This window comes from Plecotus auritus (genome assembly GCF_963455305.1).
Source record: "Plecotus auritus genome assembly, chromosome: 2".
In the NCBI taxonomy this organism is placed as follows: Eukaryota; Metazoa; Chordata; class Mammalia; order Chiroptera; family Vespertilionidae; genus Plecotus; species Plecotus auritus.
The window spans coordinates 201,647,181-201,791,359 of record NC_137771.1 but is presented as its reverse complement, the minus strand read 5'-3'; positions in this window follow the sequence as shown (position 1 = coordinate 201,791,359).

The window sequence follows — 144,179 nt, the reverse complement described above, 5'->3', positions numbered from 1 at the left end:
AAGAGAACTGTACCCTGATCTAAGAACAGCATCTGACACAATTATTGTCCATGGTTTATTACAGAGAGTTTAAAATAAATGTTCAAATATGCATAGCTATAATATTTGAGTATTAAGTTCTACAGTTATAACATAAATGTTTCATAAAACAGGTGAATGACATGTTTAAAACGAAATGCTAAAATGCTATTTAATTTTATATTGTGGGAAGGAGTTCTAGAAATACTCACAACTGCATTTTTTTCTATTCCCCCACTCTTCCTTTTCCTTCTACACTCTACATTGAACTAATTATTATAGCAATAGTTGATATGTTTAATAACCAAGTCCAACAATTATTGTAATAGTAATTCATTATAGAATTAAACTATCAAAGACCTTTAGAAAAACATTTATTTATTAAGATGAATATACTGTGTATATTGAATTTATTTGTATTAGCTAATTAGGGAGAAAGAATTATATGGAAAGTATCTGAAAATTTAATCTTCATGGAGGTATACATATAGAGAGAGGTAATGGACTTATAAGTTTGCCTCATCTATATCAATATATCTTAAGCAGCTTGTGGAACATAGATTCATCTAGCAAATCATCACTTCAGTAAGGTCAGGTTGACTCTGTCAACACATAAAATGAATACTCATCTCCAGATCCAATATATCCTGAACTTGTCTTTACTTTTTGGTGAATAAGAAAATGGAGAATAAGCATCAAGATTTGGTAAGAAGGATGCTTTGAAGCAGAACATCAAGGCCTCCATTGGTATTGTAAAGACATGGTTGATGCATTGCCCTGAAACACCATCAGGTCTAATTGCCCACTGTGCTTGCTTACTAAGCAATAGCAAATGAGTATAGATAAGGAGATGTATGATTATAAGTCTTCATATGATGAAAGGGTCCTGTAGCTGATAGGCATGAAAAGGCAACTGATGAACAAGGACAGATCCGGAGACAGGGAAGCATTGATCAGACTGTCAAACCTCAGATGGAAGGTAGGGGAGGGTGGGGGTAGGGGGGAGAAATCAAACAAAGGACTTGTATGCATGCATATGAGCCTAACCAGTGGTCACGGACAGGAGCGGGGTGGAGGCATGCATGGGGAGGCATTTGGGTTGGGAATGGGGGGATGAGGACAAATATGTGATACCTTAATCAATAAAGAAATTTAAAAAAATTAAATTAAATTAAATTAAACATGCTGAAAAAAAAGAAAAGGCAAAGAACAAAAAGCTTTTGTTATTTTTCTTGTTTTAGATTTAAAACAGCTGAAAAAAATCCAAAATCCAATGTATTTCATCCTGAATAAGTTGTGTAAACTCGCCAATATGTGATTTCATTCAAAACAATTTTTTTGTATTTATTGTACATTTGTGCTACAAATTAAAAATTTGTTATGCATTTTAGGACATTATCTAAAAACACACAAATAAAAAAATGTTCTTAATGCCACTATATAGATTTAGCAATTGGTAATAACTTCAGGCTTTCCCCCACCTTGAATATATTCGTGGGGGTTGAGAACACATGGAGACATGTACCAAAAACTTGCTACCAGTTATAATAGGATGTAAAACCTCTTCCTCATGCACTGCCATGACTTGTGAATGCACATTAGTGATGGGGGGAGAAATATGGACTATGAACACAAGTTAGATGAGTAAGGAGAACACTGGATGTAGGAAGTCCTTTCTCTCTCTGGCAGCATACAACTTAAATGGTTGATTTTAATGAAAATTAGACAATGAGGTAAAAATGTATGGTTCATAAACTAAAAATAATTTATTACATTTTTGAGAACTGGAAAAATGAATATGGTTCTGTAGATAGATATATCTACAACTTTAAAATAGCTTACTACCACTCTGCAAAAATCATTCTACATAGCACATATTTTTATATAACCAAAAAACAGTCTTTCAGAGGTTTCTTGAGAACAAATGAGTATCTAAAATTATACAAAAATAATTAGAGTAAGTGGTGAGTAGTATAATGTTTTGGCATAAGTTTTGAGTATTAAGTTAAAGATATAAATCCCTGGCAAAAAAATAATCAAGAATTTAGTATAATATCCTTTTGAAAGATGAGAAAGTTCCTGTGAAAAAGTTGCTAAGCAAAATAATTTAATCAGAGAAAGATAAATATCACATGATCTCACTCATCTGTGGAATATAATAAACAACATAAACTGATGAACAAAAACAGATTCAGAGACAGAGAAGCATCGATCAGACCATCAAACCTCAGAGGGAAGGTCGGGGACAGTGAGGGTAAGGGGGAAAGATCAACCAAAAGACTTGTATGCATGCATTTAAGCCTAACCAATGGACACAGACACCAGGGGGTGAGAGGATGAGAGAGGGGGGTGGGGTGGCAAGGGGGGATAAGGACACATATATAATATCGTAATCAATAAAGAAAATTTAAAAAAGAGTCTTGGCAAGAAGACCATGGCACTCCTAGATTTTAAATTGTATCAGAAAGCTATAGTAATTCAAGGATCTGAGGAAGACAGATAAATCATTTAATTATATTATACAGTCAAGTAATAGTAATATTATTTACTATTTTACAGTCAAATATAATATAGTAAGTACATTGAAAAACAAAACATCTTTTATCAATGGGTAAAAGACTGACTATGCAATAATTGATCTGTAACTACTGATGATTTGGACAAAAAACTTAAAGTTCCATTCTTACCTCATACCAAATGTTAAAATAAATTTAGGCTGATTTAATAGTTGATTGTAAGGAAAAGTCAGAAAAGAAAATCTAGACATAAATTGAAGAGAAAAAATACTGTAATATTTTTTAGGTGGAAAACCTTTGCAAATTCAGAATCAAATGTAGGATTCACACAGCAGAATATTATTTTGATTTTTGAGTCCAAAATCAGGAGCGAAACTTTTTGGTTTTGAATTCTGCCTAAGGGATGTCTGAGTTCCCTATTTTTGTTGTATCTCAATTTTCCCATTTATAAAATTGAGATAATAATTTATTCTTCTGAAAGTTGTTGCCAAGATGTGAAATTATTTGAATTAATACTTTAAAAAGAAAATGGAAACATTTATTATTAATAGAAAGTGTAATTTTTCCTAAATCAGCACACCATTTTTACAAAAATTATATATTAATCAATACATTGATTTAGATTTGATTTGTTTTTATAAATATAGTACAAACTTTTGCAACTTTTAAAAAATAGCCTTGTCTAGAACATTCCTTTTTTTTAAAAAAATAACCAGCACCATTGGGTAATGAAGGGATTACCCTTCATTGCATAGGATAATCCCTACTCTTTACACTAGAGTGCAATATTGACTTTTAAAAAATAATAAATATAGTATACTATATGGCTTACTTTACCAATCTTGAAATATTTATGTCATTGTACATTTAGATCTATTTATTTATGGAGTGAACACAATCTTTATTGTTCTGTTTTTGGAGAAATATTAGCTAAAATATCTTCTACCTCTACATTGATTCTTTATAAGGTAATAAGATAGATTGTTATGACTAGTAAGTGAAAGTAAATAAAAAATATATGAATTTAATTAAATATAAGATCCTTAGTGTAAATTTAAATACAGTAGATCTTAGATTTGTCCTTTGTCCCACCATTAAAACTATTAGATAGGTTAAAGATGATGTGGAAGAATGACAATGTTATTACCAATGTTGTCCCTTTACTAAAGATTACCATCTTTCCTGGCTGGTGTGGCCCAATGGTTGAGCATCAATCTATGAACCAGGAGGTAACTGTTCCATTTCCAGTCAAGGCATAAGCCTGGGTTGCGGGCTCCATCACCAGTGGGGCATGCAGGAGGCAGCTGATCAATGAGGCTTTCTCATCATTGATATTTCTATCTCTTTCTCTCCCTTCCTCTCAGAAATGAATAAAAATATGTTAAGAAAAAGATCACCATCTTTTCAAAGTTGTCAATAAATTTAAAATTGGCCTATAACTGCCTTTAGAACTTATTTTTAAGCTAATCTTAAAGGCCTTTCCACCTGTTTCTAAATAAACATACTCTTTCTCACCTCTAAGCTCCATAAAAATTTAGGTACACCAGTGTGATTTATGGATTTACTCTCCCACCACTAGACAGACTTTAAGTCCTGAAGGAAGGGCCTGTGTTCCACCAATGAGTGACTTACTATTCTGATTAATTCCACTTTACCATGGATATAGTATAAAAACAATGTTGTTGGTTGAAATAGTATATAAATAGAATATTAATTGATAGAATAAAGTAAAATTGAATCATAAATAATATTTATTAATTCACCTCAATTCTGCTCTCTGATTATTTGTCTGTATGCTGTTAAGAACATTCAAGTGGTTTATAATAGAAAAAAAAATAGCTTTTGTTTTGCACATATTCCACCATCAACCATTGATTTACAAAGTGACTTTATCCTTAACTCTTCTTATTTGGAAACAAAATAAAAAACCTGGCCACTTTTAGCATAGTGAATTGACAATGTTTTACATAGCCAGATAAAAGGAAACAGTAAACAGATTTCAAACCCTCTATATGCTACCTTACAGCTAGACAGGAAAGTCCTGAAATGTTTGATATTGTAATAAATAACCTCTGCCCACTCTATTGGCTATTACTGAAGCTCACTAGGGAACATTTCTAGCAAGTTACCATATGCTGCTCTCCTTTATATTACACACTAGAGCATACAAGCAATATATTCCATCCTGTTAAAGAATGTATGAAGATTTATTGGAGTTGAATTTACTGTATCATTTGGTTTAAATCAAATTTATGAGATTTGCCAACCTTGTTAATTACTTTGGGAAATATGGGGAAAAAATCTTCATTTTTTATTCTAGAGAGGTCAGCTTATTCCAGTTTGAGATATCTCTCAACCTTCTTCTTAGCAACAGGAACTTGATGTTCCATTAGCATAATTACATGCATCCTTCAAGCCTCAAGGAGGACTTTGATACACTGAAATTTTATCTGTGTCTGACTCCTCATTAAAAAAAAAAAGTAATTTCCCAGAAAAAATCCTACAGGATCAACAAAGTTATGTGTCATACGGAGGATTAAGGACATTGGAAATGTCTGTTCTGTGATAATACATTTTTTCATTTCTTTAAAATGGAAACCTCTGAGGAAGAGATTTTGAAATGAGAAAATGAGGTTTAGAAGCAGAGGTCATATATAGTTAACCTCTATTATCACCAACAACTCACAAACTGTATTAGTCTTGAGAACAATCAGATGAAATTTAGCAAATTACATGAATATTGGATAAGGAAGACATATCTATTGATAATATAAATAGAAATGGAACTGTATTTTAACACGTTTTTTCCCTTGCATTAATGCTTGTTTAGATATTTGTGACAGAGGAATCATTTTTTAAATAGCAAAACTAATCACTGTAAAAACATTACTACCTTATAGCCAGCATACTGAGTTATAATTTTAACTATATCTGTTGCTTTGATGCAAACAATTCATTGAGTTTTGTTTTTTTTTTTTAAAAAGGGGTGCGGTGGGAGATATAGAAAACATAAATCTCAAGATTTCTTTACCATTTGCATTCCTTCTTTTAAAATTCTATGTATTCATATATACTATTTATTGACACAACTGATACCTAAAAATCCAAAAGAGAATATTTTTCCAAAATCATGTCAAAGAATAGAATTCATTGAAAAAATGGCATTAAAATTAAATAAATATATAAATAAGCATATTTATGTGGAAAATCAAGTGTGACACATAAAGTGTGATTGGTATATAATATTGTTATATATTCGAGCACAGTACACACTAAACATTTAAATGAATGCATAATTAAATAATAAAATAAAGAAAAAATGCAAACATGATCAGGTAGTCCAATTTTGAAAGATTTTTATAGTTGTGGAGAGAGATTAATGATTAAGCTAGGAAAATTGCCTGGCTGCTGTGACTCTTTGGTCCAGAATCCATGTATGAACCAGGAGGTCAAGATTCCATTCCCAGTTAGGATACACGCCCAGGTTGTGTGGTGGCCTTAATCCCCAGTAGGTGGCAGCAGATCAATGATTCTCATCATTTATGTTTCTGTATCTCTCTCTCTCCCCTCCTCTCTGAAATAAATAAAAAATATATTTACAAAAAGGTAGGAAAATCAAGAAAGAGATGTAAAATAAAAATTTATGTATAAAAAGAGCAGACTCTGATGCCGGAAACCAATCATTCTACCACTAATAGAAAGATGTGGCCAGGAAACTGGGAAGGCTGGTCAACAACCTTAATTGTTTTAATCACTCACTGTTTAGTTGAAACATTGTTAGCTGAAGCAGCCTCCAACTCTGTTTCTCTTATGTAAATTTCTGTTATTGGAATTTCCTGCCTAAAGGTTATGGGTGTATCCCATAGTCTCAATAAAAGGGATTGCAAGGCCAGAGCAAAGGATAGTCCTCCCACTAGAGGTGGGCTCCCGCCTGACCCCCAATATTCCCAAATTAATACTTTTCCAAGTCTCTTTTCATTTGCGTGCGGCCTTCTCCAGAACCCGAACCCTGAACCGGAACACTGAACCACGCGGGACGTGAAAGGGGTTCCCACACTCTGAGCCTTGGAACTTTTAAATGTCATCTCATTTAATCCTCATAAAAATACTTTAAAGTGCATATTAATATCACCATTTCACTCAAAAATACTTTAAAGTCCATATCAATCTCATCATTTCATTCAAGGGAAACTGAAAATTGGACACAATAAAGGCCCTTTTAGATATGTTCAAAACAGTGTAGGACAAGACGGGGGTATACTTGCTTGAGTCAGATAGATGTTATTTGTTAATAATCTTGAAGAAAAATAAGAATAAGAACGCCTTTTCAACTTTTCTTGTACCTCTTTTCTCTTTTGATAAAAAATTCCCCTCTGAAAAGGCAACATGAGAAACACCACTAAATAGAAGCAGGTGCACAAAGAGTTCAGGCTTTTAAAAGAAGCTGACCCTTTAAATGAATCAATATACATTGATAGAGCCACAATTCATCCCAGAGTTCATAGTGACTCAATGTTCTGATCCAAATTGCTGTGCTACCAACAACAGCACCTTCTTATAGAAAGTGAGCCTAAGCAGATCATCCACACCAGAAGTTGGAAAACTAGAGCCCATTGGCCTGTTTTTATAAATAAAGTTTTACTAGGACACAATCACACCCATTGTCAATTGCCATTTTTACATCACCAAGGCAAAGTTGAGTAATTAAGGCAGAAAGCTGGCATCAAGGAAAAAATTTACTGTCTGGTCACTTACAGAGAAAGTTTGCCAAGGCTACTACAGATGGCTACTTGGAAAGCATATATATACTGTGAGGTTGTCCCTTTGCTTTGATTCTCTAGCTACTAAAGTTCATAACACTGCCAATGTGGAAGCACTTAATCATTGCCTTCTGAAATTATTTTAAATTGTTTTAATCTTGCAAAATTATTTTTGAAAGGTAATTTTAAAGAAAATCATGTTATCTCTCTGTTCCTGTCTCCATCTCTCTCTCTTCCTCCCCTCCCCCATTTGTTGTTCTTATAAGCAAATAAAACACCCCTTATCAGAATGTGGTTATCCCAACAAAAATATTCTACAGACCTTGGAATCATCCCAAAGAAAAACTTGAGATGGTACAAATATTTGCCTTGGAAATGTTCTTTTAAACTGCCATAGCTGTACAACAACAAAAGCCCATATCAACATATGGTTTTGATTAAATTTTGTAAGATAAATTCACTTATGCTGTACATTAGAGAGCCTTCAGAGAGGATAATCAATGCAAATGCATATAGAGATTGGTTTCAAATTCAAAATCTTTTCAACAATAGAAGAGAGATGGTGACTTTTAAGAGTGTTAAAAGTTAAAGTTGGAATTCTTTGTTGTTTACATTTTAAACTAGAATCGTTATCAAAGCAAGCAGGCAAATAAATTCAATATTAGTGGTATTATTATTACTGTGATTAATATTACAAATGGAAGTGTTAAAGGTCTTTGCTTAACCAAATCCTAAATGCTACCCTGTGTTTGATGTCAACTCTGTGGTGTATGTTGTTGCCATTGGTTTTAGTTTCTGATGTAAATAAAATAAATTTAATATTTTAAGAGACAAAGTCCATCCAACATTTGACATAGCTTCTCCTTTAATATTGAGGAATAATGACTCAGCAACTTTATCCATCAGCATTCAACATGCAGTTATAATTATTAAAACCAATATATATCAATATCTGACAATTCTGTTGACAAAGATAATATGTGATCAAACTGTATGTGTTAAGTTAGTGATGACCTAAATGTAAAATGTTCAACTATATACATTTCAGCTATCTAATCTTTAGAGCTAGTTCAACTAATAATTGAATCACATTTGATTCCCACTCTGTGGTATTTAATATTTCAGGGCCTCAAATCTGTTTTGTTGTTAATCTCACCTGAGGATATTTTTCCATTGTTTTTTTAGACAGAGTGAAGAGAGAGGGAGAGACAGAGAAAAAGAAGCAAGGATGGGAGAGAGACAAATTGATTGGTTGCCTCCCATTGATCAGATCAAGCCTGCAACTGAGGTATGTGCCCTGGATCAGAATTGAACCTGGGACTCTTCAGTCCTTGGACTGATGTTCTATCCACTGAGCCAAACAGGTTAGGCTTCAAATACAGTTTTTAAAACTCTTTATACCATAAAGCTATACTTTGTTCTTTGAACATTTAAGTATGAACTAATAATTGAATCACAATTATTCTCAGTTATTAATTCTGAGTATTAGGTGAAAAGTTGATCATGTCTGAGCTACATACACTTCATCTCCAAAAAAGGAATGAAACTATCTAATTACTAAGAATGTGTGGTTTAAATGATATATAAACTGTTTTTAGCACACATTGATCTGAAATAAACACTAAGCATACCATCAGCATCATCATCATTATGAATAACAAGGAATTATAAAATTGAAAGAGATGCTAAAGAATGCTAACAAGTCAGTACTATTCAAATTTTCCAAAATAGAAAAAAATGATGAGAAAGATAACTTTCTTGGGCTAAACAAATACATATGCCTACTACCCATCTCCCCTTTCTATCTCTATAAGGAAGGCTGGAGGATGGAAAGGCTCACTTTCTTTGCCTCTTACATTTCATACAGTTCTGAATGAAGGAAAAGAGAAGTACACTGCATTTATTTATTTAATTTTCCTTTCCTGATAAAAGGAGCAGATAATGCTGGTATCTTGCCTTCCTATTCTTTGCTTTAGAATTCCAATATTATCCCTGGAACCTCAGCTACCATTATAAGACTATAATGTAAGATACATAAAGGAAAGACCAAGAGAATATCTGAGTGAGAAATCAAATTTTGTATATGTGTGTACTTACATAGAAATTAGTATAAAGCGTTTATGTGTGTGTTTATGATTATGCTAAGAAACATCATCTGTGTATAATATATATGCATATAAATTAGAGATGTAAAAGAAATGAGTAGACACATGTATACATTATTTAGAGATGTTTAATGTATATTTTAATTAAAAATAAGTTGCAGATTTATGATATTACTTTTTGTTATTTCAGAAAGAAAGGAAGAGGGAGAGAGAGATAGAAACATCAAAGATGGGAGAGAATTATTGATCAGCTGCCTTCTGCATGCCCCACACTGGAGATCAGGCCTGCAACCTGGGCATGTTCCCTGACTGGGAATGGAACTGTGACCTTCTGGTCCATAGGTCGACGCTGAACCACTGAGCCATGCCAGCTGGGCTGTAATATTACATTTAAACAAGAAAAAATCATGTGACCAACTAGACAAAAAGAGATATCCAAAAGCATAGTATAGTATAGTATAGTATAGTACTGTATAGTATAGCTAGTAAAAATAAATGTATGAAGTTGTGTGTGTACACAGAATTATATCAGATTGTTAAATTTTTATATTTGATATAAAACTGTAGGGAAGGGTGAAGATGAGAGAGTGCAGAAATAACAAATTTTCTTATTATACATCTTCATATTGTTAGACTTGCTAAAATGTGATTATTTGGACTATTGTTACAGAATAATTCATAAGCTTTTATGGATTTTATCAAGCTTCATATTAAATAAAATATTGAGAACTTATAAATGAAACTACATGAGGGAGAAGCAATTAAGTTTAGAAAATGTACACAAGGCTTAATAATACTCAATTCAATATATTCCTAGCTAACTATGTTTTATAGATTTTACTGTAAATTATATTTTGTTGCTTATTAAAAGTCAGATGATAAATACTAACTTTTAAATTGTAAAGGTAAAAAATAAGACATAAATGAGTTTGTTTCCTATATTCTGTTTAAAATAACTATCAATATAAATGTCAATTTAAAATTTAACTAACATAATTTAGGGCATATAAATTAGTCAAGAGATCACCTCTAAGTCTTGTAGGTGAAGTCCACTTTAATATTTGAATATTTCTGACTTCAAATATGACAGTGAACTTCATGACATAAACTGACCACTTAATTCGACTGAGTTAATGACAATGCTCCTGAGTTAGATGCTCAAAACATGATTGCTTACTTCAAAAATAATTTTCATCTGTGTCCATCAAAAGCAAGCATTTTTTTGAAAAAATCAAATCTTTCAAAGCTATTTTGTTGGAATGTTTTTGAACAGAGACTAAATAGTATTGATAAGGTTGAGTTAGTCTTTGAATAAATATTTACTAACAAGAATACTTACACCATTTTAAATGTTAATGATAATAAGGTTAGCTTCCTGAAAATAATTTTGATTCAATTTTGCTATAAAAAGTTTAAATAAACAAAAAGTTTTATATAAACCTGAGTTACATTTATAGCAAATATTCAAAGTGTTCAATGTGTGCACGTAGCAATATTTCTACTTAGAGACCACAAAACTTGATAATAGAAATTGGAAAAGTAAGATTTTTGTGATTATGTTAAGCAATAGTATAACGTTTAATAATGCACTGCCAGTTTAACTTATAAAGGTCACATTGAACTCCAAATGCTGTTTAGTATGGAGAATAATGTGACAAATCTTTGCCTCTTGCTGGAATAAACCAGCAAGAAAGGAAACAAATAACCCAGCCATATTTTCTACTGAAGATTGGCAAATGTAAGGCGCCTTAATGCATTGAATTACAGAAAAATGCAAGTTTCCTAGTTAAATGGGAGTCATGGTAGCAAAAGCTGAGGAAAAATCATTCAGGATATAGATAGGTTGAGGATAGCGTCTGCATTAGGGAAAGGGACTTTATGTGGGTGAAGAGAAATCAGGAGTCTGTGATAACTGTGGGGAGTAAATAGAAATCTAATAATGTCTTAACACAAGAAAAGATCACTAAATTTTCAAAATTTCATTCAACTCAAGAATAATCGAAATTCAAGGGAAAGATAAAAATAGAAGAATATATTCAATCCTCACATGTTAGTATGGTACTTGGGTTCCTGGGTCCTTCCAGAGATAAAATTAAATGTAAAGCAAAAGCATGTGGAACTTCATCTCAACCACCTTCCACCTTAGACACTATCAAGTTCATAGGAAGAATCTGAGAGTTCGTTTTACCAGTGATGAACCAATAAAACCAAGAATGCAGGCTGGGCTACAACTCAGCTGCACTTTTGGTCATGCCAACTATCCCAAAAATATAAGAATTAACGCCCTGTGGAAAAAAGAAATATAATTTTACTTTAGATTCCAATGTATTTTAATGAGTGCTATTATTTTTATATGTTAAATATGTCAAACAATTTCTTTTATTGCAAGTGATTCTAACTTGCTTTTCCCCCTTCATTATTTTATCTTTAAAGTTTTTTTCTTAAAAAAATTTAATGTTGACATTATTGCAGGTGTCCCACTCCTCCTCCCCACCCTTTGCCCATCTCCACCCACCCCTGCCTCCCCCTTCCTTGACTTTCACAAAACTATTGTCCGTGTCGATAGGGTATACTTTTAAATATTATTTTCATAACTTTTTGGTAAGTAATGTACCTAAAATGTGACTTTACTTCTGAATAAGTTTTTACTGAATCAGAATTTGTATGAATTAAGGTTCTATAAATGTCACTTTTTCAGGAGATTGACATGAGTTCCAGCAAACATTACTTCTTAGGAAGCCAAATATGATGAATGAGCATAAATGATCCTATATAATAAAAGGGTAATATGCAAATCGACCAAACAGCAGAACAACTGGTCGCTATGATGCACACTGACCACTAGGGTCAGATGCTCGATACAGGAGCTGCCCCCTGGTGGTCAGTGCGCTCCCACAGGGTGAGCGCCACTCAGCTACAAGCTGGGCTGAGGGCTGGTGAGCACAGCAGTGGTGGCGGGAGCCTCTCCCACCTCCATGACAGTGTTAAGGATGTCTGATAAGCCCTCAGCAGGACATCCCCTGAAGGCTCCCAAACTGCTAAAGGGTGCAGGCTGCGCTGAAGAACGCCCCCCCCTGCACCCAAGTGCATGAATGTCATGCACCGGGCCTCTAGTATAACTCTAAAATACATAGCATTCAGCTATAAAGTCATCTGTGGAACCATTAAGAGCATACAAATCTATTATCACTTGTAGCATGCATACAAGCGGTCCTATCTAATAAAAGAGTAATATGCAAATTAACCATCACTCCGCTACACCCACAAGCCACGCCCACCAGCCAATCAGGAGTGAGTATGCAAATGAACCCAACCAAGATGGCTGTGGCCATGGAGTGAGCAGGAGGCTTGGGTTTCCCCAGTAATGAAGGAAGCCAAGCTTTCCACACCCCCTGGCTGGCCTAGGCCTCCACTCAAGGCTACAAAGTTTCAATTATAGAAGATAAATAAATCCCCCCAAAAATGGCTGCCGCCACAGAGCAAGCAGAAGGCTTGCCTCTGCTCCAGGCTACAAAGTTTCAATTGTAGAACATAAATAAATCCCAGATACCAGGGCCTCCTCTTGGGTCGCCTGGGGGGCATGGCCGGCCTGCAAACCACCACAGGACCCTCGCCCAGGCCACCTCATGCCCAAAGGAAACCCCTACCCTAATCCGGGACACCCTTCAGGGCAAACCAGCTGACCCCCACCCATGCACCAGGCCTCTATCCTATCTAATAAAAAAGTAATATGCAAATTGACCATCATTCCAACTCACAAGATGGCTGCCCCCATGTGGTCAAAGATTGCTTCCCCCATGTGGACACACGATGGCTGCCAGAAGATGGCCAGCAGGGGACGGCAGTTGGGAGGGGCCAGGCCTGCAAGGGAGGGCAATTGTGGGTGATCAGGCCAGCAGGAAAGGGCACTTTGGAGGGACCAGGCCTGCAAGGGAGGGCACTTGTGGGTGATCAACCCTGCAGGGGAGGGCAGTTAGGGGTGACCAGCCTGGCAGAGAAGGGAAGGTGGAGGCAACAGGGCCTGCAGGGAAGGGCAGTTGGGGGTGGGGGGGACCCAGGCCTGCAGGGGAGGGCAGTTAGGGGCAAACAGGCTGGCAGGGGAGCAGTTAGGCATCAATCAGGCTGGCAGGAGAGTGGTTAGGGGTTGATCAGGCTGGCAGGCAGAAGCAGTTAGGGGCAATCAGGAAGGCAGGCAGGCGAGCAGTTGGGAGCCAGCAGTCCTGGATTGTGAGAAGGATGTCCGACTGCCTGTTTAGGCCTGATCTAGGTAGGATTGGGCCTAAACGGGCAGTTGGACATCCCTCGAGGGGTCCCAGATTGGAGAGGGTGCAGACTGGGCTGAGAGACATTCCCCCCCCCCCCGTGCATGAATTTTGTGCACTGGATCTCTAGTATTATTATAAACAAACTACAACATAAAATCAGTTCACCTTATGTGTTTGCAATGATAAATAATTTGGCACAAATAGTAAACATACATGATTCTAATTAAACCTAGAACACATTGCTTTTCTTATAGTTGTGACTGAAGGACATCAGTTTCTCTTTTTATTCTGAAAATTTTGAAGCTGGCTTATTGCATCCAAACTCCATCAGTCTAACAAGTTCCAGGTATAAAATTCTACAATATATCATCTGTATATTGTATTGTGTATATTGTATTATTTAATTTAATATAATTAAATAAAAATTATATTCAGGGAAATGCAAATCAAAACCACAATGAGATATCACCTCAAACCTGTTAGAATGACTATTACAAATAAGACAAGTAATAACAAGTGGAGAGGTTGTGGAGAAGAAGGAACACTCATTCACTGGTACAGCCACTATGGAAAATAGTATGTAAACTGGGATAGCCACTATGGAAAACAGTATTGAGGTTCCCCACAAAATTAAGAATATGGTTACATGTGACCCAGCAATCCTTCTTCTGAGTATCTGCCCTAGAGATTTAAAAGCATTTATTCACAAAATATATGTACCCCTATATTCTTTTCAGAATTATCCATGGTGGCCAAGACATGGAAACAAGCAAAGCATCTTAAATAGATGTTTGGATAAAGATGTGATCTACAACAACATAAATGGATCTTGAGAATATCATGCTAAGTGAAATAGCTCAGATAGAAAAAGTCAAGAACCATATTTTTCACTCACATGTGGGATATAAAACTGAACGTAACAAGTGAACAAATAAGAAAAAAAAGACTTATACACAGAAAATAGTATTGTGGTACCAGAAGGATAGGGGTAAGGGACTAGTAAAGGGTAAAATGAAGTCAAATATATGGTGCTGGAAGGAGATTTGACTTTGGGTGGAGGACACACAAAGTCACCTCAAAGTGATTTCTGAGCATTTGAGTCAAAACACAATAAGACTGGACTGGTGTGGCTCAGTGATTGAGCATTGACTTATGAACCAAGAGGTTATGGTTTAATTCCTGGTCAAGCCACATGCCTGGGTTGTGGGCTAAACCCCCATTAGGGGGCTGGAGTAGGCAGCCAATCAATGATTCTCATCATTGATGTTTATCTCTCTCTCTCTTCCTTCCTATCTGAAATCAATAAAAATATATTTAAAACAAACTAACAAACAAAAAAACACAGTAGGATTTAGGAGAAGTATAATTAGTTCAATTTGAGGTGCTTTGTATTTCATTTGTATGATTATCCTGATCCTTGTTCATTTGGGGTGCTTTACCCACAGGCAATAATTTAAATATGTAATTTGAATATCAAATTCATAATGTGATGATGCTAAAACAATATAATAAAATAATGTCTACTCCATTTGTTGTCCTTTAACAGTTTATTTGTACAATTCATAATCCTTAAAGCCATATCATTGTATCTTCAAAAAAATTCAAACAACAATCTAGACACAAATATCATGTTACCATTTTTTCAAAACAAACCAAAGTCACCCTAAATAAATCAATCAAAACTCCTAAAATGTTTTTATATGGAGCCACTGAAGCAAAGTTCTTTGTAGCAAACAAAATTGCCAGAGGCTTTTGGCTAATAACTGTTAAATACTTAATGACTCTTAAAAGCCTGTCTCCAGCTTTGGTTTATTCTTAAGTATCCAAGGCTTTGACCTTGAATCTATATCCATAACAATTCAAAATTATTGTTTTGTCCTCGTTTGTATTACTCCAGATGATAGTTCTTAAAACTTATAAATACATGATGTCACAGGTAAAATCTTAAATAAAATTTTAGCATCTCACCATAAATATTTTATTTTAATAAAAATTAGTTAATGTGTATATGTCTTCTTGAGTTTAAATAATGACATGGTAATAGATAATGGGCACTTATCCACCAGCATGATCTTGTAAAAACATGTCTAAAAATAAAGTATTGCAGAGTATTTTTGCATTTTTTTCAAATAATCATTATGCTCATTAAAATATTTATGAATAATTTTATAAGCACATTACACTTACATAATTCCAGGGATATAATGAAATAAATTGAATTAGAATAAATTTATCATTTTCAAGGTTAAATGCTATCCTATCCTTTTACATTCTTTGAATATAATTTTTAGCCACCATTTTACTTTACAGAGAAATGTTATTGTAAATTATCACTCTGGTTTCTGGTACTTTCATGATTTTAGGTTGTAGATGGGATGTGATGCAGGAGATCTAAAATGCAATACAAAGGCCATTCTGATAATATCATTTCTGTAAGAGAAAGAAAGCTATTTCCAGAGATAACTTTTTAAATTTGAAATACTTCTCTGCATAGAAGAGCAAATATCTGATTACCAAACATTTGTTATCATCTTTTTGTGAATTCTTTGCTCCCCTTTGAAGCTAGAGACCTGCATTCATTTCCTTGACTTGAGAGATTATATAAGCCTCAATTGCTAGACTGTCTTTGAGTCTCATATTTTTATGGGACTGCCATACATATGAAATTTATTTGTTTTCCTCCTGTTAATCTATTTTATTTAAATTTAATTGTTAGACATGCCAAAAAATCTAGAAGGAAAGAAAGATAACATTTTTCCACACCTACAATATCTAGTGGAAAGTCTGCTTTAAATATATCACCAAATAGCTATTAGCTAGCTCTTTTGTTCTTGTTCCTTAGTTATGAAAGACCAAACAATGATCAAAATCATAAACAGAACAATAGGCAAGCAAAAGGCCAAGGCAACTCTCATCTGAAAAAAATATAATATGAGAAAAAGATAATTTAGTATAGGACTAAAAATCAATTAATGTACTCAAAATATTGATAAGATAGCATATGCTTAAAATGAAAATGTGCACATAAAACTCTATAGGACTCTTGGAGATTAAAAAATAGACAAGTAAGCCTCGCTAGTGTGGGTCAGTGGTTGAGTGTCAATCCCTGAACTAGAAGGTCATAGTTTGATTCCAGGTCAGGACACATGCCCTGGTTGCAGGCTCAATCCCCATTGGGGTCATGGAGGAGGCAGTAGCTGGATGATTCTCTCTCTTCATTGATGATTCTATCTTTCTACTCTCCCTTAATTTCTCTGAAATTAATAAAAACATATATTCTTTAAATTAGATAAGTAAGCAAAGTCTTTAACATGTTGGAGAAATATTTACAACTTGGAAGTTTATATCTAAGTAAAGTGTTCAGAAAATCTACATATATATAAAAGCCTAATATGCAAAGTGTCCCCTCAGCAGTTCATCCTACTGGGAGTTTGATTGTTTGCTATGACATGTGCTGACCACCAGGGGACAGTGTGGAATGAAGGAAGGCCCCAGCCAGCAGCTGGCAGCTAGGGTAGCGAGGCCCTGGCCAGCAGTTGGCAGCCACTAGGGGCCCTACCTATGCACGAATTCATGCACTGGGCCTCTGGAAAAATTAAGCTATTTTCAAACACAAAGTTCTCAAAATATCTTTCTCCTTTATATACTTTCCAAGGCAGATACTAAAGGTTATTTCCATCAAAATGATGGAATAAACAAAGAAGGTGGAAGGTATGAGATTCAGAAAATAGCAGCTCTATCCAGAAGAACATAAGGCTTCTTGGAATGGGAGAATGGAATCCCTGACATAAAAGGTGGACACATTTTTTAAAAAGAATAATAAATTAACATTTAACAAACATATAAAATTCAGAAAAAGCAAATATTTTTAAAGAAATTCAATTCAAATATAAAGCTAATTATAATGTAGCCCAAGTTCAATTTAAAAAAAAAAAAAAGAAAAATATAAAAAAGGAGAAAGAGAAAGAGAATTAGTTTGGTCTTGACTCTAGAAAATTTCTCCTTCAAATGTTCCAGAAGTCTAGACAAAAAAATAAAGCTCCAATAATCTACTTGACCAATAATGAAAAATAATTGCATACTCACAATAAAATAAATGTCTTTTATTTCTATTTCAACGTTTAGAATCAACCTAGGGGGAAATTCAGAAGACTTGTTGGTAGGAGAGAGCAAAAACATTAATAACTTGGCAATAATAAAAACATTAAGTGGATAAAAGCGAATTCATAGATATTAAACAAAGGTAAGAATAAGAAATTTGGAAGTTTGTGGGTTAGTATGTGTATTGTAATAGCACCATCTAACATAGGGTTTTTTGAAAGACCATGAAATAGAAGTGCATTGTTAATATTTTTTTAACTGTACAACTAAAAATTTCACCAATCTATATTAATAAAAGGGTAATATGCTAATTAGAGTGGATCGACTGGATGTCTTCCGGATGTCCGATGTCCTTCTGGATAAAACCAGGGCCAGGCCCAGGGGAAGCCACCCTGGAGGCAGGGAAGCTGCCTGCAGTTGCGGTCCCGGGTTCCTGGGGCCAGCTGGAGGAGGGAAGCCTGGGACCCGGGTGCGGGAGCTGAGGCACAGGTGGTTAGGGGAGATCAGGCAGGCAGGCAGGCCAGTGGTTAGGAGCTAGCAGTCCTGGATTGCGAGAGGAATGTCTGACTGCCAAGGATCAGGCCTAAACTGGCAGTCGGACATCCTCTGAGGGGTCCCAGATTGCAAGAGGATACAGGCCGGGCTGAGGGCCCCGCCCCGTGCACCAATTTTGTGCACTGGGCCTGTAGTATAATATATTGGAAGGAGCACAGGGAATGATATTTGCACCTTCCAAGGCACAAAGTCTTTAGAAATAGACTAGTACTGAACATTAAGGCACATCTTGAAAGTACTTTCCCTTAACTACCAAAATTTGAACCTCCATGCTACTTTCTGCTCTGTTAACCAAACATACCCAGAACAATCAACACTCTTCAAAATTTGAGTTTTCCCTTTCTCTGCCTGCCACTCTCATGTTTCTGTTTTCAAATGTGTTGCAATATAGCTCAAATGCAACAATGCATTCATTCCTATTGATAATGCTTAGCCTTTGATAGAAAATGTTTCTTTACTCAGACCCTCAAATGTAAGTTCAGATTCATTTTGAAATCACCATGCGGAATAGAAATCACTTAAGTATTGATAGCTTCATTTGTCTCGGTTTGAAACAGATTAACTAGTCAGCAAAAGATTCAAAATAATGATATTTGTAATTTTAGGCTATAACATCAAGGGTCATTAGAAAGTTTCAAGGTGACATAAAATGACTGAATTCAAAAATACCAAAGATATTTTTGCTGTGTCTTCTTTTTGTTCTGAACAGTCATGTTATTTGGGCTGAAAAGAAATGGGGGCATTGGGAGAGTCCAATGAGATTTTGCTACTCATTGTCATTTTTCATTTTCAAGAGCTCAATGTATTATTTTCCTACTTATTGGATTTTTTAAAAATTTACTTTTTAAAATATATCTATCGGTTCAAGAATGAACATAGAGAATAAACATATTTATGGAAATTTTGTGACACAAACTTAAGCATACATACAGAATTTTTTTGCATATTGAATCACATACACACATACACACACACACACACACACACACAACACACACACACTCATCTCCAGGGCCTTCTGATACCCATGATGAATATTTTCCCGTATGAACAATTTTTCTAATAGTAAAAGAGATGTTTGATTGAAATATTCAGTGGATGTTATTTTTAAAAATAAGCCTGGAGGCCCTAGCCGGTTTGGCTCAGTGGATAATAAGCCTGGAGTATTAAGAATTTACTGTGGGCTTAAGTTGTCACTTAAAAAGTTTCAAAATCCATGAGACTGTATAAAACAAAGAGTGAGTCCTAATGTAAATTTTGAGTTTTAGCTAATAATAATGTATTATTATTATTGGTTCATCAAATATAACACAAGTAACACACTAATGCAGGATGTTAATAACAGGAAAATGTTTGCAGGGAGGAGAGGTGATATGGAGAAACTCTCTGGACTTCCTGCTTAATTTTTGTATAAACTAAAAACTCCTCTTAAAAAAAGTTAATTTTTACAAATGTTGAGAAATTATTTTCTGAAATAATAGTAATTAGCTTTGGTTTTATTCTAATTAGCTAATATTAATCCTGTATTTTAAAAATCACTCATCATTTTAAACAAATGTCTTATTTTAGAGTTAGGGGATATTGTATCCAGATTATTACAATAGTTTCTCAAGATTTATAAAGCTTACAAGTAACGGGAAAAGGAAAAATGGAATCTATACTTACTTGCTTTGTTTAACAAAAAAATATCCTCTTTTATCATGTATTATTAAAAAGTAGGTTAGGAAAGTAAAAAATAAAAATGCCATACTCAAATTTAGTACACTCACAGACTCCTACTAGGGTTGAGAACCTATAAAAGGAGACAGACTAGGAATTTCATAATAGAGACTCATTAGTTAATTACCTGATTTTATCAAACTTATCCTGTTTCTTACCTCTAATCCTACAGAATGCCACTAGATTTTTCTACCTAAATCACAATTTCATTATTCAGTTGAATAATCATACATTAATAAGTTTTTATTTTTTTGTTTTTCCGTCAAACAATGTAAACCATCTTAAATAGTTGAGCCAAAGGAAAAACTGAATATATTAATGCATATTTTCCTCTAAGAACTCAAGCTCTCCAATGAAGCCAGACTCCAGGAAGAGACTGAAATTAGGAATTGGAAATTTCTTTCTGACCATCTACTATCTTGGTTTCTCTCTCTTGCTTTCTCTGCCTCTCTGAGTTAATAGAGGAATACGACTATCCCATAGCTCCTCAGATGGTTTCCTTTCTCTTTTTTTTTAAACCCCAATTCCTCCATTAGCCACAACTCAATCTGAAAATTCTAATTAAAATGTTAAGAGAGAGTAGTTATGACTGGTCTAGCCTTAAGTAAGGAATGTAAATCTAAATCCATTAACTACACTCAATATGGTTAATAGGGTTCAGGGAACAGTTTCCTAAAGATAAATTATCAATATTAGTTTGGATTAATGTATATTTGTCAATTCCAAGATAACAGAGATAGGATAATAAATTCACATTTAGATTTTAAGTAACTCAACATCTGACTGGAGTAATAGGCATATATGTCAGAAAAAACTATGTAGTAAGATCATACAAATGCTAGATTTTCTGCCATGAAATCTTTCATGGTTTCAAATTTTCTAATAGTTTCAACATCTATGAATACTTAAAGTATTCAAGTACCTAATTCACCTTTTAATGTCTCTTCTAAACAGAAAAAAATGCAGTTCTCAATAAAATATCTCTGTATTTGCTCATTTAATTATATATTCCCTTTATGAAAATTTCACTCTTAATTATATTACAAACCAATTTAGGAGTAATAACTACATTTTTATAACACTCAAACAGCACATACTTAGATACTCAGTGGGTGTGTAAGTGTACATTTGTGTGCAAAATTAGTTAAACGAAGTGTAGACAAATTCAGCTGTTTATTTACATGGTAATTTTTTTTTAAATATATTTTATTGATTTTTTACAGAGAGGAAGGGAGAGGAATAGAGAGTTAAAAACATCGATAAGAGAGAAACATCGATCAGCTGCCTCCTGCACACCTCCTACTGGGGATGTGCCCGCAACCAAGGTAGATGCCCTTGACCGGAATCGAACCTGGGACCCTTCAATCCGCAGGCCGACGCTCCATCCACTGAGCCAAACCGGTTAGGGCATATTTACATGGTAATTTTAATTATTAGCAATACATTTATTTTGCTAAGTGCCATATATGTCAATATTATTATCCAGCCTGGTAGAAGTTAAAGTTATTCTTTTCAATTTGTGTTAAGTAAAAAACTGAAAAGAATTTATTATGATTTATTGTTATTTATTTAAAGTAATAAAAATATGTAACCTAAAGACTCAAATTACTAGAATATCTGCAAAGAATATGTATTGCCTTAAGGTGTTCATTAAATGTAATAAGCCTGTTGATCAGTTGATGAGCAGAAAGGTAAGTATATTTATTTATTATGTAAAATCTGAAAAATTTGCTCCATATGAGTAGAATATTTCCAATGAAACATTACAGAATGGGTTTTGCTTTATTTCAAGAATACAGTCTTCCTTCCACTGCTCTAAATAATTTGTCAGATTGAAATTGTTTAGTATAACAGAGCAACTATTTTTAATGTGATTCAGTAGCAATCCCTGTACTTGCAATATATGCAAAACTGCTATTCATGTGTAGAGAGAGAAGCAATGGAGAAGTAATTGTGAAAATGAAAAGATTCATTTAGTAGATTAATATACAAAATTTTTCAATGAGTTGCCTTGTGTTGACTATTACCATTTACTTATTATTGAAAAAAATTGAAAACTCTCCACTTGTATTATTTAAGGCTTTTTTGTGAAGCAAGTTTTTATATGTTCAATTAAAATAATTTTGACTCTATTTCTTGTAGTTGTGCTTGTCTTATCTAAAAAAAGGTGAAGGTACGGCATGCTAATAGCATTGCATTTCCTTAATATGATGTGTGTGCTTTGGTAAATAAATCAAGCCTTTTTGAAAAGTAGAATGTTCAATATTGAAATTCTCATTCACATTTATAAGCCTCACAGCCTCAATATGACCATGGACACTAAAATGTTATAATTACACATAGAAGAGTCTACACCTTATTACAGATTAATAATGAATTAATGTATAATTGGATGAACTTAATGTTTTTTATAAGCCTATTTCTAACTTCCAATATCTCACCCATAGACAATTTGAGATACCCATAGACAATTTGAGATACCCTTAATCATAAGCGGCCACAGGAAACATTGTTATTCTACCCATTTATTTTTTTCTAATTATTTCTTGGGGCATATACTGACTATCTTTGGAATACTGTTCTCTGTGAATCAGTATTTTTAATTTCAAATAAAATTTACTCTCATGACTTAGCTCTTCAGAGCTAATGTTTTATAAATAGAAACTGTATTATTTGTTCTCACTGTGATTCTGTGATCCATTATTCTCTGGAAAATATTGATGCGATTGCCTCTCTATTATCACTGTACTGTGCTTCTCTTTCTCTGAATTGTATGTCCCTCCAAAGTGTCCTTTTCTAACTTGATATAATCACTGACTTTCTGGGCAGTACAGCATCTTCCAGAATGAGCCTACTTTGAAAATGTCTCCACCCTCATTAAAACCATAAGCCTACAGGTCCTAATTTATCCTAGTCTTTATTTTAGTGTTCCAAGAACGTTGTTTAAAGTCTGCAAATGCCTTACATTTTACTAAGTTCAAGTTACTTCTTCAGATATTTTAGAGAAATGGGTTTTATATAAACAACTAGAGGCACGGTGCATGAAATTCATGCAGGGGGGGGTGTCCCTCAGCCCAGCCTGCACCCTCTCCAATCTGGGACCCCTCAAGGGATGTCCGATTGCCCGTTTAGGCCCTATCCCAGCAGGCCCTAAACGGGCAGTCGGACATCCCTCTCACAATCCAGGACTGCTGGCTCCCAACTGCTCACCTGCCTGCCTTCCTGATTGCCCCTAACTGCTTCTGCCTGCCAGCCTGATCACCCCCTAACCACTCCCCTGCCAGCCTGATTGATGCCTAACTGCTCCCCTGCCAGCCTGGTCCCCTAACTATCCTCCCCTGCAGGCCTGGTTCCCTCCAGCTGCTCTCCCCTGCAGGCCTGGTCACCCCTAACTGTCCTGCCCTGCAGGCCCGGTCATCCCCAACTTCCCTCCTCTGCTGGCCTGGTCACCCCTAACTGCTCTCCCCTGCAGGCTTGATTGCCCCCAACTGCCCTCCCTTGCAGGCCTGGTCCCTCCCAACTGCCCTCCCCTGCTGGCCTGATCCCTCCCAACTGCCCTCCCCTGCTGGCCATCTTGTGTCCACATGGGGGCAGGATCTTTGACCACATGGGGCAGCCATCTTGTGTGTTGGAGTGATGGTCAATCTGCATATTACTCTTTTATTAGATAGGATGAATTTAGTAAGTCTTTCACCTGACAATTAAAGCTTTATCACTGGGCAAATTAAAAAATTAGGGCTTGTTTTTATCTTAAGCTAATGTTCCAGCCTGGGGGATACATCAGCAACAAGCAGGTTCCTAGGCTACTCAATCAAATCTGCTATCTAGTCCAAAACACAGCTCCTAGCAGAGAGAGAGCATAGGTTTCAGCCAAGGTCACTTACTTTCAGAGGCCTCTTTTGTTTATATGAATTGGATTTTTGGTTGCATATTTTAGCCAAATTGTGCGAGTGTAAGAATGTCAAATTTTGGATAGAGCTTGCATTATCTATACTAATAAAAGGGTAATATGCTAATTAGACTGGGTAGACCGGACATCTTCCAGTCATCTGACTTCCTTCCAGACAAAGCCACGGTGGCGGGGGCCGAGGCAGAGGCTGTTAGGGGCAACCAGGCCAGCCAGGAGGCAGGTAGGGGGCAACCAGGCTGGCAGAAGGGCAGTTAGGGGGTGGCCAGGCTGGCAGGGGACCAGTTAGGGGGCTACCAGGCTGGCAGGGGGGCAGTTAGGGGCAATTAGGCAGGCAGGCAGGTTAGCGGTTAGGAGACAGCAGTCCCGAATTGCAAGAGAGATATCCGACTGCAGGGATCGGGCCTAAACCAGCAGTAGGACATCCCCCAAGGGGTCCCAGAATGCAGAGGGTGCAGGCCTGGCTGAAGGACCTCCCCCCATGCATGAATTTTGTGTACTGGGCTTCTAGTTTATTATAAAAAGCTGAATCAAAATCTAATTATATCTGAATTCAGAGAAACCATTAGAGCCAGGTGATTCTGACATTTTCTTAGAATTTGGAATTTGTTTGATACAGAAATAACACAAGTGTGGGACACTTTCCTAATAAGCAAACCCATATTTCAAATTCAAGCAAAATACATTATTAGAAAGTCATTACAAATCCTGATTTGAATTCTTCATATTGAAAGGAGATTAGAGACAGGAGAGGCAGTTAAGGGATGGGGGACTCCATGGAAGAGGAATGCATACATGAGGGGCACAGAAAGTTCCAAGATGCCAGATTGTTTACAAGAATGTTACAAGATAAGGGGAAGAATAGTGGGGGTCCCAAGGGAGCTTTGAAACTGATACCATGCAGGGAAAAGGGGGAAAGTGGCCAAGTTGGAAAAGTACAGGGGCCATTACACAAGGAAGGCTTCAATTGGAAAGTGGGATGAACAGACAAAGAAGCTACCGGCATTTATAAACCTTGGACAAAGAGTCTCACTGGACTAGGTTCTTTCCAATTTAGAGAAAGAGAGGATTTTTTCCCATTTTGGGGACCCCTCCGCAGGGGGAGTTTGTATATGCTTGCAATAAACTTCCACACTTTTGCTTAAAATCTTTTAGTCTGCAAATTTTTATTCTTCAAACTTTGTAGGACAAGAACCTGCAATGAGAGTTCCAGTTTGCTATTCGGGGTATCACTAGTGCATAAAACCAGAATAAATTTATATAAGGAAATTTCAGTACTGGGTTCTTGTCTAAGAATTGTCTAATTTCTTGAATTTGTTCTATAAAACTGTACATATAATAACCATTGAATGTTTATTATGTTCCAGGAAAATTTTTAAGTGTTTGACATGCATTTGCTCATTTAAGCATTATGTTATACCTTGATGTGTGTACAATGACTGCACCAATTTATTAATTTGGAAATTGAGATACAATGAAGTTATCATCATGTCCAAAATCACACATGAAGAAAAGGTAGAATCCAAAGTTTTTAATTACTATGCTACTGATTTTAAACACTTGACTGATTGATGCATACTGATTCTGGACAAAATTATATACATATGTATATATATTTTTACCATGGTGATTTCACATTCAGGAGCCAAACTGGCTAGATTTGAACTAAATCTTAAACCACTTATAAGCTATCTATTTGGCATAATGAAATAAATTACTTGACCTCTATGCTGAAGTTATCTTATTCATAAAAATGGTATATTACTATAGCTTAACTCGTAAGATTGTTGTGGGGATTAAATGAGTTAATATATTTAAAGTACTTAAAAGGATGTTGTGTATAGATAAAGGTATTTACACATACACACACACACACATGCACATATATATGTATGTATATATACACACAAAAACACTATTTTGTGTATGCCTACATATACATTATAGATATGCATAGATATTTGGGCTTGGAGCATGTTGAAGTTAAATTAACACCCTCTGTGTCTTCATAGCCACCATATGTTTTAGGATAGACTTCAATTTGCTCTCTATACCAGTATTTATGGTTTAGAAAACATTCCTTGGTATATCTATGAAGAAAAATATTGATGTTATTATTTTTGCTAAGAAAATGTATGCTGTTATTAAATTGCATCATACAACTTAACAAAAGAAACATAAACAACCCAATGAAAAAATGGGCAATGGACCTAAATAGATACTTTTTGAAAGAGGACAGAAGGAAGGCCAAAAGACATATGAAAAGATGCTCAAAGTCACTAATCATCCGAGAGATGCAAATCAAAATGACAATGCAGTATGATCTCACACTGTCAGAATGGCTATCATCAACAAATCAACAAATGACAAGTGCTGGCGAGGATGTAGAGAAAAAGGAACTCTTTTGCACTGCTGGTGGGAATGCAGACTGGTGCAGCCACTGTGGAGAACAGTATGGAGTTTGCTCAAAAACTAAAAATGGAACTCCCATTTGACCCAGTGATCCCACTTCTAGGAATATATCCCAAGAAACTAGAAACACCAATCAGAAAGGATATATGTACCCCTATGTTCATAGCAGCACAATTTACCATAGCTAAGATTTGGAAACTGCCTAAGTGCCCATCAGCAGATGAGTGGATTAAAAAAACTGTGGTACATCTACACAATGGAATACTATCCTGCAGTAAAAAAAATAAGGAATTCTTACCATTTGCAGCAGCATGGATGGAACTAGAGAGCATTATGCTAAGCGAAATAAGCCAGTCTGAGGGAAGATAGGGGAGGGAGGGGGTAAGGGGGAAAGATCAACCAAAGGACTTGTATGCATGCATATAAGCATAACTAATGGACACAGACACCAGGGGGTGAAGGCATGAGTGTGGGGGGGGGGGGGCAATGGGGAGATAATGTCAGATATGTAATACCTTAATCAATAAAAATAAATAAATAGCCGAAACCGGTTTGGCTCAGTGGATAGAGCGTCGGCCTGCGGACTGAAGGGTCCCGGGTTCGATTCCGGTCAAGGGCATGTACCTTGGTTGCGGGCACATCCTCAGTGGGAGGTGTGCAGGAGGCAGCTGATCGATGTTTCTCTCTCATCGATGTTTCTAGCTCTCTATCCCTCTCCCTTCCTCTCTGTGAAATATCAATAAAATATATTTAAAATAAATAAATAAATAAATAAATAAATAAATAAATAAATAAATGAATAATAAATTGCATTGGCCAGTGATCAAATCAAGTAGCATTTAGGGTTTGCCAAGACTAAATCTTTGGAGGTTTATCAGATTGATTTGCTTCTCATATATTCCTTCCAACAGGGAAATATGAGAGCTAGCACTGTGATTCAGAATCTTCTGAAATATCTTCTGTGTCATCATGATGTAATAAAATAATCAGTGGAATTACAGTTCATGTGATTCTTGGGCAAACCAAAGGTAGTACTGCATAGTAATTGTTCCCAATATCTTTCTTATACTCAAAATAAGGCCATAGGAAGGTATTCCTCAGATTTTATCTGTCCACTGTTCAGTTTGGGAGGTCCTCAAGATTATACATTCAGGTTCAATGATTCATTGAAGGGACTCATAGAACTCAGAAAAGCCATTACCTTCAAAATTACATTTTATTAAAGAGAAAGAATACAGATTAAAATCATCGAAAAGAAGAGATACATAAGGCAAGACCAGGCATGGAGTTACCTATTATCCTCTCCCAGTGAAGTGTTTACTCCTCTACCCCCTTCTCATATTTTGCATCATGCAATGAGCATTGCCAACCAGTGGAGATTATCCTAGAACTGGGGCCCAAGATTTTATTAAGAGTTCATTACTTAGACATGGCTGACTGATCATGTGGTTAATGTTAAGTGTAGTAAGGAATTTGACCTCCAAAGAGCGGCCCTGTCTTTGTACAGATTTCTGGATGTAACCTCTAAACCTTTAGCACTTCCTGAGTGCTAGGAGTGTCTGTTTTTCGTAATGGGCACCTCAGACCACAGCTGATAGTGTGAGCTAACAAGATGATTCAGAGTGAGGGCTGGCCAGCCAAAAAAAGATCAATCATGCGGTTGGGGCTTTAGTCCATATGATATCTGACTTTGGGGAGGGGGCTGGTAGGCTTTACATTGAGTTCAACCATTTGGACAATAAAGCAATCATGTCTAGGTAATGAAGTCTACATAACAACTCTGGATGCTGAAACAAGGTCTTGGCAAACCTTGTGAGCTTTTAGTTGGGTAATCCTCCATATGCATGTATCTTCACACATTAATACCAAGAAGGCACTTCATCCCTGAAGACGGTAGAAACTTGGCAGATGTAACCATCCCATACTTTTTCATTTGCATCTCTTCCTTTGGTTAGTTGTAATTTTTATCTTTTTTTTTCTATGACAAATGTGGCCATGAACATTCTAGCTTTTAGTGACTTCTGTGAATCTAACAAACGATTGAACCTGACATGATTTTGGAAAAGTCCCAAACTTATAGCTTGTGTCCGAAGTCTTGGGCAGATTGGTGGTCTGGAGGAATGTGCCCTTTATTTCAAGTTAGGCTACACTCCTTTGTATCTTAGTTTCCAGCCCCTCCAGAGGCCAAGTTAGTATCACGTGACCCAAGGCCCCCACCATAGCCATTGTTAACAGAGACTATTTGTTGTATACAAAAGTGCACTAGTGAACAAAGACATTCTTAATAGGTGGAATATTAATAGGGCTTAGAAGTTTCCTTCCAGGACCTGGTCAAGGTCAAATCTTTCTTTGAGGAAAGATAATCTTTTACTGCACATTAGAATTTTTAAATGTAATTGCTTCTCTGTTTCCCAGTCAAAGGGGGTCCTAGGGAACTGAATTGTGTCCCCTACCGGATGCCCTAACTCTAAATGTTACTGCATTTGGAGACAGGATCTTTAAAGAGGTAATTTGGATTAAACGAAGTGAGGTCCTAATCGCATATGATTGGTGTCCTTATGAGAAGAAAAAGATACCAGGGATAAGTGAACATAAAGGAAAGGCTATAGGAGGATCCAGCAAGAAGGGGAGAGGCCTTAGAAGAAATGAACTCTGCTAGTATCCTGACCTTGAATTTCTAGCCTTCAAAAGTTACATACAAGAAACGTTTGTTGATAAGACACCCAGTATGTGGTATTTTGTCAGAGCAGCCCTAGTAATCTAATATGCCTATCCAAACCCACAAAACTCTAAGAAAATAAATGGGAAATATTGCTCACCTTTTTAGGAAATATAATTAAAGCAACCTGGAATCCATACCCCCAAAATAAGTGCAAATATTACTGTCATGTAATCACGCTACAATAAATACAATATTTCTACCCACTTGCAGCTCAGGATTCACTATGAGAATCAGTATTATCCAGTCCCAATATCAGTATATTTTAAAGGGTTCCTCTATGCTTTACCCATGTTTAATTGAAGTAAACTATGTTATCATAATATTGAAATATACTTTGTAGAGAAGGTCATTACATTTTTGTTACATTGATATGCAATTTGCATATTTTATATTTATATTTTATGTGCACCTTGATTTATTAAAATAGAAACTATGACATTTTATTATTTTCTATTCTTTAAAATTTATAGCAAAACATTTAAATTGCTGGGCTTGATCCTTGATTTCTGTATATAGTATTACTTAACAAATATTTAGCTTCAGGTTAGAATTTGACCTAAACTGTTTCTATTTCTTCAAGTGGCTCTACTTCCCTTACTTTAGCATGATGAATCAAATTTTTCTTAAGAGTTAGGTAAAAAATCACCGACATTTAATGATAAAAGAAAATTTAAAGCTGAACATAAAGTTTGTACCTATTACATAGGAGCCATGGGCCTTTTATATGCATTATCTTATTTTAATTTTATGGTCAATTTTGTTCCCCAGAAATGTTACAATTGCAGAGGGAGAGGAAGGGAGTTCAACAACAAATGAAATCACTTTTCAACTGTGTGTTTTCAAAATTGCCTTTAAAAATATTCTAACAAATATTGTTTACTCTATCAGAGAATTTCAGGTTGGTTGTTAGGATCAAGTAAGCATAACTGTGACAGGGTTTTTACTGAAAGCTTTACCAGTAAATCCTTTATATACAATGATGTACTTATTTATTTTCTCACTATATCTTATTTGCAAGAGATAATACTGAGAGTTTAGGCAATTTTGTGATGTTTTAATTAGATGTATATCTTATTTTTTTTCGTGTGAATCAAGTAGGAACTCTGCCCCCACACATGTTGTTCTTTAATGAAACCAACTGTAAACTAATTACTGGGTTCTAAATTGCATCATGGCTGTACATGCCAAATTAACAGCATAGATGATCTCTTTATTGCAACTGCCTTAAAAATCAGTGAATGCTGCCACAAAGACAATTTGACAGCAGTAATTCGTATCTTTTGTGAAGATACCTATGCTAAGACATAAACTGTATTTCTCCCACATTACAGAGGCAGCGTAGAGGAATCCTAGAGATTTGAAAGTGGAAATGTACCTGTTTGGAAGCCTACTTACTAGTATATACTTGGTGAATTAAGAGAATATTAAAAACACACAAAGTCCTGCTTTACCAGTTTGAAATGTGGCGAAAAGACTTCTTAACTGGGAATCAAGAGGGTGGGCCTCAGATACAAGCTGCCATGGCTGGATGTCCTTGTCATGAGAACTGGGAAGGACCTCACTGGGAACAAATGAATAAATAGACTGGACAGCACATTTTAAACAAAGTCTTCCTAAAACTAGGTAGACAAAAGCATGAAGGTTGGGTGGGGTAGATTTCTTCTCTTCTCCAGGTTACCTTTAAAACAGAAGGCTCCTGAGACATTGAGGACTTACAATGAATATGGGTTGAATGAATAAAGGATTTCCAAAGTAAACAGATCTAGGATCATCTTATGCCTCCGTCTCTATGGACTGTATAACCTTGGAAAAAGTTCATAACCCATTACACATCAGTTTCCTAATCTATGACATCATTTGCCTCATAGAAATTAATTGAAATTTAATAGGCTAATATAGAGATATTGATATAGAGATCTACATCTACATATAATATAGAGATATAGATTTGAGAGTAGGTAGCATAGTATAGCAAGCATTGAATATAGTTTCTTTTATAGTTTTATTATGCTTTCATTATCCTTTAAATTAAATGATTATTAACTTTACCACCTTTATCCATGAATATAAAATTTGACCAATTTTTCAACTACTCATGACAAATTATGACTGCACATTAAGATTATTTAATTTTTCATGGAACATAGAATTCTGTGAATCAACTCATTTAGTTTGTGTTTTTGTTTTTGTTTTTAGTCAAAAGTAAAATCTGTGAAGTAATTTTCAGATTTAATCTTCTCCAGATGTTAAATCTTTACCCAAGTGGTTAGGTGAGGTTTTAGACGTGAGGATATAAGATTCAGTGAAGAAAAAAAATTAAAGATTTTTTAATCGCCGAAACCGGTTTGGCTCAGTGGATAGAGCGTCGGCCTGCGGACTGAAGGGTCCCAGGTTCGATTCCGGTCAAGGGCATGTACCTGGGTTGCGGGCACATCCCCAGTAGGGGGCGTGCAGGAGGCAGCTGATCGATGTCTCTCTCTCATCGATGTTTCTGACTTTCTATCCCTCTCTCTTCCTCTCTGTAAAAAATCAATAAAATATATTTAAAAAAAAAAGATTTCTTAATGAAGTGTAAGATGCTTATCTTTCATAACAGAAGAATCCCTTTGTGTGTGTGTGTGTTGTTTTTTTTTTATTTCTTCTTGTGAAATTTCATTTTTCTTTTTTTTTTAAAACAAGTATACATATAAAACCTATTGTTTGGTTTTGGAATCCTCTTAACCATTGAGTGCACTTCTATGTCCCATATAAATAACCTTCTATTTAAATACAAAATCTTGCATCCTATTGCTAAGTTAGTCCTAATAATTATATAGCTTTAAATACTAAATCCTCCAATCTTACAACTTTAAAATATCTACTTATTTACTATAACCTTTGATATTATTAATGGACTATTGAAAACTTTCCTATTAGATCTATAATTTAGAATAGTTCCCTTACAAATTGTCCAAAGCTCCATGTCCTAGTCTTTTATTTTAATTCCAACCATACTATTACCTATCTCAAAAATATTTTAGTGCTTCTCTTAACAATTTTCACAAAAAGTACATTATTTTTGTAGTATAAAAATTCAACCACGTAATAAAATTATTTTTCTTCAAAACAAAAGTTTTATATTGAAATATTCCAATATTCTTAATATGTTTCCTTGGAGTAATGATAATAATATGAAGGTGGTAATTGAAAGACCTTATGGTCAAATCAATAATGAGATCTAATGTTGGCTACTAACAATTGGGATCAAGACAAAAGCTTACAGATTGCATTTGGAAAGACCAGACAGATGCAGATGGAGCCCACGCCATCTTGAAGGGGAGAACGGCCTTTTTTAGGAACTCATCAGCACTACCAACCAGACAGGCCTTGGAACTGCCCTGTGACCCAGCAGCCACTCCAGCCAAAATCCTGCTGCCCCACACGCAGACCCATGGACCCTGGGACCTCCACCTCCAAAGGTGCACCGCTTGCTCAGCAGCAGTAAGTGCAACTTCCCCCTCCCCAGTGGCAGAACTCTGGACATCACATTCGCCCGTTTCCCCACACGTGTGCAGGCATCCAGGGCACACCACTCCACCACTCCATAGGCAGCGCCTGGGAGCCCCTGGGAGCCCCTGCGGGTGTGATTTTGTACAGACAAGGGCGCACGGCTCTGCAGTAGAAATTCTGACCTCCCTCTTCCTGAATAAATGCCCACACGGACACCCCAGCTGTGCAACTTCAGTGCAAGGGCCCCTCAGAGTGCAGCAGAGCTCTGCGCCAGCAAATACACCTCCACAAATGCGCATTTCCAACAGGCAGGCCCCCTGAGCCCATCTATCCACAGGGTGCTCATGGAAGCCACTGTGAGTTCTCCTTGAGTGTGATCTTGGACAAACAGGGACGCACTCCCTCCCTCCCCACCCCGGAAGTAGAAATTCTGAATTCACTCATCCTGGATACCTGTCCACAGACGCCTCAACTACATGGCTACACTGTCAGGGCCCTTCAGAGTGCTTCAGTGAGCCTCACTGGCAAACATACTGCAGGTGCCCCTGTGACCCACCACTGGGAGTGAGTGCCTATCCATCACAGGTGCAGCAGCAATAGCTGAGTCTGCCTACCCCACAACTACAGAACTCTGGACACCACAGTCAAGCCTTTTCAGAGTGCAGGCCCCCTGAACCCCATCAACCCAACAGACGGTTCCTGGGTGCCACTGTGAGTCCCTGCTGGGCACATGTGATTTCAATCAAGGGCTTAAGACAGCAAAAATTGTGACACCCCCCTCCACGGCTGCTGACTTCTAGAGACCGCAGTTGTGCCTCTCCAGCTCGCAGGCCTACATCAAGGGAACCCAAATAGCTCAAGTAGGGAGCTACACTAGATTACCAAGCCCAGGAGATGTGAGAGATCACACCAGTAGCACCATCCCCAAAAGAACCTGGGTAGCAAAGCAATTGGATCTACAATTAAAACATTACAGGAAAACATAGGAAGACAAAAAAGCAATCCCCAAAGGAAAGAAAAAGAGGAATCACCAGAAAGGGAGTTAAATGAAATTGAGGCTAACAACATACCTAAGAAAGAATTCAGAGTAATGGTTATAAGGATGCTCAAATGGCTGGATGACAAATACACACAACTCAATGACAAATATACACAACTCATTGAGAATGCCGCCAACATGAAAAGGAACCAAGAGGAGATGAAGAACGACATAGCTGCAATAAAGAACACAATGGAAGGCTTAAACAGTAGACTAGAAGAGGGTGAGGACCACATCACCGAATTGGAAGACAAGGTAGGAAAACACACACAAACACAGCAGCAACTGGAAAGAAGACTTAAAAAAGCAAGAGGAGAGCCTAAGGGAGCTTTGGGACAACACAAAACAAAAGAACATTCACATAATAGTGGTACCAGAAAAAGAGGAAGAGAAGTAAGGAATAGAAAACCTGTTTGAAGAAATAATGACAGAAAACATCCCTGATATTGGCAAGAAAAAAACCATGCAAGTCCAAGAAGCACATAGAGACCCAAACAAGATGAACCCCAAAAGACCCACACCAAGACACATCATAATTAAACTGGCAAACACCAGCGACAAAGTAAGGATCTTAAAGGCTGCCAGAGAGAGACAGAAAGTTACCTACAAGGGTTCTCCTATTGGAATATCAATGGATTTCTCAACAGAAACACTCTAGGACAGAAGGGAATGGAATGAAATTTACAAAGTGATACAAAGCAAGGGACTGAACCCAAGAATACTATAGCAGGCAAGGTGATCATTCAAAATTGAAGGTGGAATCAGGAGCTTCACAGACAAAAAAGGGCTAAGAGAGTTTATCACTACCAAGCCAGCAATGCAAGAAATGCTAAAGGGACTGCTGTAAAAAGAAGAAAGAGAAAGGCAAGAAGAAACACAAACATTAAGGAAAAATATAACAACAAACATGTATTTATCAATAATAACATTAAATGTAAATGGATTAAATGCACCAATCAAAAGACATAGGGTAGCTGAATGGATAAGAAAACATGACCCATATATTTGCTGTCTACAGGAGACCCACCTCAGAACAAAGGATTCACACAGACTGAGAGTGAAGGGATGGAAAAACATTTTTCAGGCAAATGGAAATGAGAAAAAAGCTGGGGTTGTAATACTTATATCTGATAAAATAGACCTCAAAGTAAAGGCCATAACTAGAGATAAGGAAGGCCACTACATAATACTAAAGGGAGCAATTCAACAAGAAGATATAACTCTGGTAAACACATATGCACCCAATACAAGAGCACCCAAATACATAAAACAACTTCTGGAAGATATCAAGGGAGAGATTGATAGCAATACAGTCATAGTCGGGGACTTTAATACCCCACTGACACCAATGGATAAATCAACTAAACAAAAAATCAGCAAAGAAACAGCAATCTAAATGACACACTAGATCAGAGGGACTTAATTGACATCTTTAGAACATTTCACCCCAAAGCTACAGAATATACATTCTTCTCCAGTGCACATGGAACATTTTCAAGGCTAGACCACATATTAGGACACAGGCAAAGTCTCTTCAAATTCAAGAAGATAGAAATCATATCAAGCATCTTCTCAGATCACAATGGCATAAAACTGGAAATTAACTACAATAAAAACAATAAAAAAAATCAAAGACACGGAGACTAAATAGCATGCTATTAAACAATGACTGGGTTACCAGAGAGATAAAGAAGAAATAAAAAACGTCATGGCAACAAATTACAATGAAAACACAACAATCCAAAATCTATGGGACACAGCGAAAGCAGTCTTAAGAAGGAAGTTCATAGCTCTACAAGCCTACTGGAAAAAACAAGAAACAATGGTAATAAATTATCTAACCCTACAACTCAAAGAGTTAGAAAGAGAGCAACAAGAAAAGCCCAGTGTAAGCAGAAGGAAGTAAATAATAAAGATCAGAGTGGAGATAAACGACATAGAGACCAAAAAAAAAAAAAAATACAAAAGATAAACAAAACAAAGAGCTGGTTCTTTGAAAGGATAAACAAGATTGATGAACCTCTAGCCAGACTCACCAAGAAGCAAAGAGGACCCAAATAAACAAAATCAGAAATGAAAGAGGAGAAATAACAACAGACCCCACAGAAATACAAAGGATAGTTAAAAAATATTATGAACAACTCTATTCCAACAAACTGGACAACCTGGAGGAAATGGACATATTCCTAGAAAAATATAACCTTCCAAAACTCAATCAGGAAGAATCTAAACATCTCAATAGGCCAATAACTATGGAAGACATTGAAGCAGTCATTAAAAAGCTTCCTGCAAACAAAAGCCTGGGGCCAGACAGTTTCACAGAGGAGTTTTACCAAACATTCAAGGAAGAACTTAAACCTATTCTCCACAGACTATTCCAAAAATTCAAGAGGAAGGAACACTTCCAAGCCCATTCTATGAAGCCAGCATCACCCTAATACCAAAACCAGATAAGGACAACATAATGAAAGAGAATTAAAGGCCAATATCCCTCATGAACACAGATGCTAAAATCCTCAACAAAATTCTAGCAAATCGGATCCAGCAGTACATCAGAAAGATCATACACCATGATCAAGTAGGATTTATCTCAGGGATGCAAGGATGGTACAGTATTTGCAAATCAATAATCGTGATACATCACATAAACAAATTGAGAGATAAAAACCACATAGTCACATCAATTGATGAAGAAAAAGCATTTGACAAAATCCAACACCCATTTTTGATAAAAACTCTCAGCAAGGTGGGAATAGAAGGATCATACCTCAACATAATAAAAGCCACTTATGAAAAACCCACAGCCAACATCATACTCAATGGGCAAAAACTAAAACCATTTCCCCTAAGAACAGGAACAAGACAGGGATGCCCACTTTAACCAATCCTATTCAGCATAGTACTGGAAGTGCTAACCACAGCAATCAGACAAGAAGAAGAAATAAAGGGCATCCAAATTGGGAAAGAAGAAGTAAAATTATCATTATTTGCAGATGACATGATACCGTACATACAAAACCCTAAAGGCTCCATCAAAAAATTATTAGACTTAATAAATGAATTCAGCAATGTAGCAGGATACAAAATTAACACCAAGAAATCTATGGCATTTCTATATACCAACAGTGAACTTACAGAAAGAGAGACTAAGAAAATAATCCCATTTACCATCGCACCAAAAAAATTAAGATACCTAGGAATAAACTTAACTAAGGAGGTAAAAGACCTATATGCAGAAAACTACAGCACATTGAAAAAAGATATAGAGGAAGACATAAATAGATGGAAGAGCATACCATGTTCATGGATTGATAGAATCAACATCATTAAAATGTCCATACTACCCAAAGCAATCTATAGATTCAATGCACTCCCCATTAGAATACCAACGGCATATTTCACAGACCTAGAAAGAACTCTCCAAAAATTCATCTGGATTATAAAAAGAACCCGAATAGCCACAGCAATCCTGAGAAAGAAAAACAAAGTAGGTGGGATCGCAATACCATATTTCAAGCTGTATTACAAAGCCACTGTTCTCAAAACAGCCTGGTACTGGCACAAGAACAGGCATATAGACTAATGGAATAAATAGGGAACCCAGATATTGACCCAAACCACTATGCTCAATTAATATTTGACAAAGGAGGCATGAACATACAATGGAGTCAAGACAGTCTCTTCAATAAATGGTGTTGGAAAAATTGGACAGATACATGCAAAAAAATGAAACTAGACCACCAACTTACACCATACACAAAAATAAACTCAAAATGGATACAGGACTTAAACATAAGATGGGAGACCATAAAAATACTAGAGGAATCCACTGGCAGCAAAATCTCAGACATATGCCGAAGCAATTTCTTCACAGATACCGCTCCTAGGACAATGGAAACTAAAGAGAAAATAAATAAATGAGACTACATCAAAATAAAAAGCTTTTGCATAGCAAAAGAAACCATCAACAAAACAACAAGCCCACTGTATGCGAGAACATATTTGCCAATGTCATCACCCATAAGGGTTTAATCTCCAACATTTACAGGGAACTCATACAACTTAACAAAAGGAAGATAAGCAATCCAATCAAAAAATGGACAATGGACCTAAATAGACACTTTTCGAAAGAGGACAGAAGGAAAGCCAAGAGACATATGAAAACATGCTCAAAGTCACTAATTATCCGAGAGATGCAAATCAAAACGACAATGTGGTACCATTTCATGCCTATCAGAATGGCAATCATCAACAAATCAACAAACGACAAGTGCTGGCAAGGATGCAGAGAAAAAGGAACCCTCATGCACTGCTGGTGGGAATGCAGACTGGTGCAGCCACTGTGGAGAACAGTATGGAGTTTCCTCAAAAAACTAAAAATGGAACTCCCATTTGACCCAGTAATCCCACTTCTAGGAATATATCCCAAGAAAACAGAAACACAAATCAGAAAGGATATATGCACCCCTATGTTCATAGCAGCACAATTTACAATAGCTAAGATTTGGAAACAGCCTAAGTGCCTGTTAGCAGATGACTGGATCAGAAAACTATGGTACATCTACACAATGGAATACTACCCTGCGGTTTAAAATAAGGAATTCTTACCATTTGCAGCAGCATGGATGGATCTGGAGAGCATTATGCTAAATGAAATAAACCAGTCAATGAAAGAAAAATTCCACATGATCTCACTCATTTATGGACAATAAAGAACATTATAACCTGATGAACAAAAAGGTAGATACAGAGGCAGTAAATTATCAGACTGTCAAATTACAGCGGGAAGGTTGGGGAGGAGGGGGAGATAAGAGATCACCCAAAGGACTTGTATGAATGCATATAAGCATAACCAATGGACGCAAGACACTGGGGGGTGAGGGCATGTATGGGAGTGGGATGGGGGGCAATGGGAAGATATGTACACATGTAATACCTTAATCAATAAAAAAAAATTGGGAAAAAAAAAGATGAAAGCTTGCAGCCCTGGGCTCTGCTGATCCTTCAAAAAGGCCTTTAGCATTTTCATTTAGCAGAGATCAAAATAAAATTTAATTTCTCATGTTATATTTGTAAAATATTTTTTTAATATATTTTATTGATATTTTACAGAGAGGAGGAGAGAGGGATAGAGAGCTAGAAACATCGATGTGAGAGAAACATCGATCAGCTGCCTCCTGCACACCTCCCACTGGGGATGTGCCCGCAACCAATGTACATGCCCTTGACCGGAATCGAACCTGGGACCCTTCAGTCCGCAGGCCGACGCTCTATCCACTGAGCCAAACCGGTTTCGGCAATATTTTTGTTTTTACGTATAGTTTTGTGACTAGTCCTTCATGCAGTCTTGTCATTAGATAGGAACTTTATTATTATCTACCACTAGAGGCTCAGTGCTTGAATTCGTGCACAAGTGGGGACCCTCGACCTGGCTGGCAATTGAGGCCTATTGGGGAGCTGGCTGGCTGGGGGGAGGGAACCTGGGAGGTTGGCTCGCTGGCTTCCCTATCGGGGCCTATCCATGGGGCTTGCTGGCAGTGGGGAGGGACTGCAAGATGTTGACTGGTGGTGTGGGGGATGGGCCATGGGAGGTTGGCCCACCCGCCCTCTGATTGGGGCCAATTGGGGGGCCAGCCAGGAGGTGGGACCATGGGAGGTTGGCTCTGGGAGTGCACTGACCACCACGGGGCAGCTCCTGAGTAGAGTGTCTGCCTCCTGGTGGTCAGTGTACATCACAGCAAATGGTCAACCAGTTATTCCAGTCTCTCGGTTGTAATGGTCATTTAGGCTTTTATATATATAGATTATTATTTTTATTATTATTATTAGTGAAAGAATATAAAATGTGTTGTCTTTGATGGCATAAGTGTGTGATCTAAGCACATCACATAACCTAGGCTATCCCTTTGCTGTGACAAATTATAATAAAGACAAAATTAGGGAACATATAATTTACTTGATTACTTAGTTTCAACAAGCAAAAAAGATTATAGTTTCATGGGAATATAAAAATAGGCAATGTCTTCATGTTGTTGTTCCTTTAATAATATAACTCAACATAATACTAGTAATTGATAAATATTAACTGACAATATTAATAATAAGAGTAATAATGATAATAGACTTCTATAACTGTTGTTTCTCATCCTATATAATAAAGAGCTAATTAGACCGAAGAGCAGAACGACCGTCTGGATCACCATCTGGATGACTGTCTGGACAACCTTCCAGATGAAGCCAGGGCTGTGAAAGCCGAGCCCCTTGCACAAATTTTGTGTAGTGGGCCTCTAGTAATTTATAAACATTTTTATTATTTTTATTAACTACTAGTTTTATGTATAGTTGTGGAATTTGGGGCTCTGGGTGAAGATTCTTCTTCTGTGGATCCTTGTTCAATGAAGTTGAAGAATAAATTTTTTGAACAGATTTCTTTAATAAAAATGTGGAAGTTTATTGGAAGCATATACAAATTCTCCCTGCAGAGGGGTACCTAGAGGAGAATCCTCTGGGGAGGAGTCCCCAAGTAGGAAAAGCCTGCTCTTTCTCTCTCTTTCTCTCTGCTGTGGAAAAAATCAACCTAAAAAATCTGTTTCATGTCCCTTTCTCTCCAGTTTATAAAGACTGTAGCTCTTTGTCTCTTCATGACCTTTTCTAATTGGACCCTTCCTTAATTTAGGAAACCCCGTGCTTTCCTCATTGGTCATTCTGCTATATAGTATCAGTTTAAAGCTCAAGGCCCATGTGGTGTCCCCCTTTTCCTCTCCCCCTATATTGCAACATTCCTATATCCTCTATGAGTGCTCTGTGAATGTATGCCTTCCTTTTCCTTTATCTTGTAACTTTTCTTTATCCTCTGTAAAAGCATTCTGGCATCTTGGAGCTATTTCTGCCCTTCACATATGCATTCCTCTCCCATGGACCCTCTTTATTCCCTAACACTGCCTGTCTTGTCTCTAAAATTCCTTTCAATTGTTAAATATTTATGTTCAAATAAATGAATAAATTATTGGGAAGAACAATGGTGAAATGAAGTTTAGTTTTATTTTTATATTTTATTTATTTATTTTTTTTGGTTAAGAAATTTCTATACAATCTGAGTAATTTTAAATAAAACTAAGTTCATTTTTTTTTCATTTCTATAGTTAATTGGGTACAATATCAGATGCTTTCAAAGTCTTAAGAGTTACATTCAAAAGGAAACCTGTTTTTTTTAACTGGATACATGGGTACAATTTTTACCAATTTAAATTGATGGTTTTCTAATGTACATTCAGTAACAACCATCATGAACTTTGTTTTAATAGATTATTAAAGATAACTCACACATAAATACATACAATACTTTTTAGCTCTTATTGTGGATTCTTATTAGTAAAATTTCCTAACTTACAGAATAAGAAATGGTGATGCATTCTGCCTGCTCATTATTTTAGAGTTCTTTGATGACTAGTCCATGAAATAAACACTGTAGATCCACTTGTTTATATGTTGATTTTTTAGGAAGGAAAAGAGAAAAAAAGAATATCATTATGATTACAAAGCTGCCTGCTCAGAAATAGAAATAAACATTTTTCTAACCATCACCATAGAAGTGAATGTGAAGAAACTGCAATAAAAAGGAAATTTTAGACTATGTTCTCATTCATTAAAAACAACAGCAACAACAACAACAAAAAAAACTTAAGCCTTAGCCAGGTTACATGCATAATCTAGTTATCAGCTACCTGTAACCTACTGAAAATCTCTTTATGAAGAGTCACTTTTAGATAATTTCCCTCATTCAACTTTAAAGACATTCATTACACTAATCAAATTATTAAGGAAATATGAATCTGTTCTCTACCAAATGCTATCAATTATATCCTATTTACTTTCACTGTATGTTCTAAGAAGCCTCCCTGTTACTCTTGAAGACTTGTTTCATCTTCCTGCATTAGATTTTAGTTTGAACTAGTATATTTTATTTTTCTTTTTTGTTCACTATTAGTTCTATAGTTAACCATTCTGTCAGTGCTTCTTTTTTATTACAGACAACAAAGGACATCTCTGTCTTTTAATTTTCTGAAAGCCTTTATGCAGAATTTTATTCCAATATTGCTGGATGTCTTTAGCAATAGGACTGGTCCAAATTACATTTCTGTCATTATCTGAAGTGAGAATGGAAATGTTTTGTGACTTGACCAAGGTCACAAATCATTCAATTATTTGTTTAAGTCAAGATTGGCATTTCTGTTTTTATTTTTTAATTAGTAACAACATGTTTATTCAAGCTTTACAAATTTTGCAAGAGCCTAAGGTAAGTTATTCAGATAATAATTAGGCCAAGGTATTAGGGGTAATGGTATAAGAGTTATTTTTTCAGAATTTACTTTGTATTGTTTCTCTAAATGTTTTCAAAGTTACAGCTTAGTTATTGAATTAAATTACTCTTAAATATTAACCAAGACAAGTGCAAAATGCTCTTTTCTATTTTTCTGGGTTTTGGGTTCTTTTTTTGTTTGTTTGTTTTTGCTTGTTTTTAATGATGGAAATAAAACCAATTGTATCTAGCAATCTACATATATTTCTTATTTCAGAATGTCTCTGATGTTTTACAAAAATATTATCCACAATCTTTTCTAACTTATAACCCAGTCTATGAAAAGACATGAGTCTTTCAGAATACATTTATTGTATAACTTAAAAGATTGTACATTCTGAAATCTCAATGCATCTCACTTTAATGCTCAGCACTTTGTATTATAAGCAAAACAAGGACTTGAATGATCACATTCTGAACAGATGCATAGTGAAATTATAGTGAGAGAGGTTGCTCTAAATAAGAAATAGAGGTTGTACCAACCATCTGTTATATGTTTTCCTCACTTTTATATTCATAACTCCCATGAATGTGCCTTTAATATTGAAGAATTTATAAACAGCACCCAGTCTGACAAAAGAATTCTACTTTAAAAACAGAATTATAATTTTTTCTACAATTTCAAAAGCATTGTTTTCAAAAGTCAAACTTTATGAAAAAATACAATGGAATTGTGTTATGGTAGATTTTTATTTTGTTTTTAAAAATATATATATTTATTGATTTTGGAGAGGAAGGGAAAGGGGGAGAGAGAGAGAAACATCAGTGATGAGAGAGAATCATAGATTGGCTGCCTCCTGGAACTGAGTCCCCAACCCAGACATGTGCCCTGAACTGTGACTTCCTGGTTCATAAGTCGATGCTCAACCACACATCCATGCCAGTCAGGCAGACTTTTTTTTTTTTAACGGAGAATTACAGTTCAATATTTTAGTTTATCTGGGCCTTTAATTTCTTATATTCTCAGCATTGTTAGAAAATGTGGATAGGGCAGTGGAAATGGTGTATATTAAAAATCATAAATAATTAGTTCTAAATTAATTTTTAAAAGAAGCAAGTATAACAATAGCAACTTATTTTTTAAAAAATATATTTTATTGACTTTTTACAGAGAGAAAGGGAGAGGAATAGAGAGTTAGAAACATCGATGAGAGAGAAACACCTCCTACTCAGGATGTGCCTACAACCAAGGTACATGCCCTTGACTGGAATTGAATCTGGGACCTTTCAGTCAGCAGGCAGAAGCTCTATCCACTGAGCTCAACCAGTTAGGGTGCAACTTATTTTTGTTAAACTTTCATAATTAAAATATTCTTTACAATTAAGTAAATGGTCAAGAATTTTGCCTTAATTAAAAGTTAAAATCTGATATGTGAAATATAATGTACAGTGTTGAAAAATAGAATTATCATTTTGAAGAAAAACAGAAAAAAAATTAGATTATTCCTTGAAATAAAATTTGTAACTTTGAAACTTTACAATATTTTTAAAATTGTGTTAAATTTTGCACATGGCATTCTTTGGTACATTTCACTTGAGGTAAAAATCTACTTCAGATTTGTGAGAGTTAGATTTTTTTTTTTTTTAAATATATTTTATTGATTTTTTACAGAGAGGAAGGGAGAGGGATAGAGAGTTAGAAACATTGATGAGAGAGAAACATCGATTAGCTGCCTCCTGCACACCTCCTACTGGGGATGTGCCCGCAACCAAGGTACGTGCCCTTGACCGGAATCGAACCTGGGACCCTTCAGTCCACAGGCCGACGCTCTATCCACTGAGCCAAACCGGTTTCAGCGAGAGTTAGTTTTACATTTATAAAGAAGGTCACATTGAAAACTTTCAAAAATATCAAATCAATAAGCAAGTTTCTATGTATAAGTCATTTTTGGTCTCCTCAATTTCTTTGCTTTATATAGGTCTTAAACAAATGATATTGTATAAACCATGATTTAATGAGTATTTAGAACTAGGAAAGTGATCCAAGATCTGTAAGATAATAGGAAGATCAAATATTAATACAGTTGGCATCATCATCTCAAATACAGCATCTAGAACAAAAGTTGTTAGCTAGAGAAAATTAAAAACAAAACACACCAAAGAACCTGTCAGCTAAAGGGATGGTTCTGCATGGAAACTATCATTTTTAAACTTTCGTTAAACAGTATGTGATGTATTCAGCTTTTGAATGAATATGTCATTAATTTAAAATGTTACACTGTATAGTAAACTAAAAATTTAGAAGTACAATATTAATATACTTGCCATAAAAGCCAACTAAAGACTCAGAAACTCAGAAAAGTAGTAGTCTGAAAAAAAAAACACAAAAGAAACTACTCTTGTTCTTGCATAACAAATGGTCTAATTGCCATTGGAAAGAGTTTTTGAAAGAATTTAAATTTCCCTTTGAACATGATATTACTTTCTACAGCCGTAATAAATTTATTTTTCTAGTAAAACCATTTAAGAAGATATGTTTACTTCAATTATTTATTTTTAAAATATCGTTGATCTAGCAAATTTATTGATTGATCAGGCAAGTATACCTATAAAAGCCTATGGACAAAAATATTTAAATTTGAAATTTCTGAGACAGGCTTAGTCAGTTTCTAAAAAAATAAAAATTTCCAGAAATAATAGACCTTGGTCACTGGGACACCTAATTTGTATTAATGATAACGATATACATCATTTGGTATATTGCTCTATTATATTTCTAGATGTAACACTAAACAAAATGTCTTCTGAATTTACATAGAGTAACTAGCTCAAACATATTTGCTAAAACCTTTTATATTACAATTTTCCTTATGCTACCAATTTATTGAAGTCTATAGAACATGTTGAAAAGTAAAGAGTTGCCTTTGTTGGGAAATCCATTAGTACTATAAGAATATAATCAATGTTTCTTGGGTGCTAAGTAAATTGTGAAATCTGAAGGGAACAGTCTGGATGCTTAAAATTAATGACTAAATGATAAGATGTGTTTAAGTTTAATCACTTTATTTACATAGTCATTGATTTTCTTTACCACCCTTGTCCAGCATGCCACACTTGAGAACTAATTTTCATCACTAGCCAATCAGAATTCAAGTACAGGCCTGAGAATAAAGAGGAAAAAAATGTCCCCACAAGTTCTGCTTTTCTCATTATTCTTGATTTTTTTTTTTTTTTACTGAAAACCTTTTGGAACAAGTTTATGACCATTGATTGACTTATTGTATCATATTTTGCTTGTAAGGTATTTTTTTCCTGATCATAGTTCAGCCTGGTGTGAAGTTACTATTTAGCATCCTATATATAATAAAAGAGTAATATGCAAATTAACCATCACTCCACTACACCCACAAGCCATGCCCACAAGCCATGCCCACCAGCCAATCAGGAGCAAATATGCAAATAAACCCAACCAAGATGGCTACAGCCACAGAGAACAGGAGGGAGGCTTGGGTTTCCCCGGCAATGGAGGAATCCAAGCTTTCCGCCTGCCCTTGTCGGCCTAGGCCTCAACTCAAGGCTACAAAGTTTCAATGATAGAAGATGCATAAATCCAAACAGAAATGGCGGCAGCCACAGAGCTGGAAAGAGCAGGAGGCTAGGGTTGCCCTTGGCGATGGAAGAAGCCAAGCTTTCCGCACACCCTGGCCGGCCCAGGCCTCTGCTTAAGGCTATAAAGTTTCAATTACAGAAGATACATAAATCCCCTAAAAAATGGCTGCCATCACAGAGCAAGCAGAAGGCTTGGCTCTGCTCCAGGCTACAAAGTTTCAATTGTAGAAGATAAATAAACCCCAGATCCCAGGGCCTCCACTTGGGTCACCAGGGGGCATGGCCAGCCTGCAAACCACCACAGGCCCCTCACCCAGGCCGCCCCACGCCCCAAGGGAACCCCCACCCTGATCTGGGACACCCTTCAGGGCAAACCAGCTAGCCCCCACCCGTGCACCAGGCCTCTATCCTATCTAATAAAAGAGTAATATGCAGATTGACCATCACTCCAACACACAAGATGGCTGCCCCCATGTGGTTAAAGAACCTGCCCCCATGTGGACATAAGATGGCCACCACAAGATGGCCAGAAAGGGAGAGCAGTTGGGAGGGACCAGGCCTGCAAGGGAGGGCAGTTAGGGGCAATCAAGCCTGCAGGGGAGGAAAGTTGGGGGCAATCAAGCCTGCAGGGAAAGACAGTTGGGAGGGACCCAGACCTGCATGGGAGAGCAGTTAGGGGTGACCAGGCCTGCAGGGGAGGGCAGTTGGGGGGACCCAGGCCTGCAGGGGAGGGCAGTTAGGGGTGACCAGGCCGGCAGGGGAGGGCAGTTAGGGGCAAACAGGCTGGCAGGGGAGCAGTTAGGCATCAATCAGGCTGGCAGGGGAATGGTTACGGGGTGATCAGGCTGGCAGGCAGAAGTGGTTAGGGGCAATCAGGAAGGCAGGCAGGCGAGCAGTTGGGAGCCAGCCTTCCTGGATTATGAGAGGGATGTCCGACTGCCCGTTAAATGGGCAGTCGGACATCCCTTGAGGGGTCCCAGATTGGAGAGGGTGCTGGGCTGAGGGACACCCCCTCCCCCGTGCACGAATTTCGTGCACCGGGCCTCTAGTTTTAATATAGGCCAGATAAGTGTCAATTCTAAAGGAACTGACTGTAAAGGTCTGTATCATAACATGCATCACTTACATTTCTGGCAAATTTTCTATGTGATGCATGTCGTTTGAAAAAACAAATCATGTTCCTGGTCCTTACAGAGTTTATAATAACAACAAGGGAAGCAAAGGGTTCAGCTATAACAATTTCCTAAAATTAAGTGCTAAAATCATAGCACTCATTATAAACACTTTGGCCCAAAGAAGCCTAGATTATAATACTTTTACCTGAAAAACAATATCTCACACTTCCCCAGCCCTTGATGGATAACATTGCAGAGAAATCGTGAGCAGGCCTGCCTTTAATGCACAGTGTAGGCCATAGCTGGGGTGGGAAGGTGTTACACTGTCTAAAATTCCACCACTAAAATCTGCAGTTTAGCATTGTCCTCTTTTGGTTCCTTTTTAAAGATTTAATCTTGCTAGAAGAGACTAAGACATTAAATAGTTCTCTTGCTTAAAATCTTCTTCATGTAGGAAGGGAGTAAAGGAGGTAGAGAAAAAAAAAGCAAACAAACAAAAACAGTTTCTCATAATTTGGACTAAGACCACCTGATAGTGAGTTCCTAGCTCTTGTTGTGGCAAGGAAGGATCTTTAGGAGATCAGCAAGGAGATTAGCTATCACGTCCCATGATATGCTAATGCTACTTTCTCCTAAAAAAAGACTTTCTCAGATTATTCTACCAGGCTCTGTTCTGTAGAAACTGTTATGATGCAATCTTTCTGAATTTGGACAAATCCTCACAGTCTTACATCCATGTACTTTGCTCGTAAAAGTGAGTAGAAAACCTTGGGAAACCTCTTTTGCTAGGTAGGAGTTTCTAGAGTAGAGAAGCTTCCTGTGTAACCCTCACCACAGAGCAAGGGGTCCATGCCAAGGGCAGTGGGAGGGCCAGTTCAGCTCCCTTTGCCCAACCAACAGCCCTGAAGTAGTCTGGGTTGTGAGCAGGGTGGCCCACTGATGTGTCTGCAGCTCTAGATTTTCACTCAAACCCTCTGCAGCCTGATCCAACATGGTTACCTCCTTGACCTGTTCAGGTTGGTATTTAGGTTTATTAATTTAAGGATTCATACCAATAGGCATAGAGAAGTCGGAGAAACCCAGAAAGTCTGAGTAAAACCTGGGCATTTTAAGTGACCGGAATTTTTTTTTTTCCCCAAGCCCCAGTGGAAGTTTAAACAATTGGAGATTTAATCAGTCTAGACTTTTTTTTTTTTTTTTAGGGGTGGGGCGGGGCACAATATGTCACATGATTTAAGGATATAGTTATAGGAAGCAGAGTAGCAGAAATTGAGGCATATATACTACCAAGGAATGAAGAAGAAAAACTATTTTTAGATAAGGATTAAAGTAAGATGGGACTAATGAGGCAGAAAGCAGTTTGGATTGGCAAGAACTCTCTGGCTAGTTAGAATGCCTCTGTAGGGATATGGTAGGGTACATATAGATGCTGAATGGATTTTTATCCAATGCCTTTCTTTTATTAAAAAATATTCCCCCTCCAGATTAGACAATAGTACTGCTTATTGTAGATATTTCTAAAGCAGATAATTACAAAGATGTAAATTAAAAGCCATCCCCAAAATCCTACTCCCTTAAGTAAGTCACTCTTGATATTTTTGAATGTTCCCAACTGGCCTTTAGAAATTATATACACGTGTTAGATTTTTTTCCAGAAGGTTTTGGTTTAAGAGGATGTTCATGTTGGTATGTAAATAATAGTAAATACTGTATCCTATGATAATAGTAAACACGATATCTAGGGCTGCTCTAACAATGTGACATGGGTTTGTCCCTCTAGACATGGATGATATTAATGACACATGAGTTTGCATTTGTATAGTGATGGTATTTAACATATTTGCAGAAATCTCTACTAATTCTAATAGTTCTTGTGAAGATTTTCTCAAATTTTCTACATCCAAAAAGCATAATATTTGTGAACGATGACAATGTTGTTTCTTCCTTTTAATCCATTTACCTGTGATTTCCATTTTCTTGTCTCATCTGTTAAGACATCCTGTAGAACAAAGCTGACTACAACTTGGGATGAGGACAAGTTGTCTTATAAATCTTCTAGTGTTCTAAAAATATACAAGTGTCATTTGTAATCAACACTGTTCACCAACTACAAACAGAAAATATTTTCCTTAACTTGATAAAGAGCATCTACAAAAACCTACTTAGACTATCCTACTTTTGAAACTTTTGCCCATTTCTGGGAGGATAGATGCATATCCTATTGTAGGAGGAGGCCTAGAAATCAAAAGATAATGAGTTAGCAGTTTTTAATTTTTCTTATTTGATACATACAAATATTTAATGGGTATTTTAATTTTTACTTAATTGATCTCTAATAAAGCTAAACCTTTTATTAGTTATGTTATTGCCTCTTCTGTAAATAAATCACTCATTAAATTTTAAAAAATAAACAGACTTTGAGGCCCTGAGAACTTCCTATTAATATTGGCTGAACTTGTATTTTAAAGTACTATAGTGAGATAGAAAAAATCAGAGAAGAGTCTTGCATACAATCAGTGGGTTGAGATCCCAGCCCTGCTATGTGCTACCTTTGTGAACTTGGCCAAGTTTTTTAACCTTGCATACCTTTGGTTTCTCATCTATAAAATATAAATAACCTTGTACCTAGCTTATGAGACAGGTAAAAGGCTTAAATGATATGGTGCATATAGAGTAATTCGCATTCAACAAAAATTCACCTTGTGTTAATGAACAACCATGTGAGAGATGAAGGCTCAGTGAGAAATAGCCAGGCTTGTGTAATGGATCAGAGTTGACTAGACTTGAGATTTAAAGGTGGCATTTCCTGGAAAGGTATGATTTTTAAACTTCATGGAGGATGTTGAAAGTTTACTCTGTCAGAAACACTGTCTGGAACTTGAAAATAAGGCCATAAATGATGGATAGCATATCACAAGGATTATTTGGGCCACACTGTCCAATAAGAAAGCAATAGACGCATGTAACTGTACTGTTCATTTGAATATGGCTTGTCTGAATTAATAGGTTCTGTAAGTTAAAATGGCACACCAGGTTTCTAAGATGGTATTAAAAAATGTAAAGTATCTTCTTAATTTTTACATTGATTAGATGTTGAAACGACAATATTTTAGATATATTGGGAATGTAGTTAGTTCATGTAATTAATTACTATTGATTAAAGTTAACGTATAACTTTTCAAAGTTATATGCTAACATTTGATATTTTTCTAATATTTGTCTGCATTTAAAATTTTTAGCCTTTCTTAGAATGATTAATTTTCACCTTCAATTCTATAAGAAAATAAAACATTTAGGTAAGACATTGATGCTAAATTAGCAAAATATTTGAATCCTATCAATTCATGAGCTGAATATTCATAGCACATTAATATTTATCCTATCTAATAAAAGAGTGATATGCAAATTAACCATCACCCACAAGCCATGCCCACCAGCCAATCAGGAACGAGTATGCACATTAACCCAACCAAGATAGCTGCGTCCACAGAGCAAGCAGGAGGCTTGGGTTTCTCCAGAAATGGAGGAAGCCAAGCTCCCGCAGCCCTGGCCTGCTTTGGCCTCTGCTACAAAGTTTCAATTATAGAAGATAAATAAATCCTAACAAAAATGGATGCAGCCACAGAGCAAGCAGGAGGCTTGGTTCTGATCAAGGCTACAAGGTTTCAATTATAGAAGATAAATAAATCTCACATACCAGGGCCTCCACTTGGGTCACTGGGGGGCGTGCCAGCCTGCAAACCACCACAGGCCCCTCACCCAGGCCACCCCACGCCCCAAGTGAACCCCCACCTGATCCGGGACCCCCTTCAGGGCAAACCAGCCGGCCACCACCCATGCAACAGCCTCTATCCTATTTAATAAAATAGTAATATGCAAATTGACCATCATTCCAACACACAAGATGGCTGCCCACATGTGATCAAAGATAGCTGCCCCCATGTGGACACAAGATGGCCAGCAGGGGAAGGCAGTTGGGAGGGACCAAGCCTGCAAGTGAGGGCAGTTGTGGGCGATCAGACCAGCAGGGGAGGAAAGTTGGGAGGGACCAGGCCTGCAGGGGAGGGTAGTTAGGGGAAAACAGGCTGGTCGGGGAGCAGTTAGGCATCAATCAGGCTGATGGGGGAGTGGTGAGGGGGTGATCAGGCTGGCAGGCAGAAGTGGTTAGGGGCAATCAGGAAGGCAGGCAGGCGAGCAGTTGGGAGCCAGCAGTCCTGGGTTGTGAGAGGGGTGTCCAACTGCCCGTTTAGGCCCAATCCTACTGGGATCAGGCCTAAACGGACAGTCGGACATTCCTCAAGGGGTCCCAGATTGGAGAGGGTGCAGGCTGGGCTGAGGGACACCCTCCCCCAGTGCACGAATTTTGTGCAGGGGGGCCTCTAGTATAAATACAGACTTAAACAAAATGTCTATCATATAATGTTCAAAGTTAAGCATCTTAGCTCTTAGATCTCAAATTTAATTATTGTTATTATTAATGCAGATGAATAAGAACTTAATTTTCTATTGGAATAGTTAAGAGAATAAAATGTTAGCATTAATGAAATAGAAATGTTTAAGAAATATTTGATAAGATTATCTTCTCTACATGGCTGGTTTTATTTTCAATTGCTTTTCATCTTCATTATAATCCAAAAATATAATACTCCATTACTTAGCAATAATATTCATGTACTTCTGTAGATCACATGCCAGAAATTTTGGCTGCTCTCCCTGAACTTTAATTAGAGTCTTAAAACCCTACTCAATAGGGAATTAACCTTAATCCACTACGTTTTGAATTCTCTCAAAGCACACATGGCAATGATGACTTATAGTGTATCTTGAATAAAAATATTTTATGAATGTTATTGAATCAAAAGTATAATTTGTGGAATATAATATTAAATATCACAGTAAAAAAATCCATAATCATAAAAACAGATATTACAAAATTTTATAATTATTGTCTATTGATTCAACAAATATTTAATTTTAAATGGGTTTAATAACTATGTTCTTTTTAGATTATTTCCCTAGTGGACTACAGTTAATGAAGTAAATTTGAATGGGATGGCTAATCCATTATTGCCAACAGGGTATCATGTATTATTTTATTTAGAAACTGTGACTATTATTAAATACATTTTACAAATGTGAGAGGAGACAGCCAAGAAAATAATAAGTTCTGTGTAATATACTTCTGAATCTTTCAGCATTACCAAATTTTTTGTCTTCTAATAGAATTTTAAAAATAACATTAACTTAAAAATTAGTAGTCCTTTGGTTATCTGAATCAATTATTTTTTTACAATAAGAATGTTACAACTAGATATTAACTCATTGGCTATTTCTTCTAGATCAAAATAAATTTCTCCTTAGATTATCTATAGAGTTTAAGGATCAATAAGAGATATCAATATTGATTTTAATTTACAATTTAGTTGCCTCAAAGAATCCAAAACTTAAGTGCTATAACACTTAAAATGCTTCTTAAAATTGGCAATTATTTCCTTTTCACATAATAACTTTTAATAAGGTACATTAATTTAAAACAAGCATTTGACTTACTCATAAAATTTAGTTAAGTTTCTATGAACATTAAACATAATATTTTATACCATTATATCACTGTTGAATAGGAATGGTACAAAACAAACAAATTAGATCTATCATAATGCAGTCTATGCTAGATAATCTCAAAAGATTGGTCCTTAAGTTAATACAATTTTTGTTTTCTGTTTTTCTAAAAATGAAAGATAAAGCATTAATTTTTATAATAATTAAAATCTTTGGAAAAGAAAGTTTAGATTAAATTTTCAACAACAAAAGTAATGTATGTGTATGTGTTTCTAGCAAGTGCTAAAATTACAGGCTTCTCAATAGCTAAGAAAGGGTTGTACGGGTAAAACAAAACAAAACAAAACAAAACAAAAACAGCTGTTCATAGAATGGAACTACTACATTCCTTTCTCATATACTTGTAGGTTAGTTATTGAAGAGGAGTTGGCATCAGAAAAAATGGAATGCCAATCTCTATTCATCTTTGTGCAATTCTCGCCACATACCAAAAATGACATTTCGTTTGAAACCATATTACAAAGGCTTTTTCAAGAGGAAGCCTATTAAATACAAAATACAGACCAACTATCCTTATATATTGACTGTTAATTCAACCAGTATCATTATAAAGAAAGAAAAATATAATTTCTATTTCAATATCAATGGTCAATAGTTTAACCTGGTCAGTGCCTGTTTTTTAAGTAGCCTTTTAAATCTCTTGGGCTTTCTTATTCTTAGGATTATCAGAATAGTTAGTGATTTCATAAAAAATTGTAATTTAAAACACATGTACATTTCATAAGGACTGTAAAGAAGTTTGATACACCAGCAAATGTCAATCAGTTCTTTAAAAAGAGAACAATATTTTAAAAATATTTATTACTAGAGGCCTGGTGAATGAATTCATGCACCGGGGGGGTCTGGCCAGCCTGCCCCTTGGGGGCCTATCAGGCAGGGCTGGTCGGGGGGAGGGGCTGCGGGCGGTTGGCCGCCTGCCCTCCCTCCCCCCCCGATCGGGGTTTTGGAGGTGAATTGGGGGCCAGGCTGGCCAGGAGTGGGCCTGGATCAGGCTTGTTGGCTGCCGCAATGTGTGTCATAGCCAATGGTCATTCAGTCATTCTGGTCATTGCGCCGTCTGGTTACTGGGCTTTCATATATATATAGATTGCATTTTAAAGCAATAAAATCACTTGCATTGTGCAAAAAGTATGTAACACGTAATATTGTGTATATCTTAACCTGTAGAAAAATCTTTATAAAACATTTTTTATTATATACTATAAGGACATTTTTATCAGAGCATTTACTTTAGAAACTTAACATTGTAAGTACTTTTTTATTTCTTTGAAATATAAGTAAATTATTTTGAAAATTAGATACTTTTTGTCAGCTTTATGAACAAAAATTGTCATTCTCAAAGACATGGAAACATCAAGGGAAATAAAACCCCATCTCCATTTTCTGTTGGAGGGTAGGGGTTAGTGCCTGCTCCAATTTGCAAAATTACCGCTGTCATAAGGCTATGAGAAGTTTGTTTTCCCTCTGGATAAAGCCTACTAACTCACACAGATCACAGATGTCACCTCAGTGACCAAGTAAAGTCAGGAAGAACTATTAGTATGTGTGACCAATGGTTCTATCAAGTCCTCTTACTTGAGGACTAGCTATTGTTTATCTTGAGAAGATGTATGTGAGGAGTTGAATCTGTTTGGCTGTATAAAACGGTGAGAATTTTTTTTAATCTTTGCAATCTCTTAGCAGATAGCCTCTGGATTTTATTATTGAATAAGCATTAACTTCTCAGATCTTTCTCTACTACCACTATGGAAAGAATTTCCTATGTTGGAAAAATATTTTGTTTTTAATCATATTTTCCCAATAATAGCAACTATAAAGCTATCTCTGTAAGTTATAAAAACAACAAACCAGAAAAGATGCTTTCTAGAATACTGATATGGGAACGTGATTGCAAGTGCAGTGAACATTTACTATGAGGCAATGATTTTTAATCAGTGGCATAACGGTCTTTATGGTTATGATGACATTATTTAGGAAGTGTAAGAACCCACTGCTCCCACTGGAAGAAATAGAGGCAAAAATGTCACCTTTCATCAGTAACCCCATCTAAATGCATTAGTCAGTGTTTCATTCTTACAGTTACTCTCAGTTTCAAATCACTCTTTTAAGAAATAGATAGGTTTAAGGCACACTATTCAAGATGATGACATGCTTTTTCTATTTGTTTGTTTTTTATACATTCCTTTGAGCATTTTGGTCCCTGGGATTTTAAAAATAAAGTATTTTTTAAACTTGAAAATATTTACATATTTAATGTTGCTTTCTATTTCCACAATTACAGTGTGTAGTCTTCAAAACCTATTTAATTTACTTTGTATGAAGTCTGTGATTCTATATATGAGCCATTACAAAATTGACTATTTTCATCATGTGGTTTATACATTTTAATGATTTTTTTTAATTAATAGGCATTTTCTAAGATAGTCCATATCTAAAAATACCTTATAATTAGATAATAGAAACAATATTTCTCCATTGAAATACTGTGTGGGAAATTGCCTTACCTAACTATAAATTTTGTGACATTTGTTAAAAAGCTACCCTCAAAATAAAATATATAATATCTGTCATTTCTCTATACATACATCTTGTACATTCCTGGATAGCAGAAGCTGAATGACAGATGAATAAAAACATGTCAAATACACTCTGAGTAGGTTTTTTCTTAATTCTTCTAATCTGATGTAATCTTTTTCTATTTTAAACTGTCATAGTATTTTGTGTTCAAACCCCATTGATCTTATTTTATATTAATTTATGTACTTCCCTTTAGATAATAAAAAAAATTACTGGGTTAAGGGGCATATTTTATTTCTTTTTCATTAGCTAAGAATCTCATACATAGCAAGCATTCAGTGAGATTTTTTAAAATGAAAGTGCTATAATTAGAGTGCATAGGTGTACCACAAATTTAAAAAGGAAAATATAATAATGGAAGAGTAAAAGTGGAATTATTGAATTATTTAGACTAATGAAAATGGCTTTAACTCTCAACCACAAAAATAGTGCCATATGATCAATGAAAACAAGATCTTATTTTGAAGTTTTAATACTAATGATATAAAATAGTCAAGTTTAATTTTTTTACTAAGTTTCACTGAACAGAAAGTGTTCCTGAGTTAAAAAGCTGAATTTCTGCCCTAGTTGGTTTGGCTCAATGGATAGAGCATTATCCTGTGGGACTGAAGGGTGTTGGGTTTGATTCTGGTCAAGGGCATAAACCTCAGTTGCAGGCTCCTCCCTGGCCCGGGCCCTGGTCTGGGCTAGTGCAGGAGGCAAACAATTGATATGTTTCTCTCATATCGATGTTTCTCTCTGTTTTTCTCCTCTCCCGTGCACTATCCCAAAAAAAAAAAAAAAAAAAAAATCAATGAGAAAATATCCTTTGGTGAGGTTTAAAAACACAAACAAAAACTGAATTTCTAATGAAATATTTAAATAATCCTAAGAAGTATATATTTTATAGGTAGGTGCTAGAAATATGCATTATAACAATGTTAAATGAAGCTTCATTGATTTTAAATTTAAGGGACTAAGAAAAGTGAACAATTTAAAATTAAGAAAAGTGAACAATTTAAAATTAAGTAGGTTGGAAATATTAAAAATCTTATTTTGCTGTAAGAAATTTGCAAAATTAGCATCCCGATCCTTCAGGAAAAAAGCTCATAAATCTGATTTTTTGTGGAAGACTAGTAGTCACAAAATAAATTTTATTCTATTTACAAACTCTTGCTTGCCCACCCTTCCAATTATTTCAAGATTCTCCTTCTAATTTATGGCTGATTGCAGTAATTTTAAAACATTATAATTTGATCTAACTTGGCTTTTGGAGTTGGAAAAGAAATCATAAGGTTGGACTTATGGAATAGCAACATGAACAGCGGTGCAAAAGGTGTCACCCAGAGAGACATCTATAAACTGGTCAAAAATTATGTCAATCATTCATAGTCTTTGGAGATTGAGCTGGAGATTGACATACAACAAATTGGGTAACATTTATCCAACAAGATAACTGGTAACTTAGTGATAACAGTGGACGTCATAATAGCTTTTGAGTTTGGGTCTACACCTACTTCCACTGAGATCCCTGGTATTGAAAAGTTATTAATCATATTACTACCAGTGGTAGATCCCATCTTCCCCAGCTCTATGCTGCAAAAGCTCTATATAGTGGATGGTGGCAGCCTGGTAATAGCCTCATTCTTCCACTCCCAACTCCTTCTCTCTAGGGAAGGTCTGGCAGGGAAGTAGGTGAAGAATGCAGTTCCCGATGTCCCCACAGCTCTGTTGGGAGAAGCTATTTTGTGGCTCAGTGACAAAGTATCAGCTCCTCTCTCTGGTGTGGAAAAGCTATTCCAGGCCAGCCTAGTTGATTCCACCTCTGTGGAATTCCAATTTCTACTGATGGGCGATGGATACCTGGGTGGTAGCACCAGTTCCTCTTCTCACAGTTACAGATCCTACTCCGTGGGTGGAAACCTGTTGGAACACACAGTAAAAGGTAAATTCTGCCTTCAAGTCCTGCTTCAAAGAGCATTGCTCTGTCCTGTAAGGGAGAAGGTAGGGAGCGTGGAAGTGGAGCAAGCCTCATATACTGGTAATAACATGCTCTACCTGAGGGAAGTAGCTCTATTTGGAGCAAATTGTGCTGCAGGGTTTGTTTGTGAAAACCATAGGGCAATCAACTAGCAATCAGTGGGGGCCAACAGCTTGGTATGACACTAATAGAAGTGGACCAGCAAGAAGTTTAATTGAGAGTTGAGGGAAATAGACCATCAAAGAGGACCCTGTTAAAATTAGAGTCATCCCTAGTGGTCTGGAAAACTGTGACTATGCCCTTAGCATACAGTTTCAAGACTAGCCAGAGAGGCAATGTACCAGCTAACAGGCCCTAGTTGAATGGAACCATAACTTGTAAACCCCCTAAACTATAAAAGTAGTCTCCTAGCCACACACAGTTCCAAAAATAAAGAGTGAAAATGTTATTGACTCTGGGAGCTTAAGCACAGGATCTTAAGCACACTGATCAATTAGTAGCTGACCACAAAATGGTGCTGACTCAGGATCAAATCCCAAGAAGTTAGGCTTAAAGATAAAAACAAGTGAAAAAACAAGCACATATAGAACAGTAGAGGCTGTGCACCAGAGAGGAAATAGACTTCACAAAATTAGTCTAACAAAGTCACTAAACAAATAAGCATATAAATAATTGATAATAGCTGTAAGCTCCTGGGGAGGAATTAGCATCTAGAGTTCCTACAGTATATTATCAAAAATGTCCACTTTTAACTTTAAAAAGTATGAAACATGCAAGGAACCAGGAAAATGTGATTCATACAGAGGAACACAAACAGAAAACATAAACTATTTTTGAGGGGACCCAAAAGTTGGACTTTCCACAAAAAGACTTCAAGTAGCTATTTTAAATATATTCAAAATACTGAAGAAACCATGTTTAAAGAATTAAAATATCCTATCTAATAAAGAGGGAATATGCTAATTGACACTCACGCTGTCACAAAGATGGAGGCACCCACAGACAATAAGGAGGGAATATGCTAATTGACTGCTCCACCCTCAAAGATTGTGGCACCCACAGCCAATAAGGAGGGAATATGCTAATTGACTGCCACACCCTCAAATATGGGGGTGCCCACAGCCACAAGATGGTGGTGCCCAGTCCCCTCAGCCCTGCCAGGGCGGCAGGTGCATGGCAAGGCTGGGCAACGAGCCCGGCTGCTCCGCGTGCCTGCCTCAGGAGTCCCCCAGTCCCCTCAGCCCCGCAGCCACCCAGCACCAGCCCAAGGCACAGGCAAGCTTCGGATGGTGGCTGCCCAGTGGCCCAGGGCAGCCCAAGGCTCAGGTAACCAGGGCTGGCCGAGGCTTGCACTGCTGGCAGTGGCAGCAGCAGAGGTGTGATGGGGTGTCGCCTTCCCCTGATTGCTGGGTCACCTCCAGCCCCTGAGGGCTCCCAGACTGTGAGAGGGGGCAGGCCGGGCTGAGGGACCCTCCCTCCAGTGCAAGAATTTTCATGCACTGGGCCTCTAGTGGTATAATAATAGTGACTCATCAAATAAAGAATATTATTAAATAATTAATATGAAAAAGTATTCATGGTCAGAACCTTGCTTAATGCAATAAAAAATTAAAAAATTGTAATATAGGAAGTTAAAAGATCATGCTCAACATGATAAAAAGGATCTACAAAAAGTCAACACTTAACATACTTAATGGTGAAAGAATTGATCTTTTTCTCCTAAGGGTACACAAGGATTTCTACTTTCTGTTCAACACTGTCCTGGGGGTTCTATTCAGGGCGAATAAGATAATGAAACTGAATAAATTACATTCACATTGAAAAGGAAGAAGTAATATTGTCTCTATTTGTGGATGGCATGACCTTATACATAATAATTCAAAATGAATTTATAAAAATGGTTAGAAATAAGGAAGTTCAGCAAGATTGTAGGATATATAATCAATATGCAAATATTTACATTTTAATAAAATACCAATGAATATTCTGAATATAAAATTTGGACAACAATTGTATTAAAATAACTTGAAAAATCATAAAGTCCTTAGGAGTAACTAAATGAAAGAAGTGGAAGACTTATTTACTGAAAATTATAAACCATTATTAAGAAAATTAAGCAAAACTAAATAAGTAGAAAGACATATCATGTTCATTGACTGGAAATTTAATATTATTAAGATGGCAATACTTCCCAAAATGCAATAATCTACAAATTCCTGAAATCCCTATGAAAATGTCAATAGTGTGTGTTTTTTCCCCAGAAATGAACAAGTTGATGGTACAATCCATATGGAATTACAAAGAATCCTGAATAAAAAATAAAAAATGAGAAAAAGGGCAATGTTGGATCACTCACATATTCCAATTTCATTAGTGAATACAAAGGTATAGTAATCACAACAATGTGATACTACCCTAAGGACAGCCATGTAGATTAATGAAATAGAACTGAGAGGCAATGAAATAAGTAAAACAACAACAACAATAATTGCTATATCTATAGATAATTGATTTTTTAAAAATGTGGTAAGACCATTCAGTGGGGAAAGAATAGGTTATTTGTGTGTGTGTGTGTTTGTTAGTATTTTTTTGTGTTTTGTTATTAGCAAACTAGAGGCCCAGTGCATGACATTCGAGCACTCAGGGGGTGGGGTCCCTTAGCCCAGCCTGCTCCCTTTCACAGTCCAGCAGCCCTCAGACATCCTTAGTGCTGCCTTGGAAGTGGGAAAGGCTCCTGCCACTGCCACTACACTCGCCACCCATCAGCCTGGCTTGTGGCTGAGCAGCACTTCCCCTGTGGGAGCGCACTGACCACTAGGGGCCAGCTCCTGCATTGAGCCTCTGGCCCCTGGTGGTCAGTGCGCATCGTAAGGACCAGTCGTTCCACCATTCAGTCAATTTGCATATTACCCTTTTATTATATAGGATAATGCCAGGAAAACAAGATATCAAATAAAACCAATAAATAAAAATGATTTTGTGTCTGCATCATATGCACAAAATTAACTCAAGTTGATTAATGTCCTAATGTAAGTGAAAAAGATAAAAGGCTTAGAAAAAATATATGGGCATGTACAAACTATATAAATTATATTTTATCGAAGTTAAAAGCCTTTGTCCTTTAAATAATAACATTAAGAAAGTGAAAAGACAATAAGGAATGGGAGAAAAAAATCTTCATATACCTGATAAGAGACTTATATCCGGGGTTTCTACAAGTTACTATTACAACTCAACAATTAAAATACAAATAACTGATTTTATGATAGGCAAAGTATTTGGATAGATATTTCTTTAAATACATCATACAAATGGCCAATAGCACATGAAAACAAGATAAAAATTATTAGATATTAGAAAAGTGCAAATCAATAAGATATAAGAAATGACTTCAGACTCGGTAGGATAGTTATAATGAAAAAGAGACAAGAGCAAGTGTCATCAAGAATTTTGAGATATATAAACCCTTATACATTAGTGGTGGGTTTTTAAATAATACATCCACTTTGAATTTCAGTTTTCTAGTTTCTCAAAATATTAATCATAGAATAAACATATGACTCAGAAATTTCACTCCTAGGTATATACCCAAAAGACATGAAAACATATGTTCACACAAAAATTTGTATATGCCCTAGCTGCTTAGCTCAGTTGGTTGGAATGTTGTCCCATACACTAAGGTTGAGGGTTTGATGCCCAGTCAGGGAACGTACAAGAATCGGCCAATGAGTGCATAAGTAAGTGGAACAACAAAAAATGTGTGTCTCCCTCTCTCACTCTCTCCCCCTTTTCCTCTCTAAGAATGTCCTCTGGTGAGGATTAAAAACAAACAAAAACCAGAAAAAAAAATAAAACAAAACCAAACCACTGTGAATTGTGTTTCTTTTGCTTAAGGTTTAAGATACATTTTTTTTTTAATTTAAATGTATGGAAAATAAATAAATAAATGTATGGAGAAAGTTCTAGAGGAATGAAATGTCCTTGTCTATGATAGTCATCATTGGCTCTCAAGACACATATTAACCTGAGGCTAAGGAATAAAGAACAGTGAACTTTTGAAGAATTGGAACCTTAGAGGATGTGTGTTGGTTTTTATTTTCTCCTCAAAATTATATAATTGCCTCCTGAGTACTGCAAGAATATTTGGATCCCTAGTTTCTTCCAAAGAGAAATATTTTTCTTTATCTAAATTACTATACTTGAGTGTGTCTCTTTTGCTAACACTCTATATTGTCTATGAACATGCTTTACTTTGTCTTGCCTACTATGCATAATTGTGTTTGTGCATGTGTGTGTGTGTGTGTAATAAACAACTTGATGAATTTGGGACATGTCTCAACATTTAATAAATAAATTACAACTTGATGAATTTGGGACATGTCTCAACATTTAATAAATAAATCAAATACTCAGAATCAACATTTAGTAAAATAGATTAATGAAGACCAAATGTCTTATTGTGTTCTTAAGCTATTAATAAGATCAAATTAATATTAGATTTCAATTAAATTTTATATAAAAACTTTAATAAATACTTTCTGTAAAAATCCAAATAAATTTGTGATTTAGAATTTGGATGGACAGTAAAGAAATTTCAGGGGAAAAATTCTCCAAGATAATATTAGAGATTAGATTTTTGCACAACACATTAGATAATGGATTGTATGCTATTTATTATTTGTATATCTATACAGTAAACATCATGTTGAAATATGTTTCAGTGTGAAAGTTTTAATGATTATAGATAGAGATAATTGTTTAGAGTTCTTATAGTGGAATTGAACTTTAATAAGTCCTCACAATTAGATGATACTTGTACAAGCAATAATAGTTGAGAGAGAAATAAGCCAGTTTGATAGCAAATATCCCTAGATGTTCAGAATAAGAGTTAAGTATTAAGCACCAAGAAATACCTAATAGTGGCAAATTTCTCAAGCTACAAATGTGAGATATACACTGTATATAAATAAAAATGTATATAATATCATATGAGGATGCAGTATTCCAGTTAATAAATTATATTGATTAATGAGGTGATTAAATAATTTGGGAAACTGATTTTAATCATGGTTGTTAAAACTCATGTGTAAATACTAAATTAGCAATTCATGAAAAATTCTAATTTTAAGTAAAAGTAGCTGCTTTTGAGGGCTTGATATTGTTTTCCTAGTGACAGAAAATGTTTGTCTTATGTTGCCATGTTGGTATGTATAGGTATCTTGTGCCTTTAGAAACTTGAGTATTACAAAAACAACACTTATATTCACATATTCTTACTAATAACTCTCCAGATATAATTAGTGTCAATTTTAAAGGTTTATAATTCAGGATGGTATCATTTTCATTCTAAGTCACCTTAAATAAAGGACACATGACTTACTCCATGTCAGGAAAAAAAAAATAAAGAAAAGGAAACAAGCAGTGTTTATATTTATAGTGAGCTGATATTTTAAAATTTTTATCTCTAACTAGAGGCCCAGTGCACAAAAACTCGTGCACTGGAGGGGGTCCCTCAGCCCAGCCTATGCCATCCAGGAGCCTTCAGGGGATGTCTTACTGATGGCTTATGCCCACTCCCCTCAAGGAGGAGGCCTAAGCCTGCAGTTGGACATCCTTAGCTTTGCCACTCAGAGCTTCTGGCTGAGCAGCGCTCCCCCTGTGGACGCACACTGACAACCAGGGGGCAGCTCCTGCATTGAGCATCTGCCCCCTGGTGGTCAGTGGGCATCAGTGACCAATCATTCTGCCATTTGGTCAATTTGCATATTAGCCTTTTATTATATAGGATTGTTTTGATTGTTAAGAATTCTCCTCCTTCATATTCATGTATCCCATGCATTTCTTGAACTCTCAGAACTCACACATTTTCTTTTTCTCTTCTAGCAAAACCACACCAGAATACTAGCCTGTCTTCTCTTTCAAACTGACACAACAAATTTGTGACATATTTGACATTTTTTGTATTTACTTCAAGCTAGCTATATACTTATGATTTGTCTATGTCTCTGTATGTATATTAACACTTCAATGTAACAAATTTATTTAAAAATACAAGGGGTGGGACTTGAGAGTGAGAAAACAGGACAGTTAGTTGAATCAGTTTTTAACTTTTTATCCTTTCCCAGGTTTAATCCAGACCAAAAATATTGTTCTGAAAAGAACTTCAGATGTACCTGGACTCATGCTCTTTCATCTGCTTTAATTATAATGTGTCCCCTTTATGAATCTTTCTAAAGTTAGTGAGTATTCTGTGCATTGGCATTCCATTAAATTCATTAAATTCTCTCTTTCAGAATTTTTCCCCTCCATCTGTTTTTTCCCCTCAGTATTAAAAACAAATTTATCTTAACTTGCTGTTCTTGTTTTGGTTGTTTGTTTTATGCACCAAATGCTAAGGATCCTATCTAATAAAGAGGTAATATGCAAATTGACCACCACTCCAACACACAAGATGGCCGTCCCCATGTGGTCAAAGATGGCCATCCCCATGTGGACACAAGATGGCTGCCACAAGATGGCCAGCAGGGGAAGGCAGTTGTGGGCAATCAGGACAGCAGAGGAGGGCAGTTAGGGGTGACCAGGCTGGCAGAGGAGGGCAGTTGGAGGGGACCAGGCCTGCAGGGGAGAGCAGTTAGGGGTGACAGGCCTGCAGGGGAGGGCAGTTAGGGGCAATTGGGCTGCAGGGGAGCAGTTAGGCATCAATCAGGCTTGCAGGGGAATGGTTTGGGGGTGATCAGGCAGGTAGGCAGGCAGGTGAGCAGTTGGGAGCCAGCAGTCCTGGATTGTAAGGGGGCAGTCAGACATCCCTTAAGGGGTCCCAGATTGGAGAGGATGCAGGCTGGGCTGAGGGACACACACACACACACCCCATGCACGAATTTCGTGCAATGGGCCTCTAGTTGTATAAGAAATACTAAGACCAATTTGACTCATTTAATTCCTACCCATGATAAGAATTGACTCCACTATTCAGCCAACAAACCATCACAACAGGAAACTGACATGGTGATAAAATATGCTAATGAGTAGATGCTCTTTAATTTTATCGAATGTATAGGTAAGTGAGAAAACTAAAGCCATAAATGAATATTAATAAATTATTTTATTATTATTCTCATAAAACAATCAAAGAAAATCACCAAGGAAAATATGATATTCTCTGTTTAATAAATGAGGAAACAGAGTTTCAGAAATGTTTACTTTTATAAGATCAATTACCAAGAGAAAGAATTAGAATTTGTGTAATAGCTATCTGACCCCACATCCAATGTTATCTTCTCTTCTTTCATTTCCAATTCAGTTCATAAAACTCTCCTCATGATTTATTTAAATACACAACATATTAGAGGGCATGTTGTACATTTGATACTGAGAATCAGTTCTAATGATTTTCCCCTAATGGAGACCTATAGCAGAGAATTAAGGGACACAACTCTAGCTGAACCCTAGCTTTGCAGATGAACCCTGCCTGGAGCTTTGTGTATTGGAGGTCAGGGAAATAAGGCCAAGCCCAAGATACATTTAACTAAGCGAAGTTGGATTTTATGCCTTTTTTAGAGGGTGTTGCACCCAAAGTGTGTTACTTTTTGTTGGTCTCAGCCCAACACCATTCAGGCCCCCTGTCAAGCACTCCCACTACATCACCCAGTCAGGGCTCCCTTCGTAAATTTACTGTTACGTCTTCTACCTCTGCTTGTGTGAGCCATCCACTACAGGTGTTAGTTCAAATTTCTGTGAAGCTGATTTAATGCCACATCCCAATGAGTTTAATTTCATGCTTACTAGGAAGAACTTTCTTTAAAAAAAAATTAACTTTAATGATGTAGTTTGACTGTAAGAAGATGTTTGGGGCATGGGGAATTTTTTAGAACACTGCACATCACACTAAATACTTAGAGAACTGCTTGTACTTTGTATGCAGCTTAGATTTGGGGGAAGAAAACTACATTGTAAATTTATATTTGGTTAGTTTGATAACATTTCCTTTTTTTAAAATTTGTTGCCTTTTGTCTTCATTTTTCTCAAGTTAGTATTTGTTTCTTTGAGTATGTTTTTTTGTTAGCTGCTTGGTTTTGGTTGTTGTAATTTTAAGACTCATTTTTAAGTACATTTTTATTATAGAACTTATATGCCATAATAGTGATGATTTTTAACTGAATTCAACTGATTTTCAACCAATCCCTGAATTATATAGAACATATATTGAGGAGTTTTATTCTAGTGTTTGTATCACCTTCAAAATGAGTTCAACATATAATTTAGCCATAAATATGAATATATACTACAAAATAACACCTTTCTTTTTTATTTTTGGTGCAAAAGTAATATTATGATTTCTTATAATGTGAACACATTCTTAGCAATAACTTAATGTCAAAAATGACATATTAACTATGATACCAACTGTCATAATCTTGCTCACAGACTTGAGTCTGCATCCAAAGATCAAGCCATGGAAGAGCAAATGTTAATATCTGAGAATAAGTTTGAATGCTTGCACATAGAGCATATTAGTTTTGGTGCTAATATAAATTATGCCCATGATATACAATACATACCAATATTTGGAAAACGGATTTCAAGCATAAGATAAATAGAAAAAATTATAAAATCATACTCTTAATTTCTACAACTATAAATATTAATTCCTCTTATTAAAAAATTTAAAAACATGGTTACAAATTAGTTTATACAGTAGTTATAAAATAATCATATAATTACAATATAAATTTTATAGAAAAGTCACTTGTTTTCATTAAATAATCTCATATTTTTCACACTTTGATTTTTATTTTAATTTATAGTTAGGATGCTTTTATTTTAAACCAGACATTTAGATAAAATTTACTTATTGTAGTTGACACATCAAAGAAACAGATTTTAAGCTCTGGTTTAATTCTGTGAAATAAATAGAATGTTTTATCAAATCCCTGTAGTATTTTTCAATGTTACTTTTCCTCAAATAATATTTAAGCTGTCTAAGATTCTTATGAATGTTATCAAAGCAAAACCTAACAATAATTATTTCAGTTGATCTTTTAATTTCAATGTAACAGAGACAACATACTTTTCACATTTTGCATTGTTTAGCCCCAAACTATTGCCATAATCCAAACCATTTAATGTAAAGAAAATGTTGAGTTAAAATAAAAATTTCCTCAATGTGTTAAAGTTTTCATCTGGATCCTGATAGGACCAAAGATTCTTGGGTGTCATTTTATTCTGGTACTTGCTGGAAGCCACATTGTCAGAAAAAGGAAGAGACAGGGATTTTCCTACTTGGTAGTCTGCTCTATGTGGGTGTTTTCTCTTGTGCCTTAAAGCACTATTATTCAAACAGGTAACTTTCCCGGGTGCTGATTGCCTGAGTTGTCAATCATAGCTTACCTGAAACACCCCATTAAAATCACAGCATATGGAAAGTGTTATTTTTAGTGAAATACTACTTTCAAGATTTTTTACTTGAAGACAAATACTGTCATACATCATGATTGTGTGCTCACAGTAGACGGGCATGAATGCTCATTTTAAATTGCTTTGATTTAAGAAATATTTAGCATTATGTAGTTGCATTAAGTTCAAGTTCACAATTATAAACATGATTAATGTCTGTCCCTCTGGCAATGCGTATAATGAAACATACATTTGAGTTGCAATGAGGTTGCTACAATGTGAAGATAAGATGTGGAGGGACGGGATGCTATGGGATCCCGTGGAATATCTCCTTTCCCAGATGTAGGAGGTCAATAATTGCCTGGAGGAAACTACATTCAATGGTAAGAGTTGAAGGACAATATGAGGGAGGTATGTGAGTGTGTGTGGGAGGACAAAGTTTCTACGGAGGGTGGATTTTAGGGGACATTGAAAGTCGGAAGGGAAGAAAAGTGTTTTAGACAATGGAAGTAGAAAGTGAATCAACCAGATGAATAAAAATGAATATAAAATTGATAGAAAATCCACTTAAAGGATGAGGTGGGCTATTTAGGAAAATATAAGGCTGTAGAGGTGCGCATAGATGGGTTGACCTGACAGATCTTTAGGTAGCATATATTTAGGTAAAGTACAGATAGAAATTAAGATCTCGATTTAATGAAGAGTGAAGGGGTGAGAGAAAGGAGCACACTGAGAAGAACCTGAGGTTTCCATTTGGGGATGTAATTTCAGATACTGACATAAGAGAAACAGGCTTAGTGGGGCTATAGTCAGGTTTTGGATATGTTGAGACTACACATGGGGGAATAGACTGTACTATTGATATTCCTATTTCATATAACTAGTATGAAAATTAGAAAAGACATATCTTTTGGAAATGAAGATTTATGGGAAGGGTGACTTTTCTGTGGATTCTGAGAGCATCTCATCCGGAATCTCTTTCCCAGAGAGTATTCAAGTTATGATAGCATTTCAAAATCTTGTTTTTAACCAACACCAATTACCATTAAAACTAAGTTTATGCAACATTTTGATGAGATTAAAGCTCCTGATACCTAGCGTGGTGGCACATGACATTTGTTTCAGCTTTCTGTCCTACAGATGAAAATTTCTTTGTCATTTCTTCTACGAATACATGAAAGCAAGTGGTGGAGCCAGGAATGGCAACTCTCACAATTATACAAAAATGATTTAATAGGGAAGTGTTTGTTTTCTGCCTTTCAATGTTTAGCCTTGCTCATTTAGAGGACGGATACGTAAGGGAAGAATATAATTTGCTAGAAGGCACAATGATGATTCCATGGAACTTAAAGCTGAGACTACACCTTACTGTTTGGGACTCCTCATGACTCAGAAACAACAGGTAGATATGGATTTTACTATGATGCTGGGGGGATTGATGCAGATATATCCAGTGGTGGCATGGATGAGAATGTTTGTGATTCTACAAAGTGGCTTCAACTAACAAGTTTCTTAAGAAAACATTAATGTTAGACTATGATGATTCAATACTATCACTTACTCAGAAATAAATCACTGACTTATCCCATTTGATGAATCTTACCATCTGAGGGTTTTCTGAAGGCAAAGGACATGTAAAATATCCAGTGAAAGAAAGGAATCATAAATCCTAACTACAGCCTTGTAGCTTGTTGCAGGAACAAGGATTTTTTTAGGTTCTATATTATAATCTTCCATCTGTTTTCTAACATCTATCTTTCTTCTATCTATTGATTTTATATAAATTATTATTTACTTTGCTTTTTAATATTTTGTATAGTATACAGTTTTGGTGTGGATATATTTTTAAAGTTAATCCATAGGTTACAGAATGTAAAGGTGAGAATATTGACTTACTTATCAAAGGGGTATACATTACCTAGAAATGGGTATAGTGAATGTTGAAATGTTGATTCATCTCTTTTATAGTATTGTGTTTTTATTTTTATGGGGCATAGCTGCATTATATCGGATAGTAATGTTTTCCTGTTGCTAGTGTTGTAGTTTGGAAGTTTAAACATGGCTAGAAGGTGTCTAGATATTTAATGGCCAGGTGGGCAAGGTGATATATAGCACTGGCATCAATTCCTCCTAGCAAACTGCACATACCGTAAAGAAAACTCAACACTGACTTTCCCCAACTTGCTACACCTACTCAAAAGTACTTTAATTTCCTTATTTGGATGTGGTTGCTGGAGGCATTCTATGTAAAGCAATGTTTTCTGATAAGTCTACAGCTTCTATTGCTAAGCTCAGTCTTAGAAGTGCTTGTATTTACGGGGTACAGTTTTTTTTGGTTTTTGATAGATGCTGATCTGAGTGCTTCATGATTATGGAAGAAACTCAGAATTCCCTTGGCAATCACGTTTTATCATGTAGCTTTTATAGTTGACTCTGCTTTTAAAGCTTACACTGCAGTCTTCCTTCAACTTCTATGTTCATTCTGTGAGCAATGTAATACCTGTAGAGATCCCTTCTGCTTGAACTGGCCAGAATGAATTTGACCTTTTGAAGCTGAACACTGATCTATGCAATGGAGACATCAAATGGAGAAACACTTTTTTATTTCATATACATTATGTTTTTCTCTTTTTGAAAAAGGGAAACTTCTGAGTCTGATGTGAACAAGAACTCTGTCATAGTCAACACTACTGGGGAATGTGAATTTAGCCATTTGTAGTCTTAGTTAAGATTTATCTTTATCTCTGTTGTACCTCAAGTCCCTCAACGAATACAAATAATAATTTATTAACTAATTAATTAACAATAATTTGAGAAATATGAACCCAGATACCTCATCTTTCCTGCTTTCATATTTATATTACAGATGCACATACTAAATTACCCCAATTGGCCTACTCCTAGATGAATGCAGCTTATTTTCATTAACTAGATGTGATTGTTTGAGGTATTATATGTGGAAGTCTGTTATCTTCTAGCACTAAAGGAAGGATCAAGGATCCCTTGTCCATTATTTTTCAGGGAAGACCAGCAATTTGGGTGACTTTGTCTTATTGAAAAGGATCACAGTATCTGAGCTTTCTCTAAAGTTTCAATGTATTTGAAATAGAAAATCAAAAGGAATGAATGAATCATGGACAGAACAGAGACAGAGCATGGAATGAAGAAGGTACCAGCCATTTATTTCATTCTTTTAATGTTGAAACAGCTTAATAGTTATATATTCAGATAATAAAAATATTTTGAATTATTATGGCCATAATTTTTATCTCGAGGCCTACTGTTATTCCTTTAATGATCAAAAGAGAATGATGTGCTAACAAGTGCCTGATATTAAAACTCCTTTCCTATCTCAGTGGTAGAGGTTTCCCAAAACTAATCTTTGTATGGACCTCTAGGATAGGAGTCAGGTGACATATAGCAACTTTTACAACAGAAAAGAATGTGGAAATGTTTTATTGTGTGATGGACATCATCAGAAAGTATCATAAGTTAAAGATTTTTATTTAGGGGGACAGATTAGGAGTATAGCTGGTAGAAGTAATAATGGGTTGAACTCAGTCAAGCTTTTCACTGCATGTTACTTAAGTAAGTTTAGTAGCATTTGTTACGAGCTTATGCTGTAGAGAATTGAACCTAGGGAGTGGATAAGAGCATGTTTCTCTGTCACCTTAAAGAAGTTCCTGGACGTGCCCAACTGGTTGGCTCAGTGGTTGAGCATCTACCCTTGAACCAGGAGGTCACGGTTTGATTCCTAGTCAGGGCACATGCCCGGGTTGCAGGCTCGATCCCCAGTAGGGGGCATGCAGAAGGCAGCCAATTGATGACTCTACCTCATCATTGATGTTTCTATCCTCCTCTCCCTCTCTCTGAAATCAATAAAAAAATATATATCTTTTTAAAAAAGAAGTCCTAGATCTTATGAAATAATGATTTCCCCCAACTCACTCCCAGGAAATGCTGTGAAATTCAATCATAGTATTTCATACAGATAAGAATTTAAGAATGTGAAAAACTAAGGAAAATGAGGTCCTAAGTAACAAAAACTACATGACTTGAAAATAGCTTCCCAAAAAAGCAGCTCTAATTAATATCTGCCAAAATCACATTTATTTACAGTAACTCAAGCTAGTCTTTGGAATGCCTATACCCCAGAGTCTAATCAAAAGCTCCAAAAAGAAACTGCGAGTTTAATTTGCCAAGGATTTTAAGTGGTTAGTTTAAAGGGGCAAAGGGTGCTCAGGCTGCTGAGGTAGGAAGAAAATCAAGTTGCTCCTTGGATCGTGGTTGGGTTTTCTTATCTTGGTTTTCCTATAATTGCCTTAGGCAGGGTTTTGCTTATTTGTTTATTCATTCTTTAAGGATTTACCTGAGCTTATGTCCTAAAGGGATTTGAGGCACTTTGTAGAATTAAATACAATGTGAAACATGAAAATATATATTTTATAAAAAATGAAAACCTGCTTGGATTCCTGGTCCTGTTCCTTCTCACTTCCGCAATTTCAAGTTTGTTCCTGTCACAGGTATTAGTGCCAGTCCACTTCTTACTCAGATGGAAATAAGGAAACCTTGGATTCTTGAAGGTAAAATGTTCAGCCATCAGATGCAATCTTACTACGTTGTTGGAAACTGAGAAGAGCTTCTCAGCATTACTTCCTGAAGAGACTGCTATTTTGTAGATTGGGATTGAAGTCCAGCATCTGGGCCTCTGTCTTCATCATTTTCTTGTCTTATTATTATTGTCTAGCAAGCCATTGTTTTGTTATAGTTGGGTCCTGCTTTAGAATGGCATCCTAATTTTCACATACTAACTTAAGGCTGCCAGATGAAGAAATAAAGCAGAGGACACTCTTTAAATCTGAACTTCAGATAAACAATAAATAGTTGCTTGCTTTTTAGTATAATTCTATTCCAAATATTACATAGGGATATCTTAAAACATCCGTTTCCTCTTCTTTAAAAAGAGAATAGTTATCCCTGGTCGGTGTGGCTCAGTTGGTTGTGCATTATCCCATGCTCTGAAAGGTCACCAGTTCGATTCCTGGGGAGGGCACATGCCCAGGTTGCAGGCTCGATCCTCAGTAAGGGTCATGCGGGAGGCAGCCCACCTATGTTTCTCTCTCTTATCGATGTTTTTCTCTCTCCCTCTCCCTTTCTCTCTCTCTAAAAATCAATAAAAAACATATTCTTTGTTAAAATTTTTTGAAAAGATATTAGTTATACATGATAGGCAAGATTATTGCAAAAATAAAGAGAGTTAATGTTTTGTATGAAACATACTTATACTAAAATAATTACTCATTATTTACCTGAAATTTGAATTTAACTGGGTGTCCTGTATCTGGCAACTCAATACTAACTTCTAAAAATGTTCCCTGGTGCTGTCATTACTTGCTGTGTTGCCAACTATCAGAGCTGAGGCTGCTCTAGCCTATTGAAATGCATTCACCTGGTGTCCTCTTTCTGGACCTCACTAATTTATATATGCTTATTATTCCCCATTTTCTGTGGTTGGCTTCCTCTAGAAAATGCCCTATGTGTCTACAAACTTCCTGTACTTGCTTGCTGCTTTGTGGGTGGCTGGTATTCTCCCACGGGCCTGGTCTCATAGACCTCTCACATCTGGCCTTTTACTCTCACTTCACTGACATTAAGTCCTTGTTTTGTCTGGGGCAGTTCTATTACAATAAATAAATAAATAAATAAATAAATAAATAAATAAATAGGTAACATCTACTTGGTTCCAGGCCTTGTGTAAGATTCCACAAACACATGCAAAGAGACACAACACTTGTGCCTTATCTTCAGAGACCTTGGAGTTAGGCAGAGGAATAATTATTAGAAGTGATAATAATGTTAATAACTATCCTTTCTGAATATCTACTATGAGACAAAAACATCTGTCTTAATTCTTGCAGCAATCCAACCAAGCATGTCCACCACCTCTTTAAGAAAACTGAGATTCTGAATATAATCAATTTTCCTAAACAAACACTATCTCAATGGCAAAGCTGAAATAGGGATCTAGATTTCTGACCGCAGATATATTTTACATTGGATTGGCCCAGTCTCAGCTGAATCCATTATTAACATATAGCATTTATTTTTTATGCCCAGTACACATACCTCCTCAGAGAAGGGGAACATAACTGGTGAGTGGTTATGTGGAATTATGCCTTTGTCATTATTTCCTGTGATATTGATGACACTTGCTAGAAAGGTTCACACTCATTAGGATTTCTAAGTTTCTTCTTAACTTGTATGCAGCAAAATCAACTGAGCATGATGGATATTTAGGCTCTTAAAAGTGAAGCCTATTTATATGAATGTGGAGATCAAAACAGGAAACATAAGCCATTCCTCCTTCCTTCACCTGCCCTGGATTCTAGCTCCGGTTGACTCATCAGTCATTGAGCCACAGGCTTGTTGGTCTTTCTACTATAGAAATAGTGATGCATGAAAATGAGCTCGCCTTTCTCCGTCTTAAATACCTCATCTTCTGCTTTGTTACTGAAGCCATCTATCTTGGGGATTCTGTATAGAAAGAGGGGTCATATTCTTGTTGTGGTTTCTGGAATAATCAGAAGACTTGAATCTCTATGTCTACTCTTTCTGGCTTAAAATAATAGTGGTCATAGAGGGATTCAGTGGCATTTGACTCTTTACCTCTTATAATTAATGAATGCTAATCTACATATGCTCACTGAATGCCCAACATGTCCAAAATCTGTTCCATTTTCCTTCTTGCTGAGCAGCTTCCCTAGAAGAAAACTCAGAGAGTGGTTTCCTCAGCCCCAGACTTGACCTGATGTTTCAGCTCAGCCACTCACAACTCTTTTGGTATTAGTCCCTCAGTTTCCCAGTTCTACCTTCCCAACATTGAATTTTGGTCTCTTGTGAATGGGCTGCCCTGGAATTAGGTGTCCTCCTTTGGTCTTAGAAACAGCTGAGAAAGCACAGGGTTTGGACAGATGTGGCTACTCAGTAGGCAGGCACTAAGGGTAGAAAGAAGGGCAGATTCACTGAGGTGGGGGCAGAGACATTCCAAAACATGTCCAGCCAGGATGTTTCTAAATATGGAAATACACTGGGAATTTTAGACGGCAGAAATTCAGGCAGCACTGATGTTCTAAGAGCAACAGGAATTCCAGACTGAAATTGCTGCTTTAAGAAAGTCCTCAGTGGGTATCTATTTGGAGATATTTTTAACCGTATCTCTGATGATCAGTTTTAAGGTACTAAGCTATGTTCCAGTTTTAGAAAATATTTGAAGTATATAACTGATACAAGTAACAGAACCCAGATTTGGTTTCTTCCTAAGTGATTTTTTTTACATGATCAAATAATTTGCACAATTGGTGTACCTGAAACTGAAATGCCAATATTTTACTAGCACCATACTGCCTTTTTTTTTTTTTTGCTTTAAAATACATTATGTTTCCATAAATAAACACACAAGGTACAAATAATCTATATAAAGGAGGAGACATACTGAAATGTGACAATTTATGAGCCTTCTACCAACATCTGAATATAAAAAAAGATCGTATTCAGCATGTAAACATTGTTTTTCAAACACTTCTTAATTTATATTTTCGTCTCTCCCTTTCATGAATTGATGTCAAGTCTAACTTACTATAATACATCTCTAAGCAATATTTTTCTTGACATGAGGCATTGTCAAAAGAGAAAAATGGCAGGTAATTTATTCAGTGAATATTGCCATTGATTACCATGAAACTGTAAGTCATTCCCCTTTTGAACATCAATTAAGGAAAATTGTCCACAGTAGTGAGGAGCCACAATTCAAGTGCTGATATAATACCTATCCACTGTTTACTTCTTGAGGCTAAAAATATTGAGAGAATGAAAAGGAAGAGAATTATGTAAGCACAAATTGCACATGTATACAGGAAATGCACACATCCATTAGAAAAATAATGTGATTATTCACTATAAATATTAAAAAGCTTTCTGAGGCTGTGAGGTAGTCGTGCCAATGAATAGAAGCCTACAGGCTCAAGCTTTGAACCCAGACTTCATAATACAAGAGTTTTAAAGGAATGGGAAATTAGGGCCTTTGGCTATTGGTGCTCTACTTCTCCAGGCTACTGCTGCACATTACCACCATTGCTTCACTGCCTCCGCATTAACTAATTAATTAAGCATGAGGAGCCTCCCGTGACATTGTCGTGTGCATGAGAGTTGGGAGAACCCAAATTATCAAGGCTACACTGGGGCATGTCTGGTTATTACAACCGCATTTCAGAGTAACTAACTTGCCTAGGAGCCTCAGAGAACAACTTCGCTGATTGACACTAAATATGGAAGCCTTCCAGAAATTAAAATGTTAAAAGAAGTTTTTGTACATAATCAATGGATCTCAAATACCTGCTAAGTTTGAGAGTCAGGCAGCTATGTCTAAAATTGTTTAAAGAAGTCCAGCTATCAACACTTTTAAAGTTATTGAATTGCAAAGAGAATGCAAAATGTCCAAGTTAGCCAGTTTGCTAAACCTAGATTTTAAAGTTAATCAAAACATTGAAGTCAATCTCTCCCTCCTTCCTTCACTCTCTCCCTCCTTCTTCCCTCTCTTCTTTATTTTTTTAAGTTCATAATTAATACTAAAAAGAAAATTACCCTCCATATATTGATGCAATTTCTTATTCATTTTATATCTTGCCTTTCCTTGGCAAACTTTGCCCTGTATAACATCAGATAATTTATTGATGAGATCTGTCTGTCTCAAAGGGCTTTTAAGGGAACAAATTTTTTATCAGTACAAATTTCTAGTTAGTTGGAATTGAATAGTGAAAACCTCTTAAGAAACTGAGTCTAGACCTAGCTGGTTTGAATCAGTGGATAGAGTGTCTGCCTGCAGACTGAAGGGTCCCAAGTTCAATTTTGGCCAAGGACACATGACGGGGTTGCGAGCTCAATCCCCAATAGGGGGTGTGCATGAGGCAGCCGATCAATGATTCTCTCTCATCATTGATGTTTCTATCTCTCTCTCTCCCTCTACCTTCCTCTCTGAAATCAATAAAAATTAAAAATAAAAAAAAGAAAGAAACTGAATCTATGTTACTGTGGAGGTAGTGGTTGGGAGCTCATCACTGGGTTGTGGGTTCTATCACTGGCAATTTGTTAAAAGTGCATGTTCAATTAAGCCTGGGCATTTTTTTTTAGGAAGAACGTTCAAGCAAGTAGTGAAGCATGGCAGAATCCTATTATATTATATTCAGAAGAGAATGTAGAAATAATTTAGCCCAACTCTGCTGCACTCAAGACATGAAGCCCTCTAAAATATTACTGAATAGTAATGCCTACAACTCTATTTGGATATTTCCACTCAATTCTCTTGGATGGCCAATATTTTATTTTGACAGAAGAATAAAACAATTTATTAACAAAATTCTCCCATCTAAACTACAGAGTATAATCAACAAGATATTTTCAAATATTTTAGGTATAGCAAAGTATTTTTTTTTTTAATTTCCACATTTAACTTGTAAGATTGAACAAATACTCATAAGCTTACCCTGATAATTTTTAGGGTAATTTTATTAAATAGTATAGCTTTTTTTCTTTTAATCTTGTTTCTTATATTGTTTGCTTATATGCATCTGACAATTTCAGGATACATTCTCAACATCTTATTATTATAGAAAGAAGTAATTTAAAAAGTCTCAACATCTTATTATAGAAAGAAGTAATTTTAAAAGTCACAATGATATAATGTAAAGAGACTGCCTGCCTCTATATCTTGGCTTCACATTTACTCATTTTGTGACTTTTGGCAAATTACCTAACCTCTCTATACTTCATCTATAAAGAAAATATTACCTACCTAATAGCTTTAATGTGAGAATGAATTCATATATACTGGTACCCATCATGTATTAAACATTTCCTAACCCAATTAATATCTTCTCCACTAAATTCAACAAGGGACAAGGGCCAAACTGGGTTCAGCTGATCTTTTTATGATGACATGCTGATATTTGATGATCATAGTGATGATGATAATGAGGATATTGATCGCTTCTTACTACTATTTGACCAGAATCAGTATATATACAAAGTATTTTCCCAACTGATATTCAGTCAAATCTTGAGAGAACAAAAATAAAACTTTTCTTTCTGTGATTTCAATAGATTTGAAGATGCAGGGGAAAAAATGAATTGGATTAAAATGGTTAAAAGCAGCTGAAATCCTTAAGCTACCCTGCCTATGGTCAGTAAAAGCATGAATCTGACTTAACCATATTTATTGAAAAGGTACAACATTTCTGTATTTAATTCCCTGGGTGGGTAAGAGAATACTTCTTGGAGGTTAGACATGATAAGAATCATGGCAATTAAGTAAGAAGGCAAGAAGGTAATCAGTTCTAAAGAGAGTGAGGCAAGGGTATGCTAAGCAAAGTGAAAACTTATCTCAAAGTCAGAGGGCAAGAGAGAAGATAGAACCTTCTGCAAACTGAGATCATGTGATAGTATTATACATTTGGTGAGGATACTGAAATTGGAAAGAAAAATGACTAGGTGGCGGGTCATAAAGGTTGTACTACAACTTAGTAAAAAACTTTGATTTTTATCCTGAAAAGAGTAGGTAGCCATTAAGTAATTTCCAGTAGGTAATTCCTCATCAGTTTTGCTATTTTAGGAATGTCATTGTGAAAGCAGTTTGGAGTATATATTAGAGACAGGGAGACCTATAAAAGGGTAGTTATAGTAATATAGGTAAGAAGAGAAAATGGCCTGAACCACATTTGCTGGTCAATTGAATGCAGGGAATAGTGAAGGTTTCTATTCTAGAAATAATTTTAAGGTAAATAACATTAGGACTTACTAGTATAATACTGATAGATTTGCTTGACTTGTAGTATTTAGCATCAGGGAAGAAGTGATTTCTCATTGGGTCAAATCTTGGGTCAAATATATATGGTCAAATTCTCTCTCTCTCTCTCTCTCTCTCTCTCTCTCTCTCTCTCTCTCTCTCCAATATATAAAATATATATATAAAATAGAGGCCCGTGCACAAAATTCGTGCAAGGGGAGGGGTGGTGTCCCTCAGCCCAGCATGCACCCTCTCCAATCTGGGACCCCTCGAGGGATGTCTGACTCTCCATTTAGGCCTGATCCCAGTAGGATCGGCCTAAACGGGCAGTCGGACATCCCTCTCACAACCCAGGACTGCTGGCTCCCAACTGCTCACCTGCCTGCCTTCCTGATTGCCCCTAACTGCTTCTGCCTGCCAGCCTGATCAACCCCTAACCACTCCCCTGCAGGCCTGGTCACCCCTAACTGCCCGCCCCTACAGGCCTGGTCCCCCCCCACAACTACTCTCCCCTGCAGGTCTGGGTCCCCCTAATCTGCCCTTCCCTGCAGGCCCCATCACCCCCAACTTCCCTCCTCTGCCAGCCTGGTCACCCCTAACTGCCCTCCTCAGCAGGGCTTGATCACCCCCAACTGCCCTCCCTTGCAGGCCTGATCACTCACAACTGCCCTCCCCTGCTGGCCATCTTGTGGTGGCCATCTTGTGTCCACATGGGGGCAGCCATCTTTGACCACCTGGGGGCAGCCATCTTGTATGTTGGAGTGACGGTCAATCTGCATATTACTCTTTTATTAGATAAGATAGAGGCCTGGTGCATGGGTGGAGGCCAGCTGATTTGCCTTCAAGGGTGTCCTGGATCAGGGTGGGGGTTCCCTTGGGGCGTGGGGTGGCCTGGTTAAGGGTCCTGTGGTGGTTTGCAGGCAGGCCACACCCCCCAGCGACCCAAGTGGAGGCCCTGGTATCTGGGATTTATTTATCTTCTATAATTGAAACTTTGTAGCCTTGAGTGGAGCCAAGCCTCCTGCTTGCTCCATGGCCACACCATTTTTGTTGGGATTTATTTATCTTCTATAATTGAAACTTTGTAGTCTTGAGTGGAGGGAGGCCTGGGGTGGCCAGGGTGTGCAGGAAGCTTGGCTTCCTCCATTGCCAGGGAAATCCAAGCCTCCTGCTCACTCCGTGGCTGCAGCCATCTTGGTTGGGTTAATTTGCATACTCTCTACTGATTGGCTGGTGGGTGTGGCTTGTGGGTATAGCAGAGGTATGGTCAATTTGCATATTACTCTTTTATTAGATAAGATATATATATACTGCATATATATATATATATATATATATCCTATGTAATAAAGAGTTAATATGCAAATTAACCAACACACCCTCACAAGATTGCTGCCTACGACCAGGCCAGCAGGGGGGTTAGTGAGGGATGACCAAATGACAGAACAAGCAAGCTGTGTGGGGTGACCAGCATGGCAGGTGGGTTAGTGAGGGATGACCAAACAACTGAACAGCAGGCTGCGTGGGGTGACCAGGCTGGCAGGGGGGCCATGAGGGGTGACCAGGTCGGCAGGGGGGGCAGTTGGGGGTGACCAGGCCAGCAGGGGTGGCAGTTAGGGTTGACTAAGCCAGTGGGGGGGGGCAGTTAGGGGTGACCAGTCCAGCAGAGGGGGCAGTTGGGGGCAATCAGGACAGCAGGGTGGGCAGTAAGAGGCAACCAGGAAGGCAGGGGGCCCATTGGGGGTGATTAGGCTGGCGGAGGGGGCAGTGAGGGGTGTCTAGGCTGGCAGGAGGGCAGTTGAAGGTGACCAGGCCGTCAGGGGTGGCAGTAAGGGGTGACCAGGCTGGGGGTAGTTGGGGGTGACCAGGCCAGCAGGGGGGCAGTAAGGTGTGATCAGGCTGGTATGGGGGGGGGCACCAGGCCGGCAGGGAGGGGGCAATTGGGGGCAACCAGGCTGGCAGGGGGGTCAGTTAGGGGTGATCAGGCTGGCACGCAAAAGCAATGACAGGTGATCAGGCTGGCAGTGGGGGGCAGTTATGGGTGACCAGGCAGGCAGGCAGGTGAGTGATTAGGAGCCAGCGGTCCAGGATTGTGAGAGGGATGTACAACTGCCGTTTTAGGCCTGATTCTCAGGCCTAAACTGGCTGTCGGACATCCCCCGAGGGGTCCCGGATTGGAGAGGGTGCAAGCTGGGCTGAAGGGCCCCCCCACCTCTATGCATGAATTTCATGCACCGGGCCTCTAGCATATCTTATATAATAAAAGCCCAGTAACCGAACAGCAGAAAGACCAGAACAACTGGCCAACCAGTCACTATGAAAAGCACTGACCACCAGGGGTAGACGCTCAATGCAGGAGCTTCCCCCTGGTGGTCAGTGTGCTCCCACAATGGGAGCACCACTCAGCTGACCAGGATAGCAGCTGCTCCAGCAGCGGGCTGATCTCCACAGACCATGCCCCCCACCAGTGCACAAATCCCATGCACCAATCCTCTAGTATATATATAATCTGACCCATAGACATGAGCAACAGTATGGGGATAGTCAGAGAGAAAGGGGGGTGAGGAGATCTGGAATTGGCCAAAAAAGGGGGGAGGTAAATGGGAACAAAAGAAAACTTGACTCTTTATGTAGTGAGCACAGGATGCAGTATGCAGAAGATGTTTTATAGAGTTGTACACTAGAAACTTATATGTTTTTATTAACCAATGTCACCCAGTAAATTAAATTTTAAAAGGTATCCTGTTTTTTAAACTAGGTTGTGCCCTCATACTAAATGGTTTTCTGTTGATTTGCCATTTTCTGTTAAAAGTGTTATGGGTCCTTTCTAAATTGTGTTTGCAAACTGAAAGAGGGGGCTGATTTGCTCACTCTGCATATCCTTGAAGGATTAACAAAGTTGTGAACTGCTCCTTCACATAATATATGGTCACAACAACCACTAAACTGTGAAACAACCAGCAATGCACATTGCACAGAGGGCCCTGGAAGGACAGAAGATGCTGAAACTCTGATGGCTGCCGAACCAAAATTGAGATGGATGAAGCTATATATACTGCTGCAGGGGTTCATTCTGGAGACCTGAATGCTTGTCAGAATTTCAACCTGCACAGGCTGAAGAAGGGAACATGAAGGAGCAATGAGAAAGGACATAGAGCTTTAACAGCATCGGCTTCTTTTAGTGCTCAAAGCTAAAATCACAAACTGCATACCACATACAAATCCTAATTGACTTGTCATTCTAATAGTTCAACAAATATTTGGTGTGTTTTGCATGCTGCTTATAGGGAATGCATAGATAGATATTTGATGAGTATAATCTTTTTGGAACACAAGCCATTGTAAGCTTTCTAAAGCCATGAGCAAAAGTGTATAGATATATGCATGAAACATTTCAACTGCCCATCTTTATGCACTTGTCCTCTTGGAAAATTGTTGAGCTTTTTCTATTTTACAAGCTGCACTTGCTGTTTGATGGAAGAAAAAAATTGAAGGTAAAATTATAGACCCTGGTTTATTAGAATTATCCTTGCATTTCAGTTAGATTGGCCAAACAGAAAAAGCTTTGGAGGCAAATAACTAGAAAATGATAAAAATTAAAGCTAACTTAGTAAACAGTAAGAATGTGATTTAGACAATATGTAGAAAAGGAAGAGAAGGAATTCTGACCTTTTATAGCCCAGTATCCTAAAATCTTTATTGAGAATTTGAATTTAAAAAGTTTACAGTTAGTATTTACTGCATGCTGGACTTTGTAGATTGATTACAAAATTTATTTTCATATTTGGATGAGGAAACAGAGAGACTAAATAAATAGCATGTTAAGGAGGGCATGAGACTTGTTTGGAAAGTTTGTACGGAGGACATTCTGAGAAAAGGGAAGTGTGTGGAAGGCCACCTGCCCTGTTTATCAGAATTCCAACTTAGGGGAGACTTAGAGGAGTGCTGAAGACAGTGCCCCTAATTATTCCTTGACCTTTCCAAATAAGTCTGTGTACATGCAGACCCCAGGGTGTTTACTGGAATCCTTATGCCTAATCTTTGGATGCCCTTGCCCAGAAGACAATGTAAACACGTGTCCTCCCAATATTACTAACCTTATTGATTGTATCTAAAAGATAAACGTTATCTCAAACTGTAATAAAACCCTAGCAAAGCAGGAAATCGGGACTGCTTGATCCCTTGAGCCAGACAACCCCTTAGCCCTCTCTTTCACAGTGAAATTGTGTTGTAGTAACCTGTTCACCCATCCTTCATGGGCTGCTGGTCAGCCCCAGCAATAGCCCATGGTTATACAACTATGAATGCAAAGACTAGGAAATAAACACCAGGTTTATCAAATGCATTGGTATATTTATGAATAATATATTCAATAGTGACTGTTCAAGCCCCTTATATAAGACCCTGGGGTATGTACAGTGGTATTAAAAGAGATGGAGATAACATACAGTTGTATTGGATACTGATCCTGCCTTTGGAGCAAAACGTGTATCTAAACAACTACGGTGTTTCCCCGAAAATAAAACATCCTCCGAAAATAAGACCTACTTACAGGTTTCCTTCTGAGTGAAATATAAGGCATCCCCCGAAAATAAGGCCCCCAAGCTCTGTCTCAGAATGAAAATTAATTTACCGTAAACTGGTCGCTAGGGCCGCCCCGACTGGCGTCTAGCAACCAGTGACGTTACGCGGAGTCCTGACATCACTGCTGTGTGGAGGCGGAGTGGAGGTCGGAGTGAGCGGTGAGCGCGGGGCGGGAGAGAGGAGGAGACTTTCGCAGATGCATGTAGAAGAACAGGAGGATTAGAGCGGACGGGACACTGCGAAGGTGGTAAGTGCTGGTCTGTCTCTCGTGACACTACCTGATGCTCGTGGCCGCCTTCATGATGACTGAAGGTTCTCAGTCAGTGGCAGACCCTGCTCCAGCCCAGATCCAGGCCCCAGCAAGCCCAGTGACAGTCCCCAGGCAGGTCCCAGGGTGTAAATGTCTGATAAAGGGGTAGGGGGGATGTCTGGTGAAGGTGTTTAGTGGCACAGGGGTGGGGGGAGGGAGATTACTTAAAATGACACAGGAGGATCACAGGGGGCAATCAAAATGACACAGGAAGATCAGAGGGGACAATCAAAATGACACAGGAGGATCAAAAGGGGTTACTAAAATGGTAATCCCCCCTCTGATTCTCCTGTGCCATTTTGATTCCCCGCTCTGCTCTGATCCCCCCTGTGTCATTTTGAGTGATCCCCCTCCCCCCACCTTGATACCCCAATTCCTTTTTTTTTACCCCTAGAAATGGGTGCAAAAAGAAAAAGCTACTCCGTGGAGTACAAGAAAGGAATCGTGGAAGACTCTTGGGGCCAAAATCTTACTGCTTTCTGCAAAGAGAAGATGTTGAGTATCCGATTGGTCCGAAAATGGTGAGCAGAGTATGGTAACCTGATTGAACAAGTGGACAAGGGAAATGCTAAAAAGCGCAAGTGTGGATCAGGTCGGCAACCATTATTTTCCGAGCTGGAAGACCTGATCTGTGAATGGGTTGTTGACAGGAGAGCAAAGGCTTTGGTTGTGAATAGGGCTCAGATTCAAGAATTTGCCCTTGCAATGGCACCACAGTTTGACATAGCCCCCGAAGACTTCAAAGCATCACAACACTGGCTGGATAATTTCCTTCAGTGAAGTGAACTGTCTTTAAGAAGATCTACAACATTGTTTAGGTTGGAAGATACTCAAGTAATTAAGCGAGCACTTGCATTCAAGACCTTTATTGATGATGCTGACTTCTCTAAATACAATCTTTCCAGCATGATTGCTATGGATGAAACTGCAGTGTTTATGGGCCAATCATCTCAAACAACAATTGAACAGCGGGGTTGCCTCCTAGCGTACATTCCCTCCACTGCTTACGAAAGTGCACGTGTTTCCTGTATTTTGGAAATTCGTCTGGATGGCACTAAAATTCCACCTTTAATCATTTCTAAGGGCAAGAAGGAAAAGACTGAATGTGTTTTGGGCGTTTTTATTCCTGAAACTGAAAAAGCCTGGGCCACACAAGCAGTTATAAGGAAGTGGGTCGATTTAATGCTGCTGCTTGTTATGCGAGGGAGCCAAAGAGATCTGTTAGTCTGGGATGCAGCCAGCACTCACCACGCTAAAGACATGAAGACATTTCTTCACGCAAGAAAAATAGATCAGATAATGATTCCTGCAGGAATGACGGCCTATCTCCAGACTCTTGATATTGCAATAAACAAGCCATTCCAAGACAATTTGCGCATGGAAATTAATGACTACATTGAAAATAGAATGGAGAGAAATCAGCGTGGAAACTTTGTGAAACCTAAACTGCAAGAAGTTGTGACTTGGGTGAAGAATTCATGGGAGAAAATCACTGACAGTTGCATTGCAAATGCACTGCGAGCAGGCTACCTTGACAAGAAGTACTCATTTAAAGACAGTGCTATTGCTAAACATGAGAGATTTGGTCCACTGATTCTGAAAGAAATGGAGTCACAAGAAATTCACCAGGAAATTCAGGAATTGGATTGTTATGATGATGTTCCAGAAGATGATGACATGATTGTCATTGAATAAATGAGTAAATTCTTGATACTGTAGGATTCACAGTTTGTCTGGTTTGTGTTGACAACTACCGTACTACCGTACTGTATACAGGTAATAAATTTCCTTTATTTTCATTTAACAATAAATGTGTACCATATTCTTCTTCATGGAAAAATAAGACATCCCCTGAAAATAAGACCTAGCGTGTCTTTGGGGGCAAAAATTAATATAAGACACTGTCTTATTTTCGGGGAAACACGGTATTATGTCGGATTTTAAGTTTCATTTAAAAATAAAAAAAAAAGGTCATGTGAAATCTAATAAACAAAATTGATGAATGAAATCGATCCAAAGACATGGAAGCATGGAATAGACTGATGAATCTCAAAAGGAAGGTGGGGATGGATCAGTGGGTGGGTGAGTGATTGGGGAGAGATTAGCCAAGTAATTTATATGCACATATGCATAACCCGTGGACACAGGCAATAGTGTGGTGAGGGCCTGGGTGGGGGGCAAGAGCTGGGTAAAGGGGTCAATAGGAAAAAAAAGGGAAACATCACTAATACTTTCAACAATAAAGATAAAGTTTTAAAAACATTGTTAGATTTGATGAGAAAGTGCATGTCGAGCAAAATGGAGATATTCAATTGGTTGGACGAGATTGTTCAGGGTTTTCAGTGCCAAGGAAAGAAGTGAAGATTTCCTTCTTTGGCCATCACAGCCTTGTAGATTTATGAGGGACACAATGACTTTCCTGTGTGTGGTACACTTAAAAATTATTTTCCTATGCATAATATTTACAGTGTCAATAGAGATGGAATGTGGTTAATTCTAGTATTTGTTTCCAAATTCCTCCAAATAAAAGTTACATAAATAGATTATTATTATCACTTTTAGCAATACTATTGGCTAAATGTCATAGATATAATAAAGTAATTTTTAATAACATTGACTGACTGCTTGGTGACTATCTTCAAAGTATGGCAGTTTTAATTTTAATATTGCTTTATTTGATGGGAATATCAGGAGGCCAGAATATCTATTATGTGTTTTTAAAACTTTCTATTAAAACGGTCACAACCAGGCACTAAAGAGATAAGCATTTGAACGAAGACTGGATTTTAATCATGGCCCTTCTACTTTCTCTAAGTATGGTCTTGGGCAAATTACTTATCAGTTCTAATTCTTAATTCTCTTTTTATATAAAATGCAGATTAGCACTCTTATCTCAGAGGCCTTTGTAAAAATAATTGAGATGATGTGTATAAGGCATTCAGCCTACTGCCAGACTCTATTAGCCACACTGAATATTTAAATATTCAGATAATTCAGCTAGAGTTCCTCTTTCCTCTGTTCTCTTTTTCCTTTCCTCCTTCTGCATCATATTCTTCTTCCTACCTCCTTCCCATACTTCAGAAGCCTGGGGTCTACACCGGCTAGGAAGCAGGGTGGCTACTGACTTAAGGCCATGAAATTATTCTGTGATATCTAGGCAGTGGCTTCCCCCTTAACTGCATCATTACTTTTCCTGTAATAATTGTTTCAATTATTACTAGGTAGCTGGCACCATAAAGTTATAACATTGGAAGCATACTTATTTGCCAAAAGGATAGCTTTAAACTGATTGGCATAGCCCTCTGAGCAGTGCATGCATGGGTGTGTTTGGAGGTAGCATGGGGGAGGTTTTGCTGAATTTCATGCACTGGAACTGGTCAAAGGGAATTTATATCATCTATACATTATTCCTTTGGAAAACCTTCTTAGGAATTATATTACTTAATTCCTTTCAAGTAAAATTATATGCAGAATGTTCACCACCTGTGGCTCGCGAGCCGCGGTTTGCCGCTCTGTTGACTAATGAGTTTGCCTACCACTGACCTATACAATAGAATTTTTAAAGCCCTCTTTTCAATTGACACTTCAGCTTGCCTCTGAAGAGCACACCTTAGAAAGCTTTGATATAGGACATATATTATTTTCCTTGTGTTTCAGAGAATGGGGCAGCAGAGCAGGAAAGGATGCAGTGGAAAAGGCCCTACATGAATCTCTGCTAGGCTCCAAAAATTAAACTAGGAGCTGTGTCAACCTGCTTTGCATCCATGTGGGAGAGCCTATGAGGGTTCATGTGGACACTAAGTGGGGGTCAAGTGCAATTGGTACATCCTGTTGTTGGCAAGAATCCAGCAGAGCAGATGTTCTTTTGTTCAAGGATGAGCACACAGGAAAAAATCAACATGAGGTCTATAAAAATTCTGAACCACAAGGCACAGGAGAGTATTACCCTGAAAAAAAAATTGAAGGAAAAGCTTACCTCTGAAAAACATTTTTGAAGCAAACAGAAAATTGGTATATTGTAGTCAAAGTAAGATGTAACAAAATGTGGCCACTGCTTAAACACTACTATTGCTGCTACTAGTAGTGGTAATAAGAGCTAACATTTGTATAGTCTTTACTATGTGCCAGGTACTTTACATAAAGCACTTTGCATGTATATGAACATGTCATTAGTCTAGAGCTGGCTCATTTTTCACAGACTGAAAACCTGTAATTGGGGCTCAGATGGACAGGACACTGCCAGGCCCCAAAGACCCCACTGTCAGCCCTATCTGTTGAAACCTAGTTACACCTCCACCCTCACCAAGAACAACCACTACTATGCAACAGTATAGATTAGTTTCACCTGTTTATGCTTGGCTATTGTCTTTGTATATGTTTTTTGCCATTTTTCTCTTATCTGTTTTATGGATTTGTGTGAACCCTTCACACATACTGAATCCAAGTGTTTTTGTTTGATATATGTATTGTGGGTATCGTTCACCAATGTGTGGGCTGCCTTTTCATTCTCTTACTAGCTACTTTTGGTGAACCTCATTTCTAAATCTTAGCATACTTGGTTTTACTTTTTCTTTTTGTCATTTGGTTGCACTGTGTGTGTGTGTAAGAATTCCTTAAGATTTGACTTTGGATGGTAAACACAAATTACACTATACAGGTGATGTGTATAGACTTGTACACTTGCAACCTATATAGTTTTATTAACGAACTAGAGGCCCAGTGCACAAAGATTCATGCAAGAATGGGCCTTCCTTACCCTGGCTGCCGGCACTGCCTTCGCACGGGCCAGAGCTGCCTTTCCACTCCAGGCTGGAAGCCAGAGGCCCAGAGCAGCTGGGGCGGTGCGGAATGCCTGCATCATTGCCATGGTGACAACACAAGCATCCCACCCCGCCCCCAGCCGCTCAGTGCCTGCATATGCAAATTAACCCACTATCTTTGTAAGGTTAATTTGCATACTCACTCCTGATTGGCTGGTGGGCGTTGCAAAGGTACGATCAATTTGCATCTTACTCTTTTATTAGTGTAGATGTCACCACAATATATTTTTTTTAAAAAAAAAGGAATCTTTGTTTCTTCCAAAATCATTAAAATGTCTTCCTGTGTACTTTTAAAAGCTTTCCTGCTTTTCCTTTCACATTGAGACCTATATAGTTGCAAATGCTTTGTGTTTATGATGTTAGAAGTGTGTGGATCAAGCTAGGTTTCTCCCATATGGTTATCCCATTAGGCTGGTCATTTGTTGAAAAGATTGAGATTCCTGCACACAACTTCACCATTGCCATTATAATAAATGACTTGATAATATATGTATAAATCTGTTTCTGGATTCTCAGTTTTATGTCTTTTGTCAGTTTGTCTATGCATTGTTTTAACTCCAATTATTCTCAGATAGTAAGTAACTTAATCCATGCAAAAACACAATAAATAGGTACCATTCACACCCTCAAATTATAGCTGAGGAAACTGGGGCATTTAGATGTTACTTTACAAAAGTGATTAGTCAAATGCAATTATAAAGGCTCTGATAAAAAAAAAAGAACAAGCTGAAATATGGGTTGAAATGGAAAGAAAGTATATTTAAGAAATGATTTAAAGGAACCCAAAACAAAAGCAAAAGTAACTTACTATGGGATTAACAGGGCAGAAAATGTTCTCTCAACTGTTCACGAATCTCTATTATTATTTTTATATCTCGAGGTGCACTTCAATTCCATCTTTTGAAGTCACAATTCTTCCTTAAGTATCATTTCCATGGAAAAATGCGAATGATTCATACCATTGACATCCACACAGAGGTCAAATAAGATACATCTCAAAAGACAATTATAGTATTAGCAAGATAAAATGTAATGGATTTAAAATAGTGGCTGAAGCCAGATGTCTTTTCTTCAACAGTTGATGGGAAGTGAGGAAATGGAAATATTTAAAAATATTTGGCTATGAAAAGCATTGAGGGATACGTTAGCATTTAGATGGAGAGGCAGGTTTGAAAAGAGTATATTCTTTTATTGTTTTGTTCCTAAATTCTTGGAGAAAAAAGGCATTAATGCAGAAAAAGATGAAACTATAAGGGATATGTTTGTCTGCAAATTCTATCTGGATACTTTATGTTCTTGTGCCATCTGGGCAATATAGAAACAAACTAAGCCATAGGTCACTTAAATTTTCTACATTTAAAAAAGACTAACTTTAAAGAGAAAAAGAAAACAGAAATTAGTTTCTAAATTATTCACAAGTATCACAGGAGATAAAAACTGCTTAGTAGTTTCCACTGTGTAGATAATGCATCATGATCAATAAATAAATGCTAACCCTACCTTAAGAGCAAATATAGGAATGTATTATTAAAGAGGAATAAAATCGGTTGGTTTCATTATTCCTGCAAATTTAATGGTATGTATATGGCTTAGAAGCCATACTTAAATTTTAATACGGCCCATTCTAATTGAACCAAAGACGAATTAAAAAGAAATTTTATATGTAGTTGCTCTTCAGAGACTTTATTAGTTTTAATCAAGGACATTTCTCTCGTTTTGCATATTGAAAACTCTAGTCCTGCTTTGGAGCCACAAAATCTTGGGCTTTCTGAAGTTTCCTCTGAAAATAACATCCTTCCAGGGAATGGCTATTTAAATCCAGCAGACCTGATGTTAGAAAGAAGATACTCCACACCTCTACTACTTATTTTTAAATGATCAATTTTAATTTTGAAATATTATGTTATGAGAGCATAATACATACCTAAGTATTCGCTGTTAAAGACTAAGCAGGTAGGCTTAGTTCCCTGTCTTGTTTATCATGTTTTTCTTCTTCAGAAATAAATAAATAATTGCAAGTATTAGCCAAGCCCTATCCCCATCCTTTTTTTCTGCCTCTTAGAAATAACCACTCTCCTGAAATTTGAAGTTTGTATGTACTATTCTCACATATGGGGGGGGGGAATAACACCACCTTTGGCCCATAATTATGCATTCATATAACCATATTTTTATTGTTTTGCATTATATTTGAATAGTTGCATACCATACACAAACTCTTGAAAACAGTTTTCTCCTATTCTGTATTTCTTAGCTTTATTCATGGCCATATATGTAGATTTAGTTATCTATAAAATAAATTCCATTATTTGAATGAAATGTATCAATTTCCTTAATTAATCTGTTTCCACTTTTCCACCATTATGAATATTAAACAGTGACCCACCTTGACCAGGTAACCTTATTCTCAGGTAGTAAAGTATTTCCAGGATAGAAACTAAAACAGGAAATTGATTCTCAATGAGGCTGTAACAATTTATACTTTCACCAGGAATGTGTAAACTGTTCTGTTTGACCCACACCCTTGGAAACAAGGTAGTGCTATCAGATGCAAATATGATAGGTTATAAGTGCCAAAGTGAAATCTGATTGTTGGTTTGCATCTGATTACTAATGTAACTAAGCATATTTTCACAGCTCTGTGGACAGTTGTTTTTTTCCAGTGAATTTCATTTAATGGGCTGTCCCATTTTGATAGGCTATTTTCTAAATGTCATTATACCCAACCTATTATTTTACATCTCTTTTCTATTTGTCTATTGTATCCCTCATACATATAGGAGACAAGAATATTTGAGTAACTACTATGTGCAACGAACAGTGCTAAGTGGCAAGAGGGAGAAATATAAGCAATTCCTGGCTGAAGTTCTGTATTTAGAAACTTTCTGGGCCTGGTGATGATTTGAATGGGATGGCTGAATATATTGTGATAGGAAAGTGGACTTTCTGTTTATGTTCTAATTTTTTCACTGTTACCTGAATTTTTCCATATCATTAGACAGTTCTCATGAACAGAGTTTTAAACAGCCTCAGAGTTTTTTTCAAAAAAAAATATTTTTAAAAATGTATTGTTAAGAAACTAACTTCCAGGTAATCAATTTGATTGGAATATTTTATAATTTGAACACTGCTATAATATCCAATATATTTAGAAATTCTTCAGCCTTATTTCCTTAAAGATCTTTAGTCTGTGGGCATGCCCCCTTTCCTCACATCCTTTCTCATTGGTCGGTGGATAGTTACTTCTGATGTCTTATTATCTCCTAAGTTTAACCTAACACTTTAATTAAACACTTTACTTCCCCTGACTAAAAAGCTATTTCTCTTGCCATCTTAAAATAGGTTTCACCATCTCCTTTATCAACTAGTTTAAAAATTATGAAAAAAATCTTAGCTACCCACCTGTTCCTCATCTTCCAAATTCAGTTTTACCACATCTGGAATCTACTACATGTCTTGCACTCATTACATTCTTTCCATGGCTTTCCAGAGATTGCTATTATAGTCTTCAATATGTACCATTCCTCTGTAGTCTTATTCGTTAATGCTTCCTGTTATCATGGCCACTTATTATTTTTAAATATTTTGTTTGATCATTTAAACATAATGCTTTAAAAATGAATGTTTTCCAACTCTCTGCTAGGTGAACTCAAATTTTGTCATAAGTACTTCAATGAGCTTTAAAACTAGATCGTTATTTTAACCTTTTGCCAAATCCATTATTTCAATACAGAAAGTGTCTGCTTCAAGTAAGCCTGTTTATTCTCATTACACCCCTTTTTTGGCTATGAACTTGTTAATGCTATGCTCTTTCCCAGCTTCTCCAACTGTACATATATAATACTAAAATTATTTTAAAACCTCTTTAGATGCTACTTGTTTTATGATATTTTACTGGAGTCAGAGGGTAAATTGTTCACCCCCTTTCATATTTATGGCACTTCTTGTAAAGGCATACATTCTCCTCTTTCTAATATTTCTTCATTTTCTGTTCTTTATTTTTTTAAAGTGTGACATAACCTGTGAACATTGGAATGCATTGTTATGGTCTGAATTACCTGTGTATTCTCAAGAGTCATCTGTTAAAACCTAACCCTCAAGATGTTTGTATTAGGAGGTGCAGACTTTGGGAAGTGATTAGGTCATGAAGGTGGATTCCTTGTGAATGGGTTTTTTGTCCTTATAAAAGTGGCCTGATAAAGTCCCCAAAATCCTTAAAACACATGAGAATACAATACAGATTTGACCCTGCAGGGGGCATCACCCTGCCAGCTGACACCTTGATATAAAATATCTAGCCTCCAGATGTACAAAAAATAAATTTCTGTTAATAGGCTACCCAATCTTTGGTATTTTATTACAGCAGCCCGAGATACATTCACAAAACAAAATTAGCAATAATACAAAGAACAATACATGTAGAACAAGTTGGTATACCCCCAAACTGTACAGTGATTTTTTTATTATTTAAAATCAATAGTATAATTCACTCTGTTAACAAAATAAAGGAGAGAAATCATACAATAATCTCATCCTATCTAATAAAAGAGTAATATGCAAATTGACCATCACTCCAACACACAAGATGGCTGCCCCCATGTGGTCAAAGATGGCTGCCCCCATGTGGACACAAGATGGCCACCACAAGATGGCCAGCAGCGGAAGGTAGTTGGGGGAGACCAGGTCTGCAAGGGAGGGCAGTTGTGGGCCATCAGGCCAGCAGGGGAGTGCAGTTGGGAGGGACCCAGGCCTGCAGGGGAGAGCAGTTGGGGGGGACCAGGCCTGCAGGGAAGGGCAGTTAGGGGAAATCAAGCTGGCAGGGGAGCAGTTAGGCATCAATCAGGCTGGCAGGGGAGTGGTTAGGGGGTGATCAGGCTGGCAGGCAGAAGCAGTTAGGGGCAATCAGGAAGGCAGGCAGGTGAGCAGCTGGGAGCCAGCAGTCTTGGATTGTGAGAGGGATGTCCGACTGCCCGTTTAGGCCCGATCCTTTTGGGATCGGGCCTAAACGGGCAGTCGGACATCCCTCACGGGGTCCTAGATTGGAGAGGATGCAGGCTGGGCTGAGGGACACACAAACCCCCTCATGCATGAATTTCGTGCACCGGGCCTCTAGTTAGTTATAGAAAAAGCATTTGGCAAAATTTAACATTGCATTAAGATAAAACTTTCAAAAAGAAGAAAGCAAAAAAATTTCTGTGTCTTAGTAAATAAAGTGCAGCTATGAAAAACAAAAGTGAGGTAATATCATATGCAGTAAGGAAAATTGGAATGCTTTTTTTGAGAATCTGGAACAAGGCTAGGATTTCTGTTTTCATCATTCTATTCAGTATTTTACTGACTTCCCATGCAGAATAATAAGAAAAGTAAAAAGAGTGATTTACATAATGAATGGAAAGGAAAAGATAAAAGTATATTTATCCTTAGACAATATTCTTGTGCATTAAAAATATTAAGTAAATTAGTAAAAAATGACTAGAATCAAGTTAATTTTGCAATATTGCAGTTAAAACTCAATATAAAAAAATGCATTGTATTTCTAATGCTATCAATGAGCAAATAAAAAAAATTGTAAAGGAAAAAGCAAGACTATTTACAGTAGCACCAAAATATCAAAAATGTACTATCAAATGTAATAAAATACTTCCAAGATCTTTATATTAAATTATTCTGCTTATGTGTTTTTAAAAACAGGCAAAATGTATCTGTTTTCCTTTCAGTGAAATGCCACTGTTTAGGAACCATGTCAACATACTTTTACAATATTTAAATTTGATTTTAAATAAATCCTGTCAAGAAATAATTTAGATCTTTGCTTGGCAAGTCTAGAATACATGTACTCCTAAATATAGTCCACTCTATTTAAATCTACCTCATCTCTACCTAAATCTACTATATACATAAATGGAATCTATTTTCATTTGCTAAATAAATAACTAAATTAAACAATCTTAAAATGCATTTGCACTGTTATAATTATCAGTGTCATGAAATATCTACTTTACATAGCTAGAGTCTCTCCCAGTAATTAAACAGCATGATATTATTTATTATCAGTGTGGACTCAACCATTAAAAGCTATAATTCCAAACTCACATTCTAACAGAATTAGTTTTTATGTTTCTCATTTTATTATATTTAAATTATATTCAAAAGAGTAATCAACCAACCATTATAAACTGCATGTTGATTATAGTAGTCTACTTTAAGTCCTTGGTGTATAGTCTAATTGTATTTTGTGACTATATAATTAATTAACATATAAAATATGTTTTTGTAATTTCTTTAGAATAGATACATATTGCAGAACTTGAGACAAAATCATATATTTTGTCTCAAATGATTGTTTAATATATCTCTCTGGCTTTAATAACTTGAGTTCAGAGGTCAAAGGCAATACAAATCAATCTTTTCAGACAATTGTTATTATTGACAACGTTTTATATGTTCTTCTGCCATCACTTTTCACAGTTTATATACCTGTTATTCAAACAGCTTTATCAGGAATACCATCTGCCTTCCATTATGGTGACAACATCTTACTCATATCCTGGATTCTGCCATTACCAGCAGCAATTGTATATCTCTTCCAAAGTCATGAATTAGCCATCCCCATCCAATTACAATTCCTGATACTTCCAGTTCACTTATGTAAAGAGAGCCACAATCACCACTCTACCTTTAAAACCACCCTGCCTGAACCTGATGTGGGATAGTGGAGGCTGAATGGGGTGAGAATTAACATGCAGTGATGTACAGCAGCACAGCATAGCCCCAGGGGGGTGAGGAGGGCATTTTATGAGGAAGCAATTTAGTATAGGGGATTGAAGCCTAGGCAGGGTGAGGAGGGTCCACATGAGGGGTGGTGGTATTTAGGGTCACCCAAAGCAGGGTGATAGCATAAAGTGTCAGTGGGATGAGGACAGCATGCATACAGGTTGTGGCAATAATACAACGTGTGTGCTGGAGCCAAGCAATATAACACCTTAATATTCATTCTATTTTTCTCCATTTTTATATTTGTCTCTCCTTTCATATTTGTTTCTCCTTCAAGCAGTAACAAACTTGTCTCCCAGTTTCCTCAAAGTGTGTACATATTTCAACAATTTCTTAGTATGAAGTTAACCTCCTTTAGTGAAGTGGAAATAAGGGAGTTTATGGAAGATGGAGAAAATGGGTAAAGCTAGAATAGCTATTGAGGTGTTATGTTGTAGATATTAGCACCAACTCATAATTTCACAGTGAAGAATTTATAGCTCAAATACCATTGTCTTTATCATGACATGATCCAGAGGAACCATCAGGATAGGTGAAATAAACACCTGAAAAAATTACTATATTTTGATACACAGTGGTAGAGAACGTACACACAAGAATTAGAGTAAGATAGAGCAGTGTGTTGAAGCCACAATGGAGTGAGGTGAGCATGCATACTGAGAGTGCAGAGGCCTTGTGGAAAAATGGAACTAAGAAGACCTTTTATTATAATACTAGAGGTCTGGCGCATGAATATCATGCCTGGGAAGGGGTCCCCTCAGCCCAGCCTGCACCCTCTCCAATCTGGGACCCCTCGGGGGATGTCCGACTGCTGGTTTAGGCCCGATCCTGGCAGTCAGACATCCCTCTCACAATCCTAGACCGCTGGCTCCTAATCACTCACCTGCCTGCCTGCTATACCCTAACTGCCCATCCCCCGCCAGCCTGTTTGCCCCTCACTGCCTCTGCATGCCAGCCTGATCACCCCTAACTGCCCCCCCCCTGCCAGCCTGGTCACCCCCAACTGCCCCCTCCCTGCTGGCCTGGTTGCTCCTAACTGCCCCCCCTGACAGCCTGGTCACCCCCAACTGCCCCCCGCCTGCCAGCCTGGTCGCCCCACGCAGCCTGCTTGTTCAGTCGTTTGGTCGTCCCTCACTAACCCCCCTGCTGGCTTGGTCATAAGCAGCCATCTTGTAAGGGTGTGATGGTCAATTTGCACATTACCTCTTTGTTATATAGGATTGAGCAATCTTACCAAGTACCAAGTTGACTTTTAACAACTTTATTAAAATATAATGTACAAACTATATACTTGCCATTTTAAAGTGTATAAGTCAGTGGGTCTCTAGTATATTCACAGAGATGTATAACCATCACATCTATTTCTAGAATATTTTCTTCACCCCAAAATAGAAGCCCCTATTTATTAGCAGTCATTCCATTTCTGCTTTCTCCTCAGGACCAGTCCTAGGCTACTGCTAATGTATTTTGTCTCTGTGTTGTCAACCCTTGGTTATTGGCAATTCAGATTACAACAGGAATCCCCATTTTGGGGTGTGGTGAAGGAAACTTTAGTGCAAACAGCTCAGTTGTAATACAGCATGCCTGTGAAAACAGCACTGCTGTAGAACAACTCACTAGTATTATTGCACCATTGTTAGGTTGCCCAGGGCCAGGAGATCCTGGGGCCAGGCTGTTCTTCAGCCAGGCAGTTCTGCTCCCTGATGGTTCCCTCTGCTCCACTCTGGTGAGACATCTTGAGTGTTTCAGCTCCAGCCAGGGAAACAGAGTCTTCAATCTTTTGTTTTGGAAAGTATGCTTTCTGAGCCAGAGGGGAGCTAGCTTATACAGACAGAAGTCCCCAGCCCTGGTCTCTAATTGATTCATTCTCATGCAAATGAGGACTCAGAATCTTCACAGTTTGGTCCAAAGGCACCGTCCTGATTGGTCAGAATAGAGCTGCTCTAATTGGTCCGAGCTGCTAGCTCTGATTGGAAGGGGAAAACCTCAATCCTATTGGTTGAAATAGGATTCCAGGAGACCTTCATAAGGACTGGTTCAGATGGCAGAAACAGTGTAGGCAATTCAGCGCAAAGGCAAGCAGTTCAACTCAGAAGCAGGCAAGTAAAGACAGAGACAGACAGTTTAACAGAAAGGCTTCTCTGCGAAGAGTAGACTCCTGTGTAGAAATGTCTGCTAGTATCTGATTTTTAATTTACTGATTTGAGCCCAGTTAGCCACCAGGAACCCTTATTTTGTCTTCAGGGTGCACAGTGTATGTGCCTATAGTGGATATGTCAAAGGATACAGAAGCCTGCTTGGAAGGACTCCCACTGAGTACATTTTGGAAAATATGAGCATCAATATAAATACCTAAAGGCCCGCTGCATGAAAAGATTCATGCAACAGGCCTTCCTTCCCTTGGCTTCCAGCACCGGTTTTCCTCCAGCACCCAGGACCCAGGCCTTCTCTCCGGCCAGGGTCTGCAGTCTTCATCTTCGCTGCAGACTCCAGCCAGAGTCTGCCATCTTCATCTTCGCTGCAGACTCCAGCCAGAATCTGCCTTCTTCGTCTTCGCTGAAGACTCCAGCCAGAGTCTGCCATCTTCGTCTTTGCTACAGACTCTGGCCGGAGTCTGCCATCTTCACCTTCGCTGCTTCGCTGCAGACTCCAGCTGGAGTCTGCTGTTTTTGTCTTTGCTGCAGACTCTGGAGTCTGCAGTCTTGTCTTAGCTGCGGCACTCCGCTCCTATAGATCCCTTTGCCCCCCGCCCTCCCTCTCACAGCAGTCATCCTGCCCTGCCTGGCCACTCCACCCCTGGAGCAGCTGGGCAGCCACCATCTTTGGCCTTCTAATTTGCATATTCACTCTGATTGGCTGTGGGCGTAGCGGAGGTACAGTCAATTTACATGTTTGTCTATTATTAGGTAAGATGGTAGTGATAGACCATAAACCAGGGGTGGGCAAACTTTTTTACTCGAGGGCCACAATGGGTTCTTAAACTGGACTGGAGGGCTGGAACAAAAGCATGGATGGAGTGTTTGTGTGAACTAATATAAATTCAAAGTAAAGGAGTGGAGGGGAGAGCAAGAGAACCATCCGCTCTTTCGGCTCCACGGGCCAGATAGAACAGCCGAATGGGCCAGATCTGGCCCGCGGGCCGTAGTTTGCCCACGGCTGCCATAAACCATGGACAGGGCTGGTTACATATACTGCTATGCCAAACATAAAATAAAAATGCAAAGCTCTTCGTTCCCAAAGCAGGTAAAAAGTTGCATTAAAGTTGCTAAAATATAAAAATATTTCCCACAAAATTATTTTACTTTTATATACAAAATAGGTGTATTATTGATAATTTGCAATATTATAATAAAATTTAAAAATTGGAAAAAGAAATATTTTTGGTATAATTTTAATAACATAAATAATAATAATTTACTAAGGTGATCTCTTGATTTATCATATGATTTTTGACTCACTTTTCTGCTATTATGAAAATTTCATATTATACCTGAGATTATACCCTGTGCATCTTTCCAAATCATAAAAATTTATATTTTTAGCAATATTCATTTTCAATCAATGTTATTAAAAGCAACATCACTCATTCTTGGTAAATAAAATATTGCAAGTAATTTTTGTTAACTTTCATTTTGAAAAAGATTTTTCTACTGGTACAACTTTTACTAGTCTTAGAATATTTTATAGGCTGTTACAGCATTGGGGAATTTTTCTGATAAATTATTTAGAAATATAATTTTTAATACACATAGAGTTGATAATTCTCAAGAAATATTTATTCTAAAATATTTAACTCCATTCAGATTAGCTTTGTGCAAGTCTGAATTTAATTTAATATGTAAATTTATACAATAACATTTTAATGTTTCCTCTGACATTTCCTGTAACTTGTAGAGGTCATATGAGAAACCAAAATTGGCTTTGTGATTTAAAGATAATTCAGAATTTCTGTTTATATGTTCTATCAGTGTTTCTTTAATAACAAGAAAAATTAATTTAAAAATTGTCTTCCCTATAAATTATTGATTCATCTAAAACTTCATATGAAAATGGTTTTCTTTTCTATTGAATATAATGATTTTTAAATCTAATTTCTATTTATAAGTCTATAGTTACTTGCTTTTCCAAGTTGAGGCAATTTTCAAATATAAAGATTCTAAACTCTTTTAAGAATTCTAATAACTCAGTCTCATGCTTATTGCTATGTCAATGTTTACACCTTTATTTTGTATAATTTACTGGCAAAGTTTTCTGCCCCAATTTTTTACATTATGTGTGACATATCTCCCCAAAATGACTATTTTTGTTAAAATACATGGAATTTACTTTTATAATGTTTACATTTTTCTAATTACAGAAATAATTTATTATCTTGGAAAACTTGGAGCACACACAAAATAGTACAAAGAAGAGGAGGCATTTTCAGAATTTTTAATTTCCCAGCTATACCCACCACTAACATTTACAGTAAAAGCTTTTTTTAAAATTTATATTATACTTGACATTATAACCTGTGCATGTTTCCACATCATAAATATTATCTGAAAGCATGTTTTCAATAGCTGTACAATTTACCATTAAATGGATTTGCAACACTTATAGGCATTTCATTTTTATTCCTTATACCACTTTGTGTCATGTGGGAAAAGAGAGATCATCTGATTCAGTGCTGTGGTTTCACTTCAACCATTTCTTTAACATTCTACTAGAGGCCCGGTGCATAAAATTCGTGCATGGGGGGAGGGGCCATCAGCCCAGCTTGCACCCTCTCACAATCCAGGACCCCTTGGGGGATGTCGACTGCCAGTTTAGGCCCAATCCTGCAGGGATCCTTGTGGAATCAGGCCTAAACTGGCAGTCAGATATCCCTCTCGCAATCTGGGACCACTGGCTCCTAACCGCTCACCTGCCTGCCTGCCTGCCTGATCAGCTCTAACCACTTGCCTGCCTGCCTGATCACCCCTAACCACTTGCCTGCCTATCTGATCACCCCTAACTGCTCGCCTGCCTGCCTGATCACCTCTAACCGCCTCCGTCTCGGCCCCTGCCACTGTGGCTTAATCCAGAAGGACATCCAGAATGACATCCAGAAGGTTGTTCAGCTGTCTGGTCTAATTAGCATATTATACTTTTATTATTATAGATTATCTCTATTTTTTTTTCTCTCAGTGATTATAGTAGGCAGAATTCTAAGTTGTCCCCAAGAATTCCACCCCATTGTATACATACTCTGTATAAGCATCACCCCTTGAGTGTGGGTAGTGCCAGTGAATATGATGAAATAGCATTAATTAATTAACTCTGAATTCATCAGAGGGAGATTACCCTAGTTGGGCCTGAACTAATCCAATACACCCTTTAATAAAGAGCAAAGCATGCTCTCCCACAGGTCTGGAAGGCAAAGCAAGCTGCCATATTTTGAGAGGAGAGGGTACATGTTGAGGAACTCAAGGTGGCCTCTAGTTGCTGAGAGTAGGTCCCAGCAGATAGCTAGACAGAATAAAGGACTTTAGTTTTACAACCACAGAAAATGAATTCTGCCGACACGCAGTGAGTTTAAGAGAGGGCCTCAGCCACTTTCTTAACTTCAGGCTGTAAGACACTGAGCAGATAACTCAGCTAATCCTCATCGAAATGCATGAGTCATAAAATGGTAGGTTAATAAATGTTTGTTGTTTTAAGCCAAGATTGTGATAATTTGTTATGCAGCCATATAGGAAGGAATACAGTTTCTTTTAAATTTCTATCAATGAATAGGTTTGATAGAAGTTCAGATGGGTTATAGTTTCCTTCAACATAGCCTGTTCTGAACCATGCTGCCAAATTTTGTGTGGTCATGTGTACATTTCATTAACTATACTCTCACAATGTAAATATACCTTTTTGCTTTCTCTAAAGACAATGATCATAATAATCTCACTACAATTAGAGAAAATTCTTCACTTTTACTCTCTAATACTCATTTTCCCTAAAGTTTACTTCCTAACTAAATGTTAAATCTATTTTTTTTATTCCTGATAAAAGGTAGGAAGTAAAGGAATATCCAGCTATAACATAAATAATCAAATTTACTTATGGTAAACAATAAGAAAGCTAGGAAATATAAAAAGGTCATGCTAAGAAAGTATTTCTATAAATATTGGTTTTGTCTTACTCCACTGACTTGTCTAACTTCTTGTTCACCTGGATTATGATGCCTGATTATGTAGCTTTCCAAGATATTCTCATTTTAATGACCCTTCTAAGAAAACACTCTTCCTCTATAATGGTGTAGGTTTAACTGTTAGTCTGTTGACATATATAGATTCTAATTAGTTCCAGTCAAGAGCATCTTGTAGTCATCAAGTATGAACAACTGGGGAGAGTGGAGAGAGTTTTGTTGTTGTTTTTCCCATATTTTAGTTGATACCCACTTATATTCATAACTTCTAAAATAAATTCTAAAAAAACATTTATTTACTCTTTATCTACTTTGGAGTTGTTTATTCTCAGACCCTTTCCCCAAAAAAATTCAACGATTGTAAAATTCTAGAGATTTGAGTGATTGATTGATATTTCCCTTGTTCTCATTTCTATTATTCTTCAGGTGACTTGCATTGCAAATTATTTTAATCTCCAAGAACCACTTTTCTTAGTTTCTCACATAAACATATTTTTTTTTAGCTTTGGGGTCCAGATTTCATCTTTGTGTGTGTGTGTGTGTGTGTGTGTGTGTGTGTGTGTGTGTGTGTGTGAACGCAAATGTTTTATCTAGTCTCAACCAATGAACAAAATCTGTATCTTTCACTATTAATTTGGTTGTTCTTTTTCACCTTGATTTTGGGATACTATATGTGCTTTGTCTCCAAAACTACGTATTATTTAGAGAAACTATTATTTAAATAAACTCATTTATTTCTACTAGTTTCTTCTGACAGGAATTTAAATATTATTTATGATCTTATACAATTATGTTTTGTTTTTTCATTTTGTTAATATAGTTAGAATTATAGTATGTAGACTTTTCCCAATGGCTTCTTCCACTTAGCTATACACATTAAAGATTCTTTATTTTTTAATATATTTTATTGATTTTTTACAGAGAGGAAGGGAGAGGGATAGAGAGTTAGAAACATCGATGAGAGAGAAACATTGATCAGCTGCCTCCTGCACACATCCTACTGGGGATGTGCCTGCAACCAAGGTACATGCCCTTGACTGGAATTGAACCTGGGACCCTTCAGTCCGCAGGCCCACGCTCTATCCACTGAGCCAAACCGATCAGGGCCACATTAAACATTCTTTATGTCTTTTTATAGATTGAGAGCTCATTTATTTTTAGTGCTAAATAATATTTCATTGTCTGGATGTACCATTATTTATTAATCCATTTACAGTTTATTCATCTATTCACCAAGGGAATCTTGGTTGTTTCTACATTTTGGAAATTATAATAAAGCTTCTATCAATATTCGTGTGTGTGTTTTCTGTGTGTGTGTGTGGATATAAGCTTTTTACTCCTTTGGGTAAATACCAAAGGGTACAATTGTTAGATTGTGTGGTTGACTTCTGTTTAGTTTTATAAGAAACCATCAAAGTGTCTACCAAAGTGGCTGTACCATTTGCATCCCCACCAGAAATGAATGAGAGCACCAGTTGTTCCACATCGTCATCAGCATTTGGTGCTGTCAGTGTTTCAAATTTTGGCTATTCTAATAGGTGTGTAGTGGCATCTCAGTGTTTTAATTTGCATTTCCCTGATGACCTATAATGTGGAACAACTTTTCACATGCTTATTTGCTATCTGTATATCTTCATTAGTGAGGTGTCTATTATGGTCTTTGTCCTATTTTTAAATGTGTGTGTGTGTCTCTCTGTGTGTGTGTGTTCTTATTGTTGAGTTTTAGGATTCTGTATCTATTCAATAATAGTCCTTTATCATATGTGTCTTTTGAAAATATTTTTCTCAGTCTATGGTTTGTCTTATCATTCTCTTGACAGTGTCTTTTGCAGAGTAGAACACTTTAATTTTAAAGAAGTCCAGTTTATCAACTTTGGTATTTCATCTAAAATCATGGCTAAACATAAGTTCTTCTAGTTTTTTTTTGAAAGGAAAAACTGTGGAGACAATAAGGTCAGTGGCTGCCAGGGTGTGGGGGTTTGAGTTAGGAAGGGAGGGATGAATAGGCAGAGAGCAGAATATTTTTAAGACAGTGGAACTATTCTGTATAATTTTAAAATAGTAAATACATGTCATTATACATTTGTCCAAACCCATAGAATGTATACTAATACCAGGAATAAAGTCTAATGCAAGCTGTGGACTCTGGGTGTTAATGATGTGCCAATGTAGGTGAAACAATTGTAACGAATATACCATCTGGTGGGAGATGTTGATAATGGGAGAGGCTATGCACATGTGGGATCAGGAGGCATATAGAAAATCTCTTACCTTCTGCTCAACTTTCCTGTGAAGCTGAAACTGCTCTAAAAATATGGCTTATTAAAAATTATAAAATTATTTGTCACTGAAAACTTTGTACTTTAAATAAATACCAGACATTATTAATAAAACCTTTCCTGATTTTATATATATATACAGAAAATTTTATTTTGCTATTAATTTTTGTTTTTATCATATTTATGAGACTTTTTCAAGCATATTCTTCCTGTAATATATTAATATATTAACCATATACTAGTAATTAAATTCTTATCTTAATGTTATGCTACAAGATAACTTTTTACTAATTGTCCACAGTACTCATTGCTTGAGATACAGACTTAGCATAATAATTAATTTTAATATCAAATTAAATCTCTCTACACTTCTCTTATCAAAAGAGTTTTCAGGCATGATTACACAATACTTCACGTGGCACAGAAGTGAATACAATTATTTATACATACACACAGAAAAACAAGAAATGTGTGCACATTTTTAAAAATAGTGGAATTAAATATTTGTGGTCTAGTTAATGGCTACCAATGTCAATTTCCTGGATTTGATATTTTATGACAGTAACGTATTACCATTGGGGGAATATGTGTGAAGGGTATAAGAGTATCTTTATACTATATTGGCAAATTTCTGTTAATCTATAATTACAAATGAAAAGTTAAATAAATAAATAGTTTAGTTAGATAACACATTCTTAATGATTGTTATTATTACAACCCCATTAATCTATCTACCTCCATAAATGAAAAATTAAAACAAAAACTCTAATGTAAACAAAAAATATTTATTACAGTTTTATACAATGTAACTACAAATGTTAAATATATGTATATGGGTATAATTTTTCAAAGCCAGAAAAACTGAGCTTATTTAACACAGAAAGATTCTGAGGTGAAAAGAATTGCAAAAGCAAATTAGTATTTACAAACGTCTCATTAATACCAAATAAGCCTTTAATTAAATATAATCCTAGTAAATCAGTCTACAACCTAATCAATTGACAGGAATACACTGGAAATTTACTCTTTCTTTTCTATTTACTTAGTAGAAACAGTGCTTTAATTAACAGACAAGATGTGCCTTATCAATGTTTAAACGGAATATTAATACTTCACCACCTAAAGACACCTTCTAGATTCTTAGGTTATTGAAGATCTACCTGATGGTTGAACATTAATGAGCCATCTTTTTCCCTAATGTCCAAGTTTCTCCCTAGTTAGAAGTCTGTTCTCAAGGAGACACATTTATTCTTTCGGGTCATCAGTGTGCCATTTAGTGCATCATTAGTTTAATAGAGGAAGTCTGCTCTAGTGTACCAAATGCAATCCCAACGGCCAAAAGTTGTTTAACCTAACAAATGTAATGATAGCATGGAATCTAGAGGAAAAAAATGCTGGTTCCAGAAATAAGTTTGCCAGAATTTGTGTTATAACTTGCATTGGTGTAAAGCCATTTAGATCCTCCAAGGAAACCAATTTGCTTATAGGTTGTGGGTCTTGGAAGAGATTAGTGATCTAATATGGAATAAAAACTTGATGTGGGAGGATGAGTTAGAAAACAATTCTCCAGGGACCCTATAGCATAGAGCTATATCCAGTATCCTTTCAATATATCATCTAATAAGAAATGCAAAATATCTGTTCAATAGTGTGTACTTGGAGTGATATTGGTTAAAACATCTACCGTAGATACTCTTCATCATCATTTTAAAGATTAAATTACATCTTATTTCATGATTTTATGTTCCATGTTGTTTTATAATTTATAAATCTCTTAATTAACAATGTTTAACTATTAGAATTTGATCTTTTCATTCAACAAATCCTCATTGAACATTTATTATTTTCTGAGCATTTTACAACAGATACAGAATGAATAGAACACAGCTGCTTCCCTCAAATACACTGTTTAAAGTTAGTTATATTTAAGTATGAGTGTTTATCATATGATAGTCACAATGCTGAAGTTTTTTTTTTATTATTATTACCCTAATTAACTCCTACCATATCTCTATGCTTCATCAGTTAAGGCCTAACTATCAGATTATACCAGGAACAAAGCTCTAAATCAGGTCAGGTTTGCTGATGCTCACAACATCAAGGAGATGGCTCCCTTTGGAAAACCATGAAGTATCTCAATGAGAAGGTGCTTAAAGTAGCTGATTTTAGAGTTCGTTCTTGTGTAAGGTGACTTTAGGAAAGATTCAAAGAATTGAGGGTTACTCTGGATTGGTAATTGTCAAAAAGCAGAGATAATTCCAGGATTAGGTATGTTAAAGTACCTTGTTGAGAAAGCTGGAATAACACAAGATGGCTAAAGTTCCAATTGGTCAAAAACAGAAGAACTCCAGTTATCCAGGAAAGGTATCTATATATCAGACAAAACTAGGAAACATATACATAACATAAATTAACATATATAAAACATTAATTTATCTGTTTAAAGAAACATGAAATTATGATGATTACAGCTAATACTCAGACCTGGTTTCTAATATTATCCTTTAAAATAGGAAACTAGTCTTAATTCTAAAACTGGGAAAGGGGACATTTAAAAGGAGCCTGGAGTATTTTGTACTAGCAAAATATGTAAGGGTGAAACAAGCAAACAAATAAACAGTGTCATGTCAGAAGAACATCAGGGCCAACATGAAAGAGCTGCCCTTGGCTTAGGGAGGAACAATTTTAGCAAATAAGTAGGTAAATATATATATATAAATGATGTTATTGGCTTATAACCCAAAGAATAAAATGACTGCCTATGAATCCGTATGATATATGATATATCACTGTTTTGTGCACTGGTGGGGTCCCTTGGCGTGGCCTGTGGGGATCGGCCCAAAACCTGCAGTACAATGCTGCCTGCCACTCCTGCCTGCCACTCCTGCACATCCCGGCCCCACTGCGCCTGCTGAGGGCTCATGCCCAGTCGGACCCAAATGGGAGAGGGTCCCACTGCTGCAGTGGTGCTCACGAGCTGTGAGCCCGTTGGTCAGCTGAGCAGTGCTCCTGCTATGGGAGCACACTGACCATCAGGTGCAGCTCCTGCATTGAGCGCCTGCCCTCTGGTGGTCTGTGTGCATCATAGCTACCAGTCAACAGGTCATTCGGTCATTCGGTTGCTTAGGCTTTTATGTATATAGATATATAATTGATTTCAGAAAAGAAGGGAGAGAGAAACATCAGTGATGAGAAAGAATCATTGCTCAGCTGCCTCCTGCATGCCCCCCACTGGGGATCGAACCTGCAACCCAGGTGTGTGCCCTGACCAGGGATCAAACCCTGACTTCCTGGTTCACAGGACAACACTCATCATGGAGGCACACCGGCTGGTTGAGAAGCCATACTTTTATTTCTTCAAGATAGGAGCAGATTTTGGAATAGGCTATTAACTAAACTAGAAATACAGCACAGAAGTGAGGATGCAATTTTTCTGTGGTACCACAACATGGAATAGAAGCCCAGGCACTTGCAGGGGATAACAAGATTGGGCATGAAATAGCCGATATCTTCAAATACCTAAGACATTCAGGTGACATAGGCACATAGAAAGATTATTATAATACATTGTCTGATTTGACAAGGCTAGGTAAGGTGTATTAAAGGGAAAATGGAGGAAAAGTACATTGCCTACCATGTAGGGGGAGTGCTGGGATGTATTAAAGAAAGGCTCTGGATGAATGCCCTGAGAAAGAGGGCCCTCTGCACACAGGTCCAGGCCTGCCACAACAGGCTCTGTGCATAGAGAACTCTGAGCCACTCTGTGCAGCAGGGCTATGAAGTGAAATACTGAGAGCAGCAGAGGATGATGCTGGAGAGACAGGTAGTTTTGATCAGTGAGGATGCCCTTCATCATCCAATTTGAATAAATTCTCTCTATTCAGTATTGTATTATCCTATAAAACTGAATCATAATTTATTTCAACTCAAGACATAACTGATTTTTACTTTATTTCTTAATGTCTGATATCTTCAGTGGAGAAAGTAAGGAGTTTGTTTATAATATGATTATCTGATCTTATGTCTCAATTTTTAAAAAATCATCTCCACCACCTTTCACTACATATGTCAGGAATAAAAGGATTGAATAATTGTTGAGTTCTTAAAATGAACTTGAAAATAGTTCAAAAAACCCAAGTAAGTCTGCTCCCCCAAACTTATTTTATATTAGTAAACTAACACAATTTATGTGAATGGACTGCATCCTGAAAATCATTTGTCAGTAATGTGCTTAATAATCTGGAAACCTGTTAAAATATGACACAACTGAGTGCCAAATATGGCAACTTTTCAATGTGTAAAATATACTGGAATATTATATGTGTCAGTTGACTGCTTTGCTGCAAAAGATTGAAAATGAAGTGATAAGGAATATAAAAGGGAAGGAGAGAAACCAAGATGGCGGCATAGGTGAACACCTAAACTGCTGCCTCACACAATAATTTCAAAACTACAGCTAAAAGACAGAGCGGACATCATCCAGAACCACAGGAAAGCTGACTGAGTGCAAATTCTACAACTAGAAGGAAAGAGAGGGGCACATGGAGACTCAGAGGAGCTTCAAAAAGCTGAGGTACGGAGATACGCGTGCAGAGAGGACGGGCGGCTGAGTGCCTGGCTAGCTTTCTCTAGCAGGAGAAAGATGGAAGCTCTTTACTGCACTGAACTCCAGTTCACTGAACCCTAGTTCCGGGAGAGACCCTGGGGTCTGAGACTCATACAGGGCAAGTCTGGACTATTGGGAAAAGAGAGGAGCGCTCGGAAATGCAGGGGAACCACGAAAGGCAGAGGTCTGGAGGCGGGCGCGCAAGTGAGCACAGAGATGACTGACTGCTGAGTGTGTTGCTGGCTTTCTCTAGTGGGAGGAAGATGAAGCTCCTGAGTGTGCTGAACTCCATTTCCGGGCAAGAATCTGGGAATCCAGATTCATTGGGGGAGAAAAAGGCAGCGGGCGAAACTCGAAGGCGGTTTTCTCTCAGAGATGCTTGCAGCGATTTCCGAGGGACACTGCCACTCAGGGGCCTTATAGGGCAGGGTTGAAGGGAAGCCAAGGCTGTCTGCTTAGCCCTGGACTCCGCCCTATCCAAGCTGAGCACAGAGGCTTTTGCAATTTTGCAAGTCTTGACTCAAAAGGCTGTCTCCAGCACAGAAGTTCTCCCAGCATAGACACAGCTGATCCTCACAGCCAATTGGCTTGGAGGTCAATTCCTCCCAGTGATACCAACAATAATCAAGACTTAACTACAACAAGGCTGTACACACAGTCCACAAAGGGGTACACCAAGAGTGTCCACCTCAGGTAACTGGGGAGGCTGAGCCACTGGGCCATATAGGACACCTAGCACACAAAGCTACTCTACCAACTCAGGGAAGCAACAAAAATGCGGAGACAAAGAAACAGTTCACAAACAAAAGAAAGGGAGGAAAGCAAATGACTGGATATAGAGTTCAAAACCACGGTTATAAGGTTTTTCAAGAATTTCCTAGAAAAGGCTGATAAATTTAGTGAGACACTCGAGGATATGAAAAAGGACCAACTAGAAATTAAGCATACACTGACTGAAATAAAAAATATTATACAGAGACCTAACAGCAGACTAGAGGAACGCAAGAATCAAGTCAAAGATTTGAAATACAAAGAAGCAAAAAACAACCGGAAAAGAAAAAAGAAAAAAGAATCCAAAAATTTGAAGATAGTGTAAGGAGCCTCTGGGACAACTTCAAATGTACCAACATCAGAATTATGGGGGTGCCAGAAGAAGAGAGAGAGCAAGATGCTGAAAACCTATTTGAAGAAATAATGACTGAAAACTTTCCCCACCTGGTGAAAGAAATAGACTTACAAGCCCAGGAAGTGCACAGAACTCCAAACAAAAGGAATCCAAAGAGGACCACATCAAGACACATCATAATTAAAATGCCAAGAGCAAAAGACAAAGAGAGAATATTAAAAGCAGCAAGAGAAAAACAGTTAATTACCTACAAGGGAGCACCCATACGACTGTCAGCTGATTTCTCAACAGAAACTATTCAGGCCAGACGGGATTGCCAAGAAATTTTCAAAGTGATGAATAGCAAGAACCTACAACCAAGATTACTCTACCCAGCAAAGCTATCATTCAGAATTGAAGGTCAGATAAAGAGCTTCACAGATAAGAAAAAGCTAAAGGAGATCATCAACACCAAACCAGTATTATATGAAATGCTGAAATGTACTCTTTAAGAAGAGGAAGAAGAAGAAAAAGGTAAAGATAAAAATTATGAACAACAAATACATATCTATCAACAAGTGAATCTAAAAATCAAGTGAATAAAAAATCTGATGAACAGAATAAACTGGTGAATATAATAGACTCAGGGGGAAAGGAGTGTAGAGGGTGCGGGAAGAGACTGGACAAAGGTCGTACACCTATGGATGAGGACAGTGCGGGGGAGGTAAGGGCAGAGGGTGGGGTGGGAACCGGGTGGAGGGGAGATATGGGGGGAAAAAAGAGGAACAATTGTAATAATCTGAACAATAAAGTTTTATTAAATTAAAAAACAAAAACAAAAAAAGGAATATAAAAGCGAGTGTTTATATCACTATTACATATTTCATACTTTCTAAGGAGTGGAGAATTATGAAAAGAATTATTTTTTAAGAACTCATAGTAATAAATATGCATGAGCATTTTTCCAATTATTGTGGAAATTGCTCTTTGTAATTTATTTCAGACTTTGTATTAAGGTGTTATAATTACCAGATTACATGTGAGTAAGCTCGATCTACATAGATGTTTTCCCATGTCAGTTTGGAAATAGAAAATAAGCACACTGAGAGAATATATTAGTATAATCTCTGTTAAAATACAATATGCATTTTTTTTTAGTGTAAATAGAATTAGTATTTCCAAAAATACAAAACTCATTCATCTTTTCTTTTGCAGATCAGAATTCGATTTGTACTGCAGTTCTCTGTTTTCTCTTATGGGACAACCTCAAGAAAAAGAATAAAGCAAATTAGGTTATAGTCTAAAAGGAGATTCCTTGGAATGATCTGGCAAAAGACCCGATGTTGTAAATTGCATTATGGCTTTTGGAAAGGCTGACTCTAGGAAGTAGCAAGTCATGAGGGACCAAGAATATTGCTCTCTTTTCTCACTCTTAATCTTGTTCTCCCTGCCCTTCACTATCTGTGCTGTCCATATTCTTCTTTGGTATAAAATGTCTTTCTGTTTCTCCCTTTTATCTGCTTTGTCCTTCTGCTTCAGCTGACTGCCTTTTTCTGGACATGGCTCAGACTTCCTTCTACATGACTTTAGAGGTCACAGACCTGATAGAGACTGACTAAAAACCTTAGGTTTTAGTTTCAAATTCTAGGGAGGCACTCCATTCAGCATGTTTAATCAGGCTATTTGGGCTTGGAAGGGAGGTTCCTTTAAAAAATTTGATTATGGGCCCTTGAGAAGGAGGTGTGGGATAAAGAAGAAAATGATTGAGGAGAAATATTTGTCATTTCTGGTAAAAGAAATATTTCTTGGGATTCTGCATAAAGAGGATTTTTATTCTTGTTGGGGCTGAAAATATTTTTTTTTTCTCCAGAATTTTCTAATTATAAATTTTACAAACCAGATCAAGGTGCATTTGACCTCCCAATAGATGAGTTTCTGCATGATAATATTAGTAATTCTATTGGCCCTCATCTAATTGTACAGAAACATTGAAGCATTTAGAATACTATAGGCCTGAGTTTGAATACTGACTTTAATTTACTAGGTTTAAATGTCGAAAATGTTACTTACCTTCTCTGTGCTTAAGCTTTCTAGTTTATAAAATGAGGAAAATTAATCCTGTCTCATAGGTTTCAAGCTCGTAATGCTTGAAAGAGCGTAGTTCCATAATCATTGTGTCCACACATTGAAACAGCCATGAAAAGACTACTTAGACTTTCCTATTATATGAAATGATTAAACCTTCAAATATTTATTGGTTGAGCCACAATTAGCCATTGTTTTATTCACCACTTTTTCATCCTGTTGGTGTGGAAGGGAATCCTGCCATAGAAGTATGGGGATGGCCAAAACATGAGAGCCAACTCTGAATAGATGAGATCAGCATCAGTTTATTAGTCACAAAATCACAGCCTGGGGAAAGGGACACCAATGTCGTGCAGGGCTGCAGAGGCTTGTACTGGAGAACAGAGTGAATAGCCAGGGGCTGAGGGAGGCAGGCTTTGTAGTGTCAAGAGGGTGAGATGTCACTCTGGTTCCAGGAGTACATGATTGGCTTATTTGAATAATGTGTGGGCTGACAGAGTACTGAAGCCTGCTACTCAGGGATAAGGGGGAACTACCTTCGGTCCATTTGAAAAGGAGGATTGTTTGGCTAGAAGACTTTACCTGCAGGAGCAGAGTGGAGAGGGGAACTTGAGGTTACGCCATTAAAGCAGTGTAGAATACTGAACCTTATTTTCAGGCCATTTACCACAGTCACATATTCAGTTAATTGCAACTGATAGACAAGTTGATGAAGGAGATATTTAGTGGTGACTTGATTGTGGCACACATAAAACTGGCTTTGAAGCTTTTAGCAACAAAGACATCAAGATATCTTTTGATGAAGAAGTCATTGACAGTGATAGTAAATACTCGTTTAGTATTTGGGGCCACTGACTTACAGAATCTAGCAGTCTATTTAGAAAGTTCAGTAAGTAACCAAGATCGGTTACATAAACATAGTTTAAACATTAAATTAAAAGGAAACTTTACTCAGGTGTAAAAAAAAAACAGTATTTTATTTTATTTTTTTAACAAAAATTACACTTGTACCATTTTTACATTCTAGATATCAGGATTCAAATTATATATCATAGCATTTCTTCTACCATCCCATTAAAAAATGCCTTTACCTTTTAATTATTTAATAATTTTAGTAAGCTATTTGGGGTTCCCCCATTACGTTATTTTAGGGTTTCGTCTTTACAATCTCTCCCCTTATTTTTCAGTTTCTAGTTAAATTCCTAAACATTTTATGTAGGTATCTCTATCTTTACTTTTATAACTGTTTGTATGTACTTCTGATATCCTGCATGTATCTAACCTAGAAACACTATCCAGTAATTGAAAGTTTGCCTGCCAATTTAAATTAGTATTCTTCTCACTAATTCTTATTGCTGATAGCAGTGACTTGTACTTCCTCTCCGTGTCCCATTGCTCAGTCCCAAGTACCACTCAGACCCAACAACTCAGTCCTAGACATATTGTTATCATTCCAGGCTCGACATCTTCTTTTTCTGGTTACTCTTTTTCACCATTTTCTTTATACCTAGCGTGAAAAGACTATTAAGTAGATCAGCTGAATTCTTGTAGTTTCATCTTGATCCAGTGACCATAAGGCAAGGCAAGAAAAAGGAAATAATACCATGCATCTGATTTACTCTTATTGGTTTTACCTAGTGAATTCTTGAAAAAGTACTTTCATTATTATTGCTAAAGAAAGTTGACCTAGTAATTAGAAAGACATAAGTAAGCCAAAAATTATTCATGTATATGACTTCTCATACCTGGCCAAGAAGTATAATAAATTCCTGCTAATATTTCAGAACTCGTTATTTCAAGTGAGAATACTGATTTTGAAATTACTTGTAAATAGAAAAAGAGAAATTCAGGTCACCACTAGCATTGCTTCGGCAATCCTACCTGTAATTATTTTAAATATATGATTAAAATAAAAGTATTTGGGCCTCAAAATCAAACTTTAGGAGACATTTTTAAATTTCAGAATGTTCAAATGAGCTATGCATATTATATTTTCTATTGAATTTAAAATTTTGACATCTGAAAGAATATAGGGATGTATTATTTTTCTGAAATTACCCCCAAACAGGGATTGAAAAAAAAGAATATAATTTTTTTAAATTCCTAAGACATTATATACAACAAGAGGGGAAGTCTATCAGCCCAGCCTGTGCCCTCTCGCAGTCTGGGACCCCTCGGGGGATGTCCACCTATCGGCTTAGGCCCGCTCCCTGGGGGATCGGGCCTAAGCTGAGAGTCAGACATCCCTCTGGTAGTCCAGGAGCCCTCGGGGGATGTCCTACTGACAGCTTAGGCCTGCTCCCCCCAGGACATCCTTAGTGCTGCCGAGCAGGGAGGAGAGGCTCCCACCACCGCCACTGCACTCGCAGCCATCAGTCTGGCTTGTCGCTGAGCAGAGCTCCCCCTGTGGGAGTGCACAGACCACCAGGGGGCAACTCCTACATTGAGTGTCTGCCCCCTGGTGGTCAGTGCACATCATAGCAACTGGTCGTTCCTGGTCGTTCTGCCATTAGGGTCAATTTTCACATTACCTTTTTATTATATAGGATAATATACAGGCAGTCCTTGGGTTAAGTCGGATTCGATGTACATCGTTTCATGGTTATGTAGCCATCTCCCATTTGTTTATATAAAAAAAAGTTCTGTCATTTCGATGTATGTACATATGTGCTTTATGTTTTTTATTATTTATTTACCACAAGTAAAGGTCAGGAATTGTTATCTTTCTTTTAAGTTTTTTTTACTGTTTCACTTCATTACTGCTATGTATGTGCTCCATGTGAGTGACATAGGTGCTTATGTAGGTGGGTTCCTACTTATGGCGAAAATCACGTTATGTCGTGCCATAGGAATGGATCTCCTACATAATCCAAGAACCTACTGTATAGATTTTGGGTGGCATTTGTGAGGCAATAAGTAATTTAATGTTTCACCAACAAATGTAAGTGGACTAGTAAACACTGGGTTATACGAGTTTTTGTCAGACATATATTGTATTTTCATTTTCTTAATGGTATCTTCTAAAAAGCAGAAGTTTTAAATTTTATTTTATAATTTAACATTATTAGCTATATTGGGAAATAAATTTATTATTATTTTAAACTCTAGTTTACATATATTAAGTAAGTTCATTGACTTTTTCTTGGTAAAAAAACAACAACACACAAAACATCACAAAACAAAACAAATATCTTTATTTAATGTAGTGGTGTTATTAGACCCAATGTTAAAGATGAAAATGCTACCCCCCCAAAATACTAATTTTATTTGAAATATGAACCCACATAATTGAGTACAATTTTGCAGACATAATTGATAGAGAAGTGTGAAAACCACAGTGTTCTAGTGGTGATCTGACTAATGAAGCAAAAAGAGAAGCCATTAAAACTCAAGTAGCAATTGCATATATAACATAAATGAGTTCAAAAAACAAAAGAATTAATTGAAAGAACATTGAATTAAAAAAGTAAGTGTTTTGCTGGTTTCTAGACGGTGGTGCATCAGGTTGTTAACACACACACACACACACACACACAATTACACACATATATATTCATATACACACACAATTTCTAATATATTAGCAAAAGCTCCAGTGATTTTGTCTTGAAAATGTTTGCTGAATCTTCTCTAGTCAGCTACTGGCTAATCATAAGGAAGAACAACCCAAAGAATACATGCATACCTCCTCAAAGCAAAGCTATCACTAACATGACAAATCCTTGGTATAAGCGGTTTTGTTTCTTTGTTTCTTTTGTTTTTTTAATCCTTACCCAAGGAGTGAGGACATTTTTTCCACTGATTTTTAGAGAGTGGAAGGGAAGTGGGAGGGGGAGAAAGAGAAAAGAGAGAAGCATCATGTAAGAGAGATACACTCATTGGTTGCCTCTCCGATGTTCCCCTAGTGGGTCAGGAATCAAACCTGCAAGCCAGGTATGTACCCTTGATCAGGAATGGAACCCGCAAGCCTTTGGTATGCAAAGCCTGACAGTGATATGAGGGCAGTATTCTCTTTTGCAATTTCATTGCCAACAAATGTAATTATCTTAACTCTGTATGAAAATATGAAAGATTACATTGACAATAAACGTTGTTGGGATTTTTTAGTGTTTTTAGGGTACATCCTAGAATGTACAGATATAATGACTGCACACCACTCTAGAGTAACTATCTTTCTATGAAAAATACTTGGCTGAACCAAATGTTGAAGTTTGTGATGTATGTTAATGTGTAAAATTAAAGATTGCAAATTGCAAGGTTTGTGTATTGAGGTAAATGGCTATTATAGGTGAAGTTTCTTACAATAATATTTGATCAACACAATGTACTCTGTGGTTTTTCAAGAATAAGAACCAGTTTGAATTCAAATTTTTAAAGATGTAAATTGGACATCAAGATATCTATAATTTTTTTAATGATCTTAGCATTTCAAAGAAAGGAGGAAAGGTCTAAAGAAAATTTGTAGTATTAGAAAAACAGATTTTCTACATATTGTTATATGTTCTATAAGTTATCAACAATGACCTAAAAGTTGGATGAGAATTGATAATGAACGTTTGTAAAATTGTTGATTATCTTATGAATTAATGTTTTGAACTTTAATCTCTATTAAAGGAGAACCTATTCATGAAATTATTGGATCTAGAGTTTATTACATTCATGAGAAAATAGTTGGAGTTTGCTATTCACAAAAGCCTGAAGATAACATTTCAGAATATAGTATCACTTGCCTCATTTTATATGAAAGTTAAACATGAATATCTAGAAGTTAGTTTAAAATCTCTTCTTTGGTTAAGTGGATAGAGCATTGACCTTTGAAGGGTCATGGGTTCAATACTGGTCAAGGGCACGTACCTCAGTTGCAGGGTCAATCCCTAGCCCAGGTTGGGGCTCATGTGGGAGACAACCTATTTATGTATCTCCTCACATAGATGTTTCCCTCTCTCTGTCTATCCCCTCGCTTCCACTCTCTCAAAAAAAAAAAAAAAAAGTCAATGTGTGGGGAGGCATAGGACAGGAATTGGCTGAAGGAGCCTGCCCCTGCCTTGACTTTGCCAAACAAGTCTGAGCCCCCGGGTGTTTACTTGGACATGTCTTCGCTTAAAAGATGCATATGCTTTCTCAAGGATGCTTACCCTGCTGATAGTATCTCATAGTTCATTTGAGTTCAAGCTGCTGTGACAATAAAAGCCTAAGGGGGCAAAGCAATCAGGGCTGTTTTGGTTCCTAAAGCCAAACAAGCCCCTTAGCCTCTCTTTCACAGAAACAACTGCCAGAGTAATCTATTCATCCCTCACTCAGGGTCTGCCAGTCAGGCCCAGCATCAATGGGAAAATATCCTTGGGTGAGGATCAACAACAATAATATAAATAAATAAATAAATATATAAATAAATAAATAAATAAATAAATAAATAAATAAATCTTCTTCCATTCCTGTCAACATACTTCTGTGAGATTAGTTTCTCTATCTGGAGGGTTATTAAAATAAACATAGAATCAGTTTAGAAATATGTTATCCCTTGCAAATACCATGTCATCAATTTAACTTAGATTAAAAAAATAATAACAAAGAAGAAAACTCATTTGACACATAAAACAATTTTCAATATTGATATAAACAGTGCTTGTTCATAGCATTTATATATACATCTAATATGGGGACTATTATTTTATTCACAACTCTTCTCTCCTCTCTTTTTCTTTATTTTTTATTGTATTTATTTATTTTTTTTATAGGTATATTATGGTCCTAGAATTTCCTAAAAAGTACTTTTCTTCTCTCCTTGAATACAATGGTCTCCTCAGAGTCTTCTTCAGATAATTCCTTCATATATATGTCTGTTCACTTATTTATTTAATATTCATCATAATAAATATATCACTATACAATAAAATAAAAAAATGCCATTAATAGAAGAAAAAATTTTAATATTCAGATTTCCAGAGATACCAAATCACACCACAGTTTAGTCATCTACACTAATAAAAGAGAAACATGCAAATTGACCTTACCTCCGTGATGTCCACCAGCCAATCAGGAGTGAGTATGCAAATTAACCCAACAAAGATGGTGGGTTAATTTGCATATGCAGGCATGGAGCAGCCAGGTGGGTGGGACGCCTGCTATGAGGGGGATGGTGGGGGGCGGTGGGAACTACAGGAGTGGCACTCTGCCAGGAGCAAGGACTTGCAGGCTCCTGGGTGGCCGGGGGCGAAGCCAGGAAAAGGATGGCCTATTTTTGCACGAATCTTCGTGCAATGGGCCTCTAGTATTGATATAATAGCCTGTATTAGTTGTCTGTTGCTATGCAATATATACACTGTCTCTAAGTTTCTATGGCTCTCAGGAATTTGGGCACAGCTTAAACGGATCCTCTTTCTTCACAATATCTCACAAGGCTTTATTCAGTGTGTTACCCATGGCCCAGGTTCTTGTGAAGGCTCAACTGGGGAAGAATCTGCTTCCAATCTCCTGTCATTGTTGGTGGGATTCAATTCCTTGCAGGTTGTTGGATTGAGGGCCTCAGCTCTTTGATGAGTGTTGGCTGGAGGCTACCCTCAGTTTCTTGTCAGGTGGGTCTCTCACAAATGTACCAGCTTACTTCATCAAAGCCAGCAAGGGAGAGTCTATTAGCTAGCTGGAAATCACAATCTTATATCATCTAAACATGAAAGTAACATCTTGACACCTTTGGTGTATTCTATTCATCAAAAACAAGTCACCAGGCTGCCTACACTCAAGGGTATGAGATTTCACAAGAGTGTAAATACCAGGAACTGAAGGTCACTGGGAGCATCTTAGGGTCTACTTATTAGAAAACCTATCTTTTTATTAAGGCCTAGGAACACTGAGTTCATAGTCAACAAATTATAACGGAAGAACTTGCCTGTGGATAAAATGTGAAATTAATTCATTAAAGATATGCTTAGAAAAAAACTTGTTCAGTGAGGGTCTTCCTGGCATACTATATAGATGGTGATGTTGAAATTTATCCATTTTCTCCAAGAGTAAAACTTTGACAACCTTTTGTTACAATTCCGTAGAATTGAAATGTAGGGGTGACATATATAGGTGCTTAGTCTTTAATCTTAAATGAAAGGCTTCAGAGACATTCTGGAAATTTTTTTTTAGTTAAAAGTATATTTTTTACTGATTAGAGAGAGAGAGAGAGAGAGAGAGAGAGGCATTGATTTGTTGTTCCACTTATTTATGTATTCATTGGTTGATTCTTGTATGTGCCCTGGCTGGGACAGCACTCTAACCAACTGACTTACCTGGCCAGAGCTTAAAAGTATTTCTTGTGCAGGTAAAAGTCATTGCAAAGGGCTATATATCAAGCTTAGAAATAGTGTCAAATTCATAATAGTTTCCTAATTGTATTTTTTCCTTATATGATAACAGTATGCAAGATTTTTTGTCTTTCACTTTATATTTAGTTTTTTTTTAATAAACTATATTCATTTTTGTGATTTTTTAATAAAAATTAAAATGCTTTTTCCATTGCACTTATGAACAAGATTTTTTCAGGATATTCAGGATATACTTTGGATAATTATCAAGCATTTATAGGAAAGCAACTGACTTTAATGCTATACTATTTATTAATTATGATTATTTTTGAATTATTTGTGGCTTATAGATATAAACACTATTATCTTCAAAGATTCATTCTTATTTATATTATATTTCTTATTTTATTGATTAGGACTTTAATTTAAAGTAAAATTTGTGGAAAAAGTTAGCACTTTAAATTTGTTATAACAGTGACACTAAGTTAAAATGTAGAAGATTCTCATTGATAATTATTTATTTAGCAAGTACTACTTGAAACAATTTTATTATTGTAAACTAAATAGGTTCAATGATGTTCACATAATTTTCAAGTAATCTTTAGCCCCAGCTATACTCCAACATTCCTACTGGATTCCTAAGTTCATTTGACAAAATACAGTAGCAAATGGATGTTTCATTAAACAGAATTTGGTCCAGGAAGTAAACAACAGTAAGATCCATTTCTTATTGCACCCTATTGGTAGACATTCTTAGTAATTGCTGAATTAAGCTCAGATTTTATTTTAAATCCTTTTCTGGTCAAATCTGGTATTTTATTAAATATTTAGATCCTTCCACTCAACACTGCCATTTTACCAGATCCTTCCTCTCTGATAAAATATAACTTTAAATTATATATATGATTTGTTTACATGTCTTACTTCTCAAACAAGATCTTATACATCTTGCAAGCTTGAATCCCAAATAGCTAACAAATTGCCCTGCACATAGTGTGTACTCAATAAAAATTGGTGGAACAAATGAAATGGATGTAATACAGTGATTTCCTGTTATTGTATTGATGAATATTTAAGCTTAGAGTTTCATTTTAGACCTGTTATGTTTAATGAGCCAAGTTTTATCTTCTTTAAAGTCAGAAAATCCATTAACCTTTCTTCTTATTCCATAAACCTAGTACTTAATAGCATACTTGTAACTTTGTAAATAGTAGAATCAGATTGTTATTTGAACGAGCTCCAAGATTTCTTGTGCTAAATGTTACAACTTTGAATACATTTGTACTTCTTTGATTCACTTATGCCATGGCAATGCAATTGGCCAGTAGTAATTTCAAGAAAAATAAACTAAATGAGAATTCAGAAAATCTTTAAAAAGCACACATTGGTAATAGAAGCTGTTTTTTTATTCAGACAAGTTAATTTTCTCTGTTATACAATACACCTCAGGACTTCGGTTTAGATCTTAAAATAAATTTATTTCTGATATCATTAAAATTCAGAAATATTTTTTCAAGTATTTAATAGAAAAAATACATGCATGTTTAGTTTTGATTAGGGATAAATAATGCTGTTGGCATCATTATCAACATTTTGCTCTGACTCTAACTTGACCTATGTAATTAAAGTATAAATTATTTTTTCCATAAGTGGTCCTTTACTTAATACTAGAGGCCCGGTGCACGAATTTGTGCAGGTGGGGTCCAACCAGCCCACTCCAATGGGGGCCCATCAGGCCGGCCGGTGTGGGGGAGGGGCCGAGGGTGGTTGGACAGCTGGCCCCACCCTCTATCGGGGTATTGGCGGCTGATTCAGGGCGGGGCCAGCCAGGGGGTCTAATGCTGGAAGCTATAGCTTTCCCCCAGCTGGATCTAATTATACTTTAAGGTTGGCCAAAAGAAAACCCACAACAGAACTGTTATGCATTTCATGTGCCATGAGATGAAGTTGTTTATGTGTTGTTTGCAAATGTATATCAAGATGGATGTTGGCCCTTTAATGATTTTTGCGTTCTTCCCGAGGCTCTGCCCTTAGCTTCCCAATATGATCTTCATGTCTATGTGTTTAAAAGTTTTTCTGTTTTTGAACATGCCTACCCTTCCCTGTTGCTCCTGGCAGCCTGCGTGTCCTCTTTGCTGCCCCTTTTAAAGAGAGATTGAAAGCTCACCTAATCTGCAAGGCACCACAATTTCACAAAATCCCCACCCAGTCTCTCTACATTCCTCAGCAAAGTGCCGCCATACTGTTAATGCTTAGGTCGCCTTTTTAGCTAACTTGGAAGGTCTTCTGGGACTGTGGGCCTTAGAAAGAGAATTCCACTCCTTGGCTGCAGTATTAGCAGAGCTCTCTGGAGACTCTGGTCGGGGACAGAAGGGGCTGATAAATATTTTCTTGTTCTTTCACTAAATGTACATGCACCAGGGAGCCAGACAGTGATTTAAGGGTGTTGGGGGCCAATTGGGGGCCAGGCCGGCTGGCAGGGGGGCGATGAGGGCCTGGATCAGGCTGGTTGGCTGCTGCAGTCCGCGTCATAGCCACCGGTCATTCCGATTGTTCTGGTCATTTCGCTGTTCTAGTCACTGGGCTTTTATATATATATATATAGATTTGTCTAAATTCTATGTAAAAAAATGTAGTTACATACAGAAATAAACATATTAGAAATATAGCAGTGTCAAAATAAAAAGAATGCCTATTTTTGTACATATAGTCTTGTGGTTAAATTTAAGTTATATTAAAATCCAGTAAGAAAGAAAAGTTGTAGGCATTTCTAATTGTGAGTTTTGGTCAAATTAAGTATACCTTTTTTTGTCTACCAAAATCCAAGGACTCTGTGCAGGTATTTAGAAGCTTGTGATGAAAGCTCATGCTAAAAAACTTTTAGGAGAAAAAAACTTGTCATTTGGAGTTGAGTGTCTATGGAAAGGAAGTGAGTATCTCTAAGTGTAAGTTTTAGAAAGCCAACCTGCCCATTATCTGCATATTGATTCATTAATGAATACATATTTATTGAACTCTATTGAACCCTTGCCATGTGTGTTGAATGTGGCAATGCTGTCAGGATTTTAGAGTAAGACAGGGCAGTATCAAGGCTGAGAAGGCAGTGCATAAGGCTGGAAATTAGCTGTGAGTTGAATTCCATAACACAAGTGTCAGGTGACATCTGGGAGGCAGCATCTCACAGCTCTTAGAAGCTCCATTTTGAATCAGGGTTAAATTTCTGATTTGCTATCTATTAGTGTTGTTGCATCTGACTATTTACTTAATATCTCTGATAACTTTTTATGCAATATGATAAGAATTGTATTACATTTGATACTTCTAAGGTGTAAGCATAGTATATGTGAGGGTTTATTATGCATCAGGGACAACAGTGCATTATTTTATTGACAAGGTGATAGAAATGGCTATGATTTTGCTGCTGCCTCTGATTTTTCCATAGAGGGTAATCAGAGTCAGTTTTTGGGGGTGTGTTCCAGATGCTGAAATAGGATTAAATGTACAAGTATTATGGCAATGAAAATATGTAGGAGAAGAAAATGATAAGAGAATCTAGGGGAGTTTGGGTGAGTTCTCAGATAGTATGCAAATCCAATCACAAGAGAAGGAGATAGATTGCCTTAGTGTTTAAGGAATGTTCAACTAGGTCAGGCTTAGAGGCAAAGTCAGAGGGGTTCTATGTTTTCTAGGGACAGGCCTGCCTTAAGTATCCCTGCCCTGTCCAGTCATTGAGAATGAACCTATGTGAAGCCTGGCTGTGATGGATTCAGAGTGCAGCCACTGGGGCCCTTGGTCAGTCATGCCCCTGGTGGTTGAAGGTCTGCAAGACTCATGTTCTAGGGTGGAACCAAACCTAGAAGAGGTGTGTTGGATGGATTAAAGTGAGCACAGAGGAATTATTTAAGAGGAAAAAGAAAAGGTGGATACTAATGACTTCTACTTTACGGAGATCCCAGAAAGGTATTGTACTCATTTATTTTAGATTCAATATTCAACCCTTTTCTCAGCCAAAGCCAATCCTGTATCACACATCATTTCTAAAGAATCCCTTGTAGTTTTATAATATGTTATAGTTTAAAAAGAGTATTTATCTTTTCTATTTGAACTCCACAAGTCTTGTGACATTGATAGTGAACAGGATATCATTTGAGGAAGCGAGCATCTTGGTGGGGAGGGTTGGAAGTTCTAGGACATCAGAGTTTTGCCTTAACTCCAAACGTGGTGGTGTTTCAAGTGGCTCACTCTTATCTAGTAGCTGCGGTCCCCCAGGAAATGCACACGTAGGACAAAGACCAGGTTTTAAAGGTATCTTCAGAGTAAAGATTATATTCAGTTGAGCTGGTGATGGAGCAAGTAGATCATGGTGTAGATTCTTTCTCATGACTGTTATAAACCTGACAAGCAAACATGAGTTTGCAAATAAATGTCATTTTGGTTCCACATTTTCACCACAGTAGTAAAGCTAATTTAGGAAATTTTAAACTTCCTCTTGATGTTTCACAAATATGTTGCCCTCCCTCGTTCTGAATTGGGTAAATTCTATATAATAAAAGCCTAGTATGCCAATCCACCAAATGGAGGAATGACCTGTGGAACAACCGGTTGCTATGACATGCACTGACCACCAGGGGACAGATGCTTAATGCAGGAGCTGCCCCCAGCCCGCAGATCCTGACCGACCAGCGGCGGTGGCAGCAGCAGGGGGCGGGGCCAGTGAGCAGGAGGCACCAGGACAGCCAAGGTGGGTGCCAGTGGGGGCCTCCCCAATTGCCCTGCCCGTTGCCCTGCAGATTGGACCTAATCACTGGCCAGGCCTAGGGACCCTACCCATACATAAATTTCATACACCAGGCCTATAGTTCAATAATAAAACACAGAAACGTACACATTGCCTGATTCCGTGGATGCTCTTGCCAGCTGTTGTAACGTTATTGAGTAATACATTATCAATGTGATAGTGTGCTTGTGATGATGAATCGCACTGTTACATAATTGGAACAATTGTGTCCTGATGATATATTAACTCAATAACCCTGTAACAGGCAGAAGAAAATTATTTTAGAAATTCTGATTTTACATGATTAGTTTTTAAGTACATTACATATGCCATTTAAGTAGGTTGTACTAAACAGCTCAACAAAATGTTTTTATCCAGTGCTTCCATTTTACCATGAGAATAAATCAGGATGGTGGGGAGAAAAAAAGTGGAATTTGGTAATGGCTTATCTTCATGTCTAATTTTCTAAACCTGAGTAATTATTCTGAAATGAGGTTTTCCCACCTATAAAACAATGGTTAACTCAGGTTGTTATTGTAGGTTAAAGTGAAAGAGCTACTATTTGGAATGTTTATGCAATTTAATTGAGAAAATATGTGTAAATGTTTTAGAGTAATGTATGTTATAATATGTGTTTGTTAAGCAAAAAAATATATTTTAATCCAGTACAATTGAATATTCACTTATTTCAATTAGCCTATTTAAATTAATCTGAAAACTTGATTATTATTTTACTGCCAAATTTAATACTCTACCAACAATCTTAGTTTACCCTGTAAATATTAGTGGAAAAGATTATTTGCATTCTTGAGTAGGCCCTGAGCATTCCTGGTGCTAGGCTGGATTTAGATATAGGGCAGCTGCTGTCCGCCAAGTCTCTGTCTGTTACCTGGGTCCCAATCTGAGCTGGGCCAAGTCACTATCTGTCACCTGTGTCCCGACAAAAAGCTGTTACTAAAGTGGTAACTAAAATTTCTATTGGTAGTTCATCTCATGGTAAAATTCCTGAACATGCAATGAAACTAAAGCAGTCATATTTTTGTGCAAAAAATTAAAATTTAAAGTTATCAAGACTGCATTATAAAATTTACAAAAGCCTCAATTAATCAAAAAAAGGGGGGATAGTAGGGTAATATCATGTAAGGAAAAATATTCTATAAGTAAATTACATCTAGAAAATTTTTACTTTACAAAATTAATTTTCATTTGTAATGCTAACAGCAAGACACCCATGAAAAACACACATGGTGTCTAAATAAGACAAAGGAAAATTGTTTGGGCAAAAATAAAAAGGACCCCAAATCAATTATATAGAAAAGATTCCTTTATTAACTTTTGGTTGAGAATATGTTTGTATATTTTCAGAAAACAACTCCAAGACCATGTGGATTCCTGCAACAGAGAGGAATTGACAGGTCTGCTTCAACCACGAAGACAAGAGGAGAAACAGTCCAGAGATGGAAGATGCTGACGATGCCTTGCCACGCTAGCAGTCAGAAGCTGTGTGTTGCAGCAGGTTGCCTAGGACCAAACCAGAGAGGGTCGGACCTGCATTGCCACCATGTGCCCACCATCCAGATATCATTGCTGACATGTACACATAAGGAACTGTTTGACATTGAAACGGGGACTCAGAACTGTTGGACATTGAAATTGGGACTCAAACATTTTTTGTTATTATATGTTTATTTCTAGTCTTCAGAGGCAAGATTTTTTAAAGGAATGAAATGGGGAAAAAATAGATACAGAGGCAAAGAAGCATTGAACAGACTGTCAAACTACAGCGGGAAGGCAGGGGAGGTTGGAGGGGGGGGCTGTAAGAGATCAACCGAAGGACTTGTATGCATGCATATAAGCATAACCAATGGATACAAGACATTAGGGGGGGGGGGCAGATAAAGGCATGTACTGGGGAGGGTAGGGGAGGCTGGGGGGAGGTCAATGGGGAAAAAAAGGAGACATATGTACTACTATTTGTAATACTTCAAACTATATATATATATATATATATATATATATATATATATATATATTTTTTTTTTTTTTTAAGATTGTACCATTATGTATCTTGGTCACTGTGATGGTTCATTTTATGTGTCAACTTGACTGAGCCAGGGAGTGCAGAGATACCTGTTCAAACAGTATGCCGAGTGTTTCTGGGAAGGTGTTTTTTGAGTTTAACATGTAAATCAATAGAATGAGTAAAACAGATCACTCATCATATTGTCTGTGGTCCTCATTCAATCAGTTGCAAGCCTGAGTAGAACAAAATGCTGATGAGCATCCTGACAAGAGGGAAAATGCTGATGAGCATCATGACAAGAGGGAACTCCTCTTGCCTGACTATCTTCCCGCTGGCACATGCTTTTGTTTTACCTTTGGGCCCAAACTGAAGCACTGACTTTCCTGGGGCATGAGCTTCCCCACCTCTAGACTGGAACTACCCCATTAGCTCTCCTGAGTCTTCAGCTTGACAACTGCAGATCTTGGGACTTTTCAGCCTCCAGAATCATATATATATATATATATATATATATATATATATATATATATATATATATATATATATATTAGGGGCCCGATGAATGAAATTCGTGCACTGGGGACGGGGAGGTCCCTCAGCCCAGCCTGCCCCTTCTCACATACTGGGAGACCTCAGGGCATGTCCTACTGACAGCTTAGGCCCGCTCTCTGTGGGGAGCGGGCCTAAGCTGCAGACTGGCCTCCCTTTGTGAGAGGCGACCTGGCTGATCAGGGGAAGGCATCAGCCCCATCACCCAGCTGCTGCAGCCACTGCAGCCACCAAGGTGTTTTCATCAACACAGACTCCAGTCCCTTCACCATGAAAAAATGACAACTTTCTTTAGGCATTTTCAAGATGTGTCTTTCATAGGATATGACATTTCTTTCTTCATTTTTTTTATCCTCACCTGAGGATATGTTTCCATTGATTTTTAGAGTGTGGAAGAGAGAGGGAGAGACAGAGAGAAACATCAATGTGAGAGGGACACTTTAATTGGTTGCTTCCTGCATGAGCCCTGACCGGGGTCCCAGCCAGGGAGGAGCCTGCAACCTAGGTACATGCCCTTGATCAGAATTGAACCCAGACGCTGCAGTCGGCAGGCCTAGGCATTATCCACTGAGCCAAACCGGCTAGGCAGGGCAGGATATGACATTTCTTAGCCCTTCATCAGCAGACCTTCGTTTTTTTTCTCCAGAAGTGTGGTGGAAAAACCTTAGATCACCTTTTTGTATTCTTATACCCATGTTACTAAGAATATTACCAGTGGCATAGAGGAAGCTTAGCCAATGAGCAGTAAGAAAAGGTGTTTCCTCTGTAGTTCACGCCAATTGCTGCTCACCTCTGATCGCTGGCTCCGCCCCTGCCCAGGCCCCCTCAGCTCTGATCGAAGGTTCAGCCCTGCCCAGGAGCCCCCCCCCCGGGTCAGGCCCTTCCCAGGTTGGTCAGGGCCCACGCGGGGCCTACCTCGGAGTGACCTGGGTGCTGAGAAAGTTCCCAGGACCCAGGCCGCTGGGAGCCTAGGTATGCAAATTAACCGCTATCTTTGTTGGCTTAATTTGCATACTCACTCTGATTGGCTGTGGGCGTAGTGGAGGTAAAGTCATTTTACATGTTTGTCTATTATTAGGTAAGATAAAAAATTGGTTCCTTTTCTCTGGATAATCCTAGGATAGTCACATATTTCTCTCCAAAAACTGCAATAATAAAGCTTTTGCTTCACGTGCAATGTTATATAGTACTAGAGGCCCAGTGCATGAAAATTCATGCACTAAAGTGGGGGTCCCTTAACCCGGCCTGCCCCCTCTCATAGTCTGGGAGCCTTCAGGGGTGGGAGGTGACCCGGTGATCAGGGGAAGGCGATGCCCCCATCACACCTCTGCTGCTGCCACTGCTGGCAGTGCAAGCCTCGGCCCACCCTGGTTACCTGAGCCTTGGGTGGCCCTCGGCGGCTAGGCAGCCACCATCTGAGGCTTGCCTGTGCCTCGGGCCGACCCTAGGTGGCTGGGAGGCTGAGGGGATGGGGGACTCTGGAGGCAGGCGTGAGGAGCGGCCAGACCCTCCTGTGGATGGGCCTAGCTGTGCCATGTGTCTGCTGCCCCAGCGGGGCTGAGGGGACTGGGCACCGCCATCTTGTGGCTGTGGGTGCTGCCAGCTTTGAGGGCGTGGCAGTCAAATAGTATATTCCCTCCTTATTGGGCACCACCATTTTTGTGAGGGCGTGAGGGCATGACTGTCAATTAGCATATTCCCTCTTTATTAGATAGGATGTTTGTAAATGTGAAAAATGAACACAAAGCTAAGCTAAATACATATGGTAACAAAATACATATTAAAATTACATTATGTAATTCTTACAGAAGTTTTGGAATGTAAAGGCTCTAAAATAAATTAACTATATATTTGTTATAGGACCAAGTGATTTACTGTTTGTAGTGAATGTCAGAATAGATTTAAATTTATATAATCCTTCTCGAGTGTCAGCTTGCATTGTTATATCATATCTAGTGGAGGCCACAGACATACAATTAATTGCAAGGTAAATGCTTTATTTTAGTAAATTAATAGTAATATAATTGTGTTTTGGCCAATTTTTACTATGATCCATTTTATTAAAAAATAAAAGAATACTTTAAAGTTTTCACAATTTCAGTTGCTAAGCAGGAACAATTTGGTTGGATACAGAAATAATGTACTAATGATGCAATAAGTTTCAGCAGCAAGATTTCTGTTTTAGATTGAAGAAATTAATTTCAAGTACAGTGGATTTTCATTATTTGTGGTAGTTATGTTCCATAAAGTTCTCTTTACAGTGGATTATTAAATACAGTTGTCCACTCTAATCCATGGTTTTGCTTTCCATGATTTCAGTTACCTGTGGTCAACCATAGTCACCTGCAGTCCAAAAATATTATGTGGAAAAATGCAGGAATAAACACTTGGTAAGTTTAAATTGTAAGCTGCCAGCAATTCAGATATGCCAAAGGAATCCATTAAACGCCTCCTTTAAGTGAAAAGATGTGTACAATACAATAAGATATTTGTATTATCATTACTAATCTACTACTGTGCCTACATTTACAAATTTAAATATATTATAGGCATATTTGCATAAAAACATATTATATATAGGATTGTTACTATTTGCAGTTTCAAGCATCCACTGGGGGTGTTGGAATGTATCCCCTGTGGATAAGGGGACTAGCATACAGAGCCACTGGTCCTAGAGGAAACACAGATTTCTATTCCTATGAGCCTCTAGTCACAACGTTTTTTACTATGAATCAATACATAATCTTGTTTTCTGCATGTTTATATTTAAAGTTGCCCACCTTATTAGATGTGTATTATTGATTCATTAACTGAACTCAGTACCAGTAGCACTATAACTCCTTCCTGAACTTTCTCTGTAAAGATATATCACAGCCGTCTTGCTGTTTTAACACTGGACAGCACTCAGGCGTGACATCTGATGGCTATTTTAAATAACAAAATCACTAACAGAGAGCTCAAGAAAATGGAAAAATTGGTACTAAGTAGACTGCCTACATGAGACTTGTTTGCAGTGTGGGAGCTGAAACAAGAGGCAGAGCATTTTCCTGTTTGACCCCACCTGGAAACATCTGTACCAGGAGGCTCACATTTTTTCATTGCTTTGTGCATGTCTGTGAAAGTGATGCAAGTATCGATTTGGGGGTTTAAGATACATTTTAGCAAATGGACAAATTTACAAATGCAGAAACCATGAATAAAAAGGATCAATGGTACTTCTACATTTGAAGTATATTCAATACTTCAGTATCTATTAGTAATTTGTGTGTTTAGAGAATTCTTAAATATATCAAATATGAATTTTAGGGAAAAAATACTAGCATCATAGTGCACTCTTAAGTAAGAAAACTGGAAACCTGTAAGATAGTTTTAATGGTACAGATGCAGATGAATTCATTAAGAATAACACATTGGAAGAAGTTGCTTGAAGAGTAATTTTGAAGAAGTAAAATGTGAATTAGAGTTAAGTTAATAAAGAATTGTGATTCTGGAAATACAATTTTGAGACTTCCAACACATGGACAAATTTTCATGCTCTAAATTGTGTATCTTTATTGGTTCAAAACGGTTTTATGTCCAAGAACATTCTTACCAGAAAGCCAAAATCTGATTATTCTAGTACACTGCATTAAATATGAAAAGTAAAAGCAGAAATCTACAAGTCTTTTTCATATGGAATGGAAGTGGTCACTTTGATGTCAATTCTAGAAAAAAAAATCAGCGACAGCTTCTCTCCTCAGGATTAGGCTGAAACAGGGCTTTCAAACTATTACTAACATATGGAATCCTATCTAATAAAAGAGTAGTATGCAAATTAACCATCACTCTGCTACACCCACGAGCCCACCAGCCATGCCCACCGGCCAATCAGGAGCGAATATGCAAATAAACCCAACCAAGATGGCTACGGCCACAGAGAGCAGGAGCGAGGCTTGGGTTTCCCCGGCAATGGAGGAAGCCAAGCTTTCCGCCTGCCCTTGCTGGCCTAGGCCTCTACTCAATGCTACAAAGTTTCAACGATAGAAGATACATAAACCCAAACAGAAATGGCGGCAGCCACGGAGCTGGAAAGAGCAGGAGGCTAGGGTTGCCCCTAGTGATGGAGGAAGCCAAGCTCACCCTGGCTGGCCCAGGCCTCTGCTTAAGGCTACAAAGTTTCAATTATAGAAGATACATAAATCCCAATAGAAATGGCTGATGCCATGGAGCAAGCAGAAGGCTTGGCTCTGCTCCAGGCTACAAAGTTTCAATTGTAGAAGATAAATAAACCCCAGATACCAGGGCCTCCGCTTGGGTCGCCAGGGGGCATGGATGGCCTGCAAACCACAACAGGCCCCTTGCCCAGGCCGCCCCATGCCCCAAGGGAACCCCCACCCTGATCAGGGACACCCTTCAGGACAAACCAGCTGGCCCCTACCCATGCACCAGGCCTCTATCCTATCTAATAAAAGAGTAATATGCAGATTGACCATCACTCCAACACACAAGATGGCTGCCCCCATGTGGTCAAAGATCCTGCCCCCATGTGGACACAAGATGGTCACCACAAGATGGCCAGCAAGGGAGGGCAGTTGGGAGGGACCAGGCCTGCAAGGGAGGGCAGTTGGGAGGGACCAGGCCTGCAGGGGAGGGCAGTTGGGAGGGACCCAGGCCTGCAGGGGAGAGCAGTTAGGAGTGACCAGGCCTGCAGGGGAGAGTAGTTGGAGGGGACCAGGCCTGCAGGGGAGGGCAGTTAGAGGCAAACAGGCTGGCAGGGGAGCAGTTAGGCATCAATCAGACTGGCATGGGAGTGGTTCGGGTGTGATCAGGCTGGCAGGCAGAAGCAGTTAGGGACAATCAGGAAGGCAGGCAGGTGAGCAGTTGGGAGCCAGCAGTTCTGGGTTGTGATAGGGATGTCCGACTGCCCGTTTAGGCCCGATCCCAGTGGGCAGTCAGACATCCCTCGAGAAGTCCCAGATTGGAAAGGGTGCAGGCTGGGCTGAGGGACACCCCCCGCCCCCATGCATGAATTTCATGCACCGGGCCTCTAGTTTAAATATAATACCCTTGAAGCAGTAGGCATGGGAGGATGTTCTCATGTTAATAACTAGTGAATTGAAAAAAAATTGCCATATTATTACCAAATAATTAATAGTAAGGGTAGAGTGTTATAAAGAGAATAATTTCATAATTAGATACACCAGGCTTCGAAATCCACTGCCACTACTATGAAGGTGAGTGATTTCAACTCTGCTAACGAACTCCACTGAGCCTCATTTTCCTCCCAAGCAGTTGGATGTAGAGTAGAATCATGATTACTGCTATTAGTTCTATAGGAGCATTACCTGCCTGAGAATCCCAGTTCTGCCACCTAGGAGCTGATTGGGGAAATTATGGCCTTCTCAAAATGCACCTCTCTCCTCTGCTTAAAGGATGTGATGGTAGGATTACTCTGTGTCAGGCTGGTTTCTGTTGCAAATATAGAATCTATTCTAAGTAGGTTGAACAGAAATAATTTATGCTAATGAGCTCTCAGAAACATTGCAAAGGCTGAACAAATAGACTCCATGCTTATCTGAACAGAGTGTAATTTACCTTTAGGCCACAGTTCCCAAACCAGCGAAAAGCACTTTGTGGTGTTACTATGAAGGTAACCAATTCACAGGGATGACAAATGATAGTTTAATGTTTGAGCAAAGCACAGGGACAAGTTTGGCACTGTGAAAACTAGTACCATTAAGTTGTTTTGATCTATTTAGTATATGGACAATAATATATGTGTTTGAAGAATACAGTATAAACATTACCTGAATTGTAGAGTTTAAATTCCTGTGAGAACTGTAAAAATATTACTAAGACACTAAGGGCACTTTGAAACAAGAAATGTTTGTCACAGGGTATTAGATAGCTCAACAGGTTCATTAGGAATGATGAATACATGGGCTCTACTCTGAGCTTCCAAGAACGTTCCACAAAGGCACATTGCACCAATGATCCAAGCCACCAATGGCTCCTCCTAATTTGGTAAACTGTAATTATAGCTGTTGGCCTCAGAATCTATTCACCTTGGCTAGATCCACATGACTTGCCTCTCTCCCCACTTAATTCTATATTTAAGTTTCATACAAATGCATCTGATTGATGGACTATAAATCTCATTGAGCTCATACTGTTTAACTGTTAATTAATTAAAATTATATAAAATTCAAAATTCAATTCTTCATTCACACTAGCTCAAGAGGCTTACTGCAAGTATTCAATAACCACAGGTGGCTAGTGGCTACTGTATTGGATAGTACAGAAATAAGACCTTTCCAACATCACAGACTGTGCATTAGCTATGTCTGTCACAGTTTTATTTGGGTTCTTTTCTACTTATATTTGTTCTTCCTTTGTTCCATATATTGGATTAGTCTGGACTAGAATGTTAATTTCCTTGTAAGAAGCTTTTTATTTAAACTCAGATTTCTGTCTTTCTGATTTCCATTATTCAAAAATCGGGTTTTTTTAGCTTCATCTCTGACTCTTCCTGATTTACTATTATAGATCAAGTTTTCTCACCTCTCCACTATTGCTATTCTTGGCTGGGTACTTTTTGTTGTGGAGGCCAGTTCTTTACATTGTGGGATGTTTAGCAGCATCATTGGGTTCTACCCACTAAATCCTGGTAGCACCTACCCTAATTGTGATAACCTAAAATGTTCACAGAAATTGCTAAATGTCCCTTGGTGGAAAATAAAACCACTGTGATAGAAGGCCCCAGAATACTGAACCTAAGACGTTTCCCTAGGATCAAACATGCACTGAAAAATGTACATTCCGGGTACCAAGGAATAGCTTATTTCCATTTCTCATTTTGTCAAATTAATATATCTTTCTTTTCTTCTCTCCTCTCCTCTGCCTCCCCTCTCCTCTTTTCACCTCTCCTTTTGTCTCTCTCTCCTATGTACTGTGGCCATGTCTTTTTTCTTTTTCTTTTTAGTAAAATGCACAATTTTATGCTTAATATTATTGGCAATTTTTTTTTTTTTTTTTTTTTTTTTTGCTTAAATTAGTGAAACCATGATATTCTTGTCACATACAGAAAACTACCCCGTGGCTATAGGATCTCAGAAGTTTGCTATTTTATAAACATCTCACTGTAAGTTTTACTGATCCATTTTCCCCCTTCTCAGAGCAATCACAGCCCAGGGTCTGTAGCAATTCATCAAGACTGGGCAGGAGTGGAACCTAGTGTTATGTAAAAAATACATAAATAGCTGATAATATGAGTCAATCTAAAGGCAAATGTAGTCAGCATCTAGAAGAATCTGTAGTAGGTGACTGAAGGCATATTGGAACAGTGCCAACCAGAAATAGATTTAGTTAAGTTTCTAGGTGATTTGCTAATCTTTGCAAGATAAAAGTCACAAGGGGCGGGGGGGGTGGGCTCCAAAATATGGATTTGTGCAATGTAGATGTTTCTCATTTAATAGGCTTGGGATATCTGCTTCAGAAGTTATAGCTTCTTCAATCCCTCCTATGATTATTATACGTAGTCATATTTTGTTAGCAGACAAGCCACCTGGGAGTGAATTCTTACCTCTGTTTCAGGTAATCTGAAAGTGGGCAAGACCCCAATATAATGGCAAATGGATATAGAAACTTGGATGATAGCAGGGGGTGATCCACAGATATGACAAAAAGCAGGGGAAACTGCTTTGCGGACCAGGTTTCCAGGGGCAGAACTTTAGACAAAAACAAGGGCAAAGTAAGGAAACTAGTAATCATATAACAGAGGTTCTCAATGATGAAGAAAGCTAAGTCAATGAAAAATCAGCAAAAAATGAAAAAAAAAAGTACAAGTCCTGGAAGACAGTAGGGTGGATATGAGGCCAAATCTTAAATTGCTTTGATTTATGGCCTCCCTTGCTAGTAATCAAGTTAAGTCCTGAGCCTATAGTGAAGGCTAAATGACATTAGTTTCTGATAATGGGATTCTTGGAGTGAGAGTAAGTAGACCAAGCAACCCTGAAATGCTTTGCAGCTTTTGACTTTAATGCCTCTTATATTTTTCTATGTCTAAACAAGATAGAATTATGATAACCTAAAATGTTCACAGAAATTGCTAAACGTCCCTTGGAGGAAAATAAAACCACTGTGATAGAAGGCCCCAGAATACTGAACCTAAGACGTTTCTCCAGGATCAATCATGCACTGAAAAATGCACATTCAGCTGTTCCCAGGACCCAGTTCACTTTTCATTTTGAAAATATGATGCTTGTCATATTTTTATTTTAGTGGTAAGATTAAGTTATTGTTATTTGTAGTAAAATGTCTAGATTAATTAAAATTATTCCATTTGTAAAAAAAAAAAAAATCATATTATTACCACCTAAGAGCATTTTCTATTTTCTTAAGTTTTCAAGTAGAAGTATTAAGAATCCATAATGCCCCTAAGTTAGTTTTGTCTTGTTTTCAATTTTCCAAGGTAAAAATAGATAGTTCCTACCTTGAAATTGGATTTAGCTTTATGCATTAAATAGTACATAAAAGATGGGACCAAAAAAAATATTAGAGGGGAGCCCTTTACTTATTCAATTAGTAGCTAGTTTTTAACCAACTGGTTTTTACATTTGAATGACTTTTCAAGAAATCACTTTTGTTCACACAGTGAGGCAATTGACATCTTTACTATTTTTAACACGAGTTTATCACATGATATTCAACTCTTTTATTTCAAATAGATACACTTCATATATCAAGACTTCCAGGGATTCCAGAAGCCATATAAGGTTAAATAAACATTTTCTTCAACGACAAGCAGCTTAGGTGAGCATTTTGTCAGAGGCCTGGAATTTCAAACTCTAGTTAGTACCCTATAGTGTTTGTTAGCCTAAGCTGTTTGCTCAGAACTTCCTAATTGTTGAATCTACTCAGTTTCTCCATGTTCATAGCATTCATTTTCCTTCCTTTTTGGTTCATTATTCCTAAACTTTCTGCATTGCACAAACAAATGAGTAACTGCTAAAGTCACACACACTTGTACTTACACAGCTTCTCTCACATCTGATGAAAGTTCACTATGTCCAGCTTGCCAAGAGAAATTGTTTTTTTTTTGTTGTTGTTGTTTTGTTACTTGACAATTAGTATGAGAGTCCTGTTCTATTATAACCTCAAGACATACCTCTCCAGGTGTCTATACCTGTTTGAGGAAAGAACAAAATAAAATAGCCATTTTAAAAAAGGAAAGAGCTCAGTTACAACTGTAACCTTTACGATAAATGCCTTGAGTCTCTTACACCTGCTGTTTCCTCTGTCTGGAATTATCTATTAGACACCTTTCATGGCCAGAATCCTTTTTATTATTCAAGGTATCATTCAAAAAAAAAAATACTCTCTCAGGCCTTCTATGATCAGATAATTTATATTATATTGTCTTATAGTATTTTCTGAAAACCATTAAAATTGTTTTATTCTTATATTTACTTGTTCACATTTTATTTTCTCTCACTAAAACTTGGTTCTACCATAAGAACAAGAATTTAATTTGTTTTTGTTCACTACAGTTTACTATCAAGAAAAATGCCTGGCACATAAGAGGCATGTAATTACTATTTATTGAAGGAATGTGAATAAGCATATATTACTTCCACTGAGTTTCAGTTCCCTCAATTTGAAAATGGTGATAAAGTCACTATCACATGGTAGATGTGAGGCTTCAAAAAGATGATAATTTCAGATAAAATGTTAGTTACTATTAATGAGGCTTGGGGAAGAAAAATTTGCCAAGTGAGTATTCTCAGTGCCTATGCTACAGCACAGGCTTTCTATATGGTCCTTTCTATATGGTCATCATTAAACAATTTCCACCAGCAGTGTTTTACAACATGTAGCTGTCTATGAACTACACATATCCAACCACCTGGACTACTTCTCCATCTTGACTTACCAAATCTCTGAACTGGGACATGAAACTCAGTACTTTTCAACATGGCTTCTGACCTATTTTATGTAGAGTTTTTGAATTACTATCTCATATAACTTGTTACCTAGACTAATGAATCTTTTAGGAATAAAATTCTTTTATAAAGAATTCAACTCTGTTAAATGGAAATAAAATAACCTCACATATCATCCTATCTAATAAAAGGGTAATATCCAAATTAACCATCATTCTGTCACAAAGATGGTGGCACCCATAACCACAAGATGGCAGCGCCCAGTCCCCTCAGCCCCGCCAGAGTCCCCAGGTCCTGGGGGGATGGTCACTGAGAGCGGGCAGCGGGAGCGGCCTGGCGGAATGCTTGCTTCATTGCCGCGGCAACGAGGCAAGCATCCTGCCCCGGCCACAGAGAGCCTCTGGGCCACAAAGAGCCTCTGGGCAGTGGGCACAGAGCAGCCAGGCCCCGCAGAGAACAGAGAACCAGGGGGAGTGGACCTAAGCCATCAGGGCTCCCCTGAGGGCTCCCGGATTGGAGAGGGTGCAGGTCGGGCTGAGGGTCCACCCCCCATGCACGAATTTCATGCACCGGGCCTCTAGTGAGCTTTAAGGTTTGTACCGATTCATGTAGCTTCTATTTGTTTACAGTCAGGTAGAAGTAAATCTAACTCTTAAAAAGTATTGAAATCTGTGAAAATCACTTGTTTGGGAACTACTTTTTCTGAAATCTTTTCATTGCTTGTGTTTGCCTGAGGCAGCAAGCTTTTTCTTTGTGCAGACACGATTGATGTTTAACTCCTGTAAGGATTTTTCCTATTAAAATAGAAACAAAACAAAGCAAAATAAAAATTCTTTTGTCAGTCTTCTACCCTTGACATTTTTTTATTATTCTTTAAGAAAAATGAGCATCAGTGAACTAACATATGCATTTATGCCTTTTATCTCTAAGAATAAAATAAATAAAAAGTTTTGTCTCAAAGAAAAGGACCTACCGTCACCAACACATTGATAGACAAATAATTTGTTTTGTGTTAGGGCAGGTTGGGGAGTTCTTATAAAATCGAATCAAGCCGAAACCGGTTTGGCTCAGTGGATGGAGCGTCGGCTTGCGGACTGAAGGGTCCCGGGTCGATTCCGGTCAAGGGCATGTACCTTGGTTGCGGGCACATCCCCAGTGGGGGGTGTGCAGGAGGCAGCTGGTCGATGTTTCTCTCTCATCGATGTTTCTAGCTCTCTATTCCTCTCCTTTCCTCTCTGTAAAAAAATCAATAAAATATATTAAAAAAAAAATCGAATCAAGACTAATCCTCAGGCACATGAAATGTAACTGTTTTTGAAAGAATCTGAAAGAGATTATATTATGTCTATAGAAGGGAGGGGTAGCTAAGGATTCGAGAGCATATAAATAATGATGTGCTAACAAGGAGAAACTACAGGTGTTGGAGCATCTGCTTCTTTTAAATATAACTGTTATTCCACAGGTAAAGTCTGTGCCATCTTACCCAAAGCAGAAATCATGGGCAGAGTTCTGAGGATTCGTTCACCTTCTCCCACCCCAATGTAACAATATTGCAGTACTATAATTCACAACCTTCCTAAAGTTCATCTTTAGAACATATCTCATAGCCATTCTTGGGGAGGGGAAATCACTGAAAAAACACACGAGCCCTAGCTGGTTTGGCTTAGTGGATAGAGCATTGGCCTGTGGACTGAAGGGTCCTGGGCTGGATTCCAGTAAAGGGCACATGCCTGGGTTGCTCAATTCCCAGTGGGGTGTACAGGAGGCAGCTGATCAATGATTCTCACTCATCATTGATGTTTCTATCTCTCTCTCTCCCTCTCTTTTCCTCTCTGAAATCAATAAAATATATGTAAAAAACAAACAAATTGAAATACACAAATTTTATTAATAGAACTAATTTGATGAGGAGTCACCACAATGCATTGTTTCTTTGCTACCCAGTAGCCATCCCCTTCTTGCTGAGGTCTATTTGTGTTTTATATGAGCTTAGTGCTATTTATATCTTTGAGAAAAGTCAGCCAGTAGGTTGTTAATTCCATTAATAGCAATATATAAATATTCATTGTAATATATAATTTAATATAAAATGTCAATTAATATAATTATATTTAACTAGAGGCGCAGTGCACGGATTCATGCACCGGTGGGGTACCTCGGCCTAGCCTGTGCCCTATCGCAATCTAGGAGCCCTCGGGGGATGTCAGAGAGCCAGTTTTGGCCCGATCCCCACAGGCCAGACTGAGGGACCCCACCAGTGCACGAATCCATGCACTGGGCCTCTAGTATGCATATAAGATCTTTGGTTAATTCCTTCCCCCCCTCCCCCCTCCCCACTTCCCTCTGAGATTCTCAATCTGTTTCATGCTTCTATGCCTGTGGTTTCCACTCCTGTGTTGAGCGTCTGCCCCCTGGTGGTAAGTGTGCATCATAGCTACTGGCCAGTCGGCCAGTTGGACGGTTGATTAGGCTTTTATATATATATGACACAACAATGTAGAATAGACCACTTGCATATTCAGGTCTTATTAAATAAGATAGATATATATGGTGTCTATAGGACAAATAGACTAAATCAGTTTATTTCAGCGTTGTCTCCAAATGCATGAATATGAACAAGGAAAACTAACTATATATATATCTTATTAAATAAGACCTGAATATGCAAGTGTTCTATTCTACATTGTTGTGTCATATTGTCTTCTTTCTTCTTGTATAACTCACCTGTGAGGTACCTGATACATAAAAGTTATGTATATTATTATGTAAAAATTAGTCATATCTGATATACATATTTGGAGTTTTATTTTATCTAATTATTACAATACTTATGATTTCAGTAAGGAGATGAAATAATTTGTCAAAGGGACTAGAGTGGTATAATTCCAAATTCAAGTGTTTCCCGACTCTCTCCTTTAACTCCAATGGCTCCTAATTGTTAGTTTTGACATTTCACTTTTTTGGCAATATGGAGATTTTTCATTTTATTTTTTTGCCAATGACTATACACACAGAGAACATTTTATTTTAGTGTACAATTTCAATTAGGTAAATTAAATGACAAATATAAAGCACTGGTTTCCTTTTCTAGATGATGAAGGAGCTATTTTAACATTTTGCCTATAGTGTGTTTATATATAGTTTTAGTTTTAGAAAATAGCATTAATCTTGCTCCTTCCCTACATTGAATATCATCATGGAATACTGAATATAAGCTATGCATTAATAAAATCTCATTATTTAAACAGGCTAATGAAAAAATAGCTAATCTCCTCTGGAATAATTTACATATTATTGTAAATTATTGTCACACTATTTACATATTATTTAGAAACAAATTCCAAAGTTACGTATATACTTCTGCAATTTTTCTATGTATTTCAGGTTAACATAATTGTCAAACTATGTCAAACTTTCATGATGAATTGAATAATTGGAAATTACAGTTTTTACATAGAAATTTGAGACTAACACAGCTGAAGATTCAATTAAAACTCAATCATCCATTTAATGTTGTCTAATATCAACAGAAATGAGATTTCAACGGCTAATATTTTAACATCATTCATATGAAATAACTAATATTCTATCAGCAAGTCTCATACAAGATCTCTGCACACCCAAGATCTTTTATGTAATGATCTTGGTTAGAAGGTGCATATCCAGAATTCATGAACTAAAAAGGAACTTCTAAGTAGCCACAGAAAAAACACAATCCCAATGCACATATGCTCTATTTAGGAAAGGTCTCTTTTCTTTCCTGTCTTCTTTCCTTTCAATTCTGTGCTCTGGTATTGCAGCTGCCTCTCCTGATTGCAGAAGTTTACTTCCCCATTTTTTAAAATATGGTTTTATTGATTTCAGAGAGAGGAAGGGAGAGGGAGAGTGAGAGTGAGAGAGAAACATTAATCAGCTGCCTCCTGCACACCCTCTACTTGGGGATGGAGCCCTCAACCCAGGCATGTATCCTGACCAGAATCACTGGAGACCTCCTGGTGCATGGAATGACTCTTAATTAATTAAGTCACACCAGCTGGGCTACTTCCCCGTTTTTCACATTAAGTTAATTTTTTTGTGTGTTCTCTGTCTTTAATTTATGCTGCAGGATACTATTACTTATAAATTATAGGTTGTATTGTTAGTTTTCCTTGTTCATATTCATGCATTTGGAGACAATGCTGAAATAAACTGATTTAGTCTATTTGTCCTATAGACACCAGAAGCCTTTCTCTCATTCTTCCTTGATCCCCAAAACAATTAGACTTTCATTTCTACTACAAACAAACAAACAAACAACAACAACAACACAACAAAAACTTTCTAAATGACACCAATGACTTTCAAATGACCAAATCCAATGGTCAATTTTATGCCAATTTTGGTTTCCTCCTTTCCTCACTGGAAGCTGCTTTTCCATCTCCTGTTGGTGGTTTCTCTTTATCTTCTTGACCTTGAAATACTGGAGCTTCTATTTCTACTCACACTTAAGTGATCACATCTCCATAAATTTAAAAACAATCAATATGCTTACATTTTTAATTTTTTTTTCAGCCTAAATCTTACTTCTGAACTTTTGAATTACACTTCTAAGCACCAATTCAATATTTTCACTTGTAAATCTAATGGGCATATCATATTAGCTTGTCCAAAATTAAATTCATGACTACAAACCTAGCAGCAAAATTTTTCTCCCAGTCTTTTCATCTTTATAAATGGCAAATTCAATCTTCTAACTGCTTTAGACAAATGTTAACCTTCTTTTTATTTTTTTTACAAATATATATTTTAGAGCAGTTTTAGGTTCACAGCAAAGTTGAACATAAAATATAGAGTTTCCATATATTCCCTGTCTCTACACATGCACACCTTCCCTACTACCGACACCCTATACCAGCATGATAAATTTATTAGAATCAATGGATTTCATTAGCAGATCTTTATCAGTCTAAGTTCATAGCGGACATTAGGGTTTGCTCTTGGTGTTGCATATTCTGTAGGTTTTAACAAAGGCTTTTTATTGTTATCTCACATGTGGCCATCACAGATTTCTTGCTTTTTGTATTTCAAATATATGCAGATCCTGAAGACTTCTTACTGTTATCACACCACTTCTGCACCGTGGTCTGCATGGTCTGGGACGTTTCTCATGTCTGGTGGCTCCCAGGTCCTTGACTGGCCCAGGAAGATTTCAAGGACTAATTGGAGTAAAAATAAAGCAGGTTTTATTCAGGAAGAGAAAAAGAAAGGGGCCGAGGCATGGGAACTGTTATGAAAGAAGTGAAAAGTCCATGCACTTGGACCCAGTGGGCCAGATTGAGAATGAGTTATGCTCATGATCAGTTAGTTCTTGGAATTTTATGTGTTTCCAAGGGTAAGGGGGGTGGGGTGGTGGCTGTCTGCAAGCTTTGTGGCAAAAAATTCTGACTCCATCTGTTGGTTGGGAAAGGGGCCTTGTTGTACTCCCATGCCCACCGCAGGAGTTTCCTGCTATTAACTGTTTCCCTTTGATCATGACCAGTGGTTATGGCTCTGGCAAGAGGATGTCCCTGCTCCTGCTTCCTCATCCAGTTTCTCCAGCTTTTCCCTTAACTTCTTTCTATCCTGCCTCATTGCCATCTCCACCATGGATCTCTGTGTTACTGAAATAGCCTCTTACTTATCTAGTCTGCCTTTGCCTCATCAATATATGCCTCTCAGACACAAGCCAGTTTCTGACCAGGCAACCTCCAAGGTGTCAGGTAACTAAGACTGCTTATCTTCACAAATATGATATACAAAAAAGCTACTAATGGAAGATGAAGTAAAATATTAACCATTCTAAAAAGCAATCTGGCAGTATTTAGCAGAATTTAATATTTGTATTCCTTTCAGTGCAACAATTCTTAGTCTTATTTATATATACAGAAAATTTCTCAGGTTTACATAATAGGTCCATGAGGAACCATGTAACATTTGTTTATTGAATGTATTTGTGGTATTTGAGAGCTGAGGAAACCTTTGCATTCAGAGGCCCAGTGTGGTTCTTTTACAATCTGTTGATCCATACATACAGTTTTCTCTGCCATCCTCTTGCACTTACTCAATTCTATTAACTTACATTAACCTTCTTAGTGTTTCTTTCATACATCAAACATGCATTCACCAGGGCCTTTCACACTTGCTGTGCCCTTTGCTTGGACTCCTTTTTTCTCCAATTATCAACAGAGCTTAACTCCCAACTTCATTCTGGTCTATGTTCAAATTTCATCTTCTGAAAAATGAAATATATTATGACACTATTTAAACAGAACCCATGAATCATCAATGCTACTGGCATAGGTATATATTTATATCTGTCTATCTGTTACTGTTTTGATTAGCTAGCTAATATTAATAATGGAAAAGGAGCAAATGAGAGGACATTATAAACATGGTTATCTGGGCAGCTTCACCAGGAATCTGGGACTTTACACTCTCCAGGGAACCATCAGTCCATTCCCTACAAATTATGGGGAGAAGGGACCAACAAAGGGGAAGATGGGTACATGGCCATGAAGTCGCGGTGACGTAGGGAAGGAGCTTGTCTGTCAGCCTATCCTGGGGAACAAAGACCATTGGCTAGGGGGTGAAGCCACTGCAAGCACAGGAAATCTTGGTAAAATGTCTGAAACAAAGAATTTTCTCTCTCTTATTCCTCTTGCTCCGCTCATGCTTTTTTGCGCTCGCTTGTTCCATGACCTGTGCTAGCCCACCATGTGCCCCAGAAGCTGCATGGCCACCCTACACCCCATGGATTGCAGCTGGGAACACAAGCTAAGCAAGCCTGATGCTGCCCTGGCCTGTGCAGTGGCTTTAATCCTAGCCCTGCTGAAGACAAAATGGGACTTTCCCATGGCAGGATAGAGTGAGAAGGGACCTTTGAAGGGAACTCCCTTCATGTTACCTCATCAATAAAGCTTTCCACAATATCTGATCAACTCGTGGGGGCCTCAGGAAATTCTTATTCCCCAACACCCTTTCCACCAGTGACAGGTGGCGACATGGAAGACACCCGCCAATAACATATCTATCTATATACCTATCTATCTAACTCGACTTATTGTGACTCTTCCCTTCCAAGAATAAAGCATCCAAGAAATAAAGGCATGTATCTGCTCTATTCTGTGGGATACCCCAGTCCTTGAACAGTGCCTGGGTTATAGAAAGCATATAGAGAGTTTAGAATAACTATTTCATGAATGACATACAAATCAAAATATCAAGGTTATTTTATGGAACCTGAGAAATTGTGAAATTTTTATAAAAAATAAAATTAGTAAAATACTAAAAGCAGTTTCAGAATAATTATCTGTACAAGTATTGAACAGATAACTCATACACAAAGACATTAAATAGTTAATAAGCCAATGAAAATAAATTGTCGACATCATTAGCCATCAAGAAATATAATGAAAGAAAAAGAAATATAATGAAAAACATAATGAGATGCCACTAAGGATCCACTAGTGACTAGAATGATTAAAGTAAAAATACTGATAATAACAAATATTAGCATGAATTTTAAGCAAATGGAACTCTCAAAAATGACTGATGGGCTACAAAATTTGTATAATCAATTTGGAAAATTGTTTGTTTCTTATAAAGTTAAATATACATCTAGGTTATTAATTCTAAAATAAAGATAAAAACATTGTTGGAAATAAAGCATAGGCTGTCAAATAGGCTGGCAAAAGGAAATGTCCCACCTTGACATCTTATAGAGAAATTTTACAAAACCTGAACAAAAAGATTATTCTAAATATCTCCATGTTGTCATACAATTTTAGAAAAGCAAAATAAAGAAAAGATCACAAAAGCTTAAAGAAAAATAAGTTGATAATCTAAAAAGAACAAGAATCAAATTATAATCAGATCATTCTCCAAGGACACTGATTGCAAGCAGGGAATGTAGTAATATTTTACATGTGTTGAAAAATGCTACTTGTGTGTTCTGGGCTCAGGGTAATCTCCAACAGCATTACTTGGTGCTTGCTAAATCTCAGGGGCATACCGGTAGTAGATAGATAGTTCTATGCTTTCCTGGTAACTTGTAGATAGCTTATTCTGAAGCTGATCTGAATGTACTTGATACCAACTCCTATTGTTAACTATGTTTATGGATGACTGCTTGACATTAGGTGACAACAATTTAAAGTAATCACTGGAACAGTGGCCACTCAAACTTGGGAGACCATCAGGGCTTAAGGAAAGGCACATCTTGCTGTAGAGATGGAGCCATTAGTCTCCAGGGAACTTGGTTGGGTATACCCTTTGCCCCTGGGGTGAGGGCAGGGCCCAGACACAAGCCGTTTCTGACCAGGCAACCTCCAAGGTGTCAGGTAACTAAGACTGCTTATCTTCACAAATATGATATACAAAAAAGCTACTAATGGAAGATGAAGTAAAATATTAACCATTCTAAAAAGCAATCTGGCAGTATTTAGCAGAATTTAATATTTGTATTCCTTTCAGTGCAACAATTCTTAGTCTTATTTATATATACAGAAAATTTCTCAGGTTTACATAATAGGTCCATGAGGAACCATGTAACATTTGTTTATTGAATGTATTTGTGGTATTTGAGAGCAGAGGAAACCTTTGCATTCATCTCTAGGGTAATGGATAAATTAAATACTTGGATAGCATTCTCTTTGATGCCATGTATTTAGAAGCCACAAATAAGATGAATCTGAAACAACAGAGAAATATTAAAATATAATTTTGCTAATAAAAAGTAGGAAACAGAACAAACAAGATGCAAAGCACACTTGTATTGTTATAATTTTACATTTGAGACAAACAAAAATTACACATTTTACCAGGACATCATTATCTAAGAACATACATCAATCATATTAGAATATGTGCCTATGATGGACTTTATGGAGCATTATGGAGAATATAGATTAGAAAATGTAGATTAAGAGAAAAATAAAATAAATTCAAATAAGAATGCATACATAAATGCTAATAATTTGCCATAAACCAAGTAGTTTGAAAAATTGAGATCTGTGCAACTGTCATTCTCTCTATCAATCAAACAATGAAAATCTTTATCTTCTTTTAAACTAGGTCATGATTTCAATGAGATTATTTTCTATTTCCAAAAGGGGGGGATTTTATATTATAATTTTCTTGTAAATTTAATAATCAGTAAAGAATTTTTTTACAAAAAGGCACCCACATTCTAATTAAGAGTAATCATGCTTCATTTTATTAAATGTTGGAAAAATTATCTGAAGGATTATGTTGAAAATTAGACTACTGATCTTGCTGGTTTTGTTTTCTCTAAATTTACCACTTTTATAAACATTACTAAAAATGTTAATCTTGTCTTAATGCATTACATGTATCTAATATTATCCACTTTAGCCAAATTCCCTTTCAGTGAAATAAAAATATCTTTGAACTCATTAATACTGGGCTTCAAATCCAGGTTCACTTCTTCCAAATGTGTAATGTTGAATGTCTTATCAGTTTTCTCTTATGTGAAATAGAAATCATATATAATTGAGAGTGATTGCAAATATTAACTTAGATAAACTTAACATATATTTTACATGTGTTAAACTTAACATATATTTTACATGTTTTATATGTGTTAACATATATTTTACATTTGTTATTTTACAATTGTTAAAAAAAAAACCCACCTTGCTAGAGAATGAACCCTCTACTCTCTTCACAAATAACATCATGATGTCAAACAGCTACAAATGATTCAGATTCCATTTGTGATATAACCTGAATGCTGAATGTGAAGCTTTTAAAACACTTTATTGTTAAAACTTTAAACTAAATATTTGTGTTTTTAAAAAAATTTTGTCATTAATGTGATAATTTAACGTTTTCTTATTTTT